This window comes from Ranitomeya variabilis, chromosome 5 (genome assembly GCF_051348905.1).
Source record: "Ranitomeya variabilis isolate aRanVar5 chromosome 5, aRanVar5.hap1, whole genome shotgun sequence".
Taxonomy (NCBI): domain Eukaryota; kingdom Metazoa; phylum Chordata; class Amphibia; order Anura; family Dendrobatidae; genus Ranitomeya; species Ranitomeya variabilis.
In genome coordinates this window covers 44,806,967-44,951,145 of record NC_135236.1, presented here as the reverse complement: position 1 = coordinate 44,951,145, position 144,179 = coordinate 44,806,967, and the positions used below count along the sequence as shown (strand labels likewise).

The window sequence follows — 144,179 nt, the reverse complement described above, 5'->3', positions numbered from 1 at the left end:
GTGGTGACAGGTTCCACAGCAAAGGAGTCATCTTTAGTGGTTGAAACAACTGCAGAAACCTCCTCATTGCCAGGATTCTCCACGGGAAGTTTTCCAGTATCTGACAAATCCACAAAAGGAACACATACAGTACCTCATACTTCTATAGCAGAAGCATCTTCATCACCGTCTGCAACTTCAGGAACTTCTTTATCTGCTGTACAAACAGAAGAAACATCTGTGGTGCCAGATTCCACAACGGCAGAGACAACTACAGTGATAAAAACAACTACTAAAACCTCCTCACTGCCAGAAGTTTCCACAAGAATGTCCCCAGTATCTGAACAATCTACAGAAAGAACACATTCACTACCAGATACTACAGTTGAAGCATCTTCATTATCCTCTGTACAGTCAGGAAGTTCTCCAGTGTCTGCTGTACAAACAGAAGAAACATCTGTGGTGTCAGATTCCACAGCTGTGGAGACAACTACAGTGATGCAAACAACTACAGACACATCCTCACTGCCAGCAGTGTCCAAAAGAACGTCTGCAGTATCTGACCAATCTACAGGAAGAACACATTCACTACCAGATACTACAATAAAAGCATCTTCATTATCCTCTGTACAGTCAGGAAGTTCTCCAGTGTCTGCTGTACAAACAGAAGAAACATCTGTGGTTCCAGATTCCACAATGGCAGAGACAACTACAGTGGTGGAAGAAGCTACAGAAACCTCCTCATTACCACAAGTATCAACAGAAACGTCTCCAGTGTCTGATGTAACAACAAAAGGGACATCTGTGCTGCCAGGTTCCACAGCAACGGAGACATCGTCAGTGGTTGAAACAACTACAGAAACCTCCTCATTATCAGAAGGACTCACAGAAACTTCTCCAGTGTCAGATAAAACAACAAAAGGGACATCAGTGGTTCCAGGTTCCACAGAAAAGGAGTCATCTTCAGTGGTTGAAACAACTGCAGAAACCTCCTCATTGCCTGGATTATCCACGGGGAGTTTTCCAGTATCTGACCAATCCACAAAAGGAACACATACAGTACCTGATACTACTACAGCAGAAGCATCTTCATCACCACCTGTAACTTCAGGATCTTCTACTATATCTGAAAAACAAACAGGAGAAACATCAGTGGTGCCAGATTCCACAGCTGTGGAGACAACTACAGTGATGCAAACAACTACTGAAACCTTCTCACTGCCAGAAGTGTCCACAAGGACGTCTCCAGTATCTGACCAATCTACAGGAAGAACATATTCACTACCAGATACTACAATTGAAGCATCTTCATTATCCTCTGTACAGTCAGGAAGTTCTCCAGTGTCTGCTGTACAAACAGAAGAAACATCTGTGGTGCCAGATTCCACAATGGCAGAGACAACTACAGTGGTGGAAGAAACTACAGAAACCTCCTCATTACCACAAATATCAACAGAAACGTCTCCAGTGTTTGATGTAACAACAAAAGGGACATCTGTGCTGCCAGGTTCCACAGCAACAGAGACATCGTCAGTGGCTGAAACAACTACAGAAACCTCCTCATTACCAGAAGGACTCACAGAAACTTCTCCAGTGTCTGATAAAACAACAAAAGGGACATCAGTGGTGCCAGGTTCCACAGCAAAGGAGTCATCTTCAGTGGTTGAAACAACTGCAGAACCCTCCTCATTGCCAGGATTATCCACGGGAAGTTTTCCAGTATCTGACAAATCCACAATAGGAACACATACAGTACCTCATACTTCTATAGCAGAAGCATCTTCATCACCATCTGTAACTTCAGGAACTTCTATATCTGAAGAACAAACAGGAGAACCATCAGTGGTGCCAGATTCCACAGCTGTGGAGACAACTACAGTGATGCAAACAACTACTAAAATCTCCTCACTGCCAGAAGTGTCCACAAGATCGTCTCCACTATCTGATCAATCTACAGAAAGAACACAATCACTACAAGATACTACAATAGAAGCATCTTCATTATCCTCTGTACAGTCAGGAAGTTCTCCAGTGTCTGCTGTACAAACAGAAGAAACATCTGTGGTGCCAGATTCCACAATGGCAGAGACAACTACAGTGGTGGAAGAAACTACAGAAACCTCCTCATTACCACAAGTATCAACAGAAACGTCTCAAGTGTCTGATAAAACAACAAAAGGGACATCAGTGGTGACAGGTTCCACAGCAAAGGAGTCATCTTCAGTGGTTGAAACAACTGCAGAAACCTCCTCATTGCCAGGATTCTCCACGGGAAGTTTTCCAGTTTCTGACAAATCCACAAAAGGAACACATACAGTACCTCATACTTCTATAGCAGAAGCATCTTCATCACCCTCTGCAACTTCAGGAACTTCTTTATCTGCTGTACAAACAGAAGAAACATCTGTGGTGCCAGATTCCACATCGGCAGAGACAACTACAGTGGTGAAAGAAACTACAGAAACCTCCTCATTACCACAAGTATCAACAGAAACTTCTCCAGTGTCTGATGTAACAACAAAAGGGACATCAGTGGTGCCAGGTTCCACAGCAACGGAGACATCGTCAGTGGTTGAAACAACTGCAGAAACCTCCTCATTGCCAGGATTATCCACGGGGAGTTTTTCAGTATCTGACCAATCCACAAAAGGAACACATACAGTACCTGATCCTACTATAGCAGAAGCATCTTCATCACCACCTGTAACTTCAGGAACTTCTACTATAACTGAAAAACAAACAGGAGAAACATCAGTGGTGCCAGATTCCACAGCTGTGGAGACAACTACAGTGATGCAAACAACTACTGAAACCTCCTCACTGCCAGAAGTGTCCACAAGAACGTCTCCAGTATCTGACCAATCTACAGGAAGAGCACATTCACTACCAGATACTACAAATGACGCATCTTCATTATCCTCTGTACAGTCAGGAAATTCTCCAGTGTCTGCTGTACAAACAGAAGAAACATCTGTGATGCCAGATTCCACAACGGCAGAGACAAGTACAGTGGTGGAAGAAACTACAGAAACCTCCTCATTACCACAAGTATCAACAGAAACGTCTCAAGTGTCTTATGTAACAACAAAAGGGACAGCTGTGCTGCCAGGTTCCACAGCAACGGAGACATCGTCAGTTTTTGAAACAACTACAGAAACCTCATTACCAGAAGGACTCACAGAAACTTCTCCAGTGTCTGATAAAACAACAAAAGGGACATCAGTGGTGCCAGGTTCCACAGCAAAGGAGTCATCTTCAGTGGTTGAAACAACTGCAGAATCCTCCTCATTGCCTGGATTATCCACGGGGAGTTTTCCAGTATCTGACCAATCCACAAAAGGAACACATACAGTACCTGATACTACTACAGCAGAAGCATCTTCATCACCACCTGTAACTTCAGGATCTTCTACTATATCTGAAAAACAAACAGGAGAAACATCAGTGGTGCCAGATTCCACAGATGTGGAGACAACTACAGTGATGCAAACAACTACTGAAACCTTCTCACTGCCAGAAGTGTCCACAAGATCGTCTCCAGTATCTGATCAATCTACAGGAAGAACCCATTCACTACCAGATACTACAATAGAAGCATCTTCATTATCCTCTGTACAGTCAGGAAGTTCTCCAGTGTCTGCAGTAAAAACAGAAGAAACATCTGTGGTGCCTGATTCCACAACGGCAGAGACAACTACAGTGGTGGAAGAAACTACAGAAACCTCCTCATTACCACAAGTATCAACAGAAACTTCTCCAGTATCTGATGTAACAACAAAAGGGACATCTGTGCTGCCAGGTTCCACAGCAACGGAGACATCGTCAGTGGTTGAAACAACTACAGAAACATCCTCCTTACCAGAAGGACTCACAGAAACTTCTCTAGTGTCTGATAAAACAAAAGGGACATCAGTGGTGCCTGGTTCCACAGCAAAGGAGTCATCTTCAGTGGTTGAAACAAGTGCAGAAACCTCCTCATTGCCAGGATTATCCACGGGAAGTTTTCCAGTATCTGACCAATCCACAAAAGGAACACATACAGTACCTGATACTACTACAGCAGAAGCATCTTCATCACCACCTGTAAATTCAGGATCTTCTACTATATCTGAAAAACAAACAGGAGAAACATCAGTGGTGCCAGATTCCACAGCTGTGGAGACAACTACAGTGATGCAAACAACTACTGAAACCTTCTCACTGCCAGAAGTGTCCACAAGGACGTCTCCAGTATCTGACCAATCTACAGGAAGAACATATTCACTACCAGATACTACAATTGAAGCATCTTCATTATCCTCTGTACAGTCAGGAAGTTCTCCAGTGTCTGCTGTACAAACAGAAGAAACATCTGTGGTGCCAGATTCCACAATGGCAGAGACAACTACAGTGGTGGAAGAAACTACAGAAACCTCCTCATTACCACAAATATCAACAGAAACGTCTCCAGTGTTTGATGTAACAACAAAAGGGACATCTGTGCTGCCAGGTTCCACAGCAACAGAGACATCGTCAGTGGCTGAAACAACTACAGAAACCTCCTCATTACCAGAAGGACTCACAGAAACTTCTCCAGTGTCTGATAAAACAACAAAAGGGACATCAGTGGTGCCAGGTTCCACAGCAAAGGAGTCATCTTCAGTGGTTGAAACAACTGCAGAACCCTCCTCATTGCCAGGATTATCCACGGGAAGTTTTCCAGTATCTGACAAATCCACAAAAGGAACACATACAGTACCTCATACTTCTATAGCAGAAGCATCTTCATCACCATCTGTAACTTCAGGAACTTCTATATCTGAAGAACAAACAGGAGAACCATCAGTGGTGCCAGATTCCACAGCTGTGGAGACAACTACAGTGATGCAAACAACTACTAAAATCTCCTCACTGCCAGAAGTGTCCACAAGATCGTCTCCACTATCTGATCAATCTACAGAAAGAACCCATTCACTACCAGATACTACAATAGAAGCATCTTCATTATCCTCTGTACAGTCAGGAAGTTCTCCAGTGTCTGCTGTACAAACAGAAGAAACATCTGTGGTGCCAGATTCCACAATGGCAGAGACAACTACAGTGGTGGAAGAAACTACAGAAACCTCCTCATTACCACAAGTATCAACAGAAACGTCTCAAGTGTCTGATAAAACAACAAAAGGGACATCAGTGGTGACAGGTTCCACAGCAAAGGAGTCATCTTCAGTGGTTGAAACAACTGCAGAAACCTCCTCATTGCCAGGATTCTCCACGGGAAGTTTTCCAGTATCTGACAAATCCACAAAAGGAACACATACAGTACCTCATACTTCTATAGCAGAAGCATCTTCATCACCCTCTGCAACTTCAGGAACTTCTTTATCTGCTGTACAAACAGAAGAAACATCTGTGGTGCCAGATTCCACATCGGCAGAGACAACTACAGTGGTGGAAGAAACTACAGAAACCTCCTCATTACCACAAGTATCAACAGAAACTTCTCCAGTGTCTGATGTAACAACAAAAGGGACATCAGTGGTGCCAGGTTCCACAGCAACGGAGACATCGTCAGTGGTTGAAACAACTGCAGAAACCTCCTCATTGCCAGGATTATCCACGGGGAGTTTTCCAGTATCTGACCAATCCACAAAAGGAACACATACAGTACCTGATACTACTATAGCAGAAGCATCTTCATCACCACCTGTAACTTCAGGAACTTCTACTATAACTGAAAAACAAACAGGAGAAACATCAGTGGTGCCAGATTCCACAGATGTGGAGACAACTACAGTGATGCAAACAACTACTGAAACCTCCTCACTGCCAGAAGTGTCCACAAGAACGTCTCCAGTATCTGACCAATCTACAGGAAGAGCACATTCACTACCAGATACTACAAATGACGCATCTTCATTATCCTCTGTACAGTCAGGAAATTCTCCAGTGTCTGCTGTACAAACAGAAGAAACATCTGTGGTGCCAGATTCCACAACGGCAGAGACAAGTACGGTGGTGGAAGAAACTACAGAAACCTCCTCATTACCACAAGTATCAACAGAAACGTCTCAAGTGTCTTATGTAACAACAAAAGGGACAGCTTTGCTGCCAGGTTCCACAGCAACGGAGACATCGTCAGTTTTTGAAACAACTACAGAAACCTCATTACCAGAAGGACTCACAGAAACTTCTCCAGTGTCTGATAAAACAACAAAAGGGACATCAGTGGTGCCAGGTTCCACAGCAAAGGAGTCATCTTCAGTGGTTGAAACAACTGCAGAATCCTCCTCATTGCCTGGATTATCCACGGGGAGTTTTCCAGTATCTGACCAATCCACAAAAGGAACACATACAGTACCTGATACTACTACAGCAGAAGCATCTTCATCACCACCTGTAACTTCAGGATCTTCTACTATATCTGAAAAACAAACAGGAGAAACATCAGTGGTGCCAGATTCCACAGATGTGGAGACAACTACAGTGATGCAAACAACTACTGAAACCTTCTCACTGCCAGAAGTGTCCACAAGGACGTCTCCAGTATCTGACCAATCTACAGGAAGAACACATTCACTACCAGATACTACAATTGAAGCATCTTCATTATCCTCTGTACAGTCAGGAAGTTCTCCAGTGTCTGCTGTACAAACAGAAGAAACATCTGTGGTGCCAGATTCCACAACGGCAGAGACAACTACAGTGGTGGAAGAAACTACAGAAACCTCCTCATTACCAAAAATATCAACAGAAACGTCTCCAGTGTTTGATGTTACAACAAAAGGGACATCTGTGCTGCCAAGTTCCACAGCAACAGAGACATCGTCAGTGGCTGAAACAACTACAGAAACCTACTCATTACCAGAAGGACTCACAGAAACTTCTCCAGTGTCTGATAAAACAACAAAAGGGACATCAGTGGTGCCAGGTTCCACAGCAAAGGAGTCATCTTCAGTGGTTGAAACAACTGCAGAACCCTCCTCATTGCCAGGATTATCCACGGTAAGTTTTCCAGTATCTGACAAATCCACAAAAGGAACACATACAGTACCTCATACTTCTATAGCAGAAGCATCTTCATCACCATCTGTAACTTCAGGAACTTCTATATCTGAAGAACAAACAAGAGAACCATCAGTGGTGCCAGATTCCACAGCTGTGGAGACAACTACAGTGATGCAAACAACTACTAAAACCTCCTCACTGCCAGAAGTGTCCACAAGATCGTCTCCAGTATCTGATCAATCTACAGGAAGAACCCATTCACTACCAGATACTACAATAGAAGCATCTTCATTATCCTCTGTACAGTCAGGAAGTTCTCCAGTGTCTGCAGTAAAAACAGAAGAGACATCTGTGGTGCCTGATTCCACAATGGCAGAGACAACTACAGTGGTGGAAGAAACTACAGAAACCTCCTCATTACCACAAGTATCAACAGAAACTTCTCCAGTATCTGATGTAACAACAAAAGGGACATCTGTGCTGCCAGGTTCCACAGCAACAGAGACATCGTCAGTGGTTGAAACAACTACAGAAACCTCGTCATTGCCAGAAGGGCTCACAGAAACTTCTCCAGTGTCAGATAAAACAACAAAAGGGACATCAGTGGTGCCAGGTTCCACAGCAAAGGAGTCATCTTCAGTGTTTGAAACAACTGCAGAAACCTCCTCATTGCCAGGATTATCCACGGGGAGTTTTCCAGTATCTCACCAATCCACAAAAGGAACACATACAGTAACTCATACAGAAGCATCTTCGTCACCACCTGTAACTTCAGGAACTTCTATATCTGAAGAAGAAACAGGAGAAACATCAGTGGTGCCAGATTCCACAACGGCAGAGACAACTACAGTGGTGGAAGAAACTACAGAAACCTCCTCATTACCACAAGTATCAACAGAAACTTCTCCAGTGTCTGATGTAACAACAAAAGGGACATCTGTGCTGCCAGGTTCCACAGCAACGGAGACATCGTCAGTGGTTGAATCAACTGCAGAAACCTCCTCATTGCCAGGATTATCCACGGGGAGTTTTCCAGTATCTGACCAATCCACAAAAGGAACACATACAGTACCTGATACTACTATAGCAGAGGCATCTTCATCACCACCTGTAACTTCAGGAACTTCTACTATAACTGAAAAACAAACAGGAGAAACATCAGTGGTGCCAGATTCCACAGCTGTGGAGACAACTACAGTGATGCAAACAACTACTGAGACCTCCTCACTGCCAGAAGTGTCCACAAGAACGTCTCCAGTATCTGACCAATCTACAGGAAGAGCACATTCACTACCAGATACTACAAATGACGCATCTTCATTATCCTCTGTACAGTCAGGAAATTCTCCAGTGTCTGCTGTACAAACAGAAGAAACATCTGCGGTGCCAGATTCCACAACGGCAGAGACAACTACAGTGGTGGAAGAAACTACAGAAACCTCCTCATTACCACAAGTATCAACAGAAACGTCTCACGTGTCTTATGTAACAACAAAAGGGACGGCGGTGCTGCCAGGTTCCACAGCAACGGAGACATCGTCAGTTTTTGAAACAACTACAGAAACCTCATTACCAGAAGGACTCACAGAAACTTCTCCAGTGTCTGATAAAACAACAAAAGGGACATCAGTGGTGCCAGGTTCCACAGCAAAGGAGTCATCTTCAGTGGTTGAAACAACTACAGAACCCTCCTCATTGCCAGGATTATCCACGGGAAGTTTTCCAGTATCTGACAAATCCACAAAAGGAACACATACAGTACCTCATACTTCTATAGCAGAAGCATCTTCATCACCATCTGTAACTTCAGGAACTTCTATATCTGAAGAACAAACAGGAGAACCATCAGTGGTGCCAGATTCCACAGCTGTGGAGACAACTACAGTGATGCAAACAACTACTAAAACCTCCTCACTGCCAGAAGTGTCCACAAGATCGTCTCCACTATCTGATCAATCTACAGAAAGAACCCATTCACTACCAGATACTACAATAGAAGCATCTTCATTATCCTCTGTACAGTCAGGAAGTTCTCCAGTGTCTGCTGTACAAACAGAAGAAACATCTGTGGTGCCAGATTCCACAATGGCAGAGACAACTACAGTGGTGGAAGAAACTACAGAAACCTCCTCATTACCACAAGTATCAACAGAAACGTCTCAAGTGTCTGATAAAACAACAAAAGGGACATCAGTGGTGACAGGTTCCACAGCAAAGGAGTCATCTTTAGTGGTTGAAACAACTGCAGAAACCTCCTCATTGCCAGGATTCTCCACGGGAAGTTTTCCAGTATCTGACAAATCCACAAAAGGAACACATACAGTACCTCATACTTCTATAGCAGAAGCATCTTCATCACCGTCTGCAACTTCAGGAACTTCTTTATCTGCTGTACAAACAGAAGAAACATCTGTGGTGCCAGATTCCACAACGGCAGAGACAACTACAGTGATAAAAACAACTACTAAAACCTCCTCACTGCCAGAAGTTTCCACAAGAATGTCCCCAGTATCTGAACAATCTACAGAAAGAACACATTCACTACCAGATACTACAGTTGAAGCATCTTCATTATCCTCTGTACAGTCAGGAAGTTCTCCAGTGTCTGCTGTACAAACAGAAGAAACATCTGTGGTGTCAGATTCCACAGCTGTGGAGACAACTACAGTGATGCAAACAACTACAGACACATCCTCACTGCCAGCAGTGTCCAAAAGAACGTCTGCAGTATCTGACCAATCTACAGGAAGAACACATTCACTACCAGATACTACAATAAAAGCATCTTCATTATCCTCTGTACAGTCAGGAAGTTCTCCAGTGTCTGCTGTACAAACAGAAGAAACATCTGTGGTTCCAGATTCCACAATGGCAGAGACAACTACAGTGGTGGAAGAAGCTACAGAAACCTCCTCATTACCACAAGTATCAACAGAAACGTCTCCAGTGTCTGATGTAACAACAAAAGGGACATCTGTGCTGCCAGGTTCCACAGCAACGGAGACATCGTCAGTGGTTGAAACAACTACAGAAACCTCCTCATTATCAGAAGGACTCACAGAAACTTCTCCAGTGTCAGATAAAACAACAAAAGGGACATCAGTGGTTCCAGGTTCCACAGAAAAGGAGTCATCTTCAGTGGTTGAAACAACTGCAGAAACCTCCTCATTGCCTGGATTATCCACGGGGAGTTTTCCAGTATCTGACCAATCCACAAAAGGAACACATACAGTACCTGATACTACTACAGCAGAAGCATCTTCATCACCACCTGTAACTTCAGGATCTTCTACTATATCTGAAAAACAAACAGGAGAAACATCAGTGGTGCCAGATTCCACAGCTGTGGAGACAACTACAGTGATGCAAACAACTACTGAAACCTTCTCACTGCCAGAAGTGTCCACAAGGACGTCTCCAGTATCTGACCAATCTACAGGAAGAACATATTCACTACCAGATACTACAATTGAAGCATCTTCATTATCCTCTGTACAGTCAGGAAGTTCTCCAGTGTCTGCTGTACAAACAGAAGAAACATCTGTGGTGCCAGATTCCACAATGGCAGAGACAACTACAGTGGTGGAAGAAACTACAGAAACCTCCTCATTACCACAAATATCAACAGAAACGTCTCCAGTGTTTGATGTAACAACAAAAGGGACATCTGTGCTGCCAGGTTCCACAGCAACAGAGACATCGTCAGTGGCTGAAACAACTACAGAAACCTCCTCATTACCAGAAGGACTCACAGAAACTTCTCCAGTGTCTGATAAAACAACAAAAGGGACATCAGTGGTGCCAGGTTCCACAGCAAAGGAGTCATCTTCAGTGGTTGAAACAACTGCAGAACCCTCCTCATTGCCAGGATTATCCACGGGAAGTTTTCCAGTATCTGACAAATCCACAATAGGAACACATACAGTACCTCATACTTCTATAGCAGAAGCATCTTCATCACCATCTGTAACTTCAGGAACTTCTATATCTGAAGAACAAACAGGAGAACCATCAGTGGTGCCAGATTCCACAGCTGTGGAGACAACTACAGTGATGCAAACAACTACTAAAATCTCCTCACTGCCAGAAGTGTCCACAAGATCGTCTCCACTATCTGATCAATCTACAGAAAGAACCCATTCACTACCAGATACTACAATAGAAGCATCTTCATTATCCTCTGTACAGTCAGGAAGTTCTCCAGTGTCTGCTGTACAAACAGAAGAAACATCTGTGGTGCCAGATTCCACAATGGCAGAGACAACTACAGTGGTGGAAGAAACTACAGAAACCTCCTCATTACCACAAGTATCAACAGAAACGTCTCAAGTGTCTGATAAAACAACAAAAGGGACATCAGTGGTGACAGGTTCCACAGCAAAGGAGTCATCTTCAGTGGTTGAAACAACTGCAGAAACCTCCTCATTGCCAGGATTCTCCACGGGAAGTTTTCCAGTATCTGACAAATCCACAAAAGGAACACATACAGTACCTCATACTTCTATAGCAGAAGCATCTTCATCACCCTCTGCAACTTCAGGAACTTCTTTATCTGCTGTACAAACAGAAGAAACATCTGTGGTGCCAGATTCCACATCGGCAGAGACAACTACAGTGGTGGAAGAAACTACAGAAACCTCCTCATTACCACAAGTATCAACAGAAACTTCTCCAGTGTCTGATGTAACAACAAAAGGGACATCAGTGGTGCCAGGTTCCACAGCAACGGAGACATCGTCAGTGGTTGAAACAACTGCAGAAACCTCCTCATTGCCAGGATTATCCACGGGGAGTTTTTCAGTATCTGACCAATCCACAAAAGGAACACATACAGTACCTGATCCTACTATAGCAGAAGCATCTTCATCACCACCTGTAACTTCAGGAACTTCTACTATAACTGAAAAACAAACAGGAGAAACATCAGTGGTGCCAGATTCCACAGCTGTGGAGACAACTACAGTGATGCAAACAACTACTGAAACCTCCTCACTGCCAGAAGTGTCCACAAGAACGTCTCCAGTATCTGACCAATCTACAGGAAGAGCACATTCACTACCAGATACTACAAATGACGCATCTTCATTATCCTCTGTACAGTCAGGAAATTCTCCAGTGTCTGCTGTACAAACAGAAGAAACATCTGTGATGCCAGATTCCACAACGGCAGAGACAAGTACAGTGGTGGAAGAAACTACAGAAACCTCCTCATTACCACGAGTATCAACAGAAACGTCTCAAGTGTCTTATGTAACAACAAAAGGGACAGCTGTGCTGCCAGGTTCCACAGCAACGGAGACATCGTCAGTTTTTGAAACAACTACAGAAACCTCATTACCAGAAGGACTCACAGAAACTTCTCCAGTGTCTGATAAAACAACAAAAGGGACATCAGTGGTGCCAGGTTCCACAGCAAAGGAGTCATCTTCAGTGGTTGAAACAACTGCAGAATCCTCCTCATTGCCTGGATTATCCACGGGGAGTTTTCCAGTATCTGACCAATCCACAAAAGGAACACATACAGTACCTGATACTACTACAGCAGAAGCATCTTCATCACCACCTGTAACTTCAGGATCTTCTACTATATCTGAAAAACAAACAGGAGAAACATCAGTGGTGCCAGATTCCACAGATGTGGAGACAACTACAGTGATGCAAACAACTACTGAAACCTTCTCACTGCCAGAAGTGTCCACAAGGACGTCTCCAGTATCTGACCAATCTACAGGAAGAACACATTCACTACCAGATACTACAATTGAAGCATCTTCATTATCCTCTGTACAGTCAGGAAGTTCTCCAGTGTCTGCTGTACAAACAGAAGAAACATCTGTGGTGCCAGATTCCACAACGGCAGAGACAACTACAGTGGTGGAAGAAACTACAGAAACCTCCTCATTACCAAAAATATCAACAGAAACGTCTCCAGTGTTTGATGTTACAACAAAAGGGACATCTGTGCTGCCAGGTTCCACAGCAACAGAGACATCGTCAGTGGCTGAAACAACTACAGAAACCTACTCATTACCAGAAGGACTCACAGAAACTTCTCCAGTGTCTGATAAAACAACAAAAGGAACATCAGTGGTGCCAGGTTCCACAGCAAAGGAGTCATCTTCAGTGGTTGAAACAACTGCAGAACCCTCCTCATTGCCAGGATTATCCACGGGAAGTTTTCCAGTATCTGACAAATCCACAAAAGGAACACATACAGTACCTCATACTTCTATAGCAGAAGCATCTTCATCACCATCTGTAACTTCAGGAACTTCTATATCTGAAGAACAAACAAGAGAACCATCAGTGGTGCCAGATTCCACAGCTGTGGAGACAACTACAGTGATGCAAACAACTACTAAAACCTCCTCACTGCCAGAAGTGTCCACAAGATCGTCTCCAGTATCTGATCAATCTACAGGAAGAACCCATTCACTACCAGATACTACAATAGAAGCATCTTCATTATCCTCTGTACAGTCAGGAAGTTCTCCAGTGTCTGCAGTAAAAACAGAAGAAACATCTGTGGTGCCTGATTCCACAACGGCAGAGACAACTACAGTGGTGGAAGAAACTACAGAAACCTCCTCATTACCACAAGTATCAACAGAAACGTCTCAAGTGTCTTATGTAACAACAAAAGGGACAGCTGTGCTGCCAGGTTCCACAGCAACGGAGACATCGTCAGTTTTTGAAACAACTACAGAAACCTCATTACCAGAAGGACTCACAAAAACTTCTCCAGTGTCTGATAAAACAACAAAAGGGACATCAGTGGTGCCAGGTTCCACAGCAAAGGAGTCATCTTCAGTGGTTGAAACAACTGCAGAATCCTCCTCATTGCCTGGATTATCCACAGGGAGTTTTCCAGTATCTGACCAATCCACAAAAGGAACACATACAGTACCTGATACTACTACAGCAGAAGCATCTTCATCACCACCTGTAACTTCAGGATCTTCTACTATATCTGAAAAACAAACAGGAGAAACATCAGTGGTGCCAGATTCCACAGATGTGGAGACAACTACAGTGATGCAAACAACTACTGAAACCTTCTCACTGCCAGAAGTGTCCACAAGGACGTCTCCAGTATCTGACCAATCTACAGGAAGAACACAGTCACTACCAGATACTACAATTGAAGCATCTTCATTATCCTCTGTACAGTCAGGAAGTTCTCCAGTGTCTGCTGTACAAACAGAAGAAACATCTGTGGTGCCAGATTCCACAACGGCAGAGACAACTACAGTGGTGGAAGAAACTACAGAAACCTCCTCATTACCACAAATATCAACAGAAACGTCTCCAGTGTTTGATGTAACAACAAAAGGGACATCTGTGCTGCCAGGTTCCACAGCAACAGAGACATCATCAGTGGCTGAAACAACTACAGAAACCTCCTCATTACCAGAAGGACTCACAGAAACTTCTCCAGTGTCTGATAAAACAACAAAAGGGACATCAGTGGTGCCAGGTTCCACAGCAAAGGAGTCATCTTCAGTGGTTGAAACAACTGCAGAACCCTCCTCATTGCCAGGATTATCCACGGGAAGTTTTCCAGTATCTGACAAATCCACAAAAGGAACACATACAGTACCTCATACTTCTATAGCAGAAGCATCTTCATCACCATCTGTAACTTCAGGAACTTCTATATCTGAAGAACAAACAGGAGAACCATCAGTGGTGCCAGATTCCACAGCTGTGGAGACAACTACAGTGATGCAAACAACTACTAAAACCTCCTCACTGCCAGAAGTGTCCACAAGATCGTCTCCACTATCTGATCAATCTACAGAAAGAACCCATTCACTACCAGATACTACAATAGAAGCATCTTCATTATCCTCTGTACAGTCAGGAAGTTCTCCAGTGTCTGCTGTACAAACAGAAAAAACATCTGTGGTGCCAGATTCCACAATGGCAGAGACAACTACAGTGGTGGAAGAAACTACAGAAACCTCCTCATTGCCACAAGTATCAACAGAAACGTCTCAAGTGTCTGATAAAACAACAAAAGGGACATCAGTGGTGACAGGATCCACAGCAAAGGAGTCATCTTCAGTGGTTGAAACAACTGCAGAAACCTCCTCATTGCCAGGATTATCCACGGGAAGTTTTCCAGTATCTGACAAATCCACAAAAGGAACACATACAGTACCTCATACTTCTATAGCAGAAGCATCTTCATCACCGTCTGCAACTTCAGGAACTTCTTTATCTGCTGTACAAACAGAAGAAACATCTGTGGTGCCAGATTCCACAAAGGCAGAGACAACTACAGTGGTGGAAGAAACTACAGAAACCTCCTCATTACCACAAGTATCAACAGAAACTTCTCCAGTGTCTGATGTAACAACAAAAGGGACATCTGTGCTGCCAGGTTCCACAGCAACGGAGACATCGTCAGTGGTTGAAACAACTGCAGAAACCTCCTCATTGCCAGGATTATCCACGGGGAGTTTTCCAGTATCTGACCAATCCACAAAAGGAACACATACAGTACCTGATACTACTATAGCAGAAGCATCTTCATCACCACCTGTAACTTCAGGAACTTCTACTATAACTGAAAAACAAACAGGAGAAATATCAGTGGTGCCAGATTCCACAGCTGTGGAGACAACTACAGTGATGCAAACAACTACTGAAACCTCCTCACTGCCAGAAGTGTCCACAAGAACGTCTCCAGTATCTGACCAATCTACAGGAAGAGCACATTCACTACCAGATACTACAAATGACGCATCTTCATTATCCTCTGTACAGTCAGGAAATTCTCCAGTGTCTGCTGTACAAACAGAAGAAACATCTGTGGTGCCAGATTCCACAACGGCAGAGACAAGTACAGTGGTGGAAGAAACTACAGAAACCTCCTCATTACCACAAGTATCAACAGAAACGTCTCAATTGTCTTATGTAACAACAAAAGGGACAGCTGTGCTGCCAGGTTCCACAGCAACGGAGACATCGTCAGTTTTTGAAACAACTACAGAAACCTCATTACCAGAAGGACTCACAGAAACTTCTCCAGTGTCTGATAAAACAACAAAAGGGACATCAGTGGTGCCAGGTTCCACAGCAAAGGAGTCATCTTCAGTGGTTGAAACAACTGCAGAATCCTCCTCATTGCCTGGATTATCCACGGTTAGTTTTCCAGTATCTGACCAATCCACAAAAGGAACACATACAGTTCCTGATACTACTACAGCAGAAGCATCTTCATCACCACCTGTAACTTCAGGATCTTCTACTATATCTGAAAAACAAACAGGAGAAACATCAGTGGTGCCAGATTCCACAGATGTGGAGACAACTACAGTGATGCAAACAACTACTGAAACCTTCTCACTGCCAGAAGTGTCCACAAGGACGTCTCCAGTATCTGACCAATCTACAGGAAGAACACATTCACTACCAGATACTACAATTGAAGCATCTTCATTATCCTCTGTACAGTCAAAAAGTTCTCCAGTGTCTGCAGTAAAAACAGAAGAAACATCTGTGGTGCCTGATTCCACAACGGCAGAGACAACTACAGTGGTGGAAGAAACTACAGAAACCTCCTCATTACCACAAGTATCAACAGAAACTTCTCCATTATCTGATGTAACAACAAAAGGGACATCTGTGCTGCCAGGTTCCACAGCAACGGAGACATCGTCAGTGGTTGAAACAACTACAGAAACATCCTCATTACCAGAAGGACTCACAGAAACTTCTCCAGTGTCTGATAAAACAAAAGGGACATCAGTGGTGCCTGGTTCCACAGCAAAGGAGTCATCTTCAGTGGTTGAAACAAGTGCAGAAACCTCCTCATTGCCAGGATTATCCACGGGAAGTTTTCCAGTATCTGACCAATCCACAAAAGGAACACATACAGTAACTCATACAGAAGCATCTTCATCACCACCTGTAACTTCAGGAACTTCTATATCTGAAGAACAAACAGGAGAAACATCAGTGGTGCCAGATTCCACAACGGCAGAGACAACTACAGTGGTGGAAGAAACTACAGAAACCTCCTCATTACCACAAGTATCAACAGAAACTTCTCCAGTGTCTGATAAAACAACAAAAGGGACATCAGTGGTGCCAGGTTCCACAGCAAAGGAGTCATCTTCAGTGGTTGAAACAACTGCAGAATCCTCCTCATTGCCTGGATTATCCACGGGGAGTTTTCCAGTATCTGAACAATCCACAAAAGGAACACATACAGTACCTGATACTACTACAGCAGAAGCATCTTCATCACCACCTGTAACTTCAGGATCTTCTACTATATCTGAAAAACAAACAGGAGAAACATCAGTGGTGCCAGATTCCACAGATGTGGAGACAACTACAGTGATGCAAACAACTACTGAAACCTTCTCACTGCCAGAAGTGTCCACAAGGACGTCTCCAGTATCTGACCAATCTACAGGAAGAACACATTCACTACCAGATACTACAATTGAAGCATCTTCATTATCCTCTGTACAGTCAGGAAGTTCTCCAGTGTCTGCTGTACAAACAGAAGAAACATCTGTGGTGCCAGATTCCACAACGGCAGAGACAACTACAGTGGTGGAAGAAACTACAGAAACCTCCTCATTACCACAAATATCAACAGAAACGTCTCCAGTGTTTGATGTAACAACAAAAGGGACATCTGTGCTGCCAGGTTCCACAGCAACAGAGACATCATCAGTGGCTGAAACAACTACAGAAACCTCCTCATTACCAGAAGGACTCACAGAAACTTCTCCAGTGTCTGATAAAACAACAAAAGGGACATCAGTGGTGCCAGGTTCCACAGCAAAGGAGTCATCTTCAGTGGTTGAAACAACTGCAGAACCCTCCTCATTGCCAGGATTATCCACGGGAAGTTTTCCAGTATCTGACAAATCCACAAAAGGAACACATACAGTACCTCATACTTCTATAGCAGAAGCATCTTCATCACCATCTGTAACTTCAGGAACTTCTATATCTGAAGAACAAACAGGAGAACCATCAGTGGTGCCAGATTCCACAGCTGTGGAGACAACTACAGTGATGCAAACAACTACTAAAACCTCCTCACTGCCAGAAGTGTCCACAAGATCGTCTCCACTATCTGATCAATCTACAGAAAGAACCCATTCACTACCAGATACTACAATAGAAGCATCTTCATTATCCTCTGTACAGTCAGGAAGTTCTCCAGTGTCTGCTGTACAAACAGAAAAAACATCTGTGGTGCCAGATTCCACAATGGCAGAGACAACTACAGTGGTGGAAGAAACTACAGAAACCTCCTCATTGCCACAAGTATCAACAGAAACGTCTCAAGTGTCTGATAAAACAACAAAAGGGACATCAGTGGTGACAGGTTCCACAGCAAAGGAGTCATCTTCAGTGGTTGAAACAACTGCAGAAACCTCCTCATTGCCAGGATTATCCACGGGAAGTTTTCCAGTATCTGACAAATCCACAAAAGGAACACATACAGTACCTCATACTTCTATAGCAGAAGCATCTTCATCACCGTCTGCAACTTCAGGAACTTCTTTATCTGCTGTACAAACAGAAGAAACATCTGTGGTGCCAGATTCCACAAAGGCAGAGACAACTACAGTGGTGGAAGAAACTACAGAAACCTCCTCATTACCACAAGTATCAACAGAAACTTCTCCAGTGTCTGATGTAACAACAAAAGGGACATCTGTGCTGCCAGGTTCCACAGCAACGGAGACATCGTCAGTGGTTGAAACAACTGCAGAAACCTCCTCATTGCCAGGATTATCCACGGGGAGTTTTCCAGTATCTGACCAATCCACAAAAGGAACACATACAGTACCTGATACTACTATAGCAGAAGCATCTTCATCACCACCTGTAACTTCAGGAACTTCTACTATAACTGAAAAACAAACAGGAGAAATATCAGTGGTGCCAGATTCCACAGCTGTGGAGACAACTACAGTGATGCAAACAACTACTGAAACCTCCTCACTGCCAGAAGTGTCCACAAGAACGTCTCCAGTATCTGACCAATCTACAGGAAGAGCACATTCACTACCAGATACTACAAATGACGCATCTTCATTATCCTCTGTACAGTCAGGAAATTCTCCAGTGTCTGCTGTACAAACAGAAGAAACATCTGTGGTGCCAGATTCCACAACGGCAGAGACAAGTACAGTGGTGGAAGAAACTACAGAAACCTCCTCATTACCACAAGTATCAACAGAAACGTCTCAATTGTCTTATGTAACAACAAAAGGGACAGCTGTGCTGCCAGGTTCCACAGCAACGGAGACATCGTCAGTTTTTGAAACAACTACAGAAACCTCATTACCAGAAGGACTCACAGAAACTTCTCCAGTGTCTGATAAAACAACAAAAGGGACATCAGTGGTGCCAGGTTCCACAGCAAAGGAGTCATCTTCAGTGGTTGAAACAACTGCAGAATCCTCCTCATTGCCTGGATTATCCACGGTTAGTTTTCCAGTATCTGACCAATCCACAAAAGGAACACATACAGTTCCTGATACTACTACAGCAGAAGCATCTTCATCACCACCTGTAACTTCAGGATCTTCTACTATATCTGAAAAACAAACAGGAGAAACATCAGTGGTGCCAGATTCCACAGATGTGGAGACAACTACAGTGATGCAAACAACTACTGAAACCTTCTCACTGCCAGAAGTGTCCACAAGGACGTCTCCAGTATCTGACCAATCTACAGGAAGAACACATTCACTACCAGATACTACAATTGAAGCATCTTCATTATCCTCTGTACAGTCAAAAAGTTCTCCAGTGTCTGCAGTAAAAACAGAAGAAACATCTGTGGTGCCTGATTCCACAACGGCAGAGACAACTACAGTGGTGGAAGAAACTACAGAAACCTCCTCATTACCACAAGTATCAACAGAAACTTCTCCATTATCTGATGTAACAACAAAAGGGACATCTGTGCTGCCAGGTTCCACAGCAACGGAGACATCGTCAGTGGTTGAAACAACTACAGAAACATCCTCATTACCAGAAGGACTCACAGAAACTTCTCCAGTGTCTGATAAAACAAAAGGGACATCAGTGGTGCCTGGTTCCACAGCAAAGGAGTCATCTTCAGTGGTTGAAACAAGTGCAGAAACCTCCTCATTGCCAGGATTATCCACGGGAAGTTTTCCAGTATCTGACCAATCCACAAAAGGAACACATACAGTAACTCATACAGAAGCATCTTCATCACCACCTGTAACTTCAGGAACTTCTATATCTGAAGAACAAACAGGAGAAACATCAGTGGTGCCAGATTCCACAACGGCAGAGACAACTACAGTGGTGGAAGAAACTACAGAAACCTCCTCATTACCACAAGTATCAACAGAAACTTCTCCAGTGTCTGATAAAACAACAAAAGGGACATCAGTGGTGCCAGGTTCCACAGCAAAGGAGTCATCTTCAGTGGTTGAAACAACTGCAGAATCCTCCTCATTGCCTGGATTATCCACGGGGAGTTTTCCAGTATCTGAACAATCCACAAAAGGAACACATACAGTACCTGATACTACTACAGTAGAAGCATCTTCATCACCACCTGTAACTTCAGGATCTTCTACTATATCTGAAAAACAAACAGGAGAAACATCAGTGGTGCCAGATTCCACAGATGTGGAGACAACTACAGTGATGCAAACAACTACTGAAACCTTCTCACTGCCAGAAGTGTCCACAAGGACGTCTCCAGTATCTGACCAATCTACAGGAAGAACACATTCACTACCAGATACTACAATTGAAGCATCTTCATTATCCTCTGTACAGTCAGGAAGTTCTCCAGTGTCTGCTGTACAAACAGAAGAAACATCTGTGGTGCCAGATTCCACAACGGCAGAGACAACTACAGTGGTGGAAGAAACTACAGAAACCTCCTCATTACCACAAATATCAACAGAAACGTCTCCAGTGTTTGATGTAACAACAAAAGGGACATCTGTGCTGCCAGGTTCCACAGCAACAGAGACATCGTCAGTGGCTGAAACAACTACAGAAACCTCCTCATTACCAGAAGGACTCACAGAAACTTCTCCAGTGTCTGATAAAACAACAAAAGGGACATCAGTGGTGCCAGGTTCCACAGCAAAGGAGTCATCTTCAGTGGTTGAAACAACTGCAGAACCCTCCTCATTGCCAGGATTATCCACGGGAAGTTTTCCAGTATCTGACAAATCCACAAAAGGAACACATACAGTACCTCATACTTCTATAGCAGAAGCATCTTCATCACCATCTGTAACTTCAGGAACTTCTATATCTGAAGAACAAACAGGAGAACCATCAGTGGTGCCAGATTCCACAGCTGTGGAGACAACTACAGTGATGCAAACAACTACTAAAACCTCCTCACTGCCAGAAGTGTCCACAAGATCGTCTCCACTATCTGATCAATCTACAGAAAGAACCCATTCACTACCAGATACTACAATAGAAGCATCTTCATTATCCTCTGTACAGTCAGGAAGTTCTCCAGTGTCTGCTGTACAAACAGAAGAAACATCTGTGGTGCCAGATTCCACAATGGCAGAGACAACTACAGTGGTGGAAGAAACTACAGAAACCTCCTCATTACCACAAGTATCAACAGAAACGTCTCAAGTGTCTGATAAAACAACAAAAGGGACATCAGTGGTGACAGGTTCCACAGCAAAGGAGTCATCTTCAGTGGTTGAAACAACTGCAGAAACCTCCTCATTGCCAGGATTCTCCACGGGAAGTTTTCCAGTATCTGACAAATCCACAAAAGGAACACATACAGTACCTCATACTTCTATAGCAGAAGCATCTTCATCACCGTCTGCAACTTCAGGAACTTCTTTATCTGCTGTACAAACAGAAAAAACATCTGTGGTGCCAGATTCCACAACGGCAGAGACAACTACAGTGGTGGAAGAAACTACAGAAACCTCCTCATTACCACAAGTATCAACAGAAACTTCTCCAGTGTCTGATGTAACAACAAAAGGGACATCTGTGCTGCCAGGTTCCACAGCAACGGAGACATCGTCAGTGGTTGAAACAACTGCAGAAACCTCCTCATTGCCAGGATTATCCACGGGGAGTTTTCCAGTATCTGACCAATCCACAAAAGGAACACATACAGTACCTGATACTACTATAGCAGAAGCATCTTCATCACCACCTGTAACTTCAGGAACTTCTACTATAACTGAAAAACAAACAGGAGAAACATCAGTGGTGCCAGATTCCACAGATGTGGAGACAACTACAGTGATGCAAACAACTACTGAAACCTTCTCACTGCCAGAAGTGTCCACAAGGACGTCTCCAGTATCTGACCAATCTACAGGAAGAACACAGTCACTACCAGATACTACAATTGAAGCATCTTCATTATCCTCTATACAGTCAGGAAGTTCTCCAGTGTCTGCTGTACAAACAGAAGAAACATCTGTGGTGCCAGATTCCACAACGGCAGAGACAACTACAGTGGTGGAAGAAACTACAGAAACCTCCTCATTACCACAAGTATCAACAGAAACGTCTCCAGTGTTTGATGTAACAACAAAAGGGACATCTGTGCTGCCAGGTTCCACAGCAACAGAGACATCGTCAGTGGCTGAAACAACTACAGAAACCTCCTCATTACCAGAAGGATTCACAGAAACTTCTCCAGTGTCTGATAAAACAACAAAAGGGACATCAGTGGTGACAGGTTCCACAGCAAAGGAGTCATCTTCAGTTGTTGAAGCAACTGCAGAACCCTCCTCATTGCCAGGATTATCCACGGGAAGTTTTCCAGTATCTGACAAATCCACAAAAGGAACACATACAGTACCTCATACTTCTATAGCAGAAGCATCGTCATCACCGTCTGTAACTTCAGGAACTTCTATATCTGAAGAACAAACAGGAGAAACATCAGTGTTGCCAGATTCCACAGATGTGGAGACAACTACAGTGATGCAAACAACTACTAAAACCTCCTCACTGCCAGAAGTGTCCACAAGATCGTCTCCAGTATCTGATCAATCTACAGGAAGAACCCATTCACTACCAGATACTACAATAGAAGCATCTTCATTATCCTCTGTACAGTCAAAAAGTTCTCCAGTGTCTGCAGTAAAAACAGAAGAAACATCTGTGGTGCCTGATTCCACAACGGCAGAGACAACTACAGTGGTGGAAGAAACTACAGAAACCTCCTCATTACCACAAGTATCAACAGAAACTTCTCCATTATCTGATGTAACAACAAAAGGGACATCTGTGCTGCCAAGTTCCACAGCAACGGAGACATCGTCAGTGGTTGAAACAACTACAGAAACATCCTCATTACCAGAAGGACTCACAGAAACTTCTCCAGTGTCTGATAAAACAAAAGGGACATCAGTGGTGCCTGGTTCCACAGCAAAGGAGTCATCTTCAGTGGTTGAAACAAGTGCAGAAACCTCCTCATTGCCAGGATTATCCACGGGAAGTTTTCCAGTATCTGACCAATCCACAAAAGGAACACATACAGTAACTCATACAGAAGCATCTTCATCACCACCTGTAACTTCAGGAACTTCTATATCTGAAGAACAAACAGGAGAAACATCAGTGGTGCCAGATTCCACAACGGCAGAGACAACTACAGTGGTGGAAGAAACTACAGAAACCTCCTCATTACCACAAGTATCAACAGAAACTTCTCCAGTGTCTGATAAAACAACAAAAGGGACATCAGTGGTGCCAGGTTCCACAGCAAAGGAGTCATCTTCAGTGGTTGAAACAACTGCAGAATCCTCCTCATTGCCTGGATTATCCACGGGGAGTTTTCCAGTATCTGAACAATCCACAAAAGGAACACATACAGTACCTGATACTACTACAGCAGAAGCATCTTCATCACCACCTGTAACTTCAGGATCTTCTACTATATCTGAAAAACAAACAGGAGAAACATCAATGGTGCCAGATTCCACAGATGTGGAGACAACTACAGTGATGCAAACAACTACTGAAACCTTCTCACTGCCAGAAGTGTCCACAAGGACGTCTCCAGTATCTGACCAATCTACAGGAAGAACACATTCACTACCAGATACTACAATTGAAGCATCTTCATTATCCTCTGTACAGTCAGGAAGTTCTCCAGTGTCTGCTGTACAAACAGAAGAAACATCTGTGGTGCCAGATTCCACAACGGCAGAGACAACTACAGTGGTGGAAGAAACTACAGAAACCTCCTCATTACCACAAATATCAACAGAAACGTCTCAAGTGTCTTATGTAACAACAAAAGGGACAGCTGTGCTGCCAGGTTCCACAGCAATGGAGACATCGTCAGTGGCTGAAACAACTACAGACACCTCCTCATTACCAGAAGGACTCACAGAAACTTCTCCAGTGTCTGATAAAACAACAAAAGGGACATCAGTGGTGCCAGGTTCCACAGCAAAGGAGTCATCTTCAGTGGTTGAAACAACTGCAGAACCCTCCTCATTGCCAGGATTATCCACGGGAAGTTTTCCAGTATCTGACAAATCCACAAAAGGAACACATACAGTACCTCATACTTCTATAGCAGAAGCATCTTCATCACCATCTGTAACTTCAGGAACTTCTATATCTGAAGAACAAACAGGAGAACCATCAGTGGTGCCAGATTCCACAGCTGTGGAGACAACTACAGTGATGCAAACAACTACTAAAACCTCCTCACTGCCAGAAGTGTCCACAAGATCGTCTCCACTATCTGATCAATCTACAGAAAGAACCCATTCACTACCAGATACTACAATAGAAGCATCTTCATTATCCTCTGTACAGTCAGGAAGTTCTCCAGTGTCTGCTGTACAAACAGAAGAAACATCTGTGGTGCCAGATTCCACAATGGCAGAGACAACTACAGTGGTGGAAGAAACTACAGAAACCTCCTCATTACCACAAGTATCAACAGAAACGTCTCAAGTGTCTGATAAAACAACAAAAGGGACATCAGTGGTGACAGGTTCCACAGCAAAGGAGTCATCTTCAGTGGTTGAAACAACTGCAGAAACCTCCTCATTGCCAGGATTCTCCACGGGAAGTTTTTCAGTATCTGACAAATCCACAAAAGGAACACATACAGTACCTCATACTTCTATAGCAGAAGCATCTTCATCACCGTCTGCAACTTCAGGAACTTCTTTATCTGCTGTACAAACAGAAAAAACATCTGTGGTGCCAGATTCCACAACGGCAGAGACAACTACAGTGGTGGAAGAAACTACAGAAACCTCCTCATTACCACAAGTATCAACAGAAACTTCTCCAGTGTCTGATGTAACAACAAAAGGGACATCTGTGCTGCCAGGTTCCACAGCAACGGAGACATCGTCAGTGGTTGAAACAACTGCAGAAACCTCCTCATTGCCAGGATTATCCACGGGGAGTTTTCCAGTATCTGACCAATCCACAAAAGGAACACATACAGTACCTGATACTACAATAGCAGAAGCATCTTCATCACCACCTGTAACTTCAGGAACTTCTACTATAACTGAAAAACAAACAGGAGAAACATCAGTGGTGCCAGATTCCACAGATGTGGAGACAACTACAGTGATGCAAACAACTACTGAAACCTTCTCACTGCCAGAAATGTCCACAAGGACATCTCCAGTATCTGACCAATCTACAGGAAGAACACAGTCACTACCAGATACTACAATTGAAGCATCTTCATTATCCTCTGTACAGTCAGGAAGTTCTCCAGTGTCTGCTGTACAAACAGAAGAAACATCTGTGGTGCCAGATTCCACAACGGCAGAGACAACTACAGTGGTGGAAGAAACTACAGAAACCTCCTCATTACCACAAGTATCAACAGAAACGTCTCCAGTGTTTGATGTAACAACAAAAGGGACATCTGTGCTGCCAGGTTCCACAGCAACAGAGACATCGTCAGTGGCTGAAACAACTACAGAAACCTCCTCATTACCAGAAGGATTCACAGAAACTTCTCCAGTGTCTGATAAAAAAACAAAAGGGACATCAGTGGTGACAGGTTCCACAGCAAAGGAGTCATCTTCAGTGGTTGAAACAACTGCAGAACCCTCCTCATTGCCAGGATTATCCACGGGAAGTTTTCCAGTATCTGACAAATCCACAAAAGGAACACATACAGTACCTCATACTTCTATAGCAGAAGCATCTTCATCACCGTCTGTAACTTCAGGAACTTCTATATCTGAAGAACAAACAGGAGAAACATCAGTGGTGCCAGATTCCACAGCTGTGGAGACAACTACAGTGATGCAAACAACTACTAAAACCTCCTCACTGCCAGAAGTGTCCACAAGATCGTCTCCAGTATCTGATCAATCTACAGGAAGAACCCATTCACTACCAGATACTACAATAGAAGCATCTTCATTATCCTCTGTACAGTCAGGAAGTTCTCCAGTGTCTGCAGTAAAAACAGAAGAAACATCTGTGGTGCCTGATTCCACAACGGCAGAGACAACTACATTGGTGGAAGAAACTACAGAAACCTCCTCATTACCACAAGTATCAACAGAAACTTCTCCATTATCTGATGTAACAACAAAAGGGACATCTGTGCTGCCAGGTTCCACAGCAACGGAGACATCGTCAGTGGTTGAAACAACTACAGAAACATCCTCTTTACCAGAAGGACTCACAGAAACTTCTCCAGTGTCTGATAAAACAAAAGGGACATCAATGGTGCCTGGTTCCACAGCAAAGGAGTCATCTTCAGTGGTTGAAACAAGTGCAGAAACCTCCTCATTGCCAGGATTATCCACGGGAAGTTTTCCAGTATCTGACCAATCCACAAAAGGAACACATACAGTAACTCATACAGAAGCATCTTCATCACCACCTGTAACTTCAGGAACTTCTATATCTGAAGAACAAACAGGAGAAACATCAGTGGTGCCAGATTCCACAACGGCAGAGACAACTACAGTGGTGGAAGAAACTACAGAAACCTCCTCATTACCACAAGTATCAACAGAAACTTCTCCAGTGTCTGATGTAACAACAAAAGGGACATCTGTGCTGCCAGGTTCCACAGCAACGGAGACATCGTCAGTGTTTGAAACAACTGCAGAAACCTCCTCATTGCCAGGATTATCCACGGGGAGATTTCCAGTATCTGACCAATCCACAAAAGGAACACATACAGTACCTGATCCTACTATAGCAGAAGCATCTTCATCACCACCTGTAACTTCAGGAACTTCTACTATAACTGAAAAACAAACAGGAGAAACATCAGTGGTGCCAGATTCCACAGCTGTGGAGACAACTACAGTGATGCAAACAACTACTGAAACCTCCTCACTGCCAGAAGTGTCCACAAGAACGTCTCCAGTATCTGACCAATCTACAGGAAGAGCACATTCACTACCAGATACTACAAATGACGCATCTTCATTATCCTCTGTACAGTCAGGAAATTCTCCAGTGTCTGCTGTACAATCAGAAGAAACATCTGTGGTGCCAGATTCCACAACGGCAGAGACAAGTACAGTGGTGGAAGAAACTACAGAAACCTCCTCATTACCACAAGTATCAACAGAAATGTCTCAAGTGTCTTATGTAACAACAAAAGGGACAGCTGTGCTGCCAGGTTCCACAGCAACGGAGACATCGTCAGTTTTTGAAACAACTACAGAAACCTCATTACCAGAAGGACTCACAGAAACTTCTCCAGTGTCTGATAAAACAACAAAAGGGACATCAGTGGTGACAGGTTCCACAGCAAAGGAGTCATCTTCAGTGGTTGAAACAACTGCAGAACCCTCCTCATTGCCAGGATTATCCACGGGAAGTTTTCCAGTATCTGACAAATCCACAAAAGGAACACATACAGTACCTGATACTACTACAGCAGAAGCATCTTCATCACCACCTGTAACTTCAGGATCTTCTACTATATCTGAAAAACAAACAGGAGAAACATCAGTGGTGCCAGATTCCACAGATGTGGAGACAACTATAGTGATGCAAACAACTACTGAAACCTTCTCACTGCCAGAAGTGTCCACAAGGACGTCTCCAGTATCTGACCAATCTACAGGAAGAACACATTCACTACCAGATACTACAATTGAAGCATCTTCATTATCCTCTGTACAGTCAGGAAGTTCTCCAGTGTCTGCTGTACAAACAGAAGAAACATCTGTGGTGCCAGATTCCACAACGGCAGAGACAACTACAGTGGTGGAAGAAACTACAGAAACCTCCTCATTACCACAAATATCAACAGAAACGTCTCCAGTGTTTGATGTAACAACAAAAGGGACATCTGTGCTGCCAGGTTCCACAGCAACAGAGACATCGTCAGTGGCTGAAACAACTACAGAAACCTCCTCATTACCAGAAGGACTCACAGAAACTTCTCCAGTGTCTGATAAAACAACAAAAGGGACATCAGTGGTGCCAGGTTCCACAGCAAAGGAGTCATCTTCAGTGGTTGAAACAACTGCAGAACCCTCCTCATTGCCAGGATTATCCACGGGAAGTTTTCCAGTATCTGACAAATCCACAAAAGGAACACATACAGTACCTCATACTTCTATAGCAGAAGCATCTTCATCACCATCTGTAACTTCAGGAACTTCTATATCTAAAGAACAAACAGGAGAACCATCAGTGGTGCCAGATTCCACAGCTGTGGAGACAACTACAGTGATGCAAACAACTACTAAAACCTCCTCACTGCCAGAAGTGTCCACAAGATCGTCTCCACTATCTGATCAATCTACAGAAAGAACCCATTCACTACCAGATACTACAATAGAAGCATCTTCATTATCCTCTGTACAGTCAGGAAGTTTTCCAGTATCTGACAAATCCACAAAAGGAACACATACAGTACCTCATACTTCTATAGCAGAAGCATCTTCATCACCGTCTGCAACTTCAGGAACTTCTTTATCTGCTGTACAAACAGAAGAAACATCTGTGGTGCCAGATTCCACAACGGCAGAGACAACTACAGTGGTGGAAGAAACTACAGAAACCTCCTCATTACCACAAGTATCAACAGAAACTTCTCCAGTGTCTGATGTAACAACAAAAGGGACAATTGTGCTGCCAGGTTCCACAGCAACGGAGACATCGTCAGTGGTTGAAACAACTGCAGAAACCTCCTCATTGCCAGGATTATCCACGGGGAGTTTTCCAGTATCTGACCAATCCACAAAAGGAACACATACAGTACCTGATACTACTATAGCAGAAGCATCTTCATCACCACCTGTAACTTCAGGAACTTCTATATCTGAAGAACAAACAGGAGAAACATCAGTGGTGCCAGATTCCACAACGGCAGAGACAACTACAGTGGTGGAAGAAACTACAGAAACATCCTCATTACCACAGGTATCAATAGAAACTTCTCCAGTGTCTGATGTAACAACAAAAGGGACATCTGTGCTGCCAGGTTCCACAGCAACGGAGACATCGTCAGTGGTTGAAACAACTGCAGAAACCTCCTCATTGCCAGGATTATCCACGGGGAGTTTTCCAGTATCTGACCAATCCACAAAAGGAACACATACAGTACCTGATACTACTATAGCAGAATCATCTTCATCACCACCTGTAACTTCAGGAACTTCTACTATAACTGAAAAACAAACAGGAGAAACATCAGTGGTGCCAGATTCCACAGCTGTGGAGACAACTACAGTGATGCAAACAACTACTGAGACCTCCTCACTGCCAGAAGTGTCCACAAGAACGTCTCCAGTATCTGACCAATCTACAGGAAGAGCACATTCACTACCAGATACTACAAATGACGCATCTTCATTATCCTCTGTACAGTCAGGAAATTCTCCAGTGTCTGCTGTACAAACAGAAGAAACATCTGTGGTGCCTGATTCCACAACGGCAGAGACAACTACAGTGGTGGAAGAAACTACAGAAACCTCCTCATTACCACAAGTATCAACAGAAACGTCTCAAGTGTCTTATGTAACAACAAAAGGGACAGCTGTGCTGCCAGGTTCCACAGCAACGGAGACATCGTCAGTTTTTGAAACAACTACAGAAACCTCATTACCAGAAGGACTCACAAAAACTTCTCCAGTGTCTGATAAAACAACAAAAGGGACATCAGTGGTGCCAGGTTCCACAGCAAAGGAGTCATCTTCAGTGGTTGAATCAACTGCAGAATCCTCCTCATTGCCTGGATTATCCACAGGGAGGTTTCCAGTATCTGACCAATCCACAAAAGGAACACATACAGTACCTGATACTACTACAGCAGAAGCATCTTCATCACCACCTGTAACTTCAGGATCTTCTACTATATCTGAAAAACAAACAGGAGAAACATCAGTGGTGCCAGATTCCACAGATGTGGAGACAACTACAGTGATGCAAACAACTACTGAAACCTTCTCACTGCCAGAAGTGTCCACAAGGACGTCTCCAGTATCTGACCAATCTACAGGAAGAACACAGTCACTACCAGATACTACAATTGAAGCATCTTCATTATCCTCTGTACAGTCAGGAAGTTCTCCAGTGTCTGCTGTACAAACAGAAGAAACATCTGTGGTGCCAGATTCCACAACGGCAGAGACAGCTACAGTGGTGGAAGAAACTACAGAAACCTCCTCATTACCACAAGTATCAACAGAAACGTCTCCAGTGTTTGATGTAACAACAAAAGGGACATCTGTGCTGCCAGGTTCCACAGCAACAGAGACATCGTCAGTGGCTGAAACAACTACAGAAACCTCCTCATTACCAGAAGGATTCACAGAAACTTCTCCAGTGTCTGATAAAACAACAAAAGGGACACATACAGTAACTCATACAGAAGCATCTTCATCACCACCTGTAACTTCAGGAACTTCTATATCTGAAGAACAAACAGGAGAAACATCAGTGGTGCAGGATTCCACAACGGCAGAGACAACTACAGTGGTGGAAGAAACTACAGAAACCTCCACATTACCACAAGTATCAACAGAAACTTCTCCAGTGTCTGATATAACAACAAAAGGGACATCTGTGCTGCCAGGTTCCACAGCAACGGAGACATCGTCAGTGGTTGAAACAACTGCAGAAACCTCCTCATTGCCCGGATTTTCCACGGGTAGTTTTCCAGTATCTGACCAATCCACAAAAGGAACACATACAGTACCTGATACTACTATGTCAGAAGCATCTTCATCACCACCTGTAACTTCAGGAACTTCTACTATAACTGAAAAACAAACAGGAGAAACATCAGTGGTGCCAGATTCCACAGCTGTGGAGACAACTACAGTGATGCAAACAACTACTGAGACCTCCTCACTGCCAGAAGTTTCCACAAGAACGTCTCCAGTATCTGACCAATCTACAGGAAGAGCACATTCACTACCAGATACTACAAATGACGCATCTTCATTATCCTCTGTACAGTCAGGAAATTCTCCAGTGTCTGCTGTACAAACAGAAGAAACATCTGTGGTGCCTGATTCCACAACAGCAGAGACAACTACAGTGGTGGAAGAAACTACAGAAACCTCCTCATTACCACAAGTATCAACAGAAACGTCTCAAGTGTCTTATGTAACAACAAAAGGGACAGCTGTGCTGCCAGGTTCCACAGCAACGGAGACATCGTCAGTTTTTGAAACAACTACAGAAACCTCATTACCAGAAGGACTCACAAAAACTTCTCCAGTGTCTGATGAAACAACAAAAGGGACATCAGTGGTGCCAGGTTCCACAGCAAAGGAGTCATCTTCAGTGGTTGAAACAACTGCAGAATCCTCCTCATTGCCTGGATTATCCACAGGGAGATTTCCAGTATCTGACCAATCCACAAAAGGAACACATACAGTACCTGATACTACTACAGCAGAAGCATCTTCATCACCACCTGTAACTTCAGGATCTTCTACTATATCTGAAAAACAAACAGGAGAAACATCAGTGGTGCCAGATTCCACAGATGTGGAGACAACTACAGTGATGCAAACAACTACTGAAACCTTCTCACTGCCAGAAGTGTCCACAAGGACGTCTCCAGTATCTGACCAATCTACAGGAAGAACACAGTCACTACCAGATACTACAATTGAAGCATCTTCATTATCCTCTGTACAGTCAGGAGGTTCTCCAGTGTCTGCTGTACAAACAGAAGAAACATCTGTGGTGCCAGATTCCACAACGGCAGAGACAACTACAGTGGTGGAAGAAACTACAGAAACCTCCTCATTACCACAAGTATCAACAGAAACGTCTCCAGTGTTTGATGTAACAACAAAAGGGACATCTGTGCTGCCAGGTTCCACAGCAACAGAGACATCGTCAGTGGCTGAAACAACTACAGAAACCTCCTCATTACCAGAAGGATTCACAGAAACTTCTGCAGTGTCTGATAAAACAACAAAAGGGACATCAGTGGTGACAGGTTCCACAGCAAAGGAGTCATCTTCAGTGGTTGAAACAACTGCAGAACCCTCCTCATTGCCAGGATTATCCACGGGAAGTTTTCCAGTATCTGACAAATCCACAAAAGGAACACATACAGTACCTCATGCTTCTATAGCAGAAGCATCTTCATCACCGTCTGTAACTTCAGGAACTTCTATATCTGAAGAACAAACAGGAGAAACATCAGTGGTGCCAGATTCCACAGCTGTGGAGACAACTACAGTGATGCAAACAACTACTAAAACCTCCTCACTGCCAGAAGTGTCCACAAGATCGTCTCCAGTATCTGATCAATCTACAGGAAGAACCCATTCACTACCAGATACTACAATAGAAGCATCTTCATTATCCTCTGTACAGTCAGGAAGTTCTCCAGTGTCTGCAGTAAAAACAGAAGAAACATCTGTGGTGCCTGATTCCACAACGGCAGAGACAACTACAGTGGTGGAAGAAACTACAGAAACCTCCTCATTACCACAAGTATCAACAGAAACTTCTCCATTATCTGATGTAACAACAAAAGGGACATCTGTGCTGCCAGGTTCCACAGCAACGGAGACATCGTCAGTGGTTGAAACAACTACAGAAACATCCTCATTACCAGAAGGACTCACAGAAACTTCTCCAGTGTCTGATAAAACAAAAGGGACATCAGTGGTGCCTGGTTCCACAGCAAAGGAGTCATCTTCAGTGGTTGAAACAAGTGCAGAAACCTCCTCATTGCCAGGATTATCCACGGGAAGTTTTCCAGTATCTGACCAAACCACAAAAGGAACACATACAGTAACTCATACAGAAGCATCTTCATCACCACCTGTAACTTCAGGAACTTCTATATCTGAAGAACAAACAGGAGAAACATCAGTGGTGCAGGATTCCACAACGGCAGAGACAACTACAGTGGTGGAAGAAACTACAGAAACCTCCACATTACCACAAGTATCAACAGAAACTTCTCCAGTGTCTGATGTAACAACAAAAGGGACATCTGTGCTGCCAGGTTCCACAGCAACGGAGACATCGTCAGTGGTTGAAACAACTGCAGAAACCTCCTCATTGCCAGGATTATCCACGGGGAGTTTTCCAGTATCTGACCAATCCACAAAAGGAACACATACAGTACCTGATACTACTATAGCAGAATCATCTTCATCACCACCTGTAACTTCAGGAACTTCTACTATAACTGAAAAACAAACAGGAGAAACATCAGTGGTGCCAGATTCCACAGCTGTGGAGACAACTACAGTGATGCAAACAACTACTGAGACCTCCTCACTGCCAGAAGTGTCCACAAGAACGTCTCCAGTATCTGACCAATCTACAGGAAGAGCACATTCACTACCAGATACTACAAATGACGCATCTTCATTATCCTCTGTACAGTCAGGAAATTCTCCAGTGTCTGCTGTACAAACAGAAGAAACATCTGTGGTGCCTGATTCCACAACAGCAGAGACAACTACAGTGGTGGAAGAAACTACAGAAACCTCCTCATTACCACAAGTATCAACAGAAACGTCTCAAGTGTCTTATGTAACAACAAAAGGGACAGCTGTGCTGCCAGGTTCCACAGCAACGGAGACATCGTCAGTTTTTGAAACAACTACAGAAACCTCATTACCAGAAGGACTCACAAAAACTTCTCCAGTGTCTGATGAAACAACAAAAGGGACATCAGTGGTGCCAGGTTCCACAGCAAAGGAGTCATCTTCAGTGGTTGAAACAACTGCAGAATCCTCCTCATTGCCTGGATTATCCACAGGGAGATTTCCAGTATCTGACCAATCCACAAAAGGAACACATACAGTACCTGATACTACTACAGCAGAAGCATCTTCATCACCACCTGTAACTTCAGGATCTTCTACTATATCTGAAAAACAAACAGGAGAAACATCAGTGGTGCCAGATTCCACAGATGTGGAGACAACTACAGTGATGCAAACAACTACTGAAACCTTCTCACTGCCAGAAGTGTCCACAAGGACGTCTCCAGTATCTGACCAATCTACAGGAAGAGCACATTCACTACCAGATACTACAAATGACGCATCTTCATTATCCTCTGTACAGTCAGGAGGTTCTCCAGTGTCTGCTGTACAAACAGAAGAAACATCTGTGGTGCCAGATTCCACAACGGCAGAGACAACTACAGTGGTGGAAGAAACTACAGAAACCTCCTCATTACCACAAGTATCAACAGAAACGTCTCCAGTGTTTGATGTAACAACAAAAGGGACATCTGTGCTGCCAGGTTCCACAGCAACAGAGACATCGTCAGTGGCTGAAACAACTACAGAAACCTCCTCATTACCAGAAGGATTCACAGAAACTTCTGCAGTGTCTGATAAAACAACAAAAGGGACATCAGTGGTGACAGGTTCCACAGCAAAGGAGTCATCTTCAGTGGTTGAAACAACTGCAGAACCCTCCTCATTGCCAGGATTATCCACGGGAAGTTTTCCAGTATCTGACAAATCCACAAAAGGAACACATACAGTACCTCATGCTTCTATAGCAGAAGCATCTTCATCACCGTCTGTAACTTCAGGAACTTCTATATCTGAAGAACAAACAGGAGAAACATCAGTGGTGCCAGATTCCACAGCTGTGGAGACAACTACAGTGATGCAAACAACTACTAAAACCTCCTCACTGCCAGAAGTGTCCACAAGATCGTCTCCAGTATCTGATCAATCTACAGGAAGAACCCATTCACTACCAGATACTACAATAGAAGCATCTTCATTATCCTCTGTACAGTCAGGAAGTTCTCCAGTGTCTGCAGTAAAAACAGAAGAAACATCTGTGGTGCCTGATTCCACAACGGCAGAGACAACTACAGTGGTGGAAGAAACTACAGAAACCTCCTCATTACCACAAGTATCAACAGAAACTTCTCCATTATCTGATGTAACAACAAAAGGGACATCTGTGCTGCCAGGTTCCACAGCAACGGAGACATCGTCAGTGGTTGAAACAACTACAGAAACATCCTCATTACCAGAAGGACTCACAGAAACTTCTCCAGTGTCTGATAAAACAAAAGGGACATCAGTGGTGCCTGGTTCCACAGCAAAGGAGTCATCTTCAGTGGTTGAAACAAGTGCAGAAACCTCCTCATTGCCAGGATTATCCACGGGAAGTTTTCCAGTATCTGACCAAACCACAAAAGGAACACATACAGTAACTCATACAGAAGCATCTTCATCACCACCTGTAACTTCAGGAACTTCTATATCTGAAGAACAAACAGGAGAAACATCAGTGGTGCAGGATTCCACAACGGCAGAGACAACTACAGTGGTGGAAGAAACTACAGAAACCTCCACATTACCACAAGTATCAACAGAAACTTCTCCAGTGTCTGATGTAACAACAAAAGGGACAGCTGTGCTGCCAGGTTCCACAGCAACGGAGACATCGTCAGTTTTTGAAACAACTACAGAAACCTCATTACCAGAAGGACTCACAAAAACTTCTCCAGTGTCTGATAAAACAACAAAAGGGACATCAGTGGTGCCAGGTTCCACAGCAAAGGAGTCATCTTCAGTGGTTGAATCAACTGCAGAATCCTCCTCATTGCCTGGATTATCCACAGGGAGGTTTCCAGTATCTGACCAATCCACAAAAGGAACACATACAGTACCTGATACTACTACAGCAGAAGCATCTTCATCACCACCTGTAACTTCAGGATCTTCTACTATATCTGAAAAACAAACAGGAGAAACATCAGTGGTGCCAGATTCCACAGATGTGGAGACAACTACAGTGATGCAAACAACTACTGAAACCTTCTCACTGCCAGAAGTGTCCACAAGGACGTCTCCAGTATCTGACCAATCTACAGGAAGAACACAGTCACTACCAGATACTACAATTGAAGCATCTTCATTATCCTCTGTACAGTCAGGAAGTTCTCCAGTGTCTGCTGTACAAACAGAAGAAACATCTGTGGTGCCAGATTCCACAACGGCAGAGACAGCTACAGTGGTGGAAGAAACTACAGAAACCTCCTCATTACCACAAGTATCAACAGAAACGTCTCCAGTGTTTGATGTAATAACAAAAGGGACATCTGTGCTGCCAGGTTCCACAGCAACAGAGACATCGTCAGTGGCTGAAACAACTACAGAAACCTCCTCATTACCAGAAGGATTCACAGAAACTTCTCCAGTGTCTGATAAAACAACAAAAGGGACATCAGTGGTGACAGGTTCCACAGCAAAGGAGTCATCTTCAGTGGTTGAAACAACTGCAGAACCCTCCTCATTGCCAGGATTATCCACGGGAAGTTTTCCAGTATCTGACAAATCCACAAAAGGAACACATACAGTACCTCATGCTTCTATAGCAGAAGCATCTTCATCACCGTCTGTAACTTCAGGAACTTCTATATCTGAAGAACAAACAGGAGAAACATCAGTGGTACCAGATTCCACAGCTGTGGAGACAACTACAGTGATGCAAACAACTACTAAAACCTCCTCACTGCCAGAAGTGTCCACAAGATCGTCTCCACTATCTGATCAATCTACAGGAAGAACCCATTCACTACCAGATACTACAATAGAAGCATCTTCATTATCCTCTGTACAGTCAGGAAGTTCTCCAGTGTCTGCAGTAAAAACAGAAGAAACATCTGTGGTGCCTGATTCCACAACGGCAGAGACAACTACAGTGGTGGAAGAAACTACAGAAACCCCCTCATTACCACAAGTATCAACAGAAACTTCTCCATTATCTGATGTAACAACAAAAGGGACATCTGTGCTGCCAGGTTCCACAGCAACGGAGACATCGTCAGTGGTTGAAACAACTACAGAAACATCCTCATTACCAGAAGGACTCACAGAAACTTCTCCAGTGTCTGATAAAACAACAGGGACATCAGTGGTGCCTGGTTCCACAGCAAAGGAGTCATCTTCAGTGGTTGAAACAAGTGCAGAAACCTCCTCATTGCCAGGATTATCCACGGGAAGTTTTCCAGTATCTGACCAAACTACAAAAGGAACACATACAGTAACTCATACAGAAGCATCTTCATCACCACCTGTAACTTCAGGAACTTCTATATCTGAAGAACAAACAGGAGAAACATCAGTGGTGCAGGATTCCACAACGGCAGAGACAACTACAGTGGTGGAAGAAACTACAGAAACCTCCACATTACCACAAGTATCAACAGAAACTTCTCCAGTGTCTGATGTAACAACAAAAGGGACATCTGTGCTGCCAGGTTCCACAGCAACGGAGACATCGTCAGTGGTTGAAACAACTGCAGAAACCTCCTCATTGCCCGGATTTTCCACGGGTAGTTTTCCAGTATCTGACCAATCCACAAAAGGAACACATACAGTACCTGATACTACTATGTCAGAAGCATCTTCATCACCACCTGTAACTTCAGGAACTTCTACTATAACTGAAAAACAAACAGGAGAAACATCAGTGGTGCCAGATTCCACAGCTGTGGAGACAACTACAGTGATGCAAACAACTACTGAGACCTCCTCACTGCCAGAAGTTTCCACAAGAACGTCTCCAGTATCTGACCAATCTACAGGAAGAGCACATTCACTACCAGATACTACAAATGACGCATCTTCATTATCCTCTGTACAGTCAGGAAATTCTCCAGTGTCTGCTGTACAAACAGAAGAAACATCTGTGGTGCCTGATTCCACAACAGCAGAGACAACTACAGTGGTGGAAGAAACTACAGAAACCTCCTCATTACCACAAGTATCAACAGAAACGTCTCAAGTGTCTTATGTAACAACAAAAGGGACAGCTGTGCTGCCAGGTTCCACAGCAACGGAGACATCGTCAGTTTTTGAAACAACTACAGAAACCTCATTACCAGAAGGACTCACAAAAACTTCTCCAGTGTCTGATGAAACAACAAAAGGGACATCAGTGGTGCCAGGTTCCACAGCAAAGGAGTCATCTTCAGTGGTTGAAACAACTGCAGAATCCTCCTCATTGCCTGGATTATCCACAGGGAGTTTTCCAGTATCTGACCAATCCACAAAAGGAACACATACAGTACCTGATACTACTACAGCAGAAGCATCTTCATCACCACCTGTAACTTCAGGATCTTCTACTATATCTGAAAAACAAACAGGAGAAACATCAGTGGTGCCAGATTCCACAGATGTGGAGACAACTACAGTGATGCAAACAACTACTGAAACCTTCTCACTGCCAGAAGTGTCCACAAGGACGTCTCCAGTATCTGACCAATCTACAGGAAGAACACATTCACTACCAGATACTACAATTGAAGCATCTTCATTATCCTCTGTACAGTCAGGAGGTTCTCCAGTGTCTGCTGTACAAACAGAAGAAACATCTGTGGTGCCAGATTCCACAACGGCAGAGACAACTACAGTGGTGGAAGAAACTACAGAAACCTCCTCATTACCACAAGTATCAACAGAAACGTCTCCAGTGTTTGATGTAACAACAAAAGGGACATCTGTGCTGCCAGGTTCCACAGCAACAGAGACATCGTCAGTGGCTGAAACAACTACAGAAACCTCCTCATTACCAGAAGGATTCACAGAAACTTCTGCAGTGTCTGATAAAACAACAAAAGGGACATCAGTGGTGACAGGTTCCACAGCAAAGGAGTCATCTTCAGTGGTTGAAACAACTGCAGAACCCTCCTCATTGCCAGGATTATCCACGGGAAGTTTTCCAGTATCTGACAAATCCACAAAAGGAACACATACAGTACCTCATGCTTCTATAGCAGAAGCATCTTCATCACCGTCTGTAACTTCAGGAACTTCTATATCTGAAGAACAAACAGGAGAAACATCAGTGGTGCCAGATTCCACAGCTGTGGAGACAACTACAGTGATGCAAACAACTACTAAAACCTCCTCACTGCCAGAAGTGTCCACAAGATCGTCTCCAGTATCTGATCAATCTACAGGAAGAACCCATTCACTACCAGATACTACAATAGAAGCATCTTCATTATCCTCTGTACAGTCAGGAAGTTCTCCAGTGTCTGCAGTAAAAACAGAAGAAACATCTGTGGTGCCTGATTCCACAACGGCAGAGACAACTACAGTGGTGGAAGAAACTACAGAAACCTCCTCATTACCACAAGTATCAACAGAAACTTCTCCATTATCTGATGTAACAACAAAAGGGACATCTGTGCTGCCAGGTTCCACAGCAACGGAGACATCGTCAGTGGTTGAAACAACTACAGAAACATCCTCATTACCAGAAGGACTCACAGAAACTTCTCCAGTGTCTGATAAAACAAAAGGGACATCAGTGGTGCCTGGTTCCACAGCAAAGGAGTCATCTTCAGTGGTTGAAACAAGTGCAGAAACCTCCTCATTGCCAGGATTATCCACGGGAAGTTTTCCAGTATCTGACCAAACCACAAAAGGAACACATACAGTAACTCATACAGAAGCATCTTCATCACCACCTGTAACTTCAGGAACTTCTATATCTGAAGAACAAACAGGAGAAACATCAGTGGTGCAGGATTCCACAACGGCAGAGACAACTACAGTGGTGGAAGAAACTACAGAAACCTCCACATTACCACAAGTATCAACAGAAACTTCTCCAGTGTCTGATGTAACAACAAAAGGGACATCTGTGCTGCCAGGTTCCACAGCAACGGAGACATCGTCAGTGGTTGAAACAACTGCAGAAACCTCCTCATTGCCCGGATTTTCCACGGGTAGTTTTCCAGTATCTGACCAATCCACAAAAGGAACACATACAGTACCTGATACTACTATGTCAGAAGCATCTTCATCACCACCTGTAACTTCAGGAACTTCTACTATAACTGAAAAACAAACAGGAGAAACATCAGTGGTGCCAGATTCCACAGCTGTGGAGACAACTACAGTGATGCAAACAACTACTGAGACCTCCTCACTGCCAGAAGTGTCCACAAGAACGTCTCCAGTATCTGACCAATCTACAGGAAGAGCACATTCACTACCAGATACTACAAATGACGCATCTTCATTATCCTCTGTACAGTCAGGAAATTCTCCAGTGTCTGCTGTACAAACAGAAGAAACATCTGTGGTGCCAGATTCCACAACGGCAGAGACAACTACAGTGGTGGAAGAAACTACAGAAACCTCCTCATTACCACAAGTATCAACAGAAACGTCTCAAGTGTCTTATGTAACAACAAAAGGGACAGCTGTGCTGCCAGGTTCCACAGCAACGGAGACATCGTCAGTTTTTGAAACAACTATAGAAACCTCATTACCAGAAGGACTCACAGAAACTTCTCCAGTGTCTGATAAAACAACAAAAGGGACATCAGTGGTGCCAGGTTCCACAGCAAAGGAGTCATCTTCAGTGGTTGAAACAACTGCAGAATCCTCATTGCCTGGATTATCCACGGGGAGTTTTCCAGTATCTGACCAATCCACAAAAGGAACACATACAGTACCTCATACTTCTATAGCAGAAGCATCTTCATCACCACCTGTAACTTCAGGATCTTCTACTATATCTGAAAAACAAACATTTGAAACATCAGTGGTGCCAGATTCCACAGATGTGGAGACAACTACAGTGATGCAAACAACTACTGAAACCTCACTGCCAGAAGTGTCCACAAGGACGTCTCCAGTATCTGACCAATCTACAGGAAGAAAACATTCACTACCAGATACTACAATTGAAGCATCTTCATTATCCTCTGTACAGTCAGGAAGTTCTCCAGTGTCTGCTGTACAAACAGAAGAAACATCTGTGGTGCCAGATTCCACAACGGCAGAGACAACTACAGTGGTGGAAGGAACTACAGAAACCTCCTCATTACCACAAGTATCAACAGAAACGACTCCAGTGTTTGATGTATCAACAAAAGGGACATCTGTGCTGCCAGGTTCCACAGCAACAGAGACATCGTCAGTGGCTGAAACAACTACAGAAACCTCCTCATTACCAGAAGGACTCACAGAAACTTCTCCAGTGTCTGATAAAACAACAAAAGGGACATCAGTGGTGACAGGTTCCACAGCAAAGGAGTCATCTTCAGTGGTTGAAACAACTGCAGAACCCTCGTCATTGCCAGGATTATCCACGGGAAGGTTTCCAGTATCTGACAAATCCACAAAAGGAACACATACAGTACCTCATACTACTACAGCAGAAGCATCTTCATCACCACCTGTAACATCAGGATCTTCTACTATATCTGAAAAACAAACAGGAGAAACATCAGTGGTGCCAGATTCCACAGCTGTGGAGACAAGTACAGTGATGCAAACAACTACTGAGCCCTCCTCACTGCCAGAAGTGTCCAAAAGAACGTCTCCAGTATCTGACCAATCTACAGGAAGAGCACATTCACTACCAGATACTACAAATGACGCATCTTCATTATCCTCTGTACAGTCAGGAAATTCTCCAGTGTCTGTTGTACAAACAGAAGAAACATCTGTGGTGCCAGATTCCACAACGGCAGAGACAACTACAGTGGTGGAAGAAACTACAGAAACCTCCTCATTACCACAAGTATCAACAGAAACGTCTCAAGTGTCTTATGTAACAACAAAAGGGACAGCTGTGCTGCCAGGTTCCACAGCAACGGAGACATCGTCAGTTTTTGAAACAACTACAGAAACCTCATTACCAGAAGGACACACAGAAACTTCTCCAGTGTCTGATAAAACAACAAAAGGGACATCAGTGGTGCCAGGTTCCACAGCAAAGGAGTCATCTTCAGTGGTTGAAACAACTGCAGAATCCTCCTCATTGCCAGGATTATCCACGGGGAGTTTTCCAGTATCTGACCAATCCACAAAAGGAACACATACAGTACCTGATACTACTACAGCAGAAGCATCTTCATCACCACCTGTAACTTCAGGATCTTCTACTATATCTGAAAAACAAACAGGAGAAACATCAGTGGTGCCAGATTCCACAGATGTGGAGACAACTACAGTGATGCAAACAACTACTGAGCCCTCCTCACTGCCAGAAGTGTCCACAAGGACGTCTCCAGTATCTGACCAATCTACAGGAAGAACACAGTCACTACCAGATACTACAATTGAAGCATCTTCATTATCCTCTGTACAGTCAGGAAGTTCTCCAGTGTCTGCTGTACAAACAGAAGAAACATCTGTGGTGCCAGATTCCACAACGGCAGAGACAACTACAGTGGTGGAAGAAACTACAGAAACCTCCTCATTACCACACGTATCAACAGAAACGTCTCCAGTGTTTGATGTAACAACAAAAGGGACATCTGTGCTGCCAGGTTCCACAGCAACGGAGACATCGTCAGTGGTTGAAACAACTGCAGAAACCTGCTCATTACCAGAAGTACTCACAGAAACTTCTCCAGTGTCTGATAAAACAACAAAAGGGACATCAGTGGTGACAGGTTCCACAGCAAAGGAGTCATCGTCAGTGGTTGAAACAACTGCAGAACCCTCCTCATTGCCAGGATTATCCACGGGAAGTTTTCCAGTATCTGACAAATCCACAAAAGGAACACAAACAGTACCTCATACTTCTATAGCAGAAGCATCTTCATCACCGTCTGTAACTTCAGGAACTTCTATATCTGAAGAACAAACAGGAGAAACATCAGTGGTGCCAGATTCCACAGCTGTGGAGACAACTACAGTGATGCAAACAACTACTGAGACCTCCTCACTGCCAGAAGTGTCCACAAGAACGTCTCCAGTATCTGACCAATCTACAGAAAGAGCACATTCACTACCAGATACTACAAATGATGCATCTTCATTATCCTCTGTACAGTCAGGAAATTCTCCAGTGTCTGTTGTACAAACAGAAGAAACATCTGTGGTGCCAGATTCCACAACGGCAGAGACAAGTACAGTGGTGGAAGAAACTACAGAAACCTCCTCATTACCACAAGTATCAACAGAAACGTCTCAAGTGTCTTATGTAACAACAAAAGTGACAGCTGTGCTGCCAGGTTCCACAGCAACAGAGACATCGTCAGTGGCTGAAACAACTACAGAAACCTCATTACCAGAAGGACTCACAGAAACTTCTCCAGTGTCTGATAAAACAACAAAAGGGACATCAGTGGTGCCAGGTTCCACAGCAAAGGAGTCATCTTCAGTGGTTGAAACAACTGCAGAATCCTCCTCATTGCCTGGATTATCCACAGGGAGTTTTCCAGTATCTGACCAATCCACAAAAGGAACACATACAGTACCTGATACTACTACAGCAGAAGCATCTTCATCACCACCTGTAACTTCAGGAACTTCTACTATAACTGAAAAACAAACAGGAGAAACATCAGTGGTGCCAGATTCCACAGCTGTGGAGACAAGTACAGTGATGCAAACAACTACTGAGCCCTCCTCACTGCCAGAAGTGTCCACAAGGACGTCTCCAGTATCTAACCAATCTACAGGAAGAGCACATTCACTACCAGATACTACAAATGACGCATCTTCATTATCCTCTCTACAGTCAGGAAATTCTCCAGTGTCTGTTGTACAAACAGAAGAAACATCTGTGGTGCCAGATTCCACAACGGCAGAGACAACTACAGTGGTGGAAGAAACTACAGAAACCTCCTCATTACCACAAGTATCAACAGAAACGTCTCAAGTGTCTTATGTAACAACAAAAGGGACAGCTGTGCTGCCAGGTTCCACAGCAACGGAGACATCGTCAGTTTTTGAAACAACTACAGAAACCTCATTACCAGAAGGACTCACAGAAACTTCTCCAGTGTCTGATAAAACAACAAAAGGGACATCAGTGGTGACAGGTTCCACAGCAAAGGAGTCATCGTCAGTGGTTGAAACAACTGCAGAACCCTCCTCATTGCCAGGATTATCCACGGGAAGTTTTCCAGTATCTGACAAATCCACAAAAGGAACACAAACAGTACCTCATACTTCTATAGCAGAAGCATCTTCATCACCGTCTGTAACTTCAGGAACTTCTATATCTGAAGAACAAACAGGAGAAACATCAGTGGTGCCAGATTCCACAGCTGTGGAGACAACTACAGTGATGCAAACAACTACTGAGACCTCCTCACTGCCAGAAGTGTCCACAAGAACGTCTCCAGTATCTGACCAATCTACAGAAAGAGCACATTCACTACCAGATACTACAAATGATGCATCTTCATTATCCTCTGTACAGTCAGGAAATTCTCCAGTGTCTGTTGTACAAACAGAAGAAACATCTGTGGTGCCAGATTCCACAACGGCAGAGACAAGTACAGTGGTGGAAGAAACTACAGAAACCTCCTCATTACCACAAGTATCAACAGAAACGTCTCAAGTGTCTTATGTAACAACAAAAGTGACAGCTGTGCTGCCAGGTTCCACAGCAACAGAGACATCGTCAGTGGCTGAAACAACTACAGAAACCTCATTACCAGAAGGACTCACAGAAACTTCTCCAGTGTCTGATAAAACAACAAAAGGGACATCAGTGGTGCCAGGTTCCACAGCAAAGGAGTCATCTTCAGTGGTTGAAACAACTGCAGAATCCTCCTCATTGCCTGGATTATCCACAGGGAGTTTTCCAGTATCTGACCAATCCACAAAAGGAACACATACAGTACCTGATACTACTACAGCAGAAGCATCTTCATCACCACCTGTAACTTCAGGAACTTCTACTATAACTGAAAAACAAACAGGAGAAACATCAGTGGTGCCAGATTCCACAGCTGTGGAGACAAGTACAGTGATGCAAACAACTACTGAGCCCTCCTCACTGCCAGAAGTGTCCACAAGGACGTCTCCAGTATCTAACCAATCTACAGGAAGAGCACATTCACTACCAGATACTACAAATGACGCATCTTCATTATCCTCTCTACAGTCAGGAAATTCTCCAGTGTCTGTTGTACAAACAGAAGAAACATCTGTGGTGCCAGATTCCACAACGGCAGAGACAACTACAGTGGTGGAAGAAACTACAGAAACCTCCTCATTACCACAAGTATCAACAGAAACGTCTCAAGTGTCTTATGTAACAACAAAAGGGACAGCTGTGCTGCCAGGTTCCACAGCAACGGAGACATCGTCAGTTTTTGAAACAACTACAGAAACCTCATTACCAGAAGGACTCACAGAAACTTCTCCAGTGTCTGATAAAACAACAAAAGGGACATCAGTGGTGACAGGTTCCACAGCAAAGGAGTCATCGTCAGTGGTTGAAACAACTGCAGAACCCTCCTCATTGCCAGGATTATCCACGGGAAGTTTTCCAGTATCTGACAAATCCACAAAAGGAACACAAACAGTACCTCATACTTCTATAGCAGAAGCATCTTCATCACCGTCTGTAACTTCAGGAACTTCTATATCTGAAGAACAAACAGGAGAAACATCAGTGGTGCCAGATTCCACAGCTGTGGAGACAACTACAGTGATGCAAACAACTACTGAGACCTCCTCACTGCCAGAAGTGTCCACAAGAACGTCTCCAGTATCTGACCAATCTACAGAAAGAGCACATTCACTACCAGATACTACAAATGACGCATCTTCATTATCCTCTGTACAGTCAGGAAATTCTCCAGTGTCTGTTGTACAAACAGAAGAAACATCTGTGGTGCCAGATTCCACAACGGCAGAGACAACTACAGTGGTGGAAGAAACTACAGAAACCTCCTCATTACCACAAGTATCAACAGAAACGTCTCAAGTGTCTTATGTAACAACAAAAGTGACAGCTGTGCTGCCAGGTTCCACAGCAACGGAGACATCGTCAGTTTTTGAAACAACTACAGAAACCTCATTACCAGAAGGACTCACAGAAACTTCTCCAGTGTCTGATAAAACAACAAAAGGGACATCAGTGGTGCCAGGTTCCACAGCAAAGGAGTCATCTTCAGTGGTTGAAACAACTGCAGAATCCTCCTCATTGCCTGGATTATCCACAGGGAGTTTTCCAGTATCTGACCAATCCACAAAAGGAACACATACAGTACCTGATACTACTACAGCAGAAGCATCTTCATCACCACCTGTAACTTCAGGATCTTCTACTATATCTGAAAAACAAACAGGAGAAACATCAGTGGTGCCAGATTCCACAGATGTGGAGACAACTACAGTGAGGCAAACAACTACTGAAACCTTCTCACTGCCAGAAGTGTCCACAAGGACGTCTCCAGTATCTGACCAATCTACAGGAAGAACACAGTCACTACCAGATACTACAATTGAAGCATCTTTATTATCCTCTGTACAGTCAGGAAGTTCTCCAGTGTCTGCTGTACAAACAGAAGAAACATCTGTGGTGCCAGATTCCACAACGGCAGAGACAACTACAGTGGTGGAAGAAACTACAGAGACCTCCTCATTACCACAAGTATCAACAGAAACGTCTCCAGTGTTTGATGTAACAACAAAAGGGACATCTGTGCTGCCAGGTTCCACAGCAACAGAGACATGGTCAGTGGCTGAAACAACTACAGAAACCTCCTCATTACCAGAAGGACTCACAGAAACTTCTCCAGTGTCTGATAAAACAACAAAAGGGACATCAGTGGTGACAGGTTCCACAGCAAAGGAGTCATCTTCAGTGGTTGAAACAACTGCAGAACCCTCGTCATTGCCAGGATTATCCACGGGAAGTTTTCCAGTATCTGACAAATCCACAAAAGGAACACATACAGTACCTCATACTTCTATAGCAGAAGCATCTTCATCACCGTCTGTAACTTCAGGAACTTCTATATCTGAAGAACAAACAAGAGAAACATCAGTGGTGCCAGATTCCACAGCTGTGGAGACAACTACAGTTATGCAAACAACTACTAAAACCTCCTCACTGCCAGAAGTGTCCACAAGATCGTCTCCAGTATCTGATCAATCTACAGGAAGAACCCATTCACTACCAGATACTACAATAGAAGCATCTTCATTATCCTCTGTACAGTCAGGAAGTTCTCCAGTGTCTGCAGTAAAAACAGAAGAAACATCTGTGGTGCCTGATTCCACAACGGCAGAGACAACTACAGTGGTGGAAGAAACTACAGAAACCTCCTCATTACCACAAGTATCAACAGAAACTTCTCCAGTATCTGATGTAACAACAAAAGGGACATCTGTGCTGCCAGGTTCCACAGCAACGGAGACATTGTCAGTGGTTGAAACAACTACAGAAACATCCTCATTACCAGAAGGACTCACAGAAACTTCTCCAGTGTCTGATAAAACAAAAGGGACATCAGTGGTGCCTGGTTCCACAGCAAAGGAGTCATCTTCAGTGGTTGAAACAACTGCAGAAACCTCCTCATTGCCAGGATTATCCACGGGAAGTTTTCCAGTATCTGACCAATCCACAAAAGGAACACATACAGTAACTCATACAGAAGCATCTTCATCACCACCTGTAACTTCAGGAACTTCTATATCTGAAGAACAAACAGGAGAAACATCAGTGGTGCCAGATTCCACAACGGCAGAGACAACTACAGTGGTGGAAGAAACTACAGAAACCTCCTCATTACCACAGGTATCAACAGAAACGTCTCCAGTGTCTGATGTAACAACAAAAGGGACATCTGTGCTGCCAGGTTCCACAGCAACGGAGACATCGTCAGTGGTGGAAACAACTGCAGAAACCTCCTCATTGCCAGGATTATCCATGGGGAGTTTTCCGGTATCTGACCAATCCACAAAAGGAACACATACAGTACCTGATACTACTATAGCAGAAGCATCTTCATCACCACCTGTAACTTCAGGAACTTCTACTATCACTGAAAAACAAACAGGAGAAACATCAGTGGTGCCAGATTCCACAGCTGTGGAGACAACCACAGTGATGCAAACAACTACTGAGACCTCCTCACTGCCAGAAGTGTCCACAAGAACGTCTCCAGTATCTGACCAATCTACAGAAAGAGCACATTCACTACCACATACTACAAATGACGCATCTTCATTATCCTCTGTACAGTCAGGAAGTTCTCCAGTGTCTGCTGTACAAACAGAAGAAACATCTGTGGTGCCAGATTCCACAACGGCAGAGACAACTACAGTGGTGGAAGAAACTACGGAAACCTCCTCATTACCACAAATATCAACAGAAACGTCTCAAGTGTCTTATGTAACAACAAAAGTGACAGCTGTGCTGCCAGGTTCCACAGCAACGGAGACATCGTCAGTTTTTGAAACAACTACAGAAACGTCATTACCAGAAGGACTCACAGAAACTTCTCCAGTGTCTGATAAAACAACAAAAGGGACATCAGTGGTGCCAGGTTCCACAGCAAAGGAGTCATCTTCAGTGGTTGAAACAACTGCAGAATCCTCCTCATTGCCAGGATTATCCACGGGGAGTTTTCCAGTATCTGACCAATCCACAAAAGGAACACATACAGTACATGATACTACTACACCAGAAGCATCTTCATCACCACCTGTAACTTCAGGATCTTCTACTATATCTGAAAAACAAACAGGAGAAACATCAGTGGTGCCAGATTCCACAGATGTGGAGACAACTACAGTGATGCAAACAACTACTAAAACCTCCTCACTGCCAGAAGTGTCCACAAGATCGTCTCCACTATCTGATCAATCTACAGAAAGAACACATTCACTACCAGATACTACAATTGAAGCATCTTCATTATCCTCTGTACAGTCAGGAAGTTCTCCAGTGTCTGCTGTACAAACAGAAGAAACATCTGTGGTGCCAGATTCCACAATGGCAGAGACAACTACAGTGGTGGAAGAAAATACAGAAACCTCCTCATTACCACAAGTATCAACAGAAACTTCTCCAGTATATAATGTAACAACAAAAGGGACATCTGTGCTGCCAGGTTCCACAGCAACGGAGACATCGTCAGTGGTTGAAACGACTGCAGAAACCTCATTGCCAGGATTATCCACGGGGAGTTTTCCAGTATCTGACCAATCCACAAAAGGAACACATACAGTACCTGATACTACTATAGCAGAAGCATCTTCATCACCACCTGTAACTTCAGGAACTTCTACTATAACTGAAAAACAAACATTTGAAACATCAGTGGTGCCAGATTCCACAGATGTGGAGACAACTACAGTGATGCAAACAACTACTGAGACCTCCTCACTGCCAGAAGTGTCCACAAGAACGTCTCCAGTATCTGACCAATCTACAGGAAGAGCACATTCACTACCAGATACTACAAATGACGCATCTTCATTATCCTCTGTACAGTCAGGAAGTTCTCCAGTGTCTGCTGTACAAACAGAAGAAACATCTGTGGTGCCAGATTCCACAGCAACGGAGACATCGTCAGTGGTTGAAACAACTATAGAAACATCCTCATTACCAGAAGGACTCACAGAAACTTCTCCAGTGTCTGATAAAACAAAATGGGCATCTGTGGTGCCTGGTTCCACAGCAAAGGAGTCATCTTCAGTGGTTGAAACAACTGCAGAAACCTCCTCATTGCCAGGATTATCCACGGGAAGTTTTCCAGTATCTCACCAATCCACAAAAGGAACACATACAGTAACTCATACTTCTATAGCAGAAGCATCTTCATCATCACCTGTAACTTCAGGAACTTCTATACCTGAAGAACAAACAGGAGAAACATCAGTGGTGCCAGATTCCACAGCTGTCGAAACAACTACAGTGATAAAAACAACTACTAAAACCTCCTCACTGCCAGAAGTGTCCACAAGAATGTCTCCAGTATCTGAACAATCTACAGAAAGAACACATTCACTACCAGATACTACAATTGAAGCGTCTTCGTTATCCTCTGTACAGTCAGGAAGTTCTCCAGTTTCTGCTGTACAAACAGAAGAAACATCTGTGGTGCCAGATTCCACAACGACAGAGACAACTACAATGGTGGAAGAAACTACAGAAACCTCCTCATTACCACAAGTATCAACAGAAACGTCTCCAGTGTCTGATGTAACAACAAAACGGACATCTGTGCTGCCAGGTTCCACAGCAACAGAGACATGGTCAGTGGTTGAAACAACTACAGAAACCTCCTCATTACCAGAAGGACTCACAGAAACTTCTCCAGTGTCAGATAAAACAACAAAAGGGACATCAGTGGTGCCAGGTTCCACAGCAAAGGAGTCATCTTCAGTGGTTGAAACAACTGCAGAACCCTCCTCATTGCCAGGATTATCCACGGGGAGTTTTCCAGTATCTGACCAATCCACAAAAGGAACACATACAGTACCTGATACTACTATAGCAGAAGCATCTTCATCACAAACTGTAACTTCAGGAACTTCTACTATATCTGAAAAACAAACAGGAGAAACATCAGTGGTGCTAGATTCCACAGCTGTGGAGACAACTATAGTGATGGAAACAATTACTGAAACCTCCTCACTGCCAGAAGTGTCCACAAGGACGTCTCCAGTATCTGACCAATCTACAAGAAGAACATACTCACTACCAGATACTACAATAGAAGCATCTTCGTTATCCTCTGTACAGTCAGGAAGTTCTCCAGTGTCTGCTGTTCAAACAGAAGAAACATCTGTGGTGCCAGATTCCACAATGGCAGAGACAACTACAGTGGTGGAAGAAACTACAGAAACCTCCTCATTACCACAAGTATCAACAGATACGTTTCCAGTGTCTGATATAACAACAAAAGGGACATCTGTGCTGCCAGGTTCCACAGCAACGGAGACATCGTCAGTGGTTGAAACAACTACAGAAACCTCCTCATTACCAGAAGGACTCACAGAAATTTCTCCAGTGTCAGACAAAACAACAAAAGGGACATCAGTTGTCCAAGGTTCCACAGCAAGTGAGTCATCTTCAGTGGTTGAAACAACTGCAGAAACCTCCTCATTGCCAGGATTATCCACGGGGAGTTTTCCAGTATCTGACCAATCCACAAAAGGAACACATACAGTACCTGATACTACTATAGCAGAAGCATCTTCATCACCGTTTGTAACTTCAGGAACTTCTCCTATGTCTGAAGTACAAACAGAAGGAACATCAGTGGTGCCAGATTCCACAGCTGCAGAGAAAACTACAGTGATGAAAACAATTACTGAAACTTCCTCACTACCAGAAGTGTCCACATGGACGTCTCCAATATCTGACCAATCTACAGAAAGAACACATTCATTACCAGATGCTACAATAGAAGCATCTTCATTATCCTCTGTACAGTCAGGAAGTTCTCCAGTGTCTGCAGTAAAAACAGAAGAAACATCTGTGGTGCCAGATTCCACAACAGCAGAGACAACTACAGTGGTGGAAGAAACTACAGAAACCTCCTCATTACCACAAGTATCAACAGAAACTTCTGCTATGTCTGATGTAACAACAAAAGTGACATCTGTGCTGCCAGGTTCCACAGCAAAGGAGACATCTTCAGTGGTTGAAACAACTGCAGAAACCTCCTCATTGCCAGGATTATCCTCGGAAAGTTTTCCATTATCTGACCAATCCACAAAAGGAACACATACAGTACCTGATACTTCTATAGCAGAAGCATCTTCTTCACCTTTTGTAACTTCAGGAACTTCTCCTGTATTTGAAGTACAAACAGGGGAAACATCAGTGATGCCAGATTCCACAGCTGTGCTGCCAGATTCCACAGCTGTGGAGACAACTACAGTGATGCAAACAACTACTAAAACCTCCTCACTGCCAGAAGTGTCCACAAGATCGTCTCCAGTATCTGACCAATCTACAGAAAGAACTCATTCACTACCAGATACCACAATAGAAGCATCTTCATTATCCTCTGTACAGTCAGGAAGTTCTCCAGTGTCTGCTGTACAAACAGAAGAAACATCAGTGGTGCCAGATTCCACAACAGCAGAAACAACTACAGTGGTGGAAGAAACTACAGAAACCTCTTCATTACCACAAGAATCAGCAGAAACTTCTCCATGGTCTTATTTAACAACAACAATTGCATCAGTGTTGCCAGAATACACAGCTGCCGAGACAACTAAAGTGATGCAAACAACTACTGAAACCTCCTCTCTACCAGAAGGGGCCACAAGAACGTCTCCAGTACCTGACCAATCTACAGAAAGAATACATTCACTTCCAGATACTACAATAGAAGCATCTTTATTTTCTTCTGTACAGTCAGGGACTTCTCTAGTGTCTACTATAGGAACAGAAGGGACATCGTTGGTGTTAGTCTCCACAGCAGCAGAGACTCTTCCAGTGGTGGAAACAACTACAGACACCTCCTCATTACCAGAAGGACTCATAGAAACTTCACCAGTGTCTGATATAACAACAAAAAGGATATCAGTGGTGCCAGTTTCCACAGCAACAGAGACATCTTCAATGGTTGAAAAAACTGCAGAAATCTCATTACCAGGAGTATCCACGGAATGTTCTCCAGCATCTGACCAATCCACAAAAGGAACACATACAGTACCTTATACTGGTATCATAGAAGCATCTTCGTCACTGTCTGTAACTTCAGGAACTTCTATGTCTGAAGTACAAACAGAAGGACAATCAGTGGTGTCAGATTCCACTACTGAGGAGACAACTCCATTGGTGGAAGCAACTACAGAAACCTCTTGGTTACCAGATGTATTCACAAAAACATCTTCATTTTCTGACCAATCTACAGAAGGATCACATTCACTATCTTATAGGACAATTGAATTATCTACATTATCCTCTGTACAGTCAGGAAGTTCTCCAGTGTCTGCTGTACGAACAGAAGAAACCTCAATGATGCCAGATTCCACAACGGCAGGGAAAACTACAGTGGTGGAAGAAACCACAGAAACCTCATTACCACAAGTATCAACAGAAACATCTCCATTGTCTTACTTAACAACAACAGTTGCATCAGTGGTGCCAGAATCAACAGCTGCTGAGACAACAACAGGGATGCAAATAACTACTGACACCTCCTCACTACTAGAACTGTCCACAAGAATGTCTCCAGTATCTGACCAATCTACAGAAAGAACACATTCACTACCAGATACTACAATAGAAACATCTTCATTATCTTATGTACAGTCAGAGGCTTCTATAGTGTCTACTATAATAACAAAACGGACATCACTGGAAAGTACTTCTCCACAATCAATTCCTGATAGAACAACGTTTGAAACTTCTTCAAAACCTGAAACTACAGTGGTAACTCTAGAAACAACTCAACTTACAGATAAAACAAAAACGCATTTGGCCACTTTAGAAACTTCAGATGACATAACCATTTCAGAAACATTCTCCTTATCAGAGAGAATAACAGCAGAAACCACAAGGGGGCCTACAAGTACAGAAAAGATTTCTGTAACTGATACAGTTATGGAGCTTGAAAGTACAACTGAAGAAACAAAAGTGAAAACTGCGACAGGTTTGACTTCTACAAATTTAAGCACACCAAAAATAACCATAGAACCCTCTTCAGTATCAGGTCCCAAAACAGAAGCTACGCTAATACCAAGTAGTGAAATTGTAACCCCTGAAGAAATGTCTCCTGGAGTGGGCACAGAATTATCACATACATCCACAGTCATGGGTGAAACATCGACAGAAACATCTAGATTCGTCACAACAGTTGTCGCTCAACCAGAATCCATCCCAACTTTAATGGACACAACACTGTCAGAGGCTTCCATCAAAGCAACTTCAGAGAAAGCAGAAACATCTTCAGAAATCAAAATATCAACAGAACTTTTATCTTCTGGCAGTCAAGTTTCAGAAGAAACTCCTGCAGTTCCAGTCACGAGCAAACAATATGCATCAACTGAGCAGGACACAGGAACCAATACACCAACATTATTCTCTTTGACAATTGAAGTATCTACTATTGGCAATGAAACAATAGAAACTCCACTAATAACTAATAAAGCAAGTACACAAAGTGCTGTGGACTCAACAGAGGTATTGTCTCATCTAACAAGCAAAGCATCAACAGAAACAATGCCTTCTTCTGTTAAAACGACGAGACAATCTTCTCCAATAATTACTCCAATGGCATCAGAAACATCTAATAAGATCATACTGACTGGAACAGTAGCTTCTTCAGAAACTTCTTCAAAATTATCATTTTTAACAATAGTGGAACCATCTCCATCAGATTCTACAAGATTTGGACCCACTTTGGTATCTCAAACACTTCTTGAGACTGATAGACCAACTGATATGTTAGCAAAAACTTCAAGTTCAGAAATAACATCATCAACTGATGCTGTTTCTGCAACAAAACCCATCACTGTTTATGTGACTCAAACAGTGCATGATCAAACAGTTCTTGTGACTGATGAAACAACTAAAGAAATATTACTGCCAACGGCAATGACTTCAACAGCAGTCAGATCAAGTGACGTAACATCTGCACAAACTACTCCATTAGTGTATACAAAGTCAGAAACAGTTTCAAAAACTTCAAATATTTCTCAAGTCATAACCACCAAAGAAGCAGAAACACCTAGTGATTCCTCAACCATATTAGTTACAGCTGCAATGCCGGAAGCAACAGGCAAAACAAAAGTTTCTGGAACTGAAACAAAAACCTATGAAACAACGGGGGTAGTTAGTTCAATCACAACTACGGTTCCTGTGATTGTTACAACATTAGGAGAAGTATCAACCACATCTACAATTAAACCTGTGTCTTCCTCGTCACCCCATACAACAGAACAAGAAATAGCGCCTACAACAATTATAGGGACAACTACACCAACTACTACAACCACTACTACTACAACTACTACACCAACTACTACAACAACTACTACTACAACAACAACTACTACTGCTGGAACTACCTCAAATACAGCAGCACCACCAGGTAATTGTGCTTCCCACTGGTTCTCTGGTTCTTGAATCTACATTCTTACTGTATATAGTAAATGCAATTTAAAAAATCAATGGGTTTGTCTCATCTTTGTTCCTCAGTTCTTGTATGCTCTTTATTTACCCCATACGTCCATTCCAATCCATACTATTATGACTATCATGATGGCATAGTTGTTGGATCTGTTACCTCAGTATTGCCGGCAGTGGGCTTCAACTGTAATGTGCAGACAACATTGTGATAAAGACCACAATCTTCACCTCTTAGCCACTTAGATGCTATAGTGAAAAGCTCAACCTCTTCCATATATACAGTTGTGCTCAAAAGTTTACATACCCCGGCAGAATTTTTGCTTTCTTGGCCTTTTTTCAGAGAATATTATTATTATTATTTATTTAATTCCATGGTGCTGTACATGAGAAAAGGGGTTACATACAGGGTTATAGATATAGTTAACAGTAGACAAATTTACAATGACAGACTGGTACAGAGGGGAGAGGACCCTGTCCTTGCAGACTTACATTCTACGGGATAATGGGGAAGAATGATAACACAAAAACTTTTTCTACACTCATGGTTAGTGGTTGAGTGAAACAATTTATTTGCCACCTGCTGTGTTTTCTCTTTTTAAATCATAATTACAGCCCAAAACATCCAAATGACCATGATGAAAAGTTCACATACCCTGGTGATTTTGACCTGGTAACATGCACAGAAGTTGACACAAATTGTTTGAATGGCTACTAAAGGTAACATCCTCACCTGTGACCTGTTTGCTTGTAATGAGTGTGTGCATAAAAGCTGAGTGAGTTTCTGGGATCCAGACAGACTCTTGCATCTTTCATCCAGCCACTGACGTTTCTGGATTGTGAGTCATGGGGAAAGCAAAAGAATTGTCAGCGGATCTATGGGGAAAGGTAGTTGAAATGTATAAAACAGGAAAGGGATTCAAAAAGATATCCAAGGAATTTATAATGCCAGTCAACAGCGTTCACACTGTGATTAACAAATGGAAAATCTGGGGCTCTGAACAAACAAAACCACTGTCAGGTAGACCAACAAAAATGTCGTCCACAACTGCCAGGAAAATTGTTCGGGATGTGAAGAAAAACCCACAAATAACATCAGCTGGAATACAGGACTCTCTGAAAACTAGCAGTTTGGCTGTTTCAAGATGCACAATAAGGAGGCACTTGAAAAAAAATGGTCTGCATGGTCGAGTCACCAGAAGAAACCATTACTGCACAAATGCCACAAAGTATCTCACCTGCAATACACAAAACAGCACAGAGACAAGTCTCAAAACTTCTGGAACAAGGTCATTTGGAGTGATGAGAACAAAATTCAACTTTTTGTCCACAACCATAATTGTTACATTTAGAGAGACAACAAGGCCTATGATGTAAGGAACACCATTCCTACTGTAAAGCACGGAGGTGGATCGCTGATGTTTTGGAGATGTGTGAGCTACAAAGGCACAGGAAACTTGGTCAAAGTTGAAGGAAAGATAATTGCAGCATATTATCAGCAAATACTGGAGGAAAATTTGCACTCATCAACCTGGAAGCTGTGCATAGGACGTACTTGGACGTTCCAACATGGCAACGATCCAAAACACAAGGCCAAGTTGACCTGTCATTGGCTACAGCAGAACAAAGTGAAGGTTCTAGAGTGGCCATCTCAGTCTCCTGACATCAATATCATTGAGCCACTCTGGGGAGATCTCAAGCACATAATTCACGCTAGACAGCCCAGGAATTTACGGGAACTGGAGGCTTTTTTTCCAAGAAGAGTGGGCAGCATTACCGTCTGAGAAAATAAAGAACCTCAGTCACAACTACCACAAAAGACTTCAAGCTGTCATTGATGTTAGAGGGAGCAATACACGGTATTAAGAAATGGGGGTATGTGAACTTTGGATCAGGATCATTTGGATGTTTTGGGTTGTCGTTATTATTTAAAAAGAGAAAACACAGTAGTTTAACAATAAATGGCTTCACCCAACCACTAACCATGAGTGGAGAAAAAGCTTTGGTGTTATCATTCATATTATCTGACAAAAGGACAAGAAAGCAAAAATTCTGCCGGGGTATGTAAACTTTTGAGCACAACTGTATGGCTGAGTTCACATTTTCATAAAAGAAATATTGGCCCAACATAGTCATGCACTCAAATGATTTTCGGATTGTGAAGTGGCTATTGTTGCCGCTCACGAAAATTTTTCTGCCCCTCTGATATCATTCCCTTATTGGAGACTAGATTACTTATGATGTCTCTGGCTTTTCACAATGGGGTAGAGTCTCATAAAATTATACTTACTCCCTTCTAATTGCTGCCAAACAGCTATCTCCTAATATTGTGGAGTCTCGGTATTTCCTCTGTGATCCAGCATTCATCTGTCACCGAGTATACTAAGGAATTAGGGAAAGAATCAGGTGATCACATTTGGAAGTCCTTTGTGGGACTAAAGCAAATAGATAATTAAAGTTTAATAAAAATGTATTTAAAAATAACTTTTCATAGTAAAATACAACATTTGCCAAAAATAACAGTAAAGAAAATGACAAAAATATTTGTCTTCAACGCAATTATAAGAATTTGTATGAAAACTTAAATATGTTTCCTTTAAAGAAGAGTGCTATGGTGGTAGGCAAACTTTTGCAACTGGAGTTAGATAATAAATATTCCTTAGATTTCCTAATTTAACTTCTATTTTTTAACAGGTGTATGCCTTAATGGGGCAACCTATGATGGAATAAAATGTATTTGTGATCCTATGTTCTATGGGCCTCGTTGTGAAACTGTCCTAGATAGAATTGATCCTGGTAAGTGATGATTTTTTTTGTATGCAGACTATCCCAGACTTATTGGACCTAGCACCAGCTTCCATATTATTGAGAACGTGTTTGATCTCATTGATATCCCATTTCTTTTCTGGTAACCTACAGACTTATTTTACATAATGGAGCATTGTTACATAAATTATTAAGAACTGTTAAGAACTGTAAGTCTATGGGAGCCGCAGACTTGTTGTGCATATGCTGCAGAAAAGGCCGCACCGAAAAGCAGCTTTTTTTCCCGCATCATGTCACTTCTTTTGTGCGGAACTGCAGCGTTTCTGCACCCATAGACTTGCACTGAGTCGGGCACATCCGCAGCAAAACCGCAGATGTAAAAAAGATCTACAGTTTAGATGTGGATGTGGGTCCGGGAAACGCTGCAGTTCGGGAGGAGGGAAGTGTGTGGGCGGTGACTGTGTGCGTGTATGTGTGTGCGGGGTCTGCGGACTGTTCGGATGTGTGTGGCACTGTGTGGGGCTGTGCGGGGGGTCTTTGGGGTGTGTGTGCAGGCATCATCCGATGGGACTACAAGTATGCAGCATCCAATCTGCAGCTAATCAGGACAGTGGACGCGCACCCTACACTATCCATACATCTATCAATAGATATACAGTGGGGCAAAAAAGTATTTAGTCAGTCAGCAATAGTGCAAGTTCCACCACTTAAAAAGATGAGAGGCGTCTGTAATTTACATCATAGGTAGACCTCAACTATGGGAGACAAACTGAGAAAAAAAAATACAGAAAATCACATTGTCTGGTTTTTTTTCATTTTATTTGCATATTCTGGTGGAAAATAAGTATTTGGTCAGAAACAAAATTTCATCTCAATACTTTGTAATACATCCTTTGTTGGCAATGACAGAGGTCAAACGTTTTCTGTAAGTCTTCACAAGGTTGCCACACACTGTTGTTGGTATGTTGGCCCATTCCTCCATGCAGATCTCCTCTAGAGCAGTGATGTTTTTGGCTTTTCGCTTGGCAACACGGACTCCAAAGGTTTTCTATAGGGTTGAGATCTGGAGACTGGCTAGGCCACTCCAGGACCTTGAAATGCTTCTTACGAAGCCACTCCTTCGTTGCCCTGGCAGTGTGCTTTGGATCATTGTCATGTTGAAAGACCCAGCCACGTTTCATCTTCAATGCCCTTGCTGATGGAAGGAGGTTTGCACTCAAAATCTCACGATACATGGCCCCATTCATTCTTTCATGTACCCGGATCAGTCGTCCTGGCCCCTTTGCAGAGAAACAGCCCCAAAGCATGATGTTTCCACCACCATGCTTTACAGTAGGTATGGTGTTTGATGGATGCAACTCAGTATTCTTTTTCATCCAAACACGACAAGTTGTGTTTCTACCAAACAGTTCCAGTTTGGTTTCATCAGACCATAGGACATTCTCCCAAAACTCCTCTGGATCATCCAAATGCTCTCTAGCAAACTTCAGACGGGCCCGGACATGTACTGGCTTAAGCAGTGGGACACGTCTGGCACTGCAGGATCTGAGTCCATGGTGGCGTAGTGTGTTACTTATGGTAGGCCTTGTTACATTGGTCCCAGCTCTCTGCAGTTCATTCACTAAGTCCCCCCGCGTGGTTCTGGGATTTTTGCTCACCGTTCTTGTGATCATTCTGACCCCACGGGGTGGGATTTTGCATGGAGCCCCAGATTGAGGGAGATTATCAGTGGTCTTGAATGTCTTCCATTTTCTAATTATTGCTCCCACTGTTGATTTCTTCACTCCAAGCTGGTTGGCTATTGCAGATTCAGTCTTCCCAGCCTGGTGCAGGGCTACAATTTTGTTTCTGGTGTCCTTTGACAGCTCTTTGGTCTTCACCATAGTGGAGTTTGGAGTCAGACTGTTTGAGGGTGTGCACAGGTCTTTTTATACTGATAACAAGTTTAAACAGGTGCCATTACTACAGGTAATGAGTGGAGGAAAGAGGAGACTCTTAAAGAAGAAGTTACAGGTCTGTGAGAGCCAGAAATCTTGATTGTTTGTTTCTGACCAAATACTTATTTTCCACCAGAATATGCAAATAAAATGAAAAAAAAACAGACAATGTGATTTTCTGTATTTTTTTTTCTCAGTTTGTCTCCCATAGTTGAGGTCTACCTATGATGTAAATTACAGACGCCTCTCATCTTTTTAAGTGGTGGAACTTGCACTATTGCTGACTGACTAAATACTTTTTTGCCCCACTGTATCTATCCATAGATATATCTATCCATTTATATCTTTAGATATATGAATAGATAGATGTATGCATCTATAGATCTATCTGTATGTAGATCTGTCTATCCATCTCATCCATCATCTATCTGTTTATCTGTGTGTGTAATGGAGTGTGGGTTGGACAAATGTAAAAGAGGATGTTGGACAATAATGACATCACAAATCTTTTTTTGTTGTTCAATAATACATCTTTATTTAGTTTTCAAAAACACATACAAAAAAGCATTAAAAAACACATAAAAACGGCGCAAAAACCGCACCAAAAACTGCATCAAAAACACATCAAAACTGCACCAAGAAATTAATCAAAAACACAAAAACTGCACCAAAAACTACATCAAAACCACACCAAAAACTACATCAAAACCGTGCAAAAAAACGCATCAAAACCGCCAAAAAACTGCATCAAAACTGCACCAAAAGCTGAATCAAAGCCCATCAAAACTGCACCAAAAACTGAATCAAAATGGCGCAAGAACTGTACGAAAAACCGCACCAAAAACCGCATAAAGGTATGTGCACACATTGCGGATTAGCCTTAGGAATTTCTGCTGCAGATTCTTCCCTCTCTTGCCAGAAAACGCAGGTGCGGTTTTGTTGCGTTTTTGCTGCGGTTTTTGATGCGTTTTTTCCATGCGGATTTGTATGTGTTTTTGAAAACTGAATAAAGATCTTTTATTGACAAAAAAAAAGATTTGTGATGTCATTTCTTGTCCAACCTCCTCTTTTACATTTGTCCAACCCACACTCCATTACACACAGATAGGCTATGTTCACACGCTGCGGATTTTGCTGCGGATTCGCTGTGCACATGCTGCGGAAAAAAACATGCGGAAACGCAGCGGTTTACATTCCGCAGCATGTCAATTCTTTGTGCGGAATCCGTAGCGGTTTTACACCTGCTCCATAATAGAAAACCGCAGTGGAATCCGCTCAAAAATGGCGGTAAATCCGGAGGAAAAACGCAGTGTTTTTGCCATGCGGATTTATTCGCTTGCCAACGGATTACATACAGAACACTGTTTTGGGAACATTTCTGCGTATTGCGCCGGTAAAAAACGGACCGTATTTTCCTACGCCAAGTGTGACGTCGGCCTGAGATAGATAGATAGATAGATAGATAGATAGATAGATAGATAGATAGATGGAATGAGATGGATAGATGTAGATACAGTAGATGTATGGATAGTTAAGCTACTTTCACGCATCAGTTTGTTTCCGTCAGGCAGGATCCGGCGAATTTTTGAAAAAATGGATCCGTTGCAAATAGTGAAAAACTGATGCAACTGATCTGTTTTTTTGTTTTAAAAAGAGAGAGCGAAAGGAAAATGTGCATGATTTGAATGCAAACATGCATGAAAAAACGGATTCGGAGGCCGGATTCATCATTTAACATCTCAGTTTCATACGATTTTCGCCGGATCCGTCGCTGTGCGTTTTTTCACCGGACAGAAAAACCGTTCCTCTGTATGTGTTTTCTGTCTGGCGGAAACAGCTTTTTTGACGGATCTGGCAAAAAACGGATGAAACATGTGGCCATCAGGCGCAATCTGGTGCTAATATAACTCTATGAGAAAAAACGGATCTTTTTTTTCAAAACTCGCCAGATTGTGCCTGATGGCTAAAGCCTGATGTGTGAAATTAGCCAGATATATATAAATATTGATAGAAACATCTGTGTATCTATAGAGAGGCCAATGTTGATTAATGAACATAAAGAACAAAATGGGAAAAAAATGGCGTGGGCTCCCGCGCAATTTTCTGCACCAGAGGGGGAAAGCCGATGGCCTGGGGCCAATATTTGTAGCCTGGGAAAGGGTTAATACCCATGGCCCCTCCCAGGCTATGAATATCAGCCCGCAGCTGTTTGCGTAGCCTTTACTGGCTATTAAAATAGGGGGACCCCAAGAAAAAATGACGTGGGGTCCCCCTATATTTTATAGCCAGAAAGGCTGATATTCATAGCCTAGAGAGGGGCCATGGATATTGCCCCCCCCCCCCCCCGGCTACAAATACCAGTCCGCAGCCGACCCAGAAGTGGCACATCTATAAGATAAGATATTAGCCCCTCTCTTACCACTCCCGTGTAGCGATGGGATATGGGGTAAAAAGGGGTTAATGTCACCTTGCTATTGTAAGGTGACATTAAGCCGGGTTAATAATGGAGAGGCGTCAATGAGACGCCTATCCATTATTAATCCTATAGTAGTGAAAGGGTTAAAAAAAAATAAAGACACAGCCAGAAAAAAGTATTTTATTATTCTCAATTTAACCATACTTACTATTCTTGATCGCCTGCAAAAAACGTAAAATAATAAACCGTTTACTACCTGTCCAACGCAGTCCAATTAATAACAGTGTCCCACGACGATCTCCCCTATAGAACAGTGACATCGGGTGATGTCACTACTCTATAGGACCCTAAGTGACACACTGACAGGAGACAATGGCTCCTGCAGTGCATCACAGAGAGGTTACCTTCTCACTTTATAAAATAAAAAATATGAAGCGGTCTGGATGGAGCGCTGATGACAGAGGCCACCCGAGCACAGGTTAAAGGGTTTAAAATCTTTCATCACAACGCGTTTCAACAGCCAATCGCTGTTTTCTTCAGGTAGCAATAAATAAAAAAGTTAAAAGGGACTAAGGAAGTATTTAAAGGGACAAAAAACAATGAAAATTAAAGAGGAAGGTACAAAGGAGGGAAGGGGGAGGGGGTACAAAAAGTAATAAATAACCAGTAAGATGGTGCACACAAAATGCAACTGTTCTATAAAATATTAAAAACCATAGTAGACGTAAAATGTATAAAGTAAAAATAGCATAATAAACAACCATAATACACAATTAAAAGAACAGACAAAAAAATCAAAAATATGTAAGATAAGATAAATGTCACATTATTTAGCCACATTTTCTATTGTAAGATTAAGTCCCTCAGGGGAGAGAGTGCCCAATTTAATAATCCAAAAGCTCTCCCTATTGATTAATCTCCTATACCGGTCAGGAACATTATCAGGTATGTAATCAATAAAAATAAGCTTCAAATGGCTAGGATCTTTCTGATGTACTAGTGAAAAATGCTTAGATAGGCTATGTAATAGGAACCCATTGCGGATATTTTGCCTATGTTTATTCAGACAAGCATGCATCGTCTGGATGGTGCGTCCCACGTACTGGAGCCCGCATGTACACTGGATCAGATAAATAACATACGAGGACTGGCAATTGACACAATAGTTGATGTTAAAGTTAGTACCCGTGATAGTCGATTTAAATTGTTTAGCACCATGCACAATGGAAGTGCAGCAGATGCATTTTGGCGCCTTACATGCGAAGCAACCAGGATTACGCGTATTAGTGATTGATGGAGAGTGAATATTGAGCGTCGGATTACTGGGGGCAACCATATTCCGAAGAATACGATTCCTTCTAAAAATAAATTTAGGTTTAGCAGGAAGACGTTTTGAAAGGATCGGGTCCCCCCTTAAAATAAACCAATATTTCTTGAGTAATCCCTGGATGGATGCATGGGAATAATTATAAGTTGTAATAAAACTCCACTTATTAATTTCAGAGGTTTCTTTCCTCTTATCGGTTTTAATCTTGCTGAGACAGTCTTTTTGGGAAAGGGGTTGAACTTTATTAAAAGCATCTTGGATTCCTTCTGAAAATTGTTCTCATTGGTACAATTTTTCCGGATACGCCAATACTGGCCATAGGGGATATTAGTGATCCATCTCGGAAGGTGACCGCTATTTAAAGGTAAATAACCATTTACGTCCACTTTTTTGAAAAATGTAGAAGCGTGGAACTTACCCATTGGGTCAACATGTATCATCAAATCCAGAAATTGTATATTGGTATTTGACATTGAAGCTGAGAAGGATAAACCCCAAGAATTATCATTTACCCTCTGAATGAAGTCAGATGCTTCATCCAGAGACCCCGTCCAAACTAAGAACAAGTCATCAATAAATCGGCGATACAGAGCTATTTTACCACTAGGATGAAGAAAAGGGGAAATAAAAAGTGCCTTAAAAGCCCCCATAAACAGGTTTGCATAGCTGGGGCGAATCTCATCCCCATTGCACAACCTTTCAACTGTCTGTAGGTAGCATTCTCAAATGAGAATATATTATTTAAAATAAATGTAATGGCGCTAAGCAAACATTCTTGCTGTGTAGAGGGCATGTCCTCATCATGGAGTAGAAATTGTTTCATTGTTTCCAAACCATGGTCATGAGGTATGTTGCTATAAAGAGCTTGAACATCCATAGTTATCAGGATGGGTGGTCAAAGAGTGGAGATGGTTAATTAACTGGGACGAATCTTTTAAGTAGGAGTCTAACTCGATAACATACTTCTGAAGGAAAAGATCCAAATAGTGAGAAAGGTTACTGGTTATAGAACCGATACCAGAGATTATGGGGTGCCCGGGGGGATTTATTGGGTCCTTATGGATCTTAGGGAGAAAATAAAAGAAAGGAACCTTAAAGCGAGAGATGTTAAGAAATTTAAATTCCCTTCTATTCAGGATGCCCAGAAATAGAGCATTCTTTATTATATTCACCGAAGATGGATATGGAGGGTTCCGGTTCAGCTCTTTCGTAATACTCCAGATCACTCAAAATTCTCAGGCCTTCCTTTATATAACAAGTCCTGTCCATAATGACTACCCCCCTCCCTTATCAGCACTCTTTATTATAATATCCTTATTGTCCCTAAGGGTATTTATAGCTAACTTTTCTGCTATAGTAAGGTTAGTATTCCTTTTTTTATTGAAAGATAAGGAGCGGACATCATTCAGAATGAGATGTTGGAAAGATCCATATATGAGAGCCCCTATGATGAAGGGGGTAAAAATTACTGGATAATATTTGTGTATTAACATGTAAATAGGGATCCTCTATATTAACAGATAAAGGGAGGTGTGATTAGTAATTTTGTTTCTTTCTTCCAATAAAAAATGACGTTGGATGGTCAATTTGCGCACAAATTCATTAAGACCCATGTAGAGATTGAATGTGTTAACTGGGGCGTCCGGACAAAAAGAGAGGCCGTGTTCTAGCAAATATTTTTCCTCATTTGTTAGATTGTAACTGGACAAATTAAATATTCCCAATTTTGAAATAGTATTAATATTCAGATTGCTTTTGTTTTCTTCGTCATTTGCTCTGCCAATGGGGTGGGATTTCCTAAGTATTTTACCTCTACTTCTGCGGCCACGTTGTCTCTTTTTCTTTTTATTTTCGGTGGTCGTCCAGGGGCAATCGGAAAAAACTGGGTAATTTTGGCATTTTTGCTAAACCTAAATTTATTTTTAGAAGGAATCGTATTCTTCGGAATATGGTTGCCCCCAGTAATCCGACGCTCAATATTCACTCTCCATTAATCACTAATACGCATAATCCTGGTTGCTTCGCATGTAAGGCGCCAAAATGCCTTTGCTGCACTTCCATTGTGCATGGTGCTAAACAATTTAAATCGACTATCACGGGTACTAACTTTAACATCAACTATTGTGTCAATTGCCAGTCCTCGTATGTTATTTATCTGATCCAATGTACATGCGGGCTCCAGTACGTGGGACGCACCATCCAGACGATGCATGCCTGTCTGAATAAACATAGGCAAAATATCCGCAATGGGTTCCTATTACATAGCCTATCTAAGCATTTTTCACTAGTACATCAGAAAGATCCTAGCCATTTGAATCTTATTATTATTGATTACATATCTGATAATGTTCCTGACCGGTATAGGAGATTAATCAATAGGGAGAGCTTTTGGATTTTTAAATTGGGCACTCTCTCCCCTGAGGGACTTAATCTTACAATACAAAATGTGGCTAAATAATGTGACATTTATCTTATCTTACATATTTTTGATTTTTTTGTCTGTTCTTTTAATTGTGTATTATGGTTGTTTATTATGCTATTTTTACTTTATACATTTTACATCTACTATGGTTTTTAATATTTTATAGCACAGTTGCATTTTGTGTGCACCATCTTACTGGTTATTTATTACTTTTTGTACCCCCTCCCCCTTCCCTCCTTTGTACCTTCCTCTTTAATTTTCATTGGTTTTTGTCCCTTTAAATACTTCCTTCTTCCCTTTTAACTTTTTTATTTATTGCCACCTGAAGAAAACAGCGATTGGCTGTTGAAACGCGTTGAGATGAAAAATGTTAAACCCTTTAACCTGTGCTCCGGTGGCCTCTGTCATCAGCGCTCCATCCAGACTGCTTTATATTTTTTTATTTTGCATTGCTGCTCCCTCCTGAGGGAACGCGGTGGGAGCTGCAGTTGACAATCCAAATTACCCTTCACTGCTCCAGGACCTTCCACCACGTGACCGGCAGGTCAATGATCACGTGGGATGCAGTACTCGGATGTTGTGATCCTAGTGGTAGAGGATCTCAGAACTTCCAGCTAAGTCCGCAAACACAAAATCTAGCTCATAGGGAGGTGGTAACTAGGCTGACCGAATATCTGATCCTAACACAACAACTAACAGTAGCCGGGGAACGTACCTACGTTGATTCTAGACGTCTCGCACCAGCCGGAGAACTAACTAACCCTTTCAGAGGAGGGACCCCAAAGGTATGATACAAGCCCCCAACAAATAATAACGGTGAGGTAAGAAGAAAAGACAAACGTAAGAATGAACTAGATTTAGCAAAGTGAGGCCCACTAATTAATAGCAGAAAAAAGAAAGAGAACTTATGCGGTCAGCAAAAAACCCTACCAAAATATCCACGCTGAATATCCAAGAACCCCCGCACCGACTAACGGTGTGGGGGGAGAATATCAGCCCCCTAGAGCTTCCAGCAAAAATCAGGAATCGCATTGTAAAAAGCTGGAACAAAATAGCAGTAATGCGGATAAACAAAAATAAGAAAGCAGGACTTTGCTTATCTTGCAAAAAGCAGGAGACCAGGAGACAGGAGCCAAAAGACTTAGACTGATTACATCGATTCCAGGCACAAGTCTGAGTTTCCAGGAAGTCTAAATAGGAACACCCAAGGCCAAACGACCCAGGTGGGTACAAACCTGGAGAAAGGCAATCCAGGTGTAATACCGCTAGTGATCACAAGAGGGAGCCAAGAAATACAATTCACAACAGTACCCCCCTTTAAGGAGGGGACACCGAACCCTCACCATGACCACCAGGGCGATCAGGATGAGCCGCGTGAAAGCACGAACCAAATCGGCCGCATGAACATCAGAGGCGACCACCCAGGAATTATCCTCCTGACCATAGCCCTTCCATTTGACCAGATACTGAAGCCTCCGTGATTTTATTCAGAAGCCGATAGTCTATACAAGGTCTCAAAGACCCGTCTTTTTTGGCTACAAAAAAGAATCCCGCACCAAGAGGGGAAGAGGATGGACGAATATGTCCCTTCTCTAAAGACTCCTTTATATAAGAACGCATTGCAGCATGTTCAGGTACAGATAAATTAAATAAACGTCCCTTAGGAAATTTACTACCAGGAATCAAATCTATTGCGCAGTCACAGTCCCTATGAGGAGGAAGGGCACTGGACCTGGACTCACTAAATACATCCTGATAGTCCAACAAATACTCCGGAACTTCAGAAGGAGTAGAAGAAGCAATAGACACCGACGGGGAATCGCAATGAATTCCCTGACAACCCCAACTTGACACAGACATTGCCTTCCAATCTAAGACTGGATTATGGGTCTGTAACCATGGCAGACCTAAAACGACCAAATCATGCATTTTATGCAGAACAAGAAAACGAATCACCTCCCGATGTTCAGGAGTCATGCACATGGTCACTTGTGTCCAATACTGCGGCTTATTCTCCGCCAATGGCGTAGCATCAATTCCTCTAAGAGGAATGGAATTCTTTAAAGGCTCCAGGACAAAACCACAGCGCTTGGCAAACGACAAGTCCATAAGACTCAGGGCAGCACCTGAATCCACAAGTGCCATAGCAGGGTAGGAAGACAATGAGCAAATTAGAGTTACAGACAAAATAAACTTGTCTAGCATAACTGTCTGCGGTGAGTAGGTCTATGACTTTTCTGCATTCTTTTCCCGGCTGATACCATTCATGTGCGCTCCCCTCCCTCTTTGTTTCTATACCTTCTCACTTTATGGCATTGCGGCGTGGGAACTTTCTCACACAGCAGTGCCAGAAGGGAGACTAGGAACTATTTTCTCACAGGGGCGTAGGAATACATTGTGGGGAATACAGTGCGGAAGGATACCTTCCATGATTGTATTCCTCGAGCCCCTGGAGAGTGGTCACATCAGCTGATGCTGCTGCTCTCCACGGGAGATCATTGAGGGACATTCATTTTAATTGGATTTCTGCAGATCAGGGAGTATAGTGTTTGTTTGTTATTTTATTATTTGTTACAGGTGACACTGGCTTCGGGGATCAAAGTGACAAGTTATGGTGAGTACATACTCACCATATCTCACCATACTCTATGTATATATGTACTGTATGCCTATATGTATGTTGTATGTATGTACTGTATGTATGGTGCATGTCGTATGGTGCATGGCACATGTCGCATGGTGCATGTCACTTGTCGCATGGTGCATGTCGTATGGTGCATGTCGCATGGTCATGTTGTATGTCACATGGTGCATGTTGTATGTTGCATGGTGTATGTGCATGGTGCATTCCATGTGGTGCATGTTGCATGTTCTATGTTGCATGGTGCATGTCGCATAGTACATGGTGCATGCCGCATGGTTCATGTCACATGGTGCATGATGCATGCCGCATGGTGCATGCCGCATGGTGCATGTTGCATGGCACATGGTGCATGTCGCATAGTACGTCGCATGGTGCATGCCACATGGTTCATGTCGCATGGTTCATGTCACATGCCGCATGATGCATGTTGTATGACGCATGTTGCATGTCACATGGTGCATGGCACATGCCGCATGGTGCATGACGCATGTCGCATGGTGCATGACGCATGGTGCATGTCGTATGTCGCATTGTGCATGTCGCATGCCACATGGTGCATGTCACATGTTCACATGGTCGCATGTATGTCTGTACGTTGTATGTCTGTATGTGTGTTGTATGTATGTCTGTATGTGTGTTGTATGTCTGTATGTTGTATGTATTTTGCATGTACTGTATGTGTGTAATGTATGTTTGTTTGTTTTTTAACATATTAGCTGGATGATGGGACTAATACTGTCGCATCATTGGCTGTGTCACTCACTGTCACCGTACCAGGCAGAGCCCAATGGGACTTGTAGTCCCATCGGACGATGCCTGCACACAGAGATACACACCAATGACCGCCCGCCAGCCAGCCAGAAGCACACCAAAGACCCCAGCACCACCCGGCGCCAGCACATCACAGCGCAGCCCTACCGCACCGCCTGGCACGGCACATCATGGTGAAGCCCCACCGCACCGCCCGGCACATCATGGCGCAGTCCTACCGCACCACCTGGTACCGGCACATCACGGCGCAGCCCCACCGCACCGCCCGGCGCTGGCACATCACGGCGCAGCCCTACCGCACTGCCCGGCGCCAGCACGCAGACCCCCCGTGCCCACCCATCACATCACCTCGTACACAACCCTGCCTAGCCCCGCCCGCCCCCAGCACATCCCTGCAGCCCCCAGTGCCGCCCACAGCCCAGTCACTCTTGATGAGTGACCGCTGTCTGTGGAGGCTGGTCACGCCTGCTCATGACGTCACGTCAATTTCCAGAGTCTGATAATATTTCATAGTCGGATAATAAATATATACCTATTCAGATTGTTTAGCATTACTGATATATTTCATACGTTTTGAAAATTACAATTTTTGAGTTTTTGTTTTTTTTGCAGCAAAGTCCGTAGATACTATTGTGAATGTGGAATTAAAGATCACCAATAAACCTTTTGATGAGAATTATAAAAGCAATGAATCAGAAGAATATAAAGAATTTGAAAAAGAGTTTAAAGAAGAGGTAAGTAGAAAGGATGATGATAGTTTTTCGTACCCCATACCCATGTCCACTTGACTGAGTGTGCACATGTTCACAATGGGGAGAGGTGAGCAAGCCACTGCAGGACACATCTCATGGTGGCAGCACTGATGTCACGTTAGACAATCACTGAGCTCAGTGACTCTGCCCGTGTAGATGGAAAGCTATCCTTCAAAGCCTATGAGTTCACAGAATGGCTGCTGTGCCGTCGACGTGACGTCAGTGTCGCGGCCAATGCCATACACCAAAAAAGGGGCAGAGACTTCCCAGTGGACCCAAGGAAGGTGAGTACAGTGAAGCTGTTATTTAACAAACGTCTGCTTGGGTAGAATATTATCTGAAAGAGAACAATCATTTTAAGCCTGAAAATTACACATTCGCCATAGTTTCAGCGTGTTCTAATCTTACTCTTTGTTTTCACAGATGAGGGAAGTCTATAAAGATTTGGAAGGATATAAAGATGTAGAAATTCTGGATATAAGGTAAGCTACCTCATTTTTTGGTTAGATGAGTTGAAGAGGGCATTGCTCTTGTACATAACATTCACCATTAACCTCACTGTTGGCCTTTGGACCCAAGAAAAAAGTGTAGGCCACAAATGAGGATCTACATGTACAGTGAAGGAAATAAGTATTTGATCCCTTGCTGATTTTGTAAGTTTGCCCGCTGACAAAGATATGAACAGTCTATAATTTTAAGGGTAGGTTAATTTAACATCGAGAGATAGAATATTAAAAATAAAATCCAGAAAATCACATTGTATTAAATATATAAATGTATTTGCATTTTGCAGTGAGAAATAAGTATTTGATCCTCTACCAACCATTAAGAGTTCTGACTCTACAGACCAGTCATGCGCTCCTAATCAACTCGTTACCTGCATTAAAGGCAGCTGTCTTACATAGTCACCTTTCTAAAATACTCCTGTCCACAGACTCAATTAATCAGTCAAACTCTAACCTCTACAACATGGGCAAGACCAAAGAGCTTTATAAGGATGTCAGGGACAAGATCATAGACCTGCACAAGGCTGGAATGGGCTACAAAACCATAAGTAAGACACTGGGTGAGAAGGAGACAACTGTTGGTGCAATAGTAAGAAAATGGAAGAAATACAAAATGACTGTCAATCGACATCGATCTGAGGCACCATGCGAAATCTCACCTCGTGGGGTATCCTTGATCATGAGGTAGGTGAGAGGTTAGCCTAAAACTTCACAGGGGAACTTGTTAATGATCTCAAGGCAGTTGGGACCACAGTCATCAAGAAATCCATTGGTAATACATTACGCCATAAAGGTTTAAAATCTTGCAGTGCCCGCAAGGTCCCCCTGCTCAAGAAGGCACATGTGCAGGCCCATCTGAAGTTTGCCAATGAACACCTGGATGATTCTGTGAGTGATTGGGAGAAGGTGCTGTAGTCAGAGGAGACAAAAATTGAAGTCTTTGGCATTAACTCAACTCGTCGTGTTTGGAGGTAGTGAAATTTGCGTATGACTAAAAGAACACCGTACCCACTGTTAAGCATGGAGGTGCAAACACTGTGTCCTGGGGGTGTTTCTCTGATAAGGGCACAGAACTACTTCACCTCATCAATGGGAGAATGGATGGAGCCATGTACCGTAAAATATTGAGTGACAACCTTCTTCCCTCCTGCAGGGCATTAAAAATGGGTCATGGCTGGGTCTTCCAGCAAGACAATAACCCAAAACATACAGCCAAGGCAACAAAGGAGTTTCTCAAAAAGAAGCACATTAAGGTCATAGAGTGGCCTAGCCAGTCACCAGACCTTCATCCCATAGAAAACTTATGGAGGGAGTTGAAGCTTCGAGTTTACAAGCGAAAGCCTCAAAATCTTAATGATTTAGAGCTGATCTGCAAAGAAGAGTGGACCAAAATTCCTCCTGACATGTGCACAAACTTCATCATCAACTACAAAAACATCTCACTGCTGTGCTTTTGTGATTTTCTGGATTTTATTTTTGATATTCTATCTCTCAATGTTAAAATTAACCTACCCTTAAAATTATAGACTGTTCATGTCTTTGTCAGTGGGCAAACTTACAAAATCAGCAAGTGATCCAATACTTATTTCCCCCACTGTATGTAGATATCATTTAAAGGGAACCTGTCACCTGAATTTGGCGGGACCTGTTTTGGGTCATATGGGTGGGGTTTTCGGGTGTTTGATTCACCCTTTGCCTTGCGCAGGCGTGTACTCCGGAGGACAGAGAATGAACTTCAATCCAATATTGCGGCCAGCATGCAGCCAGCGGGAAAGGAAAGGGTGAATCAAACACCCGAAAACCCCGCCCATATGACGCAAAACAGGTCCCGCCAAATTCAGGTGACAGGTTCCCTTTAAAACAGTTAATACACAGCTATTAATTCTCATTATTTTAGTGTCGTAATATGGTAGTGCCCAAATTACTTGTACCTCAACACCAATTTTGTTCCACTAAATGCAACAAGTGTTCAAAAAATTCACTACAGCAATGGGTCAATGTTTGGAGGCATTAAAATTGTTCTTGTATGGGACTTTTACACACTCCATATTAATAGGAGGACAACTTGTAAACATAGAACCTGTTCCAACATCTGAAGATTGTAGACCAGGGTTTCTTCCTTTATAACAGAGTATAGACCATTGACAAGGCCGCTATTCCTCCAGAGGGCTCAACTTCGCCAAGTTATAGACAATCACTGAAGTAAGCACTGCGCATTGTATAGCTGATGCCAAAATCCTGAAGTTCAACTGCACCTGGTCAAGGAAGTTGAAATTGCTACCATAAAAAGGTGACACTTTAGGAGTCCCTTTATCAGACGTTCTTAAGGAGAACCTGTCAGCCGGATTTTGATACGTAAAGTACAGGCATGATCATGTTGGTGTTGTGATACTGATTAAAATTATATCTTTGATAAGGAAATCTGTTTTGTAAATTTTGTTTAATCAGCGTTTGAGATGTTTTGTAGTGATATTTCCATGCCTCAGAGCGGGACTGTAGGTAGAGTATTTTCTATCTGCTGTATCCACTCCATCTGCCTCATGCATATCAATGATAGGCATTGATTCATCAGCAATCTGCCTCCTATTTTAACTCTTGCTCCGATGCAGTAAGTTTTGTAGCCTCCGATAAAACAGCAGGTCTCCCAAGAAAATGGCGCAGTCAGTGGCGCGTCCACGATCACATCTACAAGTCATCACTCCGAGTTCTCCCACACTGGTCATAGGCACACGATAGGCAGCGCATGCACAGATTGAGAACTATGAGTAATGACTTATAGATGTGATCGCGCATGCTCCATCAACTGCACCATTTTTTTAAAAATATACAGAACACCCACAACTATCCTAACAATTATTATATATATATATATATATATATATATATATATATATATATATATATATATATATATATATATATATATATATATATATATATTTTCAATATTACATACATCTAGATAAGACAGAGGGATGTGAAGGTGTACTGTGAGAGACTAGTGGAATCCACTATACAAGTACGGGTTTAGCCAAAGCAAATACAGAACATGAATACCACCAAAAAGCATACAGGCAAGATAGGATTAAAAATATGCCTTTATTAAATAGATGTGGCAGAGGGTTACACAATATAAATAATAAAATTACAAATGTGCGCAAGAACGGGAATATGAAAAAACTTATGAATCATATGGTTCTAATCATTAGCAGCAACCATTAGAAGATAGCAGCAATGCACCTCACTGTGCCTGTGCAAAAATAAGAAATAAAAAAATTAATTAATTAAAGTGAATAGTGTGCATATTAGCTAAAATATACAATAATAAATTATCAAAAGTGCAACATAGTGCATAGGTGTAAATAACATCAACCAAGATCAACTACTGACCGAGATATAAAGTGAACCTGAAGTGCGTGTGTTCCAAATTATTATGCAAATAATATTTCCTCATATTTTCTCTAAATTACCTATCTGAATTGCAGTCATTGTTCTTTTCCAGTCATCTACTATTCTAGTATAATTGCAATGTTTTGGAACAAACTGCCTATGAAAACAGTATATTTTTTAAATAAAAATAAACACTCAAAATGCATGTTCCAAATTATTATGCACAACAGAGTTTTCAACCTTTTTTTTTATTTTGAACAAAAAAATGTTCAGTTGTGAAGTTATAAGCATTATCAGCTTATTACAAAATGAAATCAAACAGTATTCAAGTGAAACCTTTATTCTAGGTGATGTTACATTTGCACATAGGACCCCTTGTTAGAAAGAAGCTTCTGAACTCTCTCGTCCATTGAATTTGTCAGTTTTTGGATGGTTTCTGCTTCAATTGTTTTGCATGTGGACAGAATCCCCTCCCAGAGCTGTTGCTTAGATGTGAACTGCCTCCCGCCATCATAGACGCTCCTTTTGATGATGCTCCAGAGGTTCTCAATGGGGTTGAGGTCAGGAGAAGATGGTGGCCACACCATAAGTTTGTCCTCTTTTATGCCCATAGCAGCCAGAGATGCAGATGTGTTTTTTGCAGCATGAGACGGTGCATTATCATGCATGAAAATGATCTTGCTGCGGAAAGCATGGTTCTTCCTCTTGAACCATGGCAAGAAGTGTTGTTTTAGAAACTCCACATAGATTATGGAGTTCATCTTTACCCCTTCAGGGATCCTAAAGGGGCCGACAATCTCTCTCCCCATGATTCCAGCCCAAAAGATTACTCCACCTCCTCCTTGTTGGCGCCTTAGCCGTGTTTTCATGGGGTGTCCATCAACCAGCCATCCTCCACTCCATCCATCTGGACCATCGAGTGTTGCATGGCACTCATCGGTGAACAAAACCGTTTGGAAATCAGTCTTCATGTATCGTTTGGCCCACTGGAGCCGTTTCTGCTTGTGTGCAGTGGATAGAGGTGGTCGACAGGATGGCTTACGCACAGCTGCAAACCTCTGAAGGACCCTGCATCTTGTTGTTCTGGGGACGTTGGAGGCACCAGCAGCTTCAAAAACTTGTCTGCTGCTATGACAAGGCATTTTTGCAGCTGCTCTTTTAACCTTATGCAATTGCCTGTAGGAAAGAGTCCTCAATTTTTCCTTATCAGCACGCACACGTGTGTGCTGGGAATCAGCTACATACTTCTTGATTGTACGATGATCACAATGAAGTGTCTTGGCAATGTTGATTGTAGTCATGCCTTGACCTAAATACTCCACAATTTGTTGCTTCTCAGCAGCCGACACATCCTTTTTCTTTCCCATTTTGGCAAAAAATGTAGGCTGCTTAATAATGTGGAACAGCCTTCTTAAGTAGTCTTGCCTGTATTTGGACACACCGGCCAAACTAATTTGCACAGGTATCTGCAATTGCTTTCAGTGATATAAAGAGCCCTGACACACATCACCATCAATGAGTTTAAATGACAAACAAAAAAATTCTAACCTTATCACTCCTAAACTCTTTGTGCATAATAATTTGGAACACAGTGTATATATGAGAAATTATACCTGAAGGGTCTGCTGAGTCCCATGCCTGTGCACCCCGTCGTACGTTTCGGAGGATTTCCCCCCTGACGAAGGATTTGGGGATATGTCACCAGCAATGGTGGGCAGCAGACAGAGTGTTAGAAGGTGGGAGTAGGATAGGACATGATGTGGCCATGTGTCTGGAAAAAATGGCTTAAATGTGAAGAAACATTTCATAGGAGAAGGTGAGATGGCTGGGGAGGATGGAGGGAGAAATGACTACTTCTTTACTTGGTGAAAGGATTACAGATCATCAATACCACGCACCCTCAGCAAAGTGGCATTGATGAAAGATTTTAATGTGGCTTGGATGTGTTTTGAGGGTGGAACTGTCCGTGTGGGCAATGGCAGCCTGAATTCCAAGGATGTGCTCTCTTATACGAACTTTTAGTTGCTGTGTGGTTAGGCCAACATAAATAAGTCCGCATGGACAGGTAGCATAATATATGACATAGCTGGTGGTACATGAAATACGTTGTTTAAAATTAAAACTCTTAGTGCCACTTGAATAAAAAAATGAGTCGCAATGATCCACATTGAAGCAGGCTATACATCTGCCACATGGAACACAACCACCCACACGTGGAAAATTGTCCAAGAAGGTAGTCACCTGTTGTCTCTCATAGTGACTCCTGTTGTGAACTCTATTTTTGGGCTCCCTCTGGTGGTCACAAGTGGTACTGTGTGAGTGCTGTCTTTGGGCTCCCTCTGGTGGCTCTTTGTGTCTTTCTGCAGGTTTGTGGCTGGGATCAGCTGTCTCGTTATCTGGTAGTTGGTTTCCTATTTAGCTCACCTGGACTTTCAGTTTTTGCTTGCTATCAATGTATTCAGTGCTATTTTGAGCTCTCCTGCATTCCTTCGTTATCAGTCTCTTCAAGAGAAGCTAAGTTTCTGTTTGTTCATTTTTTGATCATCAGTGTTCATATGTTTCTTGGTTTATTTTTGTTCCTTGTCCAGCTTGCTAATATGTGATTTCCTCGCTTGCTGGTAGCTCTAGGGGGCTGAGTTTCTCCCCTCACACCGTTAGTTGGTGTGGGGGTTCTTGTATTCTCAGCGTGGATATTTTGCATAGGGTTTTCTACTGACCGCACTGTTGCCTATCTGTCTTCTGCTATCTAGTATTAGCGGGCCTCATTTGCTGAATCTGTTTTCATTTCTACGTTTGTATTTTCCCCTTACCTCACCGTTATTATTTGTTGGGGGCTTCCTATATCTTTGGGGTTATTTCTCTGAGGCAAGTGAGGTCTTACTTTCCCTCTAGGGGTAGCTAGTTTCTCAGGCTGCGTCGAGACGTCCAGGAATTTAGGCACGTTCACCGGCTACCTTTAGTGTGTTTGGTTAGGATCAGGTTTGCGGTCAGTCCAGTTACCACCTCCCTAGAGCTCGTTTCTATGTTCATTAACTTAGCTAGTCCATTTTGTGATCCTCAGCCACTAAGGATCATAACAGTACAGCAGGCCGAAAAGTGTTTAATGCATCCCAGAAGTGGGATAAGAGAAGTCATGAGTACAATTTTTTTTTTCCTTTGCTGCAGTCTGTCCAGCTTCTCTCATCCCCTTAATCTCTGGGTGGTTTTGAGTTCAGCTGCAGACATGGATATTCAGAGTCTGACTTCTAGTGTGGATCATCTTGCTGCAAGGGTGCAAAGCATTCAGGATTTTGTTGTTCATAGCCCTATGTCAGAGCCAAAAATACCTATTCCTGAGTTGTTTTCTGGAGATAGATCTAGGTTTCTGAATTTTAAGAATAATTGTAAATTATTTCTATCTTTGAGACCTCGTTCCTCTGGTGATTCCGCTCAGCAAGTTAAAATTGTTATCTCCTTGTTACGTGGCGACCCTCAAGATTGGGCTTTCTCTCTGGTGCCAGGAGATCCTACATTGCTGAATGTGGATGCGTTTTTTCTGGCGCTTGGTCTGCTTTATGAGGAACCTAATCTTGAGAACCAGGCAGAAAAGGCTTTGCTGGCCCTCTCTCAAGGTCAGGATGAAGCAGAGGTGTATTGTCAAAGATTTAGGAAATGGTCGGTGCTTACTCAATGGAATGAGTGTGCCCTGGCTGCAAATTTCAGAGAAGGTCTTTCTGAAGCCATTAAGAATGTTATGGTGGGGTTCCCCACGCCTGCAAGTCTGAATGACTCAATGGCTTTGGCCATTCAGATTGATCGGCGTTTGCGGGAGCGCAAATCTGCGCATCCTCTGGCGGTGTTTTCTGAACAGAGACCTGAGTCTATGCAATGTGACAGAATTCTGACCAGAATTGAGCGGCAAAGTCATAGACGTCAAAATAGGTTGTGCTTTTACTGTGGTGATTCTACTCATGTTATCTCAGCATACTCTAAGCGCTTAAAAAAAATCGCTAAACCTGTCACCATTGGTACTATACAGCCTAAATTCATTTTGTCTGTTACTTTAATTTGTTCTTTGTCATCCTACTCGGTTATGGATTTTGTGGATTCAGGTGCTGCCCTGAATCTGATGGATTTGTCGTTTGCCAGGCGCTGTGGTTTTGTCCTGGAGCCTTTGGAATTCCCTATTCCACTGAGGGGAATTGATGCTACACCATTGGCTGAGAATAAGCCTCAGTATTGGACTCAAGTGACCATGTGCATGACTCCTGTACATCAGGAGGTGATTCGCTTTCTTGTGCTGCATAATTTGCATGATGTTGTCGTTTTGGGTCTGCCATGGCTGCAGGCCCGTAATCCAGTTCTGGATTGGAAAGCTATGTCTGTGTCAAGTTGGGGTTGCCAGGGGATTCATGGCGATGCTCCTTTGGTGTCAATTGCTTCTTCCACTCCTTCTGAGGTCCCTGAGTTTTTAAAATGTAGCAAAGCACGGCACTCTGGGTATTTGGGAGGTGCTCAAGTTAGGTATCCAACCCGTGGTACATAAGCAATAATATACTTGGCACTCAGGAGAACTTTGTGGTGAAGTAAAACATGATTTATTCAGTGCATCCAGTTCAACATGAACGTTTTCGGTCCCAACATAGGACCTTCATCAGACAGGATTTTGAACACTGGAATACACAGCGTGTCTGAATGGGCCCACGAATGGTTCCAATATCAGACAGGGTCCAGGAGGTGTAGTACAGCCTTGCGTAGACAAATGAGGAAGCGCTGTAGGCAAGGCGAGATACTCGCTGATGTAGGGAGCGCTGGTGCTGCTACGATGCGAAGGCGCCGTACTGCAGGGAGCCCTCCTGGAGAAGCCTTGCCTACAGCGCTTCCTCATTTGTCTACGCAAGGCTGTACTACACCTCCTGGTCCCTGAGTTTTTGTCGGACTACCAGGATGTATTTGATGAGCCCAGATCCGGTGCCCTGCCTCCTCATAGGGATTGTGATTGTGCTATAAATTTGATTCCTGGTAGTAAGTTCCCTAAGGGACGACTTTTTAATTTGTCTGTACCAGAACATGCCGCGATGCGGAGTTATATAAAGGAGTCTTTGGAGAAGGGACATATTCGTCCATCCTCCTCCCCTCTTGGTGCAGGATTCTTTTTTGTGGCCAAGAAGGATGGTTCTCTGAGACCTTGTATAGATTATCGTCTTCTAAATAAAATCACGGTCAAATTTCAGTATCCTTTGCCATTTTTGTCTGATCTGTTTGCTCGGATTAAGGGGTCCAGTTGGTTCACCAAGATAGATCTTCGTGGTGCGTATAACCTTGTGCGTATTAAGCAGGGGGATGAATGGAAAACAGCATTTAATACGCCCGAAGGCCATTTTGAGTACTTGGTGATGCCTTTTGGACTCTCTAATGCTCCTTCTGTGTTTCAGTCCTTCATGCATGACATCTTCCGAGAATATCTGGATACATTTATGATTGTGTATCTGGATGACATTTTGGTCTTTTCTGATGATTGGGAGTCCCATGTGAAGCAGGTCAGGATGGTATTTCAGGTCCTGCGTGCTAATGCCTTATTTGTGAAGGGCTCAAAATGTCTCTTCGGAGTACAGAAGGTTTCCTTTTTGGGTTTTATTTTTTCTCCTTCTACTATTGAGATGGACCCAGTCAAGGTCCAGGCTATTCATGACTGGACTCAGCCTACATCTGTTAAGAGTCTTCAGAAGTTCTTGGGTTTTGCTAATTTTTACCGTCGCTTCATCGCTAATTTTTCTGGCGTGGTTAAGCCCTTGACGGATTTGACCAAGAAGGGTTCTGATGTGACTAATTGGTCTCCTGCGGCCGTGGAAGCCTTTCAGGAGCTGAAGCGCCGGTTCTCTTCAGCTCCAGTCTTATGTCAGCCTGATATCTCTCTTCTTTTTCAGGTCGAGGTTGATGCGTCTGAGATTGGAGCAGGGGCTGTTTTGTCGCAGAGAAGCTCTGATGGCTCTGTGATGAAGCCATGTGCTTTCTTTTCAAGAAAGTTTTTGCCTGCCGAGCGGAATTATGATGTTGGTAATCGGGAGTTGTTGGCTATGAAGTGGGCATTTGAGGAGTGGCGACATTAGCTCAAGGAAGCTAATCATCGTGTGGTGGTCTTGACTGATCACAAAAATCTGATTTATCTCGAGTCTGCCAAGCGGCTGAATCCTAGACAGGCTCGTTGGTCGTTGTTTTTCTCCCGTTTCGATTTCGTGGTCTCGTACCTGCCTGGTTCGAAAAACGTGAAGGCTGATGCTCTTTCTAGGAGTTTTGTGCCTGACTCTTCGGGAGTTTCAGAGCCGGCGGGTATCCTCAGAGAGGGAGTGATTTTGTCTGCCATTTCCCCAGATTTGCGACGAGTGCTGCAGAAATTTCAGGCGGATAGACCTGACCGTTGCCCACCAGAGAGAATGTTTGTCCCAGATAGATGGACCAGCAGAGTTATTTCCGAGGTTCATTCTTCGGTGTTGGCAGGTCATCCTGGGATTTTTGGTACCAGAGATTTGGTGGCTAGGTCCTTCTGGTGGCCTTCCTTGTCGCGGGATGTGCATTCCATTGTGCAGTCCTGTGGGATTTGTGCTCGGGCTAAGCCTTGCTGTTCTCGTGCCAGCGGTTTGCTTTTGCCTTTGCCTGTCCCGAAGAGGCCTTGGACGCACATTTCCATGGATTTTATTTTGGATCTTCCAGTATCTCAGAATGTCTGTCATCTGGGTGGTGTGTGATCGTTTTTCCAAAATGGTCCATTTGGTGCCCTTGCCTAAGTTGCCTTCCTCCTCCGATTTGGTTCCTTTATTTTTTCAGAATGTGGTTCGCTTGCACAGCATCCCTGAAAATATTGTGTCGGACAGAGGATCCCAGTTTGTGTCCAGATTTTGGCGGATCTTTTGTGCTAAGATGGGCATTGATTTGTCTTTTTCGTCAGCTTTCCATCCTCAGATGAATGGTCAAACCGAGCGAACTAATCAGACCTTGGAAACGTATTTAAGATGTTTTGTTTCTGCTGATCAGGATGATTGGATGACTTTTTTGCCATTGGCTGAATTTGCCCTTAATAATCGGGCTACTTCTGCTACTTTGGTTTCGCCTTTTTTCTGCAATTCTGGTTTTCATCCTCGTTTTTCCTCGGGGCAGGTTGAGCCTTCTGACTGTCCTGGGGTGGATTCTGTGGTGGATAGGTTGCAGCAGATTTGGAACCATGTGGTGGACAATTTGAAGTTGTCACAGGAGAAGGCTCAGCGCTTTGCCAACCGCCGTCGCGGTGTGGGTCCCCGACTTCGTGTTGGGGATTTGGTATGGCTGTCTTCTCGGTATGTGCCTATGAAGGTCTCCTCTCCTAAATTCAAGCCTCGCTTCATCGGTCCTTATAAGATTTTGGAAATCCTTAACCCGGTGTTTTTTCGTTTGGACCTCCGAGCATCGTTTGCCATTCATAATGTGTTCCATAGGTCTTTGTTGCGGAGGTATGTGTTGCCTGTGGTTCCTTCTGTTGAGCCCCCTGCTCCGGTGCTGGTTGAGGGCGAATTGGAGTACGTGGTGGAGAAGATCTTGGATTCTCGTATTTCTAGACGGAGGCTTCAGTATTTGGTTAAGTGGAAGGGCTATGGTCAGGAGGATAATTCCTGGGTTGTCGCCTCTGATGTTCATGCGGCCGATTTGGTTCATGCCTTCCATGTGGCTCATCCTGATCGCCCTGGGGGTCTTGATGAGGGTTCGGTGACCCCTCCTCAAGGGGGGGTACTGTTGTGAACTCTATTTTTGGGCTCCCTCTGGTGGTCACAAGTGGTACTGTGTGAGTGCTGTCTTTGGGCTCCCTCTGGTGGCTCTTTGTGTCTTTCTGCAGGTTTGTGGCTGGGATCAGCTGTCTCGTTATCTGGTAGTTGGTTTCCTATTTAGCTCACCTGGACTTTCAGTTTTTGCCTGCTGTCAATGTATTCAGTGCTATTTTGAGCTCTCCTGCATTCCTTCGTTATCAGTCTCTTCAAGAGAAGCTAAGTTTCTGTTTGTTCATTTTTTGATCATCAGTGTTCATATGTTTCTTGGTTTATTTTTGTTCCTTGTCCAGCTTGCTAATATGTGATTTCCTTGCTTGCTGGTAGCTCTAGAGGGCTGAGTTTCTCCCCTCACACCGTTAGTTGGTGTGGGGGTTCTTGTATTCTCAGCGTGGATATTTTGCATAGGGTTTTCTACTGACCGCACAGTTCCCTATCTGTCTTCTGCTATCTAGTATTAGCGGGCCTCATTTGCTGAATCTGTTTTCATTTCTACGTTTGTATTTTCCCCTTACCTCACCGTTATTATTTGTTGGGGGCTTCCTATATCTTTGGGGTTATTTCTCTGAGGCAAGTGAGGTCTTACTTTCCCTCTAGGGGTAGCTAGTTTCTCAGGCTGCGTCGAGACGTCCAGGAATTTAGGCACGTTCACCGGCTACCTTTAGTGTGTTTGGTTAGGATCAGGTTTGCGGTCAGTCCAGTTACCACCTCCCTAGAGCTCGTTTCTATGTTCATTAACTTAGCTAGTCCGTTTTGTGATCCTCAGCCACTAAGGATCATAACAGACTCCTAGTACAATAGTCTCGTAAGTTTTTGGCATGCGTAAATGTAATGGAAGGCCTATCAGGTAAAAAACACCTAAACAAGAGTGCCCTCTCGACCAACAGAGGGCATACCTCTAGGTCAAAACAGAAAACCTATGAAAAATCGCACTAAGTAATGGGGCGGTGACAAAATGTCAAAAAGTCGGATAAGTAAATTATCAATCGAAATACCACACCAAAACAATAGAGGTATAAAGAGCAATCAATATCAGTTTATTATCAAGTATATATATACAAAATACATAAATGGACAAAAGTAGTGAATAGGGGATAGCAGCTAAAGAAATCAGTATCACAGCATGGAGAAAGTACTGATGAAAAACACATGAAAATCCAAACAATACCTTATTGCAGCCTGAAAACGCGGCATATGCTCAAAGATTGTGGTGAGTAGATGTCACAAAAGAGATTCTGATATATCTCTTAAACATGGAGGAATAATGGACCCACAATGCTAATAGGTCAAAAATTGAAAGGACTTCCTGAGGGAAGAGCCTAATGACTATGACAATCAAGAGCATAACTAAGTCAGCCGCCCAGATATCTATAAAGTACATGTTCGAGCACTAAATGATGCTGTATAAATACCTTGGGACATGCTTGAGACCAATAATAAGCTGCCGCGGTGCTGCAACAGGGAAGAAAGAGCCTCAAAAAATTTTACTGATAATGGGATCAACCTTTAAGATCGGCCATGCTTTTTCCAATGCCGAACGCATCTTCCCGGAGTGTGAATGGTACATAGTAATGAATCTCAAATGTCACCGTTGTATTTGGCACGGGACTTAGTTTTATAAAGCAGGTCATTACGAGACGAGTATTTAGCTCTATGGTATGCTTTTTTAATTATTTGCCTACTATATCCACATGCCAAAAAACACATCTTTAGTTCCTCCGCTCAGCTCTCAAAATCAATATCAGTGGAGCAGATCCGACGTAAATGAAGGAATTGCCCAACGGGGATGTTTTGTCAGAGGTAGCAAAAATGACTGTGCTGGTGCAAGATTTAAAATAGGAGGCAGGTCATTGATGAATCAGTGCACTATCATCCATACATGAGAGGCAGACAGATTTGCTAGATCACCAAGAAAAGACCCTACCGACAGTCCTGCCTCAATGAATGGAAATATCATTACAAAAAAAACTACCGTTAGCGCTGATTAAACAAAAAGCACAAAATGGATTTCTTCACCATAGTATGATTTTAATCTGTATTACAGTGCAAAACATGGCCATGCCTTTACTTTGTTTAGCAAAATCCTGCTGTCAGGAAATATCTGATCGCTTATCTCTCATTGGACTCCCCTTGCTTTCATTGTTCCATGTCTTTACTATTAACGTTTTATTCTGTTGTCTCTCAATAAAATATTGATTGTGTATGTATGGATTGTATCTGATGTTTGATTAAATTGGAGCAACACTTACATGATATATTGTGCAATATCTACATTTAGTTATCATATAAACGTTCTTGTTGATGTTGGTGCACAATAGTAAGCTTGTTTCCACCTACATAGCTAAATGTTCCTTCCATTGTGTTTCATGACATATCATAAATATGCAGCCATTCAATTGTAAAACACAAAATTGACCCCAAATTTTTGTCAAAGTGGTCAGAACCCAATTATCCAGAATCATATTCCTATTGACATGTTTTAAGTGAGTGTGTGAAATATGATTAAGTCTACAGAATTTCCACCATCATCGCTGTCTGGACTGTTGGGTGGACATTAGATAATGACAACCTATTAATAATTCATATTTGACTTTGACAGGAGTGGGAGTATCATAGTGGACCATAAAGTGATTGTGGAAATTCAATATACGGAAAATGCTGATGTGTCAGAACGATATGAACACATTTTTGAGCAAGTTAAGGAAAAGGTTGAAATTCTAAAGAATACTAATTGCACAGATACAAGTGAGTACATCAACGTTGTCATCACTGTGCTTAAAATAATACTTGGGTCAAACATGTTAAGAAGTTCCTCATCTAAACTTGTCAGGTTACATTTCTAAAACAGGAAAACTGTGACAAAGTGTATATAAATGCAGTATCCATCTGCATGTATTGTGCTCACCGTTGTGTGTGGCACTAGGACACGACATCTACGGTATATAGACCTAATGATGTGCTAACTTTCTAAATGTGTTTAAAGAGGACCTTTCACCAAATTTATCATGTTGAACTGGACACATGGCGTAATGGAGACTGCAGAGTGGAATAAAACTTGTTTTTATTTTTTTATTTCACCTCTCCATTGAGGAGATAGTAGCAATCAAAGTATTTAGCATGTAGTGAGTTAACTTTTGTTAAGTCCAAATGGGTGTCATTCCAAAATTTATCTCTGTGAGCATATACTTCTCCCTGTATGAGTTGCCCAATCGTAGCTCTCCACAGTGCGGCACCCCCTTACATCTCCTCCCTCATTTCTGTCTATCGGCCTAGCCGACCGCTGCGCTCTGCAAACGACTTTCGACTAACCTCTGCACTAATCCGTACCTCCCACTCCCGACTCCAAGACTTCTCCCGTGCTGCGCCAATCCTCTGGAATGCTCTACCCCAAGATTTTAGGACCATCCACAACTTGCATAGCTTTAGGCGCTCACTCAAAACTCATTTGTTCAGAGCGGCCTATCACGTTCCCTAATCAGTCATTTTATGTTTGTGTGTGTGTGTGTGTAGCCCATTCACTATCTCATCTACCCCCCACTCCCTGAAGATGGCTGGACCATCATTGTAAATACATCATTGTAAATACACACCTGTGCTTTGTATCTCCCCACCTCATTGTAGATTGTAAGCTCTCACGAGCAGGGTCGTCTTATTTTGCTTTATTGCTGTGCTGTTAACATTGTTACCTATGACTGTTGTGTTTGAAACTGTTAAACTGTAAAGCGCTGCGGAATATGTTGGCGCTATATAAATAAAGATTATTATTATTATTAATCGTATGCAGGCAGAAACACACAGGAGAAAGAAGTACACGCCCCCAGTGAAAACTATCTGATAACACTCGCATTTACTAAACAAAGTTAACTCATTAGGTATCAAATATTTTAATTGTTAATATCTCCATAGTGGAGAGACAAAAAAAATAAAAATGTTTTATTCCAGTCTGCAGTTATTACATTGTATGGAAAGGTTCAACAGGAAAAATTTGTTGAAAGGTTCTCTTTAAGTAGTTGAATTTTTCATGATAACATTTATCATTTATCAGAAATCAGAAAATGATGAGCCAAAGCACAGGCTAAATGTACAGTAAAGAGTGATGATACAGATAGGTCCACCTTTACTTTTGTTGAAATTAGTTAAAAAAAACTGTTGGTGCAGCTATTACTGGCAGTAAAGGTACAGATGATTGGCCTCGGGGAGACCAAAACATCCAACACCGCAGACACACCATCATGTGTTTCTCAACGCAGTGATGCAGAACACTGCCCCCATCCCTTATGGGAAATATGCAAATGCATGTAGAGTAGCTGCGGAGACACCATCACGTGTTTCTCAACGCAAGCAGTGAATAGCCAGACCTTTCCCCGGGAAGGAACAACCACGGGAAAGGCAGCATCCAATAAAGGAAAACGTCCAATAAAGGAAAACCACCTATGCCAAGCATGGTATCCATCCATAGACAGCTGTTTTGGGGTGTTTGCCCCTCATCAGTGTGGAGTAGGAATCTGGCTACTAGGAGCAGTGCCTAGTAAAAAGGCTGTAAAGGCACAGATGATTGGCCTCGGGGAGACCAAAACATCCAACACCGTGGAGACACCATCACGTGTTTCTCAACTATTACTGGCAGTCACAAGATAATTTTTTGTCATATGACGGTTGCAACCAGTGAGTGGCCACTCAGCAGCTGCATCTATTCAATATTCCATCAGGGCGGACATCCCTGCTCTAAAATTGCAAAGGCTACAGCTGAAGATCGGCCATTGATCAGCTGCATCCAGAACGTGACAAGAAAGTCATGTGACTGCCAGGAATAATGGTGCCAATATTATACACTTTTTTACTTTAATTGGGGTCCTGAATTGATTAAGCAGGGTTTTTCCCATAGTGAACAATTCCTTTAAAATTAATTTAAAATTTGACTTTTTTTAAATAAATATTTCTGCCTGCTTATAACCACCACTAGAGGGAGCTTGTGTGTTTACTGCATACAGATTTATAAGTTAGGTCAATTAAAACTATGTAACTCCATCTACAATAAACTCCCCCTAGTGGTGAATGTAGACTGCAGGCGAGGCCTGGCAGCAAGCCCTACCGGCCAGATGCCAGTACACTGGGCCACTTGAGACGTTCATGTATATATGCTGCATCCATTTGCTGTCAGTGAGTCTGTCACTGCATTCATGGACTGATGGTGGGTCTGGCGCTACCTTTATGTACTGATGGTGGGTCTGGCACTACTGCGTTCATATAGTGATGGTGGTTCTAATATTGTACACCTGTAGCAAGCCAAAATGTGCTTCATGGCTATGTTAAAACTTAAAAATCATCAAAACTTAGAGCTTTGACATTATGACATTTGATTTTGCAACAGTAGTGGCAAAACTGCACAGTCTTGCCACAATTTTCAAAAATTCTTGCAAAAAACACAGCAGTGTGTGAATGCAACCTATAAAGGTTTCTCACTTATGCATCAAGAGGTGGAGTGGTGCTGGTGATGTCATGTTTGTGCACATACCTACAAGGACACGTGAACACTAGGCTTTTTCTATTCTGATAAAATAATGCCTGCTAAATGTGCACACTTCCTAACAGGTATGTGTAGATATGCCATCATAAGTGCTGCTTACTTCAAGAGATGAGCGAACCTTCCAAGGTTTGGTTTGGTTCGGCTTGGTGAATGTCACAATATTTGCTGAACCTGTTTGTCGAACTTACCCGTACCCCATTAAATTCAATGAGAGGCAAGACCAAAGGTATACACAACACCTCAAGGATGACAAAAAGCTTCCCAAAAGCTAAAATTAGGAACAGATGCAATGAAAAGTGGCATCAATTGACCCACAGTACAAATTTGCTAATGGCACAGCAGCAGTCACCCATGGTCCATGCATGAGGTATCAGGGTCTGAGTCAGCATTTAGAGCTTTGAATTGAAGTTTCAGTTAAGACCTGGTGGTTAAGGGAGTAGTGCAAGCCTTCTTTGCTGGGAGCCCGGATACCTCATGCAACAGCTCAATTTTTTTCGTAGCCACACTCAGATGGCACAAACATTAGTTTCATACAGTACTATTGGTAGAAAAATGTAAGGATAGTAACACAGATATTTGAGTGAAAGTAAGTGCAGTCCTGCCGGTCTAAGAGCCCTGCTGCTATAGGGAACACACATGAAGGACACTCAACTTGGGAATCTCTACATTTGAAAATATTATTGCCACACACCACTAAAGTGGCATCAATTTCCACGGAGTAGAAACTGTATAATAGACCTTGACACATTTTCCACTACAGGCAACCCACCAGATGGTAACCCAACTTGGAGTCTGCACATTTCAAAAAATTATTTGTAACATCATTAGCAGTAGCTAGTGTTGAGCGATACCGTCCGATACTTGAAAGTATCGGTATCGGAAAGTATCGGCCGATACAGGCAAAGTATCGGATCTAATCCGATACCGATACCCGATACCAATACAAGTCAATGGGACTCAAGTATCGGACGGTATCCCTGATGGTTCCCAGGGTCTGAAGGAGAGGAAACTCTCCTTCAGGCCCTGGGATCCATATTAATGTGTAAAAGAAAGAATTAAAATAAAAAAATATTGATATACTCACCTCTCCGACGAACCCTGGACCTTACCGAGGGAACCGGGAGCCTTCTTTGCTTAAAATGCGCGCGTTTCCTGCCTTCCGTGACGTCATGGCTTGTGATTGGTTGCGTGCCGCCCATGTGACCGCGACGCGACCAATCACAGCAAGCCGTGACGTAATTTTCAGGTCCTGAATGCCTAATTCATAATTCTAGGCATTCAGGACCTGAAAATTACGTCACGGCTTGCTGTGATTGGTCGCGTCGCGGTCACATGGGCGGCACGCAACCAATCACAAGCCGTGACGTAATTTTAAAATGCGCGCGTTTCTTGCCTCCCGTGACGTCACGGCTTGTGATTGGTCGCGTCGCCCATGTGACCGAGACGCGACCAATCACAAGCCGTAACGTAATTTTCAAATCCTGAATGCCTAGAATTAGGCATTCAGGACCTGAAAATTACGTCACGGCTTGCTGTGATTGGTCGCGTCGCGGCCACATGGGCGGCACGCAACCAATCACAAGCCGTGACATCACGGAAGGCAGGAAACGCGCGAATTTTAAGCAAAGAAGGCTCCCGGTTCCCTCGGTAAGGTCCACGCTGCGTCGGAGAGGTGAGTATATCCCTATTTTTTATTTTAATTCTTTATTTTACACATTAATGTTGTTTCGATACCGATACCCGATACCACAAAAGTATCGGATCTCGGTATCGGAATTCCGATACCCGCAAGTATCGGCCGATACCCGATACTTGCGGTATCGGAATGCTCAACACTAGCAGTAGCAACAACATGCAGAGAAGCATCGATATAGGTGTGACTGCAATAACGCGAGATCAATGCATGTCATTTTTAGTGTCACCATTGCCGAGTTTGCCCAGTCTGCAACTGGGGGACAAAAGTCATTGGAAATCTACGACTTGTTCATTTTGATGAAAGTTAGGTAGTCTACACTTTCAGGGGAAAGCTGAATGCGCTTATCCGTCATTACATCACCAGCAGCACTGAACACACATTCACCCAAGGTGTGACAGGCGAGCTCAGGCCACTCTTCCATTTTTGATGACCAAAATGCAAAAGGGTCCAAATTCTCGCTGATGGCATTGATATTGAGCTCGATATACTCCTGCACCATCCTCTCCAGTTGCTCACAACATGTCAGACATGCACTCTTTTCTGTTGGTTCATGGGCTGGTCTAAAACATGTCAAATAACTCACAGAAATTGCTTATTCCACTTACACTGCTGCTGCTACTATTTTTGCGGTGACTCCTTGCAGTCTCTGGGGTTGGAAGTCTAGAACTGTGTTGCAAGGGGGGGGGGAATCAGGCAAAAACTAATCTTATACCATGGATCTAACAGTAGTCAGGACTATTTCTATCCCTAAAAACACGGGCATCATGTTGAAGATAATGCATTAAAAAGGCGCTCATGTGTCGATTGTTTCCTTGAGGTCCATGATGTGTTGGTGGCAGGTTAATACTCAAGTTTGCTTGCTTAATCCCCTCCCGCCAACCATGGGAAACAGAGAGAGGATCATTATCCCCTTCATCTCCAGATTAAGGCGACTGGGCAACTGGTCCTAAGGGACTGCGAGGGCCATCAACTTTTGGAAACAGTCTGTCTACCAGGCGGAAAAGCAGCAGTTCTGTGGCCCACAGATTGGAGATGGTGGAGTTCAAGCTCTTATTGGAGATGGAGGAGTTCAGGCTCTTAGGTTTCGTATGTGTGGGAAGAAACATTCTTTTACGTGACCACAATTGCAGGACTGAGGATATGCTGCTGTGCTGAGAGGGTGGACTAGGGTGAACATGACAAACTGCTGGACTGTGAGTAAGGTACATGTGGAGATGTTATGGTGGATTGAGAAAGATGTGGTGTTCTTGGTGAAATAAAAACAGCAGGTATCTCCACTTCCATAACAGCTGAAGGGCTCTCACTCACCCTGTTTGTAAGGGGTAAACAAGTGAAGGTTCTGCGGCTGGAAACCTGTGTGAGAACACTTAACATGGTGATAGAGGAGGACGAAGCAGCAGATGTAGTTGATGGGATTGCCAGTGGTTGGCGAGGCCCACTAGTCCACATTTTAGCACAGTGTGATTCCCAGACTAAGGCATGTTGATTGCGCTTGTGCCGGTTCATACATGTAGTAGTAAAATTATTGCAATTTTTGCCTTTACTGAGTAATTTTTTGCAAAGTTGGCACATAACGTGAGTTGGGTCATTCTTTGAGGTCTCAAAAAAGGTCCAAGCTAGGCAAATCTTCCTGCCTCTGCAACGGCAGACTCCCAGCTGGTGCTGGCCACAGCCATAGTTGTGGTTGAGCATGCAGTGCTTGTCATGGTTGCATTACTCCGTGTCTGTGCGAGAAGCCGCAGCGTAACATCTTCCTCCTCCTCCTCCAACTCCTCTGCTGAGCTACTCAGCTGATTGTCTCTGGGTTCACAGCAAGTGGGATCTACAACCTCATTGTCATCCTCTCTGTTCTCCCACTCCTTGCGCTGAGAGTCACCCAATGTCAGGACTCTGAACATTTTTTATTACCTTTTGTGCATTACTGCCCTTTTCCAAGATGGCGTCTTTGGTCTCATGTGCACTGTGTCTTCCTGCTATAAAACTCCACCCCAGCCTTCAGTCTGTGCTAGAGTGTTCTGCCTTGCATCCAGCTCCTGACCTCTGGTGACTCCCTGGCTATATACCTGCTCCTGTGAACCTGTGGGGTTATCCTGCTACTCTGCTCTGAGTTCCTGCTGCCTACACCAGTTCCAGTAATCCTCCTTCATCTGCTGCTCGTTTTTACTTCCATCTGCATTTGCTGGACATGTAAGCTGTTGCTGCTCTGCAAAAACCTGAGACTATTACCCAGGCCTCCCTTGTTGAGCTAAGATATTATTTGAACTGCCTTATAAGCATATCTATCTGTGTTTTGGACTAAGCAAGGACTTATTCGTGTCAAGTATCCTCAAGAATAATTGTGCTTCATAGACTTTCTGCGTGATTGCATTTTCCTCTGAAGTTTCCTATAGACTGCTAAGCTGCATTTAATATTTACTCCAAGGGTTGTGGACTTGAGTTTCTCTCTGCACCTGTTTGAATCACCGTGTGATAATATAGACTTTACCACTTATAAAACTGTGTCCTGTAGTTGTCTTGTTCCACGCAAAGAGTCTCCTGAGTTATCCCCTATAATTATTACACCCTCCTCCTCTTCCTTCCCTGATAGCACAGTACAGTCAGCATGCACATCTGGTATCTGAGTCATCAGTAGAACCTCCACCCTCAGGTGTTAATGTCTGATGATGAGGGTTTGGGTTTTGCATGGATCCTACTTTATTCAGCCCCGTATTCAACAGGAAAAATGTTGAGAATCGGTGCAGATGCTTTCCTCCTCTGGATTACGTGAATCTTTGGAGGAGACCTCTGATGCCCATGGAACAGAATGTATGAACAGCTCTGCAGACTGGCCTATCTGTGGTTCCCCACAGTCAGTTGGGCGGTTGGAAATTTGTGATGTGGGGGAAAACAAGGGTGAATATAGTACCACCTCTGAGGATTGCACTGTGTGTCATGTTACGGTAGAGGAAGAGGAGAAGAGGCCACTTCATGCAGTGCTTGCCATCCACTGGAGCACATGCTCCTTCTGAGCCTCATCTGCAAGGCGTAGTGCTGCACAGTTGCCAAAGAAAAGGTGTCCAGTGCCCCGTTCAGTAACAGATGTTGTCAGTACTCTTTTGATAGGATGGTGTTTGATCAGCTGAGCTTTCATTAACATTAACACCTAACCCACGTACATGTCAAACACCAAGCCTATTCCCCCTTCCACAATAATCTCACTTTTTTCCACACATGTTGTGTGTACCCTTGTCCTCTTTTAAGCTTCTTTTTAAACTTAGGCCCACACTTGCCAATCACCTGTCACTAAATGAAGAATCACTATTTATTTTCTTAGATAGTGTGCTTGAACAACACTTTTAGCCTGAAAGATTTGGATTAGCAAAGAGGGCATCCTGGCTGAATCCCAATATTAGGCCTAACGATTTTGATGAGCAAATTGGGCCACCTGATTCCTGACTGCAACACAGTTTTATCCCAAACGATTTGGATGATCAAAAAGGGCCTCCTAGATGAACCCCTATATTAGGATTAATGATTTTGATTAGCAATGGGGTCTCCTGATTCTTGTCTGCTACACAGTTTTAGCACAAACTATTTGGATTAGCCAATAGGGCCTCCTGGCTGATCCCCAATATTAGGCCTAACTATTTTGATGAGCGAATGGGGCCTCCTGATTCCTGGCTGCAGTACAGTTTTTTCTCAAAAAAATTGGATTAGCAAATGGAGCCTCCTGGCTGATCTCCAATAGTAGGCTTAATGGTTTGATGAGCAAATGGGGACTCCTGATTCCTGACTGCAATACAGTTTTATCCCAAACTATTTGGATTAGCAAATTAGGCCTCCTAGCTGAACCCTAGTATTAGACCTGACGATTTTAAAGAGCAAATGGGGCCTCCTGATTCCTGTCTGCAACACAGTATTGTCCCAAATCATTTGAATTATCAAATAGAGCCTCCTGGATAAACCCCTCCTGATTCCTCACTGTAACACAGTTTTATCCCAAAGAGCAAATGGGGCCTCCTGATTCCTCACTGCAATACAGTTTTAGCCCCAAAGATTTGGATTAGCAAATGGGGCATCCTGACTGCAACACAGTTTTATACCAAGCAATTTGAGTTGGCAAATAGGGCCTCATGGCTGAACCCCAATATTAGACCTAACAATTTTAATGAGCAAAAGGGGCCTCCTGATTCCTCGATATCGCCCCATATCACTGCTCCTGTTTACTTCCAAACTCCTTGAGCAGCATGTCCATGCTCAACTTTCCTCCCACCTCTCATCTAACTCTCTCCTTGACAACCTCCAAAGCTAACAGACAGTTCTCCATTCTCCTCCTTCTCGACCTATCATCTGCTTTTGACACAGTCGACCTCTGCCTACTGCTACAGATTCTTTCTTCCCTTGGCATCAAAGGCCTTGCCCTGTCCTGGATTGCTTCATATCATTCCAACCGCACATTTAGCGTTTCTCACTCCCAAACTACCTCCTCATTTCGCCCTCTCTCTTTTGGAATCCCTCAAGGCTCTGTCCTAGCGCCCCTACTTTTTCCATCTATACCCTTGGCCTAGGACAACTCATAAAGTCCCATGGCTTCCAGTACCACCTGTATGTGGACAACACTCAGATCTACCTCTCTGGCCCAGATGTCACCTCTCTGCTGTCCAGAATCCCAGAGTGTCTATCAGCCATATCCTCCTTCTTCAACTCTCGCTTCTTAAAATTCAATGTAGACAAAACCGAACTCATCATCTTTCCCCCATCTCGCGTATCCCCCCTACCTGACCTATCTATTATGGTAAACGGCATCATGCTCTCTCCTGCACCTGAAATCCTCTGCCTTGGGGTAACTCTCGACTCTGCCCTGTCCTTCAAACTGCACATCCAAACTCTTGCCACCTCCTGTTGCCTCCAACTCAAAAATATTGCCAGAATCCGTCCCTTCCTCAGCCCACAATCTACTATAACTCTTGTGCATGCCCTCATCATCTCCCGCCTTGATTACTGCAACATCCTCCTCTGTGGCCTCCCTGCTAACTCTCTTGCACCACTCCAGCCTGTCCTCAACTCTGCTGCCTGGCTAATCCACCTCTCTCCTCGCTACTCTCCTGCTTCTCCCCTCTGCAAATCTCTCCACTGGTTCCCAATTCCCCAACGAATCCAGTTCAAACTGCTAACACTGATCTACAAAGCCATCCACAACCTGTCCCCTCCCGATATCTCTGAACTAATCTCCCAATATCTCCCCTCATGTAATTTTCGATCCTCCCAAGACCTCCTACTCTCCTCCACACTTATTTGTTCCTCACACAACCGACTTCAAGATTTCTCCCGAATATCCCCCATCCTCTGGAATTCCACGCCTCAACACGTCGATTATCCACCACCCTCGGATCCTTCAGACACAACCTGAAAACTCGTCTCTTCAGGAAAGCCTACAGCCTGCAATAACCATTCTGCCACCTCACCAACCACCTGAGCTGCCACCTCACCAACCACCCGAGCTGTCACGTCACCACCGCCAGAGCTGCTGTGTCACCACCGCCAGAGCTGCTGCCTCACCACCGCCAGAGATGCCGCCTCACCACCACCAGAGCTGCCGCCTCACCACCACCAGAGCTTCCACTCCCCCAACCTTCTGTCTCCTCCCCATTATCCCGTTGAATGTAAGTCCACAAGGACAGAGTCCTCTCCTCTCTGTCATTGGAAATTTGTTTACTGTAAACGATATCTATAACTCTGTACGTAACCCCTTTTCTCCTGTACAGCAGCATGGAATTAATGGTGCTATATAAATAAATAATAATAATAACAATTATAATCCCTACTTACCTCCCAGTTCAGAATTTTTAGTCAACCTCTTTAGAATGTTGAGCCTTGTGACAAATAAAATTATGTCATGGGAAGCTTGCACTTTATTTTTGGTGTCAGGGAAAGGCTATATTGTATGTGGGCTGTTGAGTCAATGTGGCAGGGCTGTTTTTTAATCTTCTTCCGGCACTGTTAGACAGCCAGAACTTTACCATGCAGTTCCATTGTTCTGTGAAGTGAAGATCTGGAGCTCTGTGACAATTTACAATGTGACACAACCATTAACTGTTATCTGTGCTTACTCCTGCAGATATGACATGTTATAGTTATGATAATACATATGGAAACGTTACAGAAGAGAAAATAAAAGGTAAGAATAAAGCAATTTTTTAGCTTTCAATTATTCTCATTACATTACATGAAATTAATATTTTTTAATGGTTCTTACAGATTATTGTACAGAGGAAATTCCTCTTGAGCTTCAAGAGTTTTACACAGAAGTGATCACTTCTGAAGGTCTGACCTGCATTTCTCACTGCGATCCGTCATCACGGAACTACCATGACTGTAATGAAGGTCAATGTGTGATACAGAAGGAGACAGGTGTACAGTGCTAGTAAGTGTGCCGCTAACCTTCTTAACTTGGTGTTGTGTAGCATGAGTGTGTGACTCCTGAATGTAGAAACTAGTAAGAAGAAGAAACTGGTGAAAGTGAGATCTTTCAAGATATTTGTATAAGAAGCTATTGATTGGAATCCTACTTGAGATAAAAGGGGACATTAAGCGTAGAAATATATATATATATGTTGTGAGGCAGCAACTGGTGTTATTTGTGAGGGTCGCTATGTGTCCTTCAGGATGCGCTCAGAAGCGTATTAGATCCGCTGGAGTGCCTTGTGGTCACAGCAGGATGCCTGTGAATCACAAGGCAGAATAAAAGTAAGCATGAACCTGGTCAAGTTATGTGGCCAAGGAATTGTTCAAGAAAACCTGGTATGGGCTTTTATTTTTAAAACGGACTGCAGGAAGGTAGTGGGGCCAGTTAGTTTCCTGGATCTTACAAGTGGCCCAGTGTAGAAAAGTCCTGAAGGAAGGGTTTGGGTGTGTCACTCTGGAGTTGGCAATCTGTGGATCAGTCGGCTCTGAAAAAGCTCCATCTGTGTTAGGTAGCACAAAACCAGCAGAGCGAACTGCCCGCAGCGTGATGTGGTGGTGCAGTTGCCCTCGGCAATAGGACACATTTATGAACTGTATTGTCTCCCGGCTGCAATCCGGAGGATACCGTGTACGGTACACTGAGTGAGTTTAGACAATTAAAGGGAACCTGTCAGCAGATTTTACCGCTATATGATGCGGCCACTGCCTCTCAGGGCTTATCTACAGCATTCTATAATGATGTAGATAAGCCCCCGATTCGACCTGCAATTGAAGAAAAATAAGTTATATTATACTCACCTGGGGGGCGGTCCGATACCGATGGGTGTCACAGGTCCAAGTCCGGCACCTCCCATCTTCTTGTGATGCCGCCCTCCTGCTTATTCATCACTCCCCGGCATCGGCACTCCTGCGCAGGCGTACTTCTCTGCCCTTTTGAGGGCAGAGTAAAGTACTGCACTGCTCTGGTGCCAGGAAAGGTCAGAGAGGCCCAGCGCCTGTGCACTGCAGTACTTTACTCTGCCCTCTTCGGGGGAAAAGTATGCCTGCGCAGGAGCTCCGATGCCGGGGAGCGATGAAGAAGCAGGAGGGCGGCATCGCAAGAAGATGGGAGGCACTGGATCCGGACCTGAGACACCCATCGGACCAGACCACCCCCCAGGTGAGCATAATATAACTTATTTTTCTTCACTTGCAGGTCGGACCAGTGGCTTATCTACAGCATTATAGAATAAAAGGCAGTGGCCGCATCTTATAGCGGCCAAATCTACTGACAGGTTCCCTTTAAACACATGTGCTGTGAACTCCCTGCCTGTCTGTCACACTGTACCAACCCCACTGCACCACATATGGTTGAAGTGTGAACTGAGATATAACCCAAAGCGTGCTGCATGTCTGTAATAAAGCCGGCAACGATACAGCTCAAACCTGCTGACCAGATGGAGGAACTTCTGAAGCAGCTGGTCCTCACTCAGCAGCGGCAACATGAGCAGCACCAGCAATGGGAGCAGGCAAACAATCTGTTAATGCAGCAGATCGCATCTACGCGACAGGCCGCCCTACCAGCAACCTCAATCCGTGCGGAGGCATGGTATAAAGTCCGGAAGATGGGTCCTGAGGCCTTCCCCACTGTTTTCGATTGCACTGCAGAGCGGGAGAGCTTGCCATTGACAAAGTGGACAGAAGTGATGGCCCCCTTCCTGACAGGAGATGCCTAGAAGACCTACTGGGACGAACACTGCCGGAAAAAGCTGATGACTGCCGAGTGCAGTGAATACTGACAGAAGGTAACCAGCGGCCCAGGAAGCAGATGCGGCCGGGAGACAGCGGGACGGGAGGTTGCATCGCTGGACAGGTAAGTATAATTATAATGTTTATTATTAATTTTCTGCTTTTTTTTACAACCCGAACTGGACCCAAACTGTAACATGGATTTCACATGGAAACCCGTTTTCTGGACCGTGTGACCGAACACTATGTGTACGGTCCTGAACTTTACAGTTCGGGTTAATAGTAATAGTGAAGTCAACTACGCTATTAAATGTAGTAAAATAAAAAAAGAAAGTTCAGCCCGATGGAATCCAAGAGGGTCTTATGGATATGTTTAGAGCATATGCACTGGCGTGTTCCCACATTATTACACCCTGTACAACTCATAATAAGTAAAGGAGAGAAGAGTCGGTTGATCCTGGGTTCTGTCACTAACGAAGGTTAATCCAGATAGTAAACATAAAAAAATGCCAATTGATTGCAATGCATTTCAGAGTAGAACCTACTCCTTTCTCAGACATTACAGGAAAGGAATCATCTCCTTCCTTATACAGGGGTTGGGGATGACGTCTAAAACACATTATGAGTTAACATGTAGTTTAAATTAAAGACAAATGATTGAATATAAAAATTAGCAAAAAAAAATACTAAATAAAACAAAAACATATACACACACACACACACACACACACACACACACACACACACACACACACACACACACACATATATATAATTTATACATACACAGTGGGGAAAATAAGTATTGGATACACTGTGCACTTTGCAAGTTTTCCCACCTACATAGACTGGAGAGGTTTGTAATTTTTTCTTAGGTACATTTCAACTGTGAGAGACAGAATCTTAAAAAAAAACAGAAAATCACATTGTATGATTTTTAAATACGGTAATAAATTTGCAAGAAATAAGTATTTGATACAACATAAAAACAGAGCATAGCATTTGGTACAGAAATTTATGTTTGCATTTACAGAGGTTTGCAATTACAGACCAAGTTTGCACACACTGCAGCAGAGATTTTGGCCCATTCCTCCATACAGATCTTGGGCCTATCACTGGGTAACATTGAGTTTCAGCTTGATCCAAAGATTTTCTATTGGATTCGGGTCTGGAGACTGTCTATGCCTTGAAATGCTTCTTACTGAGCCACTCCTTAGTTACCTTGGCTGTGTTTCGGGTCATTGTCATGCTGGAAGACGCAGCCACGACCCATCTTCAAAAATTACAGACCTCTCCATTCTTTGTAGGTGGGAAAAATTGCAAAATTGGCAGTGCATCAAACACTTTCCCCACTACAAACATCATAGATAGAATCATAGAATGTTAGAGCTGGAAGGGACCTCCAGGGTCAACATGTCCATCCTCCGACTCAATGCAGGATTTTTTAAACCATCCTCTCACCTTTTTCATCCTGTAAAAATCTTACAGCATCTTTGACTTTTCATTTCCTTTTCACATATTCCCCAAATACTTTTTTTTACTGCTTTTAGTCTCCATTGCAAACCTCACTTGATTACTGTCTTTAGCTGTCTAATGCTTACCCTGCATTCCTTGCAAACAGCATTATATTTTTCTTTAGATATTCCTCCCTCTTTCCATTTGATCTAACTTTCCTTTTTAGCAAGTGTTTAAGTTCTCTGTTCATCCGTTCTGGTCTCTTTATATGCTTCCAATTCTTCCTTCTTTTCAGGATTGTTATGGATTGTGAAGTGAGAATTTCACGTAGCAAAATCTCCCATGCGTCTTGGACATTTCTGTCCTTTAGAACATCCAGCCATTGGACCTTTCTTTCCCTCTTTCTAAGTCCATTAAAATGTACCTTTTTGTACACCAACCATAAAGTTTGAGTCCTGGCTGGTCTTCCTCTTCTTGTAATCAAAAATTCTAAGGTAGCATGATCGCTGCCTCCGAAATTCCCAGCCTCCTTTAGGCTAGGTTCACATTACGTTAATGTGTGCACGCTAACGGACAGCGTTGCACGGCGAAAATGTCGCAATTAACGCCGTGCAACGGGTCCGTTAGCGTGCTCATTGACAGCAATGTGAAGTTTCCCTCTAGCGCATCGCAAGCGCGTGCCTTTTTTCGGCTCGCGCTAGCGATGTGCCGTTCTTTTGTAGCGCGCCTCGGACGCTGCTTGTAGCGTCCGCGGCGCGCCCGAGGTCCGTTCCCCGCTCTCGCAGATCGGGGATCTGCGAGAGCGGGGACGTTAACGCGACCCCTAACGCGGCCCCTAAAAAAACATTGCGTTAGCGCAATCCGCTAGCGCTAGCGCTAAACGGATTGCCCTAACGCAATGTGAACCTAGCCTTATTCCTCAACCATTCCAATCTGTTGGTAAGTATTAGGTCCAAGATAGCAGATCCTCTTGTTCTCTCTTCTACCTTGTAAAAGATAAAGTTGTCAGCTAGAGAAGATAAGAATTTTCTGGACCCATTAACTTTTAATGAGAGAGATTCCCAACAAACATCTCATATTTTTGAGAACAAAGACATCTGATGTAAAAAGAGTTTATCCATATCTTCAGTCTGTCCAGGTGGTCTATAGTGAACACCTACAATAGTGTCCTTTCTGTTTTTCTCTCCTTGTATTCTTGTCCAAACAGTTTCTACAGAGCTACCACTCTCTGAAGCTTGGGTCTCTGTTGAGATATACACTTTCCTAACATACAATGCAACACCTCCTCCCCTCTTGCTAAGCCTGTCTTTTATGAATAAGTTGTAGCCTTCAAGGTTTGTATTGCCAAGAGTGTGCAAAGCATTCATCAAAACAAAAGGTGGCTACTTTGAAGAACCTAGAATATAAGACATATTTTCAGTTGTTTCACACTTTTTTGTTAAGTATATAATTCCACATGTGTTAATTCATAGATTTGATGCCTGCAGTGTGAATGTACAATTTTCATAGTCATGAAAATACAGAAAAATCTTTGAATGAGAAGGTGTGTCCAAACTTTTGGTCTGTACTATATATATATATATATATATATATATATACCGTATATACTCGAGTATAAGCCGAGATTTTCAGCCCACTTTTTTGGGCTGAAAGTGACCCTCTCGGCTTACACTCGAGTCAGTGTCGGTGTGGGGTCGGCGGGTGAGGGGGAGCAGCGGCTGTGATATACTCTGTTGTGAATTCTGCTCTTGGGTTCCCTCCGGTGGTTGTTGGTGGTAGTGCAGTTGTCCCTGGGTTGCAATCCTGGGCAGGTGTCCCTGCTGATTGCAGTGGTGACTGGGCTATTTAAGGTTGCAGGATTCATTACTCCCTGCCAGTTGTCCATTGTTCTAGGACGTTTTGGATCTCAGTCCTGTTCCTTCTGCCCTGCTACCAAATCAGCAAAGATAAGTGTCTGTTTTTTGTTTGCAGCACACATGCTGTGTGCTTTACAGATCAGAGCTATTTATTGTTTTTTCTTGTCCAGCTTAGACTGTGTCAGGATTTTTCCAGTCAAGTTAGATTCTCAGGAGATGCAGATATACGTTCCATGTCTTTAGTTAGATGGTGGAATTTTTGTATTATCTGCTGTGGATATTTTCAGGGTTTTAATACTGACCGCTTAGCATTCTGTCCTATCCTTTCTATTTAGCTAGAGTGGCCTCTTTTGCTAAACCCTGTTTTCTGCCTGCGTGTCTTTCCTCTTATACTCACAGTCAATATTTGTGGGGGGCTGCCTACACTTTGGGGTTCTGCTCTGAGGCAAGATAGGATTCCCATTTCCATCTATAGGGGTATTTAGTCCTCCGGCTGTGTCGAGGTGTCTAGGATTGTTAGGTACACCCCACGGCTACTTTTAGTTGCGGTGTCAGTTTAGGGTTTGCGGTCAGTATAGGTTCCACCTACTCCTGAGAAAGTCTCATGTGGCTCCAAGGTCACCGGATCATAACAATACTCACCTGTTCCTGGCGCTGTCCCTGCATCTCCGATGGTCTCCGGGCAGCTCTTCCTGTGTTCAGCGGTCATGTGGTACCGCTCATTAAAGTCATGAATATGCACGCATATTCATGACTGTAATGTGCGGTACGTGACCGCTGATGCTGCCGGCTCCCAGAGACCATCTGACAGTGAGACGCTGCCAGGGACCACGCCGGGAGCAGGTGAGTATATCAGGGGAGGGGGAGCATTGCGCGATAGTCACCTGTCTCCCGTTCCATCGCTGCACGCTGCTCTGTCTTCCGTCCTCTGGCTGTGACTGTACAGGTCAGGGGGCGCGATGACGCGATTAGTGTGCGCGCCGCCCTCTGCCTGAACAGTCAGTGCGGAGGATGGAAGACAGAGCAGCGTGCAGCGATGGAATGTGGAAGGTGACTATCGCAAGTGCCGGGGGCCAGAGCGAAGAGAGGTGAGTATGTGATTTTTTATGATTTTAATCGCAGCACCAGCAAATGGGGCAAATGTGTGGAGCATCTTATGGGGCATAATATGAGGAGCATCTTATGGGGCCCCTAATGTGTGGAGAATCTCATGGGGCCCTAATGTGTGGAACATCTCATGTGGCCCCTAATGTGTGGAGCATCTCATGGGGCCATAATGTGTGGAGCATCTTATGGGGCCATCAACCTTTATGCAGCATTGTATGGGGCAAATGTGTCTATGGAGCATCTTATGGGGCCATTATTAACCTTTGTGCAGGATTATATGGGGCGTATTTTGTATGGAGCATCTTATGGGGCCCTTCATGATCTGTATGGAACATTATATGGGGCTCCTGATTCAATATGGATATTCAATAACCCGTAACCTACTGATGTCTCAATTAATTTTACTTTTATTGGTATCTATTTTTACTTTTGAAATTTACCGGTAGCTGCTGCATTTTCTACCCTAGGCTTATACTCGAGTCAATAAGTTTTCCCAGTTTTTTGTGGCAAAATTTGGGGAGGTCGGCTTATACTCGAGTATATATATATATATATATGTGTGTATATATGTGTATATATATATATATGTATATATATATATATATATATATATATATATATATACACATATATATACAGTATATACACATATATATACACATACACATACAGGAAAACAAAAAAGGTATATTAAAAAATATATACAGTATATACAGTGGCATGTAAAAGTTTGGGCACCCCTGGTCAAAATTACTGTTATTGTAAACAGTTTAGCAAATTGAAACTGAAATGATCTCCAAAAGGCCTACAATTAACAATGACACAGTTCATACACCGTGCATGGTTAGTACCTAGTAGTACCACCCTTTGAATGTACCACAGCTTGTTAACGTTTTTTGTACCTAGGCAAGAGTCTTTCAATTCTTGTTTGAGGGATTTTCATACATTCTTCCTTGGAAAATGTTTCACCTTCTGTGAGATTCCTGGGTCATCGTGTATGCATTGCTATTTTGAGGTCTAGCCACAGATATTCAATGATGTTCAGATAAGGAGGGCCTGTGAGGGCCATTCTAAAACCTTTAACTTGCACCTTTTCGAGGTAGTCTTTTGTGGATTTTGACAGGTGTTTAGGATCATTATACATTTGTAGAAGCTATCTTTTCAACGTCAGCTTTTTTTTACAGATGGTGTTATGTTTGCTTCAAGAATTTGCTGAAATTTCATTGAATCCATTCTTGTCTCTCCCCTAGAAATGTTCCCCATTCCATTGGTTGCAATACAACCCTAAAGCATAATTGAATAATTGAACCACCTCCATGTTTGTAATAATTATAGGGGATAACTCAGGAGACTCTTTGCGTGGAACAAGACAACTGCAGGACACAGTTTTATAAGTGGTAAAGTCTATATTATCACATGGTGATTCAAACAGGTGCAGAGAGAAACTCAAGTCCACAACACTTGGTGTAAATATTAAACGCAGCTTAACAGTCTATAGGGAACTTCAGAGGAAAATGCAATCATGCAGAAAGTCTATGAAGCATAATTATTCTTGAGGATACTTGACACGAATAAGTCCTTGCTTAGTCCAAACACAGATAGCTATGCTTATAAAGCAGTTCAAATAATATCTTAGCTCAACCAGGGAGGCCTGGTTAATAGTCTCAGGTTTAAGCAGAGCAGCAAACAGCTTACATGTCCAGCAAATGCAGATGGAAGAAAACACAAGCAGCAGATGAAGGAGAATTACTGGAAACTGGTGTATGCAGCAGGAACTAGAGCAGAGTAGCAGGATCACCACACAGGTTCACAGGAGCAGGTATATAGGCAAGGAGTCACCAGGGTCAGGAGCTGGATGCAAGGCAGAATACTCTAGCACAGACTGAAGGCTGGGGTGGAGTTTTATAGCAGGAAGACACAGTGCACATGAGACCAAAGACACCATCTTGGAAAAGGGCAGTAATGCACAAAAGGTAATAAAAATGTTCAGAGTCCTGACAATGTTTAATGGTTGGCAAGATGTTCTTTTCCTGAAATGCTGTGCCATTTTTTCCTATACACATTCCTTTTAATTACTATTGCCAAAGATTTCTATTTTAAAGTCATTGGAGGTCTACAGGACTTGTTTTCCAAAATGCATCAGGCATGTTTAGACATTCTTTTCCATACTTTTGCTGCTGAATTTTGGGAGGATGCATGAGAGGTTTTCTTCTAATGACTTTTCCATGAAGGCCACATTTGTGCAGGTGTCCCTGAAGAGAACAATGTACCACAACTCCAGAGTCTGCAAAATTTTTCTGAAGGTCTTTTGCAGTCAATCAGAAGTTTCTGATTTGCCTCTCTGGCAATCCTATAAACAGCTCTCATTGAAATTTTGTTTGGTCTTCCAGACCTTATATATATATACATATGACTGAGGAACAGTGGAGGTTAAGATATTTAAGAATACAAAAAAGATGCATATATACATATATATATTATGACTGGATAAAAAGGGTATTTATACACCTCAACATGATACAATTTAAGTTTTAAATATTAGCAAGGCATTGCAATTTTACAACAATAATATGTAAATCTAATTATAGTTCCCATCCATGTACCAAACAGATTGACATTTAGAAGATTGCAGAGGGAAACCACTGCATTACTCACTTTTCCGACACCCCATCAGGATGAGATCTGATCACATCACAGGGGATCTTAGCAGCCGGAGGTCACGTGATGACCTCTGGGTCTGCAAGCTACTGTGGCTTGTTAGAGTTAGATTTAGCGAGCAGCTGAGTCTAAGGGTACGTGCACACGATAAGTAAACACTATGCGTCCTGAGACGCTCGCATCTCATCCGCGACAGACATGTGGCGCATCTTTCCAGACTGCAGCATGTCAATTTATCTTGCCGAGATGCGAGCCTCCACAAGATAAATTTCATCAGTACAATGTATTGGACGCCGTGAATCCGCACGGTTCAGTGAGCACATGTGGATTCACCCGCGTTCAATCACCGGCAGTGCTTTGGACATGTGCTGTGTCCGAAGCACTGCCAATTACTGAACATGTGCACATTCCCTAACAAGCAATTTGACAGTGTAAGGCTGGTTTCACACTTGCGTTTTGATCTGCAGTGTTTTAAAAAAAAACGCAGGTGGTGAAAAAACGCATGTAAACGCGTGCAAACGCTGCGTTTTTTAGACGCGTGCGTTTTTGCATGTGGAAAAAAAAACGCAGCGTTTTTACGCGTTTACATGCGTTTTTTCTTGCATTTGCGATTTTGAAATGCATGCTGAGAAGTGTGTGACAGCTGCCAATCATCAAAATCAACTAGAAAACCCACTAGAAATAGAAATAGCTAGGGTTAGGGTTAGGATCCCTAGGGGTAGGGGTAGCTTTTTATTAGAAGAATGTCCTGGTCACCAGGTCACTGATAACCCTCCCCCCACCATCAAGGTGATGAAGGGATCCAAACCCTAACCCTAACCTTGACAAGCCACCCCCCACCATCAAGGTGATAAAGGGATCCAAACCCTAACCCTGACAAGCCACCCCCACCATCAAGGTGATAAAGGGATCCAAACCCTACCCCTAACCCTAACCCTGACAAGCCACCCCCCACCATCAAGGTGATAAAGGGATCCAAACCCTAACCCTGACAAGCCACCCCCCACCATCAAGGTGATAAAGGGATCCAAACCCTTCCCCTAACCCTGACAAGCCACCCCCCACCATCAAGGTGATAAAGGGATCCAAACCCTACCCCTAACCCTAGGGATCCTAGGGATCCATAGGAATTGGCTATTATGTTGACCCGGTGACCAGGACATTCTTCTAATAAAAAGCTTTTTCAATGTGGACACCCCAAGATATACGGTATTGCTATAGAGTACTAAAAATATAAACTTGTAGAGTATTGACTGTCATAGTGTTAGGGGTAGGGTTAGGGTTACGGTTTGGATCCCTTTATCACCTTGATGGTGGGGGGTGGCTTGTCAGGGTTAGGGGTAGGGTTAGGGTTTGGATCCCTTTATCACCTTGATGGTGGGGGGTGGCTTGTCAGGGTTAGGGGTAGGGTTAGGGTTAGGATCCCTTTATCACCTTGATGGTGGGGGGTGGCTTGTCAGTGTGTATTCTTGTTTTTTTCTATAAAAACGCATGCGTTTTTAATGCAAGCAAACGCATTTGCTTAAAAACGCATGTGTTTACATAGACAGCAATGCATTTTTTTGCGGCAAAACAACGCCACTAGAAATTACTACATGTTACATTTCCGCAAAAAAAACGCAAGCATAAAAAAAACGCATGCGTTGTCAAACGCAGCAAAATGCATGCAAAAAAAATGCATGCGTTTTTAATGTTAAATATAGGAAGATCTGCACGCTGCAGATCAAAACGCAAGTGTGAAACCAGCCTTAAACTGTCAGGTCTCATACAATGCAATACATGTATATTACAATGCATGAGACCAGTGATCAGAAAAATAAAAATTGAAGTCCCATTCAGGGACTAAGTAAAAAACAAGGTTAAAAAATGTTTTAAAACTATTTAAAAAAAATCCCAAAATAAATAAAAAAAAAATAAGAAAAAATATTAAACCAATAAATACGTATATTTATATAAAAACAAAAAAGTAAACATATTTGGTATCGTTGTGTCCCTGTCAAATGGAAATAAAGGTGGTACCTATGAAAACGTCATCTTGCCCCTCAAAAAACAAGCCGATATACAGCTCCATCAACGGAAAAATTAAAAAGTTATAGCTCTCAGAATAAAATGATGCAAAAATAATTCTTTTTTCTATAAAATAGTTGTGTAAAAGTTGTAAAACATAAAAAAAGACATAAATGTGGTATAATTGTAATCATACTGACCCAAAGAATAAAGCTGCCTTATCATTTTTATGACAGGCGGAACGGCAATAATAAAAAAAAAAACTATTAATGAATTGCTGGTTTTTGTTCATTCTGCCTCACAAAAATCAGAATAGAAGGCAATCAAGAAATGTCATGTGCCCGAAAATGGTATGAAGACAAAAGACAACTTTTCCCGCAAAAAATAAGCCCTCGCATTACTGTGTCGGCATTAATGTGGAAAAATTATAGCTATTTAAATATGGTGATGCAAAAACTTGTTTTTCTAAAAAAAGTGTATTTTCTTGTGTGACAGCTGCCAAACAAAAAACCTGATACTGATACTGATCCGAAGAATAAAGTTGCAAAATCACTTAAACCACAAGAGGAATGACAAAAATAAGTAAAACCAAGTCTTCACCTGCTGTTGATTTGTTCATTCTGTCTCTCATAGTACAGATTAGCTCACATTTATCCTGCTCTATATGATGAGCGCTTACATTGGGGTTTCCATGTAAATCTCTGAAATATGTGATTCAGATGGAACCCCCAGTGGAAGATTCCCTATAATGAGGCAGATAGAGGCACTGTGGACTCTGTCTGACTTGTGATCCAGTGGTATCCGTCTTTTTAGGTTGTGCATAAAAGCACTGTCAGACAGTTTTGTGCACCTCTGAAAAGAAGGACAAGGCTGAACAGAGGCCAGAGTCTAAACTCTTCTGCCTCATTATAGTAAGTGCCTCACTCAGGGATTTCATCTGAATCGCGTCACTCAGAGATTTAAATGGAAACCTCAAAGTGAGTGCTCAGCATAGAGCACAGGATAAATCTGATCCCAAACATTATGTAAAATGTTGCCAATAAAAGCTTCAACTCAATCCACAACAAAATCCTCACTCAGGTCCATCATTTGTTAACAGAAATATAGGGGCTTCCATGTTACTGGTAGTACCAAGGCTCTGTAATAGCTCTAGGGCTTCTCACCCCCCCAAAGGAAATCCAACAAATTCTGTGCTCACAAATCCAAATGCCCCCCTCCTTTCTGAGTCCCACAGGGTGCCAAAACCACATGTTTTGCATTTCTGTAGCGATGAGAGCCCGTCTAATTTATGGGTGCATGTCTTCAGAAGCATGAGCATAATGTACTGGTCACTATAACAAACTGGTCACTGCAACATACTGGTCACTACAATGGGAGTTTGCAATTTTCTCTCAGCAACATCCACTACTGCTTGTTTTTGGAAAACACTTATGGAGTCGAGTCAATATTCTCACTACACGGAGAGGGGTGTAATTTCCAAAATGGGGTCACTTGAGGGGGATTCTGCTCTTCTGGCATTTAGGGCTTATGTATATGGAGTATGGAAACTATTCTACAATAATTTGTTCTCCAAGAGTGAAATAGCGCTCCGTCCCTCCCGAGTCTTGGTGTGTGTCTAAGCAGTACTGTGTAGCTACATATGGGGTATTGCCAAGTTCTGCAGAAATTGTGTGACACATTTTGGGGCCATTTTTACCCATTTCCCAGTGTGAAAATGTAAAATCTGGGGCTAGAACAATTTTTTTGTGGTAAAAATGTACTTATTTTTTCTTCACTGCCCAATGGCATAAAATTCTGTGACAGACCTGTGGTGTTAATATGATCACTGAACCCATGGAATTCATTGAGAGGTGTAGCTTGGAAAATGGGGTCACTTATGGGAGGTTTCAGCTGTTTTGGAACCCCAGGGGCTCTGCCAATTTTTTCTTCCTTTTAAACAGTCCATTCATTGGTTTTTCATTTTCACCATATATGACGTGTCATTTTTGATGTTAGTAAATTCTACCAAGTATATATTAATGCATTATTTTGCACAGTTATTTATATTTATATCAGCACTTTTCTTGCGCTTCTTGGAAGAAATACATCCACTTCAATATTTATTTTTTGTTATTTTATATCTCCATCATGGGTCATGTCTCATGTCTCATATTATCTATAGTAATATATGTATTTTGCACATGGCACCGCATAGTTATACATATATATATAATATCTCTTTTAAAAAATGTGATATATATTTTTCATCTTTTTGAAAATTCATATCGCACAATATATATATATATATATATATATATATATATATATATATATATATACTGAATATACATATGGGTATATATACACATATGTCTTTTTTATTGAGGTATAAATGTTTACATCTTTTTCTGTATTGTTACAAAGGAAGTTGTCTTTTTTATTGATTTTGTATATTTTATATATCAATTCTTTGTCTATTTTTATGGTGCGGGCACCTCTTGTACATGGTGCTACCCTTTACCACTTCTGCTAATAAAGGTATTTTAACCATTTACTTTCTTGTCCCAAATTATCTTGGATCACATGTTCGGCTTTTTTCTTGTTTTTTTTCCCCTCAAAACAGTGCAGGAAAATCTGCACTGTAATACGGCGTTCTTTCCATTTTGAGCCATTTTGTAGTTTTCTACAATTTATGCGGCATTGATGTACTCAGGAAAAATTGCATAACAAATTGCACTGTTCGTTTTCTCCTATTACCACTTTTGAAAATTGCAAACTTGAGGTCAAAGCAACATTTTAGTGGATAAAATAGTAATATTTCATTTACTCAGCCCAATGCTATACAGTGTTAGGGCTAGCAAAACGCACCAAATAATAAAGAGGTAGATATGAGGTGCTTTCGCAGCCCAGGGTCCACCGTGCAGAGATGGCACCTGCTGCTGAGTAATGGCGGATGGAAACTTGCTCACACGTGGGTTAGACTTCACCCAGTGCGAAAGGAAGCGAAGTTTGTTGTTTCACAGAGTCGCCAAAATAAGCTGCACCCTGTTAGCAGTCACAGGGTACAGCTGCAAGACACTAGTGGGATCCCTATAAATCACCCCCACTAAATTTTTTTGAGGCTTTTTTTTTTTAAGGCTTTTGAGCCCACGCCTGAGGACACCCCGAGTCAGATGCAGAGTCCAAGCGGGAATTCCCACCCTACACTGACCGGCTGTCAGGAAAGCACAGATTGCGCACGGTGCCGTTTAGATGGGCACTGCGAAAAGGCACTGTAACGTGTGCTACATGTGCAGGTAGCACTGTTGGGCGCTAGATAGCGTCTACCATTCAGAAGCAGTCAACAACACAAGGAATGGGAATAATTAAGGAGCTTTCATCCATCGACAGTCATTCATCTACACACACACGTTATTAAGTTTATACTAGTGCATGGCCGTGCCGCCATGTGAACCTTTTATAGCGGAAGCTCTCTGGGACCTTCCTAGTGATCCAATAGGAGCTGCTACAGGACCTGAGCATGTGACCCCCGACCTCCAATGAGAGGTCGTCCCTTGGGCATGCTCAGTAGAGGAAAAGCAGGACTTAGTCCCAGGAGTGTCTGATCACCGCTGATCAGTGCTGATTACAATGGCTGGACCTGGAAGGGCAGCAGTAACCAAGCGCACAGTATCTGACTGAGCCAGATGCTGGGACCGACGTCTCTGCTGAGCAGGCTCCACTGTTCCTAGAGAAGAATGGGAGACCGCAGTGGACATGGTCCGAGATTTCCCCTGTGCAACGGTGGGAACTCGACACCTAACCTATAGGTTTGTGAATCACCTGAGGGATAAAAATACTCATTATTCCCCTAGATAAATTCTTTGAGAGGTGTAGTTTACAAAATGGGATCACCTGTGGGGGATTCTGCTGTTATGGCATGTCAGGAGCTCTTCAAATGTGACATCATATCCGCCACTTTTTCCAGCCAAAATAGCGCTCATTATCTTTCCAGCCATGCCATGTGCCCAAGCAGTCATTTTCAAAGAAATGTGGGGTGCCTGAATACTCTGGAAAAATTGCACAATTGTTACAATCGTGAAAATAAACAAAAATCTGGGCTAAAACATTTTCATCACAACAAATTGTTTTTTTTTTTATTTTCACAGCTCAAAGTTATAAATTTCTGTGAAACATGCTCACCACACATCTAGATAAATTCCTTGAGGGGTGTGGTTTCCAAAATGTGGTCATTTGTGGGGGGTTTCACTGTTTAGGCACATCAGGGGCTCTCCAAACGGGACATGGCATCTGCTATCTTTTCCAGCCAATTTCGCCTTCCAAAACTCAAATGGTTTATTAGAGTCCTGCCATGCGCCCAAACAGTAGTTTTACACCACATGTGGGGTATTTGCATAAATAGCACAACAAATTTTATGGTTCATTTTCTCCACTGTTCATTTTTTCCTTCCACATTCCATTAATTCCTATGAAGCACCTGAAGGGTTAATAAACTTCTTGAATGTGGCTTTGAGCACCTTGAGGGGTGCAGTTTTTAGAATGGTGTCACTTTCGGGTACTTTCTGTCATGTAGACCCCTCAAAGTCATTTCAAATGTGATGTGGTCCCTAAAAAAATGGTTTTGTAGATTTTATGGCAAAATTAGAAATTGCTGCTCAACTTTTAACCCTTCTAAATTCATAAAAATAACATTATCTTTTATTAACTATTTTGTGTGACATAACTCTTTAGTTTCAGGATGCAAAGATTAAAAGTTTGAAAATTGTGAAATGTTCAAAATTTTCGACAAATTTACGATATTTTCAGAAATAAACTCAAATGTTACCACTATCATGAAGTACAATATGTCACAAAAACAGTCTCAGAATCAGTGGGGTACCTTGAAGCGTCCCAGACTTATTTCCTTTTAAAGTGTCAGAATTGTAAAAATTGGCCCGGTTACAAAGGGTTAAATTAATCTGTTGAGAATTATAATTGTCTACACTGTGTTCCAAATTATTATGCAAATTGGATTTAAGTGTCATAAAGATTTAATTGTTTTGTTTTTCAAATAAACTCGTGGATGGTATTGTGTCTCAGGGCTCAATGGCTCACTGAAATCAATCTTAAACACATGTGATAATTGGTTTTCCAGGTGATTCTAATTAAAGGAAAACTACTTAAAAATGATGTTCCACATTATTAAGCAGGTCACAGTTTTCAAGTAACATGGGAAAGAAAAAGGATCTCTCTGCTGCTGAAAAGCATCAAATAGTGCAATGCCTTGGTGAAGGGATGAAAACATTAGAAATTTTCCAAAAACATAAGCGTGATCATCGTACTGTTAAGAGATTTGTGACTGTATCTGAGCACAAATGTGTTTGGCTGATAAAGGCATAATGAGGAAGATTTCTGCCAGGCAAGTTCATCAGATTAAGAGAGCAGCTGCTAAAAGGCCATTACAAAGCAGCAAACAGATATTTGAAGCTGCTGGTGCCTCTGGAGTCCCTCGAACCTCAAGGTGTAGGCTCCTTCAAAGGTTTGCTGTGGTGCATAAACCTACTATTCGGCCACCCTTAAACAGTGTTCACAAGCAGAAATGGTTGCATTGGGCCCACACATACATGAAGACTAATTTCCAAACAGTCTTGTTCACTGATAAGTGTTGAGCAACCCTGGATGGTCCAGATGGATGGAGTAGTGGATGGTTGGTGGATGGCCACTATGTCCCAACAAGGCTGCAACGTCAGCGAGGAGGTGGAGGAGTCGTGTTTTGGGCCAGAATCATGGGAAACAGCTGGTAAGGCCCTTTAAGGTTCCTGAAGGTGTGAAAATGACCTCTGCAAAGTATATAGAGTTTCTGACTGACAACTTTCTTCTATGGTCTAAAAAGCAGAAACGTGCCTTCAGGAGCAAAACCATCTTCATGCTGACAATGCCCCATCTCATGCTGCAAAGAATACCTCTGAGTCATTGGCTGCTATGGGCATAAAAGGAGATAAACTCATGGTGTGGCCACCATCTTCCCCTGACCTCAACCCTATAGAGAACCTTTAGAGGATCATCAAGCAAAAGATCTATGAGGGTGGGAGGCAGTTCACATCAAAACAGCAGCTCTGGGAGGCTATTCCAACTTCATGCAAAGAAATACAAGCAGAAAATCTCCAAAAACTCACAAGTTCAATGGATGCAAGAATTGTGAAGGTGACATCAAAGAAGGCTCCTATGTTAACATGTAACTTGGCCTGTTGGGATGTTTTGGCGTTAAATAGCTTTTTTGTTCAGTGAATGTGACCTCCTAATGCTGCAAATTCCACAAATGAGCATTGTCAGTTCTTTAAAACATATCAAATGTTTAGAAATTCTACTGTGCATAATAATTTGGAACAGTGCATTGTGAGGTTTTATTCATTTTGGAGATTATACTGTTATAATTGGGAGGTTTCTTCAATAAAATTCGATGTATAATCTAACGGGTGATGACTTTTATTAGACTGACTGTCATTTGCACCAACCATTTAGGAAAATCTGATAAAAATGTAATTTGCATAATAATTTGGAACATAGTGTAAGGGTCACTTCCGTCTGTCTGTCCTTCTGTCTGTCTGTCCCGGATATTCATTGGTCGCGGCCTCTGTCTGTCATGGAATCCAAGTCACTGATTGGTCTCGCCAGCTGCCTGTCATGGCTGCCGCGACCAATCAGGGACGGGCACAGTCCGATTAGTCCCTCCCTACTCCCCTGCAGTCAGTTCAGTGCCCGGCGCCCGTTCCATACTCCCCACAGTCACCGCTCACACAGGGTTAATGCCGGCGGTAACGGACCGCGTTATGCCGCGGGTAAATCACTCCGTTACCGCCACTATTAACCCTGTGTGACCAAGTTTTTACTATTGATGCTGCCTATGCAGCATCAATAGTAAAAACATCTAATGTTAAAAATAATAAAAAAAAAAAATAAATCATTATTTACTCACCTTCCGCCGCCTTTCCCGCTGCTTGCGACGCTCCGGTGACCGCTCCATGCAAGTGGCAGGTTCCGGTGCTAAGGATGGTATGTGACAAGGACCTGCCATGACATCACGGTCATGTGACCGCGACATCATCACATCCTGGGACCGGAAGCTGCCGCCTGCACCGCACACAGGCGACAGAACTACAAGGGGCCCTCGGAAGGTGAGTATATGTTTATTTTTTATTTTTTAACCTGTGACATACATGGCTGAGCAATATACTACGTGGCTCTGTGCTGTATACTACGTCGCTGTGCAATATACTACGTGGCTCTGTGCTGTATACTACGTCACTGGGCAATATACTACGTGGCTGGGCAATATACTACGTGGCTGGGCAATATACTACGTGGCTGGGCAATATACTACATGGCTCTGTGCTGTATACTACATCACTGTGCAATATACTACGTCGCTGTGCAATATACTACGTGGCTCTGTGCTGTATACTACGTCACTGGGCAATATACTACGTGGCTGGGCAATATACTATGTGGCTGGGCAATATACTACGTGTCTCTGTGCTGTATACTACGTTGCTGTGCAATATACTACGTGGCTCTGTGCTGTATACTACGTCACTGGGCAATATACTACGTGGCTGGGCAATATACTACGTGGCTGGGCAATATACTACATGGCTGGGCAATATACTACGTCACTGGGCAATATACTACGTAACTGCGCAATATACTACGTGACTGGGCAATATACTACGTGGCTGGGCAATATACTACGTGGCTGGGCAATATACTATGTGGCTGGGCAATATACTACGTGGGCTGTGCAATATACTACGTGGACATGCATATTCTAGAATACCCGATGCGTTAGAATCGGGCCACCATCTAGTACACAATATTTACCCAGTCACAAATACAGTATATGTATATGTGCAGATGCATTTTTTCTATATATTACAAAAAAAATTGTAAGTTTTTTTATACTTAATGTCTGTATTAACCTTTGACAGTGGCAGCACCCAGAGTTCAACGCATTCCTCTCTCTTTAACTTGTTATGTCCTCTCTGCTCTTGATATGAGTACAGCGGCTGGAGAAGCCGCCATGATTGGATTATGCATTACCATTTATGTTGTTGTGCCACTCACAACACAATCAGGTGAGCAATCAACCCTCTGGCTCACCTTCACTTGTTGCCCACAAAGTTGCACAGGAAGCGCCTCTTCTTTTTAATTTCTCCAACTCATAATGATCGTAACTAGCCTCAATGAGCCAGAATCGAGATCGGGTCTGTGGCACTGTAATGTCTTCTTGAGTCCACAACCCCAAAAAGCTGCCTTTGACAGACCTGGCACAAGCCACTCTGTCTGGCTGACTCTCAAGAAACCCCTATACCCTATAACCCTTGTTCCAGGATCTGGTTTTAGAATTGGGCCCAGTGGAATACTACCATGGAAGGGCTGCCGTCCAGAGGTAGGAATGGTTGCCAAGCAGAGTAAAAGCCGATAGGTCACATCAAGGACAAAATCAGGATCCGTAAGAATAGTCAGAAACAAGCCGGGGTTAAAACGGGAATAAACTTAACAATTCAGGAGGAGAAGACCCACATCTAGCCATAGAAACACAAAGTTATATCTGCAGCTTCCAGCAGTAAGCTGGAATCCATAGTAGGGTGTGGTGCTCTCCAATTAGCAGAAGCAAGGAACTTCAGCTGGGATCACACACACCCATGTTGCCAGACTTGACAGCACTACAGGCATATATCGCTATCCAGAGCATCTGATTTTGACATTTCGATCACCAGTGCCTCCCACAGAGTGAAAACGGTGGCAACTGGAGTCAGAAACAACAGTCACAGCAGCAGGTTCTGGTGGAAATGTGACAAGCACCCAGCTCATTGACCAGCATGTCATTTGACTCAATGCCTACGCCCATAATGCCTTGATAAAAGCAAAATCAGAAAATAAATAGCTTTGCCTTTTAAAGTATCATTCACAAATATAGTTTCATAGTTTCATATATTTTACCACTTCACGACATATCCAATTTCCGTTTTTGCACTTTCGTTCCTGAGCATGACAGCTGCATTGAAATACTTGAACCTGCCAGACTCAGGTTGGGAGAGCCTTCGGCTAGTCCATGCGCTGCGTTCTGATCCCTGTCCGATTTCTACCACCATCTGTCAGCTCCCTTCAGGGAAAAATTCCTTCCTGACTCGACAAATGGCTATCAGACTAGTTCATTGATGCAATATCCTTTCGTAGAGTCTAAGCACCCATTATCTGTAAAAATCATCTTTTTCGAGAAAGACATTCAAGCCCTCTTGAAACTTTTTTTGTGAATCATTGCAGCGTTGTGTTTCCGAGAGTTCCATGATCACATTGCTCTATAAGGTCAATAATCTACATATACTCCCCAAATTTGAAACTGCAACACCAGGAATAAAGGAAATCACAGGATGGAGACATTGCTGATCTGTAAATGATGGAAAAATGGAAACAGCATTTTAAAAACATCTTCATTTATTAAGTCTCGAGTGTGAATGCCCTGTGAAGAAATCTCAACACTTACAGTCTCGGCTGCTATTAGTCAGGGTAATAATGATCTGCCATATTGAATGTACTTAACTATTGATAAGAGCCTCTTAGAAGCAGAAAGGGAAGTGTGCAGCTAACTGCTTTATAGAACTCAATGAGCTGGAAGCAGTTGACTGGGTTGTTAGGAGTTAACTCCTCAGCATGGAATGTAAATACTACACTCACTGGGCAAGGCTATGGTGATCAGACTCCTTGGAAACAAGCTGTAAACAATGTAAGATCCAAGCACTCACAGCAGGAGAATGACCGATAGAAAAAGAAAGTCAATTGCAAACTTGCTTACTATCATGCAGTCTAACTAAGCTTACAGCCTAAATCCCTTGTGATATATGTGATGCATTAACCCCTGTAACAGGTAGGGGGCGCTGCATGGTCTCCCCGGGATGTGCACGGAGTTGTATGAGGCCGTGAGAATTGACCTGCAGTGATGTCAGGATCACGTGACCAGCCCATGTGATCCATTACTGTGGGTGTGGTTACAGGTACATAACGTGACCAGGGTGTGGGTCACATGTTCCTGTGTGGTTCCAGTGTTTGGACCTGAAGGGTCCAAGTGCAAAATCCCTGAGGGAGTTCCTGAGGGCTCGGTGTGTTCCTGTGTTGGAAGCCTGGGAGGAGGCTTCCTGGAAAGCACCTGCTGGCGTGGGAGGTCCTAGGAGGAGGACCGGATCCCGGAGCAGTGCACAGTGGAACTGGGGAAGCTACAGTCCTTCGGTGGGTCTGGACTGACTAATGTGTGACGGCCAGGCAAGTCGGTGATCCCTGTTAGGCAGTTTACCCGGAGAAGTGCACTGACAAGGAGCCAGCAGGTGGAGCAGGAGCTCCCGTCAGGTACCATACAGGCCGGTAGTGCTTGTGAAGTTCTATGAACTGTGTGGTCTCCCTTGGCAACTGGTTAAGGGAGGACCAGCGTGATTAAGAGACTGGGACCCAGAGTCGTATGTGCTGTTTGCGACTTGGGACATTGGTGAAGTGTACGGCGTACGGACACCCTGGTAACTGGGCGAAGTGAGAGGCCCAGCACGTTAGTGTCCGTGAGGCAAAGCCGTACACTGAAGTGTTTGAAGATGCAAGTTAATATCACCAGTTGGTGCCTGTTGTGTTTCATGAGATATACTATGAACTGTGCGTAACCCGGTTTATGAGGCTTAATAAACCGCATGGACTGCTTTGTTTTAAAGAACCCGTGCCCGTGTGCTTGAATATCGCGGCCAAGTGAGTGTCCCCCAACACTCTCAGTAAGAATAGTCTTACACCCTGTAACCATATTTAATTACTTTTCAACAAACTCTAACTTTGTTATTGATGGGAATGTGCTCAAAATCAAGTGCCAGGAATACAACACTTTTTTTGATGATCCCCTGCTCAATTTTTGCTTATAGGGAATATGGGCAAATTTTCTCTAGGGCAGAAAACTTCTAAAAATATTTTTTTGTGTGAATTTTACACATTAGGGCCTAAGTTTAACACTAAGTTTGGCAATGAATAGAGAAACAATGAGGAATTTTGGGGACCTAACTTAGTTTTAGTCTTGTAGAACACATAACAAAAGGTAGTAAAAATACAACGGAATCATGCAAATTTATACTCAGAGTTGATGCTTAGAGAAGGCACTCAAAAAGTACCAATATGTTAATGTAAGTAGATCTTCATGTGTTCATAGGGTTGCAAAACCCCTATTTTGCCATCATGAAAAATGGCCATAGGTGTACAATTCTAAAATGTTTTACTTTGTCCCAACACAGTTGTCCGAGGACAGATCTCTACATATACACAGGTCCTAAATGCACAGGGAGAATCCTAAAATCTGGTGTGTATGGAGGCGTTGGAACAGTCATTGCGATCCTCTTGATCATTATTGCCACTGTGTCATTCTTCATATACAAAGAAAGAAAGAAGAAGACATCTTGGTGAGTTCTGTTGAGAAATACTAAGTGCCATTTATTGACTAGGTCAAGGGAGGAAAATAAATGGATATGGAAAAATCTTTGCCAAGTATTAGCCCGTGGTAATTGTAACCTTCCTCTTAGTTTTTATTGTTTTCATTCCCATTTTGCAAAAGCTATGACATTTTTATTTTTTCGTGCAGATAGTCACAAGGGCTTGTTCTTTGTATGAAAATACTTACGGTACATTTACTTTTTGAAATTCAGAAGGAAAAATCTTTTGTTAGGTCAAGTTTTGAAAAAAATAAAAAAAACGGTTTGTGTTGCCAAATTATGAGACCCATATGTTTTTTATTACTTTGTCAATGAATTGGCTTAAAAAGAGATAAATTTCACCAATTGGAGACATCTCTGATCACTGTACTTACGGGTAGGGAGAGTTTATATAAAGTAACAGGTACAGGCTGTAGTTGAATCAGACCCATTACACACTTCTAAAGGGTTATACAAAATTGAAAAATAAATAAAAACAACTACAAATGTCATAAAATAACAAAATAAACTATACAAGCCACTTCTATGCTCCTCCAGACTCTCGGTTGACTGCTTATGTTTTGTTTCTTTAGGGACATGTACAGCAAAGATGACAGAGATAAATGGTACGAATATGACGATGACGAATGGAGCCAGGAATGTGGATTTGGCAACGGGAGCTTAGAAGGAGAACCTAAAGAGGAAGGTGTGTATGAAGGCATGACATGATGCTAGGCATATGCATGGCACACTATATTGAGTATGCAATATTGGATTTTAGATCTCTATGAAGTTTGGACTATGGAGGTTGTCCAAGAAGTGGACAACCCTTTTAATAAATCACGCTCATTGTCCAAAATCCTGGTCAATCTGAATGTTTGCCCCCCGTTAAAATAAAAACACCTAGACTCACTCCCCGTGCCATTACAGCGGTGTCAGCACTCTCATTACAAGAGCACACATGAGGTTGTTATGTCACGTGAGCCCTGCACCCTAAACGTCCCCATACTTGGACATACAGTGGGGGAAATATGTATTTGATCCCTTGCTGATTTTGTAAGTTTGCCCACTGACAAAGACATGAACAATCTATAATTTTAAGGGTAGGTTAATTTTAACATTGAGAGATAGAATATCACAAATAAAATCCAAAAAACTCACATGGTATAAATTATATACATTTATTTGCATTTTGCAGTGAGAAATAAGTATTTGATCCCTCTGGCAAACAAGACTTAATACTTGGTGGCAAAATCCTTGGCAAGCACAGCAGTCAGACGTTTTTTGTAGTTGATGATGTGGTTTGCACACATGACAAGAGGAATTTTGGCCAACTACTCTTTGCAGATCATCTCTAAATCATTAAGATTTTGAGGCTGTCGCTTGGCAACTCGGAGCTTCACCTCCCTCCGTAAGATTTCTATGGGATTAAGGTCTGGAGACTGGCTAGGTCACTCCATGACCTTAATGTGCTTCTCTTTGAGCCACTTCTTTGTTGCCTTTGCTGTATGTTTTGTGTCATTGGGTGGAAGACCCAGCCTCAACCCTTTTTTAATGTCCTGATGGAGGGAAAGAGGTTGTCACTCAGGATTTAATGGTACATGGCTCCATCCATTCTCCCATTGATGCAGTGAAGTAGTCCTGTGCCCTTAACAGAGAAACACCTCAAAAACATAATGTTTCCACCTCCATGCTTGACAGTGGGGATGGTGTTCTTTGGGTCATAGGCAGCATTTCTCTTCTTCCAAAAATGGCGAGTTGAGTTAATGCCAAAGAGCTCAATTTTTAGTCTCCTCTGACCACAGCACCTTCTCCCAATCACTCACAGAATCATCCAGGTGTTCATTGGCAAACTTCAGATGGGCCTGCACATGTGCCTTCTTGAGCAGGGGGACCTTGCGGGCACTGCAGGATTTTAAACCTTTACGGCATAATGTGTTACCAATGGTTTTCTTGGTGACTGTGGTCCCAGCTGCCTTGAGATCATTAACAAGTTCCCCCATGTAGTTTTAGGCTGATCTCTCACCTTCCTCATGATTAAGAATACCCCACAAGGTGAGATTTAGCATGGTGCCTGAGATCGATGTCGATTGACAGTCATTTTGTATTTCTTCCATTTTCTTATTATTGCACCAACAGTTGTCTCCTTCTCGCCCAGTGTCTTATGGTTTTGTAGCCCATTCCAGCTTTGTGCAGGTCTATGATCTTGTCCCTGACATTCTTATAAAGCTCTTTGGTCTTGTCCATGTTGTAGAGGTTAGAGTCTGACTGGTTAATTGAGTCTGTGGACAGGAGTCTGTTATAAAGGTGACTATGTAAGACAGCTGTCTTTAATGCAGGTAACGAGTTTATTAGGAGCGTCTAACTGGGCTGTAGGATCAGAACTCTTAATGATTGGTAGGGGATCAAATACTTATTTCTCACTGCAAAATGCAAATACATTTTTATAATTTATACAATCTGATTTTTTGGATTTTATTTTTATGATTTTTTTTCACTCAATGTTAAAATGAACCTACCCTAAAATTATAGACTGTTCATGTCTTTGTCAGTGGGCAAACTTACAAAATCAGCAAGGGATTAAATACTTATTTCCCCCACTGTATTATTAATGGAGAGGTATTGAGCGCCAGGCACGACCCTGACTTCCTCTTGATTACTTATTCATCAGAAAGTGATGTCAGGGCTCACATGACATAACAGGCCCACGTGAGCCCCAGGAACGTGAATATCAACATCGCTGGAATGCTGCTGGCAAGGGCGGTAAGTATAGGCGTTTTTATTTTAAAGAGGACAAACATTCAGATTGAGCAGTGGTTATCCTAGTAGTAGACAACCTATTTAAGTAAATTGTCAGATTGTAAAATACCATTATAAATCACTTCATTTTTGTACAACTCATAGATTGAGTAAAATTGTTGCATTTTCAAAATAGGTTGAGTAGGCGAAGCCCATCTAAATCCTGAATTTTGACACCACTTTAGTGGTGAAAATTTGGCAAAAGATGTTTTCCAGTTCCTGACTGGAGTACATCTCTGGCAGAAGAATGCAGCCATTGTAAGATGTGCCTAATTTATTAAGTGGCATGCTTCTCTTCATGAATTAGGTGCATCTTACTCCAAAAAGCCCCTCATTAAGACTTGTGTGCAATTCTGATCTAAATTGTTTGTGTCCCAAATGTTCTGTCCTGGCCACTATAATTAGTATCTAATGTAGTTTTCTAAACTACAGAAGGAAGAGCAGATCTTTTGACAGCTTTTAACTTCTCCGTTGGTTCATATCGCTTTTCTTCATCTTTTCAGATTTGTCTGTGAGCAGTCAGTCCTCTAAAGAGAAATTCAGGCCTAGACTGGAAAAAGTGGACACAACACTTCAGGTATTCTTCATTTTACTCTTCCATCCCTATTATTAACGTCTGTTTGTGAGTTGCAGCCAAACTACAGATTACTTTCACTTAACTTCCACAGTTTGGAGAGTATAAACCGAGTGACAGGTTCTCTTTGACTAATGCTGATGACTTTTGGGTTCAGTTGGTGTGATCTTCACATTTTTTGACACTCATCATATTAATGTATAAGGACCTTTTGTCTGAAAAAATGTTTATTTTCTGTGTATAAATCTATAAAGTCTCCATCTGTTTTAACCTTGCTATACAATGAGTTTAGACACTTTTTATTGCTCTAGTTTTTGCCATTATGAATTCTAAAATTTTTGACATTAACTCAAACTCTATAATCTCTGTTATAATAAATTCTGTCTTGTTTTTTTATTTTTATTTTTGACTTTTAAAGATTAAAATCCAGAAGCCTGAGGTGTCTATTGCATGAAAATTCAACTATCCAAAAAAAAGTTTTCCAAGCCATTAAGAGATTGACATCCACCAGGACTGAAGACCCCAGACTTGGAAATTTACAACTTGGAAATCGATGACTTTTAAATTTGAACAACATAATTCAGAGAACTGTTTAAGATACACAACAAAAGGACAAAAACTCAACAAAATTACACACTGATAGTTTTAAGATCAAGAATTGGGATTTTGGCTGCAGAAACCTCATATTGCTCTCCTGTCTTCAGGAGTACTGTTCTTCCTACACATTGTAAGACTGTTCCTACCTCATTGAAGAGCAATGATGAGAAATCCAACCAGATCTATTCGCGTTGAAAAGATTGTATCTTACTTCCTGAAATTTCTGGATGTCCTCATTCATTCTTGTAGACCATAAACTCCACCTGTCGTATGTATGGAGATAAAACCAAAAGTAATTTCTGGCTTTGTGTTCATTGTGTTACCATCACCTTATTAATTATTTATGCTAAACGGTTTGGAATTTTCATATTTCAAGATTGTATTTAATATTCTTAACTTAACCTAAACGTAAACTATAAAATTATTGTAATTAAAATTAAATGTGCTTTGGTTAATAAATTGACCTAAATTCACAAGGTTGAAGAAATTTGGAACAGAGTGAGTTGGCAATTGGGATCTATACGACCAAAAGAATCGTAGTTTGAGTCATAACCTTCAATATGAGCTTCAAGTGGCCTCTCCTCCTCTTCCTTCATCTCAGCATCACACCCACACAGCCCACAGAGGTGTCACCCAAATTCCACTTACTTCCCCCCTCGTCCCAATTCTCTCAAGCTGGTGGTACAGCATTTTCTTTGCCACTATCCTGGCCTGGGTGAGCTGCTCCAGAAAGCACATAAGCCTGAGCTCGCCTTGGACATTTTATCGTGCCTGGCAGCCAGTGTTCTCTCAGAACGCGTCTTCAGCACTGCTGGGAGTATACTGATGGATAAGCGCAGCCGGCTGTCCCTTGAAAGTGTAGGCCACCTAACTTTCATCAAGATGAGCAAGTCATGGATCTCCAAGGACTTTTGCACCCCAATCTCAGACTGTACAGACTAGGTGATATTGCATTTTTTAGTGTGCTAAATTAATGCAACGTAACTGCACTCTGTGATATCTTTAGTGTTGCTTCTGTGCCTGCTGTGGATGCTGCTGATGATGATGTTATCACAAATTTGTGGAAATGTGAACATTCATGGTTGGTCTACATCTGCTGTGTTGGCTGTAGTGAAAGACGTGTCGGTCCCAATTATACTATTTCTACTCTTGTGAAATTGATGCCACTTTTGTGGTGTAAGGCCCTCATTTGTTTAAATGTGAACACTCCTTGTTGGGTGTCTATCTGCTGGATTCAGTGTAGTGGAAGACCTGTCGGTCCCTATTATACTATTTCTACTGTGGTGAAATTGATGCCACTTTGGTGGTGTCTGCCAATAATTTTTGGAAATGTGAACAATCCTGGTTCGGTTTCCTTCATGCGCATTGCCTGTAGCAGTAGGTCTCCGAGACAGTCAGGCCTCCACTTCCCTGGAGTCAACTACCCATTTTACTACTATTCTTAAATTTTTCTGACAATGTTAGTCTATAAAAAATTGTTTGTATATATCTGTGCTGTGAGACCGGGATGTGTGGACAATAAAGAAAGATCCACAATGTTAAAATCCAAAACACTAAGAAGTCTTAAATATCCTAAACAGAATCAGAGCAACAAGTGTTGGATTACCTTCGTTTGGTGGTGGTTCGCATGTGAAGGTCCTCCAAGAAACCCGATTCCCTGATCCTAAAGTCGTCGCTTGTTTTCCGCGATCTTTCCGATTAGATATGGTGATTGCCAGATGTTCGGGGCACTGTCCCGGCCGGTGACAGAAGACCCTCTTAGATGTGCAGAGTTGCCTCGTGTACGCCCCGAACATCGCGACCTTCACATGCGAACCACCACCAAACGAAGGTAATCCAACACTTGTTGCTCTGATTCTGTTTAAGATATTTAAGACTTCTTAGTGTTTTGGATTTTAACATTGTGGATCTATCTTTATTGTCCACACATCCCGGTCTCACAGCACAGATATATACAAACAATTTTTTATCATTATAAACCAGACAAAAAGAGTGGTATTGTCTTATTACACAGGTCAACAAAAAAAATTTTTTTTTCTGGTGTCCAAAATATTTTAATGAATTTGGGGTATTTTTGGGGTGCTGATTCTGAATATGCTATCAGTTTTGCCAGATTGGCTCAAGTTTTTGAGATTTTTGGTATCTTATTTATAGCACTTGTTGGTAAATGCGACGCATCATCTCATTAATTTCTTTGGATTAGTACTTGAACTGAGCAGTTCTCAATATAGTTTTGTGTTAATTAGTGTTCTAAAAGTTTGTTCATAGCTTGATTTTTGCACTAACTTTATGTTGTTGTCTGTTTTCCAGTGAAAAGCATGAACTCATCAAGAAGAAGTTGTCTTAACGATCCAGACTCATTCTGTTACATTTGTGGTGAATACACACTGCCAAAACATAGAAGAAACATAACAGACTTCGTAAAAAAAGTGTATTTTGCCTATTTTGGGGTTATGCTTGGGGACCAAGACAAGTTTTGGGCACCACACATAGTGTGCAAAGCATGTATCGAATTATTACGAAAATGGAGCAAAGGACAAAGAAAAAGCTTCAAATTTGGTGTTCCAATGGTGTGGAGAGAGCCAAAAAATCATCATGATGACTGTTATTTCTGTGCAGTGCAAGTGCAAGGATTCAATAAGCATAAGAAACGAAAATGGGAGTAACATGGAATCTGCAAGAAGGCCTGTCCCTCATTGTGAAGATGTGCCTGTACCTGTGTTTACCATAAATAACAGTCATCATGATGATTTTTTGGCTCTCTCCACACCATTGGAACACCAAATTTGAAGCTTTTTCTTTGTCCTTTGCTCCATTTTCGTAATAATTCGATACATGCTTTGCACACTATGTGTGGTGCCCAAAACTTGTCTTGGTCCCCAAGCATAACCCCAAAATAGGCAAAATACACTTTTTTTACGAAGTCTGTTATGTTTCTTCTATGTTTTGGCAGTGTGTATTCACCACAAATGTAACAGAATGAGTCTGGATCGTTAAGACAACTTCTTCTTGATGAGTTCATGCTTTTCACTGGAAAACAGACAACAACATAAAGTTAGTGCAAAAATCAAGCTATGAACAAACTTTTAGAACACTAATTAACACAAAACTATATTGAGAACTGCTCAGTTCAAGTACTAATCCAAAGAAATTAATGAGATGATGCGTCGCATTTACCAACAAGTGCTATAAATAAGATACCAAAAATCTCAAAAACTTGAGCCAATCTGGCAAAACTGATGACATATTCAGAATCAGCACCCCAAAAATACCCTAAATTCGATGAAATATCTTTGGCACCAAAAATGCTGTTGACCAGTGTTATCTGCTGCAGAAGACCGTGATTTTAGTGCAGCGCCATTTGTTGTTGTTTTTATACATTATATACAATGTTAGTCTATAAAACTGATATTTGTGCCACCTGAGTGTGGCTCAACATGAAAACAGGTTGAGCTGTTACATGTGGTATCAGGACTCCCAGCAAAGGAGGCCTACACCAAGCCCTCACCAACTTTGTCTAACTGTGAATTTAAATTGAAAGCCGTAAATGCTGTCTCAGACCCCAATACCTCATGCCTGGCTGATTGCTGCAGTGCTATGCTCAAATTTTTACTGTGGGTGAATTGAGGCCACTTTCCTGTTGTCTGTCCTTCAGTTGATGTGTTTTGGCAGCATTTGGGGCCGTTATAAGGTGTTGTGCATGCGTTTGTGTTTGCAAATTCGGTGATCGAACCGAACCAAACATTGAAATATTTGCTCATCTCTATTACTAAGAGGTTGATCTTCTATACTGGTAAAGTGTATGCACTAAGTGCAAGAGATGCCATAAATTAAAAGGAGGAACTCCAATACCCCTTTTAAGAGACGTAGCGGAGGGCCTCAGAAAAGTTTTATTCCCGTTATTAAGGAGAGGTCATAGTGGACTGGTGATGCCCGTGCACTAAGTGCATGGGCTGAAAAATATTTAGGCTTGGTAGATATATATATATATATATATATATATATATATATATATATATATATATATATATATATATATATATATATATATACACTAGATGGCAGCCCGATTCTAAAGAATCGGGAGTCTAGAATCCATATATACTTTATTTATTCAAATGTAAGAATAATTTGGTGGGCGGGGACCCTCGGCCTCCGATTTGGTTGGCGGGGCCCCACGGCCTCCGATTTGGTGGGCGGGGTCCCTCTGCCTCCGCTTTGGTGGGCAGGGCCGCTCGGCCTTCGATTTGGTAGGCGGGGCCCCTTATCCTCCGATTTGGTGGGCGGGGACCCTCGGCCTCCGATTTGGTGGGCAGGGACCCTCGGCCTCCGATTTGGTGGGCGGGGACTCTCGGCCTCCGATTTGGTTGGTGGGGCCCCTCGGCCTCCGATTTGGTGGGCGGGGACCCTCGGCCTCCGATTTGGTGGGCGGGGACCCTCGGCCTCCAATTTGGTGGGCGGGGACCCTCGGCCTCCGATGTGGTGGGCGGGGCCCCTCGGCCTCCGATTTGGAGGGCGGGGACCCCCGGCCTCCGATTTGGTAGGCGGGGCCCCTCAGCCTCCGATTTGGTGGGCGGGGACCCTCGGCCTCCAATTTGGTGGGCGGGGACCCTCGGCCTCCAATTTGGTGGGCGGGGACCCTCGGCCTCCGATTTGGTGGGCGGGGACCCTCGGCCTCCGATTTGGTGGGCGGGGACCCTCGGCCTCCGATTTGGTGGGCGGGGACCCTCGGCCTCCGATTTGGTGGGCGGGGCCCCTCGGCCTCCGATGTGGTGGGCGGGGCCCCTCGGCCTCCGATGTGGTGGTCGGGACCCCTCGGCCTCCGCTTTGGTGGGCGGGGCCGGGCCCCTCGGCCTCTGCTTTGGTGGGCGGGGCCGCTCGGCCTTCGATTTGGTGGGCAGGGCTCCTCGGCCTCCGATTTGGTTGGCGGGGCCCCTCGGCCTCCGATTTGGTTGGCGGGGCCCCTCGGCCTCCGATTTGGTGTGTGCTCTGCCTGGGGCCACTGTGCTCTGCCTGGGGCCCCATATGCTGCCTGGGGCCCCTGTGCTCTGCCTGGGGCCCCATATGCTGCCTGGGGCCCCTGTGCTCTGCCTGGGGCCCCTGTGCTCTGCCTGGGACCCCATGTTCTGCCTGGGGCCCCTGTGCTCTGCCTGGGGCCACTGTGCTCTGCCTGGGGCCCCATGTTCTGCCTGGGGCCACTGTGCTCTGCCTGGGGCCCCATAAGCTGCCTGGGGCCCCTGTGCTCTGCCTGGGACCACTGTGCTCTGCCTGGGGCCCCATATGCTGCCTGGGGCCCCTGTGCTCTGCCTGGGGCCACTGTGCTCTGCCTGGGGCCCCATATGCTGCCTGGGGCCCCTGTGCTCTGCCTGGGGCCCCTGTGCTCTGCCTGTGGCCCCATGTTCTGCCTGGGGCCCCTGTGCTCTGCCTGGGGCCACTGTGCTCTGCCTGGGGCCCCATATGCTGCCTGGGGCTCCTGTGCTCTGCCTGGGGCCCCATATGCTGCCTGGGGCCCCTGTGCTCTGCCTGGGGCCCCTGTGCTCTGCCTGGGGCCCCATGTTCTGCCTGGGGCCCCTGTGCTCTGCCTGGGGCCACTGTGCTCTGCCTGGGGCCCCATATGCTGCCTGGGGCTCCTGTGCTCTGCCTGGGGCCCCATATGCTGCCTGGGGCCCCTGTGCTCTGCCTGGGGCCCCATATGCTGCCTGGGGCCCCTGTGCTCTGCCTGGGGCCCATGTGCTCTGCCTGGGGCCCCATGTTCTGCCTGGGGCCCCTGTGCTCTGCCTGGGGCCACTGTGCTCTGCCTGGGGCCCCATATGCTGCCTGGGGCCCCTGTGCTCTGCCTGGGGCCCTATATGCTGCCTGGGGCCCCTGTGCTCTGCCTGGGGCCACTGTGCTCTGCCTGGGGCCCCATAGGCTGCCTGGGGCCCCTGTGCTCTGCCTGGGACCACTGTGCTCTGCCTGGGGCCCCATATGCTGCCTGGGGCCACTGCGCTCTGCCTGGGGCCACTGTGCTCTGCCTGGGGCCCCTGTGCTCTGCCTGGGGCCACTGTGCTCTGCCTGGGGCCCCATATGCTGCCTGGGGCCCCTGTGCTCTGCCTGGGTGTAGGACACTGGTGACGTCACTTAGCTCCGGACATTAGCTCCGGACATTAGCTCCGGACATTAGCTCCGGACAAAGCCACGGAAGTTGGCACAAATTGCAGGAAGTAGTATTCTAGGCAATTATATATTAGATATATATATATATATATATACACTGTACATACAGTGCCTACAAAGCAACACATGGCATAACAAAATGCCGAGAAAAAACGGCCAACACAGTCCGATATGCATATAAAAGTGAAAAATACTTTATTATAACATAATGATAAAAGGACAAAAAGAAAGCCATCAGACCAAGGGATGACATGCAGTACATGCAACCAACATGACAATGGTACAAAAACGGCAGGTATGCACGCAAACAAGGTTACTCAATACACAATAGTGATATCAATAGAAAAAAATCCCCCCGTCACAATGTGGCGGTCTAAGAGACGGTGCCTAAGCAAAAAAGGGAGTTGTGAAGCTAAAAGAATAAATAATGCTCCAAGGATTAGAGCACATGTTACGTCACTAGGAAAATAGATAATACATGAAGTTGGACAATACTACCTTAATGATAGATGGCACCAGTGTATAGGCTCCTGGAAAACGTGCACACACCCCAATGCACGTTTCGGATGTTATCCTTCCTCAGGGGGCATAGTGAATGGTGTGGCAGGCTGGTTTTTAAATAGTATTAGGCGGCGGAAATGCAGATCACCTGGGGAGCCGGAAATACTAGGGTCGCCATGGTAACTATGATGCCACAAGACTGCTCAAAAGCTACCATAAGAAATAAAAAGGGGGCTTAGCCAACACATGCCCCACATGTGGCCATGCACCGGCAGACAGATACAATAGGAACCGCATCTATTATTAGACACGGCGCAAGGAAGAAAAGCGCCGAAAACATGGGGGAGGAGCTAAACGGCGCGTGCGCAGACAGGCGCAGAGGTAGAACGGCGCCGTCATTGTAACTGGCAGTAGGCACGGAAAGCATCTATTATTAGACACGGCGCAAGAAAGAAAAGCACCGAAAACATGGGGGAGGAGCTAAACGGCGCGTGCGCAGACAGGCGCAGAGGTAGAACGGCGCCGTCATTGTAACTGGCAGTAGGCACGGAAAGCATCTATTATTAGACACGGCGCAAGAAAGAAAAGCACCGAAAACATGGGGGCGGAGCTAAACGGCGCGTGCGCAGACAGGCGCAAAGGAAGAACGGCGCCATCATTGTAACTGGCAGTAGGCACGGAAAGCCTAACCGGTGAAAGGGCATATAGCCCATACCGGAAGTACTAACGCTGCCACCACAGAGAGAAGCATAACTTGCGGCGGATATTTACAGTGTACTCCGTGTGCTCCATGGCAAATTGAGGGCGTGACACAGGGCCCAGTGCACTCCACAACTGCATGGGCAACAACAGAGATGCCGAAAGGTCAGAGGTGTAAACAATAAGCCTGCGCCTGCGCACACCGATAATATAGCAAAAAAGGCACCATACTAGGTATTGGCAACCAAAAAACGGGCAAACAGATAGTCCGTTGCCAAATAAGGATAATTAAACCCCAGGGAAAAGAGATAAATATACAAATTAGTATGTACATATATATTTAAATATTTAAAGCAAACAAATACGCCGCCATACATGACATGAGAGATACAATTGAATGAACAAAGTGCATACAGAAAACATAAATAAATAAATTGTCTTTGAATGAAACATAATAATGGATACACCTTAAAATTAGGATCAATCCATAAGAATAATCCATAAACTATGTAGTAATCTGTAGTCACACACGATAAATCAGGATTCTTCATCCATAAAGTTAATGGAATTATTCTCATGTTGCAGGAAGATGGAACAACAGATCAAGCCACACCATCAGAGACGCCAGGACGAACCACATAGATCAGGTGAGTATACGAACAATGACCATAATGTCTAAAATGGTAATAAAACAAGTTAAAATCAAGAACCATAACATGATGGAAAGCACAGGTGTTAAAACGCACAGAACATAGTGATCACAGGAATGGGGCAAAGCTGAGGCTCTCATTCAGGCCACGTGGATGGACAGTATCCAACGTCCAAATCCACCTCGCCTCTAATTGTGATAATCGTTGGGAAATCCTTCCACCGCGGATACCAGGGTCAATGGAGTCAATCCCTTTAACTCTTAGGCCACTACTCACACAGTTATGATACTCCTTGAAGTGTCGTGGTATGGTTTTAGTAGTGCAGGATTATCTTGCTCAGTGCCTACAAATAGTATTCAACCCCCTGCAGATTTAGCAGGTTTACACATTTGGAAGTAACTTGGCATTGTGACATTTGGACTGTAGATCAGTCTGGAAGTGTGAAATGCACTGCAGCAAAAAAGAATGTTATTTCTTTGTTCATTTTTTTTTACATTGTGAAAAGTTTTTTCAGAGGGTCATTTATTATTCAACCCCTCAACCCACCAGAATTCTGTTTGGTTCCCCTAAAGTATTAAGAAGTAGTTCAGGCACAAAGAACAATGAGCTTCACATGTTTGGATTAATTATCTGTTTTTCCAGCCTTTTCTGACTATTTAAGACGCTCCCGAAACTTGTGAACAGCACTCATACATGGTCAACATGGGAAAGACAAAGGAGCATTCCAAGGCCATCAGAGACAAGATCGTGGAGGGTTACAAGGCTGGCAAGGGGTACAAAACCCTTTCAAGAAGTTGGGCCTACCTATCTCCACTGTTGGGAGCATCATCCAGAAGTGGAAGGCTTATGGAACTACTGTTAGCCTTCCACGGCCTGGACAGCCTTTGAAAGTTTCCTCCCGTGCCGAGGCCAGGCTTGTCCGAAGAGTCAAGGCTAACCCAAGGACAACAAGGAAGGAGCTCCGGGAAGATATCATGGCAGTGGGGACATTGGTTTCAGTCAATACCATAAGTAACGTACTCCACCGCAATGGTCTCCGTTCCAGACGAGCCCGTAAGATACCTTTACTTTCAAAGTGTCATGTCAAGGCTCGTCTACAGTTTGCTCATGATCACTTGGAGGACTCTGAGACTGACTGGTTCAAGGTTCTCTGGTCTGATGAGACCAAGATCGAGATCTTTGGTGCCAACCACACACGTGACGTTTGGAGACTAGATGGAACTGCATACGACCCCAAGAATACCATCCCTACAGTCAAGCATGGTGGTGGCAGCATCATGCTGTGGGGCTGTTTCTCAGCCAAGGGGCCTGGCCATCTGGTCCGCATCCATGGGAAGATGGATAGCACGGCCTACCTGGAGATTTTGGCCAAGAACCTCCGCTCCTCCATCAAGGATCTTAAGATGGGTCGTCATTTCATCTTCCAACAAGACAACGACCCAAAGCACACAGCCAAGAAAACCAAGGCCTGGTTCAAGAGGCAAAAAATCAAGGTGTTGCAGTGGCCTAGTCAGTCTCCTGACCTTAACCCAATTGAAAACTTGTGGAAGGAGCTCAAGATTAAAGTCCACATGAGACACCCAAAGAACCTAGATAACTTGGAGAAGATCTGCATGGAGGAGTGGGCCAAGATAACTCCAGAGACCTGTGCCGGCCTGATCAGGTCTTATAAAAGACGATTATTAGCTGTAATTGCAAACAAAGGTTATTCCACAAAATATTAAACCTAGGGGTTGAATAATAATTGACCCACACTTTTATGTTTAAAATTTATAAAAATTTAACTGAGCAACAAAACTTTTTGGTTTGTAAGATTTATGCATCTGTTAATAAATCCTGCTCTTGTTTGAAGTTTGAAGGCTCTAACTTATTTGCATCTTATTAAACCTGCTAAATCTGCAGGGGGTTGAATACTACTTGTAGGCATTGTACATGTAAAAGAATGTTAGAGGTAGGCCTCTAAAAGTAGCAAAGGGGGAATCATAAACAGTAAACACCCTTAAGAAATTGATAGCAAGGGTAGCGTGATCACCCTGTTGATATGGTGGTGGAGAAGAAGTATAAGATGAGATAAAAAGGATGATATCCTGAAATGCATACCCATGTTTGGGTGAGAAGGGGTGGATGCGAGTAGACCAGAAAAAAAACACTGGATTTGAGTTTATGTTCTGCTGCAGTCATCTCGTGGTGTATAGAAGTATGTCCCAATCCAGCCCTTGTTCATTTTAATAAGGGTATGTTTCCACGGTCAGGATTGTTTTTGTAAGCTAAATAAAGATATAAAAAAAAAAAAATAGTGATGTCATTTCTTGTCCAACCTCTTCATTTACATACTCCATTGAAGAACAATGTTTAGACACATAGATAGATAGATAGATAGATAGATAGATAGATAGATAGATAGATAGATAGATAGATAGATAGATAGATCGATCTATGGTATCTATCTATCCATCTATTATCTATTGTATCTATCTATTGTATCTATATATCTATTGTATCTATTATCTATCTATCTATCTATTATCTATCTGAGTCGCCCCATGGGCTAGGAGTACTCGGTACCGGGTCCTGCGGTTCACAGGGGGATGTCACGGGGGGCTGTGACCCAGTCCGCGGCCCTGGACATCCATGTAAAAGGGAAAGATCTTTAAAGGGATAAAGTTTATGTTTGTGACGCCACCTGTGGTATTCTGTCAGGGTGACCGACGCTGCTTTAAGGGGTCCTCTGGGGTGATGTTATGGCAGCTAGATGGTATACCTTCCCACAGGTGAAGTGTATCCCCAGGGCTCCCGGTGTGTAGATGGTAGTATGGTGAGAGGCACAGAGAAGAACGAGGACACAGGATTGAAGTCTCTTTATCTTGTTTACTGTTGGTTTCAGCAGCCACAGTCCAGGGCACTGGATCACAGGGCAGGTAGAGTCCGGCCGGTTCGGAGGCAAGTCCAGAGTCCCCTTATCCAGGTGGAGAATAGAAGCCTTCCTTTGCGCTGAAGTGGTTTAGTTCCTTACTGCCTATGGCTTCACATAAGTTCCTCGCAGATGTTATCTCTCTCTCTCTCTCTCTCTGTCCCCCCGGTTAGGATAGGACAAAACCCGTATGACTGGTGACTTGAGCCTGTTTATAGGTTCTCTTAGATGACCCAGCTCTGTCTGGTGTCACCATGCCTCCTGGGTGTGGGTGCGGACAGGTAACGTGCAATTAGCTGTCCTGTCGGTCTCTGATGTAAGGCGTAGAGGTCCTCACAACTTCGGTGTTCCGGCCACCGGTGTTTCTGCGCCTCGTAAGGAGTCAGCCTGCTCAGGGCTGGTCCCCCTCTGGTATCCTCTCCAGTGCTTTCTCTCCTTCATGCTCACTGCAATCAATTCTGCTTTCAAAATGTCTCTTTCTGGGAGCTGCTGCTCTGGGGGCATGCACAGCTCCGTTGACCCTCTCTCTTCCCCAGACGGATATCTGGAACTAACTAACTTCCCCTACAGACTACCAGTTATATATATATATATATATATATATGGAGTCACCTAGTAAATAGGATCAAAAGCTCCCCCTGGTGGCCTGGATTGTGAATGTGTTGCATGTTTCTGGTACCCGGTTACAGTTATTCTTTCTTGCCTCTGAATGTAGTATCACTCTCCCCGAGTGGAAAGCAATGCCACTGTGACGGCCAGGACCCTGGGGCGCCACATATCTATCTATCCATCCATCCATCCATTGTCTATCTATTATATCTATTGTAGCATAGCGCCTACTACGTGTCTTGGGGGACACTCGCTTGGCAGCGGAATCAAAGCACTCGGGCACGGTTTTCTATCAAAAACACAGTCTTTTTGGTTTATTTCACACAATGTAAACCACATCCACAGGAACCTGGAAACAGTTTGAACACAGTCTGCATATATTCATCTTTACCACAGTTCATCTCTGACCCCGGTCAGCATTATACACGGTTTTCAGACCGTTACCCGTTGGCAACCTTTACGGGTTCCTGGACACCCCTTGGCCTCTGAGGTGCCCATACACAATGTCTCTCACTCTGACCCCCGTCAGTATCACATGGTTCCTTCCCGTTACCTGTTGGTGCCGCACAAGTTTCCCGGATCCCTCTTCTCCACAGAGGTATCCATCAGACATTTCTCACTTAATCTTCCCTTTTCTCTGACCCCGGTCAGTATTATACACGAATCTCCATTCGTTCTGAAGCCTGGTCTGTGTGAGGTCCAGAGCCCCCGAAATGTGCTCTCCAGGGATCCGCCACTCCCAACACATGGGGCTCTCTCCAGGACCTTCCAACACAGACCGTCCAGGTCTACGGTCTCCAGGTGCTTCCAGGACGACTCCACTCGCATGAGCCTCCAACACCGACCGTCCGTGCTGTGTCCAGCACGCAGGCTCTCCAGCCTGGAATGGTCACCGTGTACTTCCAGGACGTCTCCCCACTCACAGGAGACTCCAACACACAGGCCATTCTGCAGAGTCCTGCCAGGACACACGGAAGTGTGTCCACCCTGACACACTCACATTCTCACACTCCCATTTCACCATGTGCTCCACACACCTCCTTTACATAGGTGTAACCACACCCAGGTACCTGTCACATGGCTAGTCAGGTGAGCGTGACATCACCACAGGTCCTTGCACACCATATATATGCCTCAATGCACATCTCAAGGAGCACACACACAGCGCCCCCTAGCTGCCACAGGGGTCGCTATACCACACTATCTATTGTATTGTGTCTATCTGTCTATCTATCTATTATCTATCTATCAATCTATCTATATGTCTATCCATCTCTTATCTATCTTATCTATTGTATCTATCTATCTGTTATCTATCTATTATCTATCGTATATATCTATTGTATCTATTCTATCTATCTATTATCTATCTATTGATATATCTATCTAGCTATCTATAGATATGTCTATCTATAGATAGATATATTTATAGATAGATATATATATCGGTAGATAATAGAAAGGTAGATAAATAGGTAGATACAGTAGGTAGATACATAATAGATGATAGATAATAGATAGATAATACCAAGCACGATGTTTAGTAATAAACATAATAAAATGTTAATAAAGAGTTAGGCCGGGATCACATATGCGAGAAACTCACACGAGTCTCGCCTCAATACCTGGTGGCACTCGGGACCAGAGTGTGCGGCTGCATGTATTTCTATGCAGCTGAAGCTCTGGTCCTGAGTGGCGGCGGCAGTGCTCGGTACTGAGGAAAGAGACTCATGTGAATTTCTCGCAAGTGTGACCCCGGCTTTAAAAGCAATATCTGTTTAATTTTTAAAAATTTGAAAAAAAAATGGCATTGGCTCCCGTGCAATTTTCTGCACCAGAGAGGGAAAGCCAATGACTGGGGGACTGATATTTGTAGCCTGGGAAATGGTTAATACCCATGGATGTTCCCAGGCTATGAATATCAGCCCACAGCTGTATATTTAGCCTTTACTGGCTGTAAAAATAGGGGGACCCCCCAAAAAAATGACGTGGGGTCCCCCTATAATTTATAGCCAGAAAGGCTACGCAGACAGCTGTGGGCTGATATTCATAGCCTAGAGAGGGGCCATGGATATTGGCCCCCTGGCTACAAATACCAGCCCCCAGCTGCCCCATAAATGGCGAATCTGTAAGATGCACCAAATCCGGCGATTAGCCTCTCTCTTCCCACTCCCCTGTAGCGGTGGCATATGGGGTAATAAGGAGTTAATGTCACCTTTGTAAGGTGATATTAAGCCGGCTTAGTAATGGAGTGGCGTCAATAAGACTCCTACCATTACTAATCTTATAGTACTGAAAGGGTTAATAAAACACACACACACATGCAGAATAAAGTACTTTAATGAAATAAAACACCACACAGTTTTAATATCTTTATTGTACACTCAATCCATGCGATGCCCTCGTCTCCTGGAGAAAAAGAAAAATAATAAACCAACAGTATACTCCCTGAGTCCGACGTAGTCCTTAATAACGAGTGTTCCATGACGAGCCCAGCTCTGCTACATCTGGATGCCTGACATCCAGACATAGCAGGGCCTGTAGATGATTGCCGGAGATAACTCTCCAGCGATCACCTACACTGCAGCGTTCTTACAATCAGCTGATCAGCTGACTGTGAGAACCAGCCCAGTGACCGGAGATTACCCCCGGTCACGTGCACATCAGTTCTCGCGGTAAGCCAAGTTATCGCAAGAGCTGCAGTGGATGCGGGACTTCCGGTGGTTTAACAGGTAAGAGCTTATTTAAATTAGGAGACATGCGTAGTAAGCTGCGTTAACACAGTTACTACACATGTGACTAATCATTAGATGCAATTTTACCGCATCTAATGATTATCTATGGGAAATTTACAGAGCGTCGCCGCAGTATAAACAGACATGCTGCGCTCTGAAAAGACGCACCGCATGTCCATTTACGCTGGTCTGCCGTATGCGTGTTTTAACGCATAGTGGAGATGGGATTTCAGGAAATCCCCTCCACTATGCTGCAACGCTGCGTGTTTGACGCTGCGGCTCTATGCAGCGTCAAACATGCAGCGTTTCCTGACTGTGGAAACATAGCCTAAGAGTCAGCCTGTTAACATTTTCAGTTGACAGGCGGATGAGCCTATCAGTTATAATACCCCGCTAAAAACCCGCTCTGACAAAACATTAGTGGCTGAGCAGGCCAGGATCTCCAAGGCATAGAGAGACAGTTCATGCCACGTGTCTAGCTTGGATACCCAATAGTTGTAAGGCACAGAGGAATCACGGAGGATGCTGGCGCTTTTGGCAAGGTACTCCTTTGGCATCTTCCCAAACTTTTCCTCCTTGTGAGAGTACTCTGCTCACCAAGGTCTAGGCACTGTGAGGGTCTGAGAAAACTGGCCCAGACCTTTGAGAGTGTTCCCCTGCCTCTGCTGTTGTATCTGGTGTGTGTCTCCCTAGTCTCCACTTCTTGGTTGTCTAAGGAAATGTGACCTCTCCCGCCAGCATTGTCAGATGGGATTTTTTTTAAATAATTCTTCAACTAAGGCCTTTTGGTACTGCAACATTTTATTAGACCTCTTAGTCATGAGAAGGAGAGATGTAAATTTCTTTTTCTGGCGTGAGTATAGAAGGGTGACTGACCAGTAATAAGTGTTGGCCAAAATGCGTACATCGTGAGGATCACGGGAAAGGCAGTGGAACATAAACTCAGCCATGTGTGCCAGACTGCCAACAGCCAAGACTTCCCTGTCCCCATAAAGAGGGCGACTGTCCTGGTTGTCTTCTTCATCCTCCTCATAATCCTCCCTCTTCTCCTCATCTTCAGGCCATCCATGTTGAACAGACAGGATACAGATGGTGTGGATACTACTGTCTGTAGCACAGGCAACCAGTTCCTCTTGCTCCTACTTCTCATTATCATCACTAGTGATGAGCGAGTATACTCATTACTCAGGTTTCCCAGAGCATGGTCTGGTGGTCTCCGAGTATTTTGTAGTGCTCGGAGATTTAGTTTTCATTGCCGCAGCTGCATGATTTGTGGCTGCTAGACAGGCTGAATACATGAGGGGATTACCTAACAAACAGGCATTCCTCACATGTATTCAGTCTGGCTAGCAGCCCTATATTCTGCAGTATACAAAATTCTCGGAGACCACTCGAGCATGCTCTGGGAAACCCAAGCAATGAGTATACTCGCTCATCACTAATTATCACCCAATACACCTTGAGAGGATGAGATGAGGCTGGGCTGTGTAGCATCACCCAGCATAGTTTCTTGCTCCATCTCAACTTGCTCCACCTGCAATGCCTCTTCTTTAATTGTGAGATGGTGAGCTGATTATGGCATCATCACTGTTCACCATCTTGGTCAAGTCCTCAAAGTTTTGAAGAACCACGCAGATGTCAGACATCCGTACCCACTCATCAACTCTTACGTGGAGAGGTTTATCGGAGTACCAACATGCATGGTGCAGCTTGTATTCAATTACTGCACTCTGCTGCTCACAAAGCCTTGCCAACATATTGCCAACATTGAGTTCCAACGTGTGGTTACATTGCACACAAGTCCGTGAGCTGGAAGTTGCAAACACTGCTGCAGCACTTCCAGGGCAGCGGCAGCTGTATCCAATTTTTGAAATGGACACACATGCGGTGTGCTTTCACAAGTAGCTCAGGCAGAACTGGGTAGGTTTTGAGAAACCGCTGAACTACTAAGTTGAGCAGGTGGGCTAGGCATGGTACGTACGCGAGGTTACAAATAGTGTTGAGCGATACCATCCGATGCTTGAAAGTATCGGTATCGGATAGTATCGGCCGATATCCGAAAAGTATCGGATATCACCGATACCGATACCCGATACCAATACAAGTCAATGGGACACCAAGTATCGGAAGGTATCCTGGATGGTTCCCAGGGTCTGAAAGAGAGGAAACTCTCCTTCAGGCCCTGGGATCCATATTAATGTGTAAAATAAAGAATAAAAATAAAAAATATTGATATACTCACCCCTCCGATGGAGCCTGGACCTTACCGATGTAACCGGCAGCCTCCGTTCCTAAGAATGAGCTCGTGAAAGACCTTCGATGGCGTTGCGGCTTGTGATTGGTCGCGTGACCGCTCATGTGACCGCTAACGTGACCAATCACAAGCCGCGACGTCATCGAAGGTCCTTCAAGCACTCATTCTTAGGAATGGAGGCTGCCGGTTACATCGGTAAGGTCCAGGGGCCGCCGGAGGGGTGAGTATATCAATATTTTTTTTTTTTATTCTTTATTTTACACATTAATATGGATCCCGATACCGATTCCTGATATCGCAAAAGTATCGGAACTCGGTATCAGAATTCTGATACCGCAAATATCGGCCGATACCCGATACTTGCGGTATCGGAATGCTCAACACTAGTTACAAAGCTTCAGCGCTGCCTCCAGGTTATGCCCATTGTCCCACACGACCATGCATGGTTGTAGGTTCAGAGGCGATAACAAAAGATTAGTCTTGTCTGTTAGAACTTTCAACAACTCCGTGGCAGTGTGCTGTTTGTCACCTAGCAGATTAGCTTCAGCACAGCTTGTTGTCCCTTGGCCGATGCAATGTTGCAGTGCTTTCAGCTTACGACTGATGTTGATGTTTGTGAGATGGAAGCTGAGGAGGAGGTCCAGGAACTGCTGTAGAAGGTGGTGGCAACCCTGATTGAACCTGCAATCCTTTGTGTCAGTAGCACGTGTTCTGTCCCAGGGTCCAACTGGGTCACAGTTTCCACAATGTTCACCTTGTGTGCCATCAAGGAAATGTAGCATCCATGGCCACAAGCACTTATCCAGGTATCCGTGAATAAATGCACCTTCCCAGTCACAGCATTGGTCAGGACACTGCTGATGTTATGGGACACATGCTTGTATAAGGGATGGCACATAGGGAGAAATAGTGGTGGCTGAAGACCGACTACCGAGGAACAGCTGATGCCATGAGGTTGTGGAAAGGTTTGGTCTCAACAAGACTAAACAACAACATTTACTGGGTAAGCTGTCTGAAAATGTGGTCCTTTAGCATTTTAACCTGTAGGTGGGTGGCTGCGTATATACGCTTGCTTTCCAAGGACTGCAACAACAGGTGCAGGGTGGGAGGCATCTACGCCTACATCATGGACAAAATATTGGTGTACCGGTGGAACAGGGGAAGAGGCAGTAGTGTCACCCTTAGACACTTTCTGGACCCTGGCATTCGGCCCAAGTAGTCCGGTGCTTGGCTTGCATGTGCCTGAGCATGTTGGTGGTGGTCAGCTTGGTAGTTGTGCTGCCCCTGATGATGCTGGTATAGCAGATGTTGCAAATTGCCTTTTTTGGGATAACTAGACTGACTTTAAAGGTAACCTGTCAGCAGGATTGCGCACAGTAACCTCCACACTGTATCAGGTCGGCACCGTTATACTGAATAAAATGATACCTTGGTTGATGAAATCCGTCTTATGGTTGTTGTTTAATTTTCATTTTCAGCTTTGTGTTAATGAGATTCTCGTGCCCTAAGGCGGGGTTGGTGTATGTGGTGCTCTGATTAGATATTCATAATGCAGGCTCCTGACTGGTCCCTGATTCCCAAGTGACCTGCTCCCTAGTTTGCATAATAAATTTCTGTATATACTTAAAAAAAAAAAATGTTTCTGCAGGCAGGTGCTATTCGGGTAGAGGGAAAAAAAAGCAATTTGAAAATGGCGCCTGCGCAGTAGCAGCTATCATTGTATATAGCTGTGATCTGATAGCTGCTACCGTGCAAGCGCCGGCGGTGCTTACTGGAGAAGAATTATATTCTATGGGGATCTGCATTACACCCTATGAGGGGGCTGCATTATATTCTATGGTGGGCTGTTTTATACTATATTATGGGTGCTGCATTATATTCTATGGGGAGGGCTGTATTAAACTCCATGGGGGGCTATATTATGCTCTATGAGGGGGTGACATTGTACCATATGAGGGAGTTGCATTATATCCTATGAGGGGGCTGCATTATTCTCTATGAGTGGGCTACATTATATTCTATGGGGGGCTGCATTATACCCTATGAGGGTTCTGCATTATATTCTATGGTGGCCTGTTTTATACTATATTAGGGGTGCTGCATTATATTCTATGGGGAGGGCTGTATTAAACTCCATGGGAGGGCTAAATTATGCTCTATGAGGGGATGACATTATACCCTATGAGGGAGTTGCATTATATCCTTTGAGGGGGCTGCATTATACTCTATGAGGGGGCTACATTATATTCTATGGGGGGCTGCATTATACTCTATGAGGGGGCTGCATTATATTCTATGGTGGGCTGTTTTATACTATATTAGGGGTGCAGCATTATATTCTATGGGGAGGGCTGTATTATACTCCATGGGGGGCTATATTATGCTCTATGAGGGGGTGACATTATACCCTATGAGGGGGCTGCATTATACTCTATGAGGGGGTTACATTATATTCTATGGGGGGCTGCATTATACCATATGAGGGGGCTACGTTATATCCTATGAGGGGTCTACAATCACATGGGGTTCATTTAGATACTGCTGGGCAGCCCGCCTGATCTAATAGTATGGGCGACACTAATAGGCTGTAAACCAGATACTGTGCATTACCTGTATGTAATCTTATGGATAAGAAAAACACTGATGATAGCAGGTGAGGAAGGGCTATTAAACCTCTTTGTGTTTCCATTTCCTATTAGGGCAGGGAGGCAACCTCCTGTTTTGCTATGGTAGAGGGTGAAGGAAGAAAGTTAAATGTTATAAAAAAAACTCTCCATTTGATCCTCTTCTTTCTGCTGGCCTATAGTAAAGATACCAGAGACGTGGCACACTGTAGTGGAAAGAAGAGTAGCGAACAGTATGCATCGATGAGGCAGAAAAGGTAAACGATGAGCTTAGTTTTGGTAAAAAAAAAAAAAAACCTCTCTGACCTACTGTTCTGTTTGTCTGCTGCCAGTCCTTTCTTTCCGTTGTTGTGCAAAGTATCTTTGACCTCTTTTTGATAAGTCAGCAATTCCGGCTATGTCCAGACATTGGAGACCAGATCACTTCTCGTCATATGGTCGCTTCACCCGAATCACATTGAAAGTCGGGTTACATAATAGTTAGTACACGGCCGCCATCATTTAGAGGGATTCTGCTTAAACCCATATAAAGTTTAGCTGTTCTAAAAGGATTTTTCCTGACATTATGTATGACATGGACATTGTGAAGACATCGTCAAGAAGTGGTTTAAATTTGGCACAACAGTGACTTTACTTAGAACTGGACATCCCTGAAAAATTGATGAAAAGCTGAGAAGAAAAACTGGTCCAGGAGGCTTCCAAAAAACCTACAGAAACATTAAAGGAGCTGCACAAGTCTGGTAAATATAGGTTGTGCTCTGCATGTGACACCAATCTCCCGTGTTCTTCATATGTCTGGTCTGTGAGGCAAGATGGAAGACTTTTCTTACAAAGAAAAATATCGAAGCCCAGCTGTGTTTTGTCAAAACCTACATCAATTCTGTCAAAAGCATGTAGAAAAATGTGTTATTGTTTTTGAGACCAAGGTTAAAGAGAACCTGTCAGCAGGGTTGTGCACAGTAACCTCCACGCAGTGTCAGGTCGGCGCCGTTATACTGAATAAAACAGTACCTTATTTGATGAAATCTGTCTTGTTTCTTAATCTTTATTTTCAGTTTTGTGTTAATGATATGCTCGTCCACTAAAGGGGGGGTTGGTGTATGTGGTGCTCTGATTAGATATTCAAAATGCAGGCAGCTGACAGGTCACTGAGCCCTCACTGACCCACCCCCTAGTTTGCATAATGAACATGTCTCTTTATCAAAGTAGCGGTGCGTCTGCGCACTATCACTTGGCAGTTAGTGCCTATTATATTGCTGTGCTGAAAAAAAAATCATCAAAATGGCGCCATCGGCTGTGCCTGCGCATTAGCATCTATTGCTTACTGATATACTACCACTACTACTGATATACTACTGCGCAAGCGCCTGTACTGGCTCCTTGTTGCTGCAGCCGAAAAAAATCACACTACATCAATATGCAAATTGCCTCTTCTGAGAAAAAGAAAAGGGTTAAAGGGTTGATTGTGACTTGTAGGATCGCTACTTCCAACAGGTGGCGCTATAGAGTTAAGTCCTCTTTTTCTCAGAAGAGGCAATTTGCATATTATATTTCCCAAGGAGCATTGCATGGCGAATAAGCCTCCTTACCTTGACAAGCCAGAGATGGTATGTCACTCTCCATAAGGAGAAACGATACCCCTTAGACCCCAGTCCAGAGCCTCTCACCTAGCCAAATCAGTTCTCATGCTTCGCACTGATGAGGGCCAACAGCCCGAAACACCGTGTCTGCGAATTGAGATACTGATTTGGCTTTTATCCTAAGTCATATTGCACGACTCGTTAAAGGGTTGATTGTGACTTGTAGGATCGCTACTTCCAACAGGTGGCGCTATAGAGTTAAGTCCTCTTTTTCTCAGAAGAGGCAATTTGCATATTATATTTCCCAAGGAGCATTGCATGGCGAATAAGCCTCCTTACCTTGACAAGCCAGAGATGGTATGTCACTCTCCATAAGGAGAAACGATACCCCTTAGACCCCAGTCCAGAGCCTCTCACCTAGCCAAATCAGTTCTCATGCTTCGCACTGACGAGGGCCAACAGCCCGAAACACCGTGTCTGCGAATTGAGATACTGATTTGGCTTTTATCCTAAGTCATATTGCACGACTCGTTAAAGGGTTGATTGTGACTTGTAGGATCGCTACTTCCAACAGGTGGCGCTATAGAGTTAAGTCCTCTTTTTCTCAGAAGAGGCAATTTGCATATTATATTTCCCAAGGAGCATTGCATGGCGAATAAGCCTCCTTACCTTGACAAGCCAGAGATGGTATGTCACTCTCCATAAGGAGAAACGATACCCCTTAGACCCCACTACATCAATATGGCGCTGTCGGTTGCACCTGCGCATTAGCATTAGATGGTACTGCGCTTGCGCCGCCTTCGGTGCCATTTTGTTGTAGTGTAAATTGTAGCATCTATTGGTACATGATAGATGCTAATGCGCAGGCACAGCCAACGGCACCATATTGATTTAGTGTGATTTTTTTGGGCTGCAGCAACAAGGAGCCGGCACAGGCACTTACACAGTAGCATTTAGCGGAACACAATAGATGCTAATGCGCAGGTGCAGCCGATGGCACAATTTTGATGGTGATTTTTTTTCCTTTTCAGCACAGCAATATAATAGGCACTAACTGACAAGTGATAGTGCACAGGCGCCGCCATTTTGATGAAGTGACATGTTTTTTCAAGTACACACATTAGCATATTCATTATGCAAACTAGGGGGCAAGTCAATGAGGGATCAGTGACCTGTCAGCAGTCTGAATTATGAATATCTAATCAGAGCACCATATACACCAACCCCGCCTTAGGGCACGAGAATCTCATTAACACAAAACTGAAAATAAAGCTTAAGAAACAACCATAAGGACGGATTTCATCAACCCAGGTATCATTGAGGTCAGTATAATGGCATCGACCTAACACTGTGTAGGTTACTAAGCACAATCCTGCTGACAGGTTCCCTTTAAACTTTTTAGTCATTATTCCAAAAGGTATGTTTGCCACAAAGATAACGCATAGCATCATCAAAAGAACACCATACCCACAGTGAGGCATTGTGGAGGCAGCATTATGCTTTTAGGCTCTTTTTCAGCTCCTGAAACTGAGAATATAGTAAAATTAGTTCTAAATATCAGTCAATTTTGCAATAAAATCTCCAGGCTTTTGCTAAAAAGTTTAAGAGGAAATTCACCTTTCGGCACAATGACCATAGATAAAAAAAATGGCT

General features: G+C 43.4%; 1 protein-coding gene across 1 annotated transcript; it reads left to right on the top strand.

Moving 5' to 3' along the window:
* Window positions 1-51,285: 51,285 nt before the first annotated feature.
* On the top strand, window positions 51,286-121,919 carry LOC143774313 (uncharacterized). The gene is made up of 11 exons (XM_077261763.1): window positions 51,286-55,174; window positions 57,904-58,005; window positions 70,105-70,226; window positions 70,668-70,726; window positions 84,512-84,657; window positions 95,233-95,292; window positions 95,373-95,538; window positions 117,664-117,828; window positions 118,431-118,543; window positions 121,140-121,213; window positions 121,629-121,919. Exons 1-11 carry the CDS (start codon window positions 51,355-51,357, stop codon window positions 121,662-121,664), a joined length of 4,863 nt encoding a protein of 1,620 aa, XP_077117878.1. The 5' UTR covers window positions 51,286-51,354; the 3' UTR covers window positions 121,665-121,919.
* Window positions 121,920-144,179: the final 22,260 nt, after the last annotated feature.

Bases quoted from the DNA above. Each gene is read 5' to 3' on its own strand.
- LOC143774313 (XM_077261763.1), top strand. From the start codon at position 51,355: ATGTCTGAAGTACAAACAGAAGGAACATCAGTGGTGCCAGATTCCACA. The intron at 95,293-95,372 runs GTAAGAATAAAG...TGGTTCTTACAG, and splicing joins TACAGAAGAGAAAATAAAAG to ATTATTGTACAGAGGAAATT. The intron at 95,539-117,663 runs GTAAGTGTGCCG...GTCCCAACACAG, and splicing joins GAGACAGGTGTACAGTGCTA to TTGTCCGAGGACAGATCTCT.